The 144,179-nt window shown below is 37.0% G+C and overlaps 7 protein-coding genes across 7 annotated transcripts; 6 read left to right on the top strand and 1 right to left on the bottom strand.

Moving 5' to 3' along the window:
- Positions 1-8,250: 8,250 nt before the first annotated feature.
- LOC140137030 (acetylcholinesterase-like) lies at positions 8,251-14,600 on the top strand. The gene is made up of 3 exons (XM_072158690.1): positions 8,251-9,695; positions 10,266-10,453; positions 12,845-14,600. The coding sequence occupies exons 1-3, from the start codon at positions 8,251-8,253 to the stop codon at positions 12,862-12,864; spliced, it is 1,653 nt and encodes a 550-aa protein (XP_072014791.1). The 3' UTR covers positions 12,865-14,600.
- A 13,659-nt stretch (positions 14,601-28,259) lies between these two features.
- LOC140137029 (cholinesterase-like) lies at positions 28,260-81,755 on the top strand. Its single transcript, XM_072158688.1, has 6 exons — positions 28,260-29,284; positions 29,405-29,721; positions 30,145-30,271; positions 52,007-53,508; positions 78,543-78,733; positions 80,050-81,755. The coding sequence occupies exons 1-6, from the start codon at positions 28,262-28,264 to the stop codon at positions 80,181-80,183; spliced, it is 3,294 nt and encodes a 1,097-aa protein (XP_072014789.1). The 5' UTR covers positions 28,260-28,261; the 3' UTR covers positions 80,184-81,755.
- A 4,003-nt stretch (positions 81,756-85,758) lies between these two features.
- On the top strand, positions 85,759-92,273 carry LOC140137028 (acetylcholinesterase-like). The gene is given in 5 exon segments (XM_072158687.1): positions 85,759-85,957; positions 86,013-86,127; positions 86,941-87,009; positions 91,810-91,872; positions 91,874-92,273. Coding segments are annotated over 5 exon segments (846 nt in total).
- A 7,539-nt stretch (positions 92,274-99,812) lies between these two features.
- On the top strand, positions 99,813-102,574 carry LOC140137027 (uncharacterized). The gene has a single exon (XM_072158686.1). It carries the CDS (start codon positions 99,896-99,898, stop codon positions 102,572-102,574), a length of 2,679 nt encoding a protein of 892 aa, XP_072014787.1. The 5' UTR covers positions 99,813-99,895.
- Positions 102,571-103,851, top strand: LOC140137025 (uncharacterized). Its single transcript, XM_072158685.1, has one exon. It carries the CDS (start codon positions 102,571-102,573, stop codon positions 103,849-103,851), a length of 1,281 nt encoding a protein of 426 aa, XP_072014786.1.
- Positions 103,852-106,147: 2,296 nt separating this feature from the next.
- LOC140137419 (nmrA-like family domain-containing protein 1) lies at positions 106,148-116,154 on the top strand. Its single transcript, XM_072159070.1, has 5 exons — positions 106,148-106,380; positions 107,813-107,940; positions 109,518-109,764; positions 110,646-110,839; positions 115,524-116,154. Exons 1-5 carry the CDS (start codon positions 106,236-106,238, stop codon positions 115,710-115,712), a joined length of 903 nt encoding a protein of 300 aa, XP_072015171.1. The 5' UTR covers positions 106,148-106,235; the 3' UTR covers positions 115,713-116,154.
- Positions 116,155-124,160: 8,006 nt separating this feature from the next.
- Positions 124,161-132,856, bottom strand: LOC140137418 (ryncolin-1-like). Its single transcript, XM_072159069.1, has 5 exons — positions 132,581-132,856; positions 130,823-130,972; positions 128,163-128,299; positions 126,914-127,175; positions 124,161-124,448 (listed from the first exon to the last, which is right to left on the bottom strand). The coding sequence occupies exons 1-5, from the start codon at positions 132,675-132,677 to the stop codon at positions 124,201-124,203; spliced, it is 894 nt and encodes a 297-aa protein (XP_072015170.1). The 5' UTR covers positions 132,678-132,856; the 3' UTR covers positions 124,161-124,200.
- Between the last annotated feature and the right edge of the window lie 11,323 nt (positions 132,857-144,179).

Here is a 144,179-nt window from a genome sequence, read left to right as displayed (position 1 = left end):
ATATCATTAAATGAAAGAGCACACTATATTGTCCACATACTAGCCTTATTTTAATAGAATGAGCAATGGCCACTTCTTAGTTACTATTTTCGCTTGTTTTGTCATACGGTTGTAAATTCTATTAACTATGACTTTTCAAAAGAGCGCTTACAAATTGATATGTCGAAGGTTTGGTGGAGGTATATTATCGATTTTACGTATTCAATTCTTTCTAGGTAAATTTTTCTAGAATGTCAGAATGACACGGGATCAACAAAGAAAGTTTCGTATTGCTTTAACAATGTTTTAATCTTAACTTTTAATCCGTTTTGTGACCCGAAAGTGCACAACTATAACTAACAGGCAACGCAGTTTATCACAGCCGGTATTCGCCTGAGAAAAAAATGATCGTAAACATTATATTTAAAATCGCTCAACAACAGTATATCGCTAGTGCAAGATTAATTACATATTTTAATGAACATTAATGTCACTATAATCCGTGGAATCAGTACAACATGATCGCAAATACCGCATGGTGATAATCAATTGCACACGATCTACGAGGTTGATAATATTCTAGGTCATATAAGATGAATAACATTCAAAGTACTTTAACAAAACATGTGTTGTTATTTCAGCATACTTTGGAGGAGTAATGATTTTATGTGTGTTTATGATTCAAAACAAATTAACGAGTCTGTCTTTTAATGGATATTGAATTGAACATTTCATACGTATTTGTTTTATGTTTTTCATTAATGTAAAACACATGTGGTGACATTTGGAATTAAACACAATTAAATCTCTCAAATTATATCAACCTCTAATTGCACTTTTTCATACCATGCTCCTCAAATCTGGATTCTTGTACTTCTTGTGTTGCGATTTGGTAGTTCACAGCATCTTGCGAATGGTAGTGAGCTTTGGCAAAAATTGCATTGGTCATTTCATAGCGAGTGTGTAGAAGAATCCAAATATCACATGAATACTTTTGTAGGTCCTCTGGTTATTGAGTTAAGTTGTAAAGAGGGCTGAAACAACAACACTAACGTACATAACTCATTAACAACAATAAATTAAGTAAGTTTTCAAAATATATGATTTGTAGAATGAACTTTTGCAAAACACTTAAGTGTTATTTTTCAATAATATGTTGATTCAGATATAAATAAAAATCAATTTGTTTGGCTGCTTCGACCAACAATACCTCGTATACCCTTAATAGTTCAAATTATCATTAATAAAAATTCCTTTAAAAGGAATAGGGCGGGCAAATGAAAAATTGTCAAGAGAAATGAAAGAATGAGTAAGTCTTCACAATTAAAAACAGGGAAAATATGACACAACATCGATTTCCAATGGGGAATAACACAAAGTTAAAAGAGTTTTTAACTTTATACGTTTATACGTTTGTTATTCCCCCATTGGAGGTTGTGTCATATTTTCCCTGATTTTAATCTTATCTATTGCTTATCCTTTGTTCTCTGCTGGTCAGTTGGAACAGATTTTCCCTGTTTTAATATTAACCCTTCACATCATAACAGAAGACATTTTATGTTAACATTTTATATAAAACATTGTTATAAAACTTTTGTAGATAATAGTTATTTAAAACATTTTCGTAATCATACCTAGATATTTTTTTTAATCATCAGATAGAAAGACTTCTGCTCATCTTCTCTGGTGAGACAACAGGGCTGGCGTATCATTCCATATCAAAGTTTAAAAATCTGTCATTATCAATTTCCTCAATATGTTGTTTTGATACAACTTATGAGGGGAAAAGTTTGACTTTACAATATTTCGATATTATTTTTAACTTTGTAACTTTATTATGATTAACATAACTGTATTTCAAAGCGTCAAACTGTATCATTATTTTGTCCCAACAAAAATAATCCAGGGAATAAAATATTCATTCATATGTTTTCTACTGGTGCACATGCATTCTAATAATTTGTCTATAATACCTTATACAATCATCAGCAACCACTATTTGTCACAAGATTTGAAAAGTAAATAGCCTAAGTACACACTGAACACAATGCACATACAAGCTGTATTTAAGTACATGCCGAAGCTGTCAGTACAGTATAAAATGATATATATGACCTTCACGATGCTATTAATTTAGCCCAAAGATTAGGAAAACTATCAAAACTGGTGAACTGGTACTGTTCAAATAAAAACATCTGCAAATCTTGCTGCAATTTCCAAATAGTATTTCTATTACTTAAATAATTATTTTTGTTATTTCTTTTAATACAAACACATTACTGCCTATGACGACTTTATCGTATTACTTACATATCAAAATCAAGTAATAATTACACAACTCGCCGTAAACTATCACCTCTGTGGGTGTTTGGGATATAACCGGCACGAATATTTTGTCAACACTGCGGCATGTGAAAAAGTAGGTCAACAGTCAGAGAATATAGGGCGGGTGCGGCACGCCGCACCCGCCCAAAAAGAGATAGCAAATCGCATCAATAATGTGAAATGTTTGCTGCTCATCAAGATTTATCTTTTTAAGTTACCATAGTTACCATGGTTACCATATACCTTGATCTGAATAGAAATCTGTTTCATATATGAAGTTTACCAAATTGCAGCAAACGCGACGTCGTGCGAGGACAATTTTGATTAATTTTCTAAGGAAATCCAGAGACAGAAAGTTAGCATTGATTCTTTCGTTGCTGGCAATAGCTAGCACCAGCACGAGTGTAATCTGTATGCAGCTTAGGGGTGGAGGTGGGGGTAGTGTGTGTTTGGGGTGAGGTTGTGTGTTATATACACATCTGTAAGATGCGATGTAGGGGTAGGGAGAGGGTTAGGGTTATTACTACTAGCGAGTTCACGCTCCATTTTCCTTCTTTCTTTCTTTCTTTCTTTCTTTCTTTCTTTCTTTCTTTCTTTCTTTCTTTCTTTCTTTCTTTCTTTCTTTCTTTCTTTCTTTCTTTCTTTCTTTCTTTCTTTTTCTTTCTTTCTTTCTTTCTTTCTTTCTTTCTTTCTTTCTTTCTTTCTTTCTTTCTTTCTTTCGTTCGTTCGTTCGTTCGTTCTTTCTTTCTTTCTTTCTTTCTTTCTTTCTTTCTTTCTTTCTTTCTTTCTTTCTTTCTTTCTTTCTTTCTTTCTTTCTTTCTTTCTTTCTTTCTTTCTTTCTTTCTTTCTTTCTTTCTTTCTTTCTTTCTTTCTTTCTTTTTCTTTCTTTCTTTCTTTCAATCGTACTGATGAATAACATACCACTGAGTTTTCAACTTGTAACCATATATGATATCACATCATGCCACAATTTGTCAAGATTGTCAAGATTTTTGACCTACAATATTAGAAAAAACTGTTCGAACACTTTTAAGGCCTTATATTGTAAATGGTCCTCCTTCTACCCCCGTACAATGTTGGCATGCCCAATATGCCCATTTTCACCATATATTCTCTCAACATTGTTTGGTGGGGAAAGGGGAGGGGGCATGCTTAAGATGAACATTGAGACAACACTACTATAATTCTTAGTTTCCATGCAGTGGCTCATATTGCGTGCGCACTATACTAAGAAGAACGTGGGAATTACAGTGGGTGTTCGAACACATTTTTCCGGGATTGTAGTCTAGTTATGTAGTACATATTTTGACGTGATTTCTGAACTCTGTTAATCTATTGTTTTGAACCAATCAGCAGAGAAATAAAGCATAAATACATTTATTTTAGGAACCTGGTTGCTACACATGATCTACAGGGTGTATCAAAATAAAGTACACAGTTTGAAAAATGCCACTAGATTAATAAGTATTAGGTATTTGATCAAAATGCATTAGTTTTCAGCTGAATCAACACCTTGTCCTCTCGTAACTGTAAAATCTCTGGCGTGTGACTATTAATAAGGAATCAGTGGCTATTTTTGCGAGCCTAGTAAAAATGCAGTTGTGCGATGTCAATCAAAGTAACATGAAATCACATGTTTACCCGCTTTCGTTACAGTAATTGACAGTCTTAGTCTTCCACAGATATCAGATATTGCAGATATCAGTTCTTCTCATCATGGCATTCACAGCTATTCACACCACGTCTTATAGAGACGTCATGCCTGGGGATGTCAACTTGTGCAATGTATTACTGGAGAGCACCAATATTGGTGCTTCAAACAATTCTGCAAGGCGTCAATTACTGTAAAGAAAGTGGTGAAACTGATTTTCATGTTATTTTAATTGACTTCGCGCAACTGCATTTTTACACGGCTCACAAAAATAGCCACTGAATCCTTATTAATGGTCACATGCCAGTGGTTTTACAGTAGTGGGAGGACAAGATGTTCTGATCAACGGCTGATCAACTAAATTATTTTGACGAATACATCATACTTTTCAAGCTTTTTTTCAAGCTGTATACTTTATTTTGATACACCCTGTATAGAAGGTTCAATGTCACATCATTTGATCAACTGCTAAAATTATTATTATTTAGGTTTCGGACCTTTTCTGGTACAATATATATCATCAAACCATGCACAATATATAACGTAGAAAAGAAACCTGGTGCGCTTTCCAGGTATAGCAATTATTCTAGACATTAGCTATAGGGAATTGGTGCACACCGAAGATATACAGGGTGATTTTCGAAGATATTCGCGGTCAGTGTTTGATCTGGAAGGAATTGCACTAAGAACAAACCTGCAGAGGTACGTTCCTTGGCTGAACTCTTGATTTCTATTTAAGCTCAGAGGTACGTTCCTTGGCTGAACTCTTGATTTCTATTTAAGCTTCATAATCGATATGTATTCCACTTTGTGTCAGATCCCTTCTAAATTATAGAATGTTTGTATTGTATGTATTGTATTGTATTGTATTGTATTGTATTGTATTGTATTGTATTGATGAAAATCTTTCTTAAGCAAGTCTTGATTTTAAAAGTGCTTTTCAGGAGGGATACTCTGTACTCGCGCTATCATGTCCAAGCTAACGTAATTGCTCGGAGCAGTTCCTGGTGGCATATTCATTTATACTTTTTGATAAAGTCACTACTCATGCTACTCGATTACTCTTTAAAGAAAAAAAATGTGTATAAATTATCTGGGATGAGTGTAGAAATCATTAAATTAGTATCTTAATTTGAAAGGCAGTGTGATATTATCATTTTACAGCTACCCCATGGGACCTCATGTCCTCTTTCTTGGCCCTCCCCTGTTCGATGCTGTTAGAACGCCATCCCTAAAAGAAAAAAAATCACTATCTTCACAGTAATTGATTGTCTTAATCTTCCACGTGGCCACCATTCCTTGTGTACAGATTTTAGCTCTTCTCAACCAACCGTAGCCGAGTAGACAGGGTGAGCCACGTGGGTTAAGGGCCCGAGCAAAAGTGGTAGGGCTGATAAAGGAGGCGTTAAAAGGGCCACGTACTGCTCCTTCTCAATGAGCTCCGAGGTTCTTGCTACCCGGGCTTGCTACGTCCATGTCCACTGAGAGCCAAACTGAAGTCAGGGTGTCTCTAAAAGCAAAGTCCAGCTACTCTTTTAAAATGACCGGGAAAAATGATTGAGATTCAAATGACTCTTGTCTCCGTGAGCCTTCAGCGGAAGTAAATTCTTCAAGAGAGTCAGATGACTACCAAAATGGAGTTATTTTATACACAGAATCGCGTAGTGGCTGGACTCTGCTTCTAGAGTAAGGCGAGTCTGCACATTATCGCCGAGTTCGTGGTGACCACGAGCACTTCGCCGTTAACTTCTCACTGCGCCGAGTTATATGCTTGGCCACTATCGACTACTAGAAAGCTATGCTTCCTCTTTTTTTTATGATGCTATACATCTAAAATAGTGTGATAATGTGATAAACTGTTACAGTTTGTTAAAAAGATTTCGTGACTCAAAATAATAAGACAAGTATGCAAAATTAAATACCTGTACTCTTTAGCTGTGATGTAAGACCTTGTTTGTTGAAATTGGTTGAGAATTAAAGAAACGGTAATCTATTTAAAACCTAATGAAGAAACGAAATCAAAAGTTGCACTTTTGTAGTCTAATCAATGAAAGCACGACGCTAGTTTTAACGTGCGGGCTAACAAATGGAAGCACGGCGCTAGTTCTCTTGTTCGCGAACGCTTTGTGTACAAATCAATAGGGCATGCAATGGAGCAAACTGCAACTTTTAAATTGGCACCTTCCTTGGGTTATTGGATCGTCGTGGTTTTATTTCTAGAACAATTTCAACAAATTAACATGATTAATAAGGACTTAAATTCGTGCTAAAAGATGCAGCTATTGGCTGCTGGTTCCAATTACAACATCTCTGTCCTTCTTTAGGATATACAGGGGGTAAACATAACTGGTACCTTAATTTTTTGGCTTACTGTATTTGACAATAACACGCAACTAATGTTCAACATTTATTTTGTTTATTTTATGCTGCAGACATCAAACAATAATAAGATCATTTCAATAAGATCATTTCAAACAACTGTTACGTGTAGAATAAAGACAAAGTAGGTAATGGTGTCTCCAACGGACGAGGTACAAAACACACCAAGGATCAAAAGATGATACAAGAGGATACCTAGAATATATAAAAACAGAAAAATTCGAGCCAGAGAGATGCTATATTTTTGGCTCTGTAGTTTTGACATTTTGCTTGCTACCTTGGTTTAATTATTTGCTATTATTTGATTAATTTTTATGCTTTAGATTCAATTCTTTGCTGTGTATATATATTTTGTTGTTTGTCCCTGAGGAAGGGCAGTTTATCTGCTCGAAACGTCGGTTGTTTTTTTGTCAACTTTGTCTACAATCCCTGTGGTTTTGGATTTTTTCTAGTGCAGTAACCGTGTACACCATTCTGGTTTACATACTGCATTAGTTTTTATCTTGTCTTTGTCTTTGTTCCCCACACCAAGTTGGTATACCTGGCTCGAATCTTTCTGTAGAATAAAGAGTTAAATATGACTCAGAACTGATCGATTAAATACATTGATAATGTCTATTTTATGGATAGATTTTCTAACTTAAGTAAGATCCGTGTTGTTGAGTTTATATCATCTACTGTACCGTATAGAATAGAAAACATCATTCGGACCAGCTGTGTATAACGAGATTTGAAATGATGTGATTGTGTAGATCTGAATCGTGGCAAAATAGTGTTTATAGTAAATTTGCTGAATTTTGAGTTCATCGTTTGCGATCATCTTTAATTTATCGCTACGGCTGCTGTTTATAAAGAATCAAATTTACCAAATTTAAAATAAATAACCTTCCCTCAAATGTCGAATGACCTTGGCCATATACTGAGATCATAAATGCAAATATCGGTATCAATCCCGGTGGAAGGGGGAGCATCCCTCATGTTCTTTTATTAAGGGAACAATTCCGCAATCACAACATCATGCCTTATATACTAGACAAACAATTATCAAGCATGGTTTTATTTAAAACAAACTAATATTGACCATAAAAACGAATAAAACAGCCGGCTCTCAACACGCGATATTCAAAGTTCCCGCGCCGAAATTGTCTATGGCAATGACGTCATGGTTATTTGTGCTCAGTTGTCGTCAGCCTTCATTGTGTTACTGGGACGTCATTGCCACAGGCAATTTCGGTGCCCGGGAAATTTGAATATCGCGTGGTGGGAGACGGCTGTTTTTATTTGATTTTCATTTTTATTTGTATTGACTCCATAGATAGAGTCAACTGATCTCCTGTGACAATCAGTCAACTCTTTTTGAGAGTCAGCGCTAGTTTAGTCCATATTGAGAGTCACTTGACTCCATTCTGGCTATCAGTGTCCTCAACATGGAGTCACTTGACTCCATTCTGGCTATCAGTGTCCTCAACATGGCATGACATAACGCCTGATGAGTTCAAGTTGTGAAATTATGTGTCCCTGGGGTTCATCAAGATCCGCAGGAGGACTTGTGAAAACATTTGTCTTCAGATAGCCCATCGTCAGATAGACGTGATGTGAATGCCATGTTGAGAAGATCTTAAAACTGCATACAGAATGGTGCCCATGCATGTGGAAGGCTAAGACTGTCAATTACTGTAAAGAATGACGATGCACTAGTTAAGGAATGTGATTGCCTTTATTTATTCAGCAATACTATTATGTTGTGATTTTGAAACGCCAACGTACCAGCTCGATCTCAGCAATATAAGTTTATCTATTTTCATCAAGAATACCTTAGTTATAATAGTAGTGTTAAAACCGGCCTATTTCATGCAGAGTATCACTCGTCCACGATAGTACTATATTCTTTTTGTTCATTCACCTTTCAGTTCAACATGGTTCAGCTTTTGTATTTCGCTCTGCTGATAGTTGCAGCTTACGCTCAATCGAATCCTGTAGAAACAATCACGACTGGACGTATCAAGGGAAAGCGCATTACTGTTAATGGTAGTACGGAAGTAGACGCCTTCCTCGGCATTCCTTTTGCGGAACCCATCTCTGGAGAAAGAAGGTTTAAACATCCTGTAGCGAAGGCATCATGGAATGGTGTATTCAATGCTAGAGAGTATGGGCATGGATGTTGGCAACTAAAAGACACAAGGTTTCCTGGATTTGCAGGAACTGAAAAATGGATCCCAACAGTCAGCTTCAGCGATGACTGCTTGAATCTTAATGTCTGGGTTCCATATCCTAGGCCACAAAATGGTGCGGTATTGGTTTGGATTCACGGAGGGGGATATTATGCTGGAGTTAGCTCCTTAGCTATGTATGATGGAAAATACTTGGCAGCATTGGAACAAATGATTATTGTGTCAATGAATTACAGAGTAGGGGCATTTGGATTTCTTGCGACTGGAGATTCTAGTGCACCTGGAAATCAAGGACTTTACGATCAAGCCATGGCATTACAGTGGGTACAAGATAACATCGCGGGTGGTGCAAGCGTCGCTTTCCATTTGCTCTCGCCAGTTTCCCGATCGCTTTTTCAGCGTGCTATAATTGAAAGTGCTGGTATTACATCACGGTGGGCATATATTACCAAAGAGGCAGGTTTAGAACGCGCCAAACTCATTGCACAGAATCTAGGATGTTTGGAAGACGAAAATGGTGAAGAACAAGATATTTCAGATATGATCCAATGTATGCAAGACGTTGATGCAAACGAATTGTTGGCTGCATCCCCAGGCCTGTTAGTAAGTTTCTTTGAGCCTTTTTATACACCTGTGTATGACGGGATATTTCTTCCTGACGATCCTACTGATGCTCAAGATCAGGGCAGCTTTAAGCAGTGTGAATTGCTTATTGGAAGCAACGCCAATGAAGGCAACCTGTTTTTAGATTACAGAGTTCCTGGTTTCAGCAGAGACGATGAAAGTCTAATTGATTACGACAGTTATATTGCAGCGCTCGAGTACATTTTTCCAAGATTGAATTCCTTTGGGTTAAATGCCATCGCATTTCAGTATAGACCGTGGAAAACACCTAATAATCAAAGCCTTCTCAGGGATGCAGTAGGTCTTGCAGCGGGAGACAACGGATTTACTTGTCCTACAGTTGAGTTGGTTAAAGCGTATGCCAAAGAGGGCAACCAAGTCTACTATTACCAGTTTGAAGAGCGTGCGTCCAACAATCCATATCCAGAATGGATGGGTGTTCTTCATGGTGATGAGATTCCCTATGTCTTTGGACTTCCTCTTGACTCATCATTTGGTTACAGCAGTAGGGAGGGAGAACTGAGTAGGAAACTGATGAGTTTCTGGGCAAATTTTGCAAGAACTGGGTAAGTTACGGTATAATACGTTGCACCTCGTGATTATGATTTCTGCACAGTAATGAATATCAGATTACTAACCAAGTATATAAGAGTCATATATGCGATCCTAGATGTCAAAATGAACATGACCCAAAGGTGTCATGTTCTTACACCCATAATAGAGTCGATTTGACACCTTTAGGTAGCCACCTGAGGACCCATTTTTTCAGTGTAGCTTGCATTTACCGTTTATTGTTTATTCCCATTCTCTCCTCTGCACCCGTCCCCTTTATACGCTCTTCATTTTATCCTCTGTGGATCTCACAATTCTCAAGCTACGTGGTGAGCAATACGTAAAAATAGAAAATAATAAACCCAGAAAACTTAATAAAAAAAATAATGTTATCGAGCAAATAAGGAGAATCGAAGACATAAATACACAATTTTTGTATGTATTGTTTCTATTTTTTGTTTTTGTTTTTATTATGATAATAGTGCAACTTCCTTTGCTCAACAAACCTTGTGATTTTCACAAAAAGTATGTACACGTCTTTAATAACAACTTTTGTCTTTTGAAACGCTTTTTGTTCCTTTTAGAAATCCGAATTCCGATACCACTGACCCGGCTGATCCACTTTATTGGCCACAATACGATGTCGAGACCCAGAAATTCTTGGTACTGGACGAGTCACTTGCCGATGGAACCGGGACTACAGGTAGTGGTGTAAAGCCACTGGAATGTGCTTTTTGGAGAGATTATCTGCCCGATCTCGTTGAGCAAACAGGTATTATTTTAATAGCTTTTGATTCTGATTAATTTTGATCTTAGAAAATTGGGATGAACCAATGCTGCATTCCCGAAGCTGTCTCAGGATATTTGCATTTTTTATCCAATTATAACAAATCCAAGATAATAATAATACATATAATAAACCGTAAAAGGGCATTACGCGTATGGCAAGCCAAAAGCCCCATTACACAAGCAACGCGTTGCTTTCCCAAAGCAACGCGTTGCTTACATACTCAATTCAGGGCGCCCAAGCCGAGTTTTGATTAGCCAATCATATCGGCGCTTTGAAGAGCTGTCGGTTATGTCCATCCCGCCTTAGTGGTACTAGCTGTTACATGTAACAGCATGTTTTGCGTGTATCACACTATTATACACTAAATTGTAGACATAAATGCTCAGATTGAGAAATTCCTTGAGCAACAATATTAATTTGTTCATATCATCAAACGAAATCCATTTCAGGAGTAAAATTTCACAGATATTATGAGAACAATATATAAGCTTATGTGTGATTGTTTGTGTGATAAGCTTGTGTGATTGTGGACAAGAGCCACAGACGATGCAGCATCTGCTGGAATGCCCGCTTTTGGAAGATCCTGTGACGACAGACGATCTGGCGTAATTTTCTCAACGGGCACAAAAGTGTGTTTCTCAGTGGATAAGTACAGTTTGATGTAAGGACACGAAAGAAGAAGATAAGCTTATAAAGAGTTTCTTGCATGCTTGTGTGTATCCTGTAAGAGTCGCTGTGATTGGTTGTCGCCACAAGACGTAAAGAATGACAACAACGTGTTGTTTGCGAAAGCAACGCGTTGCTTTCAGAAGGCGAAAGCAATGCGTTGCTTTGGGGAAAGCAACGTGTTGCTAAAAGCTCTATATCTATTGGCTGGCTTAGCAACGCGTTGCTTTTGAAAGCAGCGCGTTGTCGCAATACGTAATGGGCCTTTTAGCTTGCTATACGCGAGTCTCCGTCACGCCGAGGGGCGTTATTTTGAATAAAGGGGGCATTTATTCCAAATTTACGCAAAACCTTAAGCATACACCTAACACTAAACCTTACCCTAACCCTAACTCGTATTCTAACCATAACCTTACTTAATAAAATGAAGGACGACTGCTAACATAATCTTACTTTAAAAATGTAAGCCTTGGATTTATATGTTCATTGCAGTATTCAGATTAATGTTACATTCAAGAAACTGAGGAAACATTATCTCACATTATCATTTTAGTGGAATTGTTTTGTTCTTGGCGTTCTATAATTATGTATAAGTGATTGATTGGTTAATCGACATATTGATTGATATTGATTGATTAATTAATACTCGGGAATCGTTATCTTGCACCTTCAGTTTATGGGCATTGCATTGGCGGCTTTATATTCAGTTTTGATATTATCCTATAATTATCTGTGTTAGCTGCTAGTTACAAACTTACAAACTTAGGAACACTACTAATGTTAATATTGTCGAGAGAAATAATTCCATAAAAACGGGTGTCTCAATTAAGTCAATCACTGAATGCTCTTCATCAAGCATTCCGATTTTTGTCTCCCACTTCAATGGTCTCTCCCCTTATACCCTTCCTTCTTTCACGTTCCTCATTTAGTCCAGATTTCGACAATTTGTGTGACCAGTTCAATTCTTCTTTTGCCTGTACATAAGAATTTGTAAGCGCTCTTTAAGCAAAGTCATTGTTATTTGAATTAACAACCGTATAATAAAACAGGCGAAACTAGTAACTTTTTTTTTTTTTTTTTCAATTTAAAGAGAATTGGTCATTGCTCATTAAAATGAAGCTAGTATATCATGTATATGGACAATATAAATTGTGCTCTTTCATTTAATCATATAAAATCTGAAAAATATTGCAAAGATCACTTGAGGTTTTGACTTTTAAAAACAGATTGACCACATTTTCCTTGCTATAAACATTGAATTGCGTTTAGCTGTTGACGTAATGAAAAAAAGCGGTTGGGGGGGGGGTGGAAGTGTTAGCTTTCGTTCGATATAAAAAATTCTGATTGGATAAAGGCAACACTTGAGGTTTTGACAAAAACCAATCACAGATGCATATTTTCCACTCGACACCAGCTAGAACCTCACACAGCTCTTATGATGCTATGCACTCAACCGTGTAGTGTAAACAAACACTGTGCAAAGACAATTCACTGCTTGCTTGGAAGCTCTTGGACGAAATTGTGTGCCCAGGTGTATCGAGGTGAAAACTGTGCATATAGATGCGTCTATAAGAGAATCGTTTTGTAGCCAAACCTTTCCATATACCCCCTACTTGGGTGAGATACCTGACCTTGTTGATAAGAGGCTACTCTGTTGTTTTAACACTGAAAATTAATGATCGACTTTTTACATTTTCCTATTCCCAGGTGACATCGACACTACCTGATATAGACTGCGTGCTTCGGCCCTCTATCGCAACTACAAATGTGGCAGATAAACCCGATGGGTTGCTTGAGGGGGCACTTGAATTTCGAGGTGGATATTTCAAGTATTTCAAGTATATTTATTAAAATAGCTTAAAATCAATATATTGCGACCCGAAGGTCAAATTGCATGTCAATGTACAGAGTAAAAGCATTATGTAAAAATTGATATGTAAACATGAATGAAAAAATAATCATATCAAATAACATAAAATGGCATACACAAGGAAATACGATAAATTTACACTATTATTGCACAATATATAAATATAGAAGCTGAAATGTGCGTGCATGCAGGGAAAGTCAGATAAACGGCGCGCTACTTGTTTAATAAATTAACAAAATAGGGGATGGGGCTCTTTTTTTGAAGCGGGATGTTCTGAAACGCAGCTGGGAGTAGTGATGAGCGTTGCGGAGATTGCGAGCATGACTCTGGTAGGGGGAGAAGATCATTGGTACGCGATGAGTTTGGCAAATCCTTTTGACAAACCTGCGACAATGGATCCTCTCTCCTATCAACTAGGGACTCAAGCTCGCAAGTCAGCAAGGCCTCAGCATAGGAGGTGAACTTTTGGCTCAGATTAATCCTGTATGCACTACATTGTATCCGTTCAAGGGCACTTCTCTGACCAGCAGAGAGTGACGAGTTCCAGACTATGTAGAATCCTTTGTATACGGTGATCAACTCATTTTCATTAGAGTGCATATGGTCGAATCCAACCAAAAGTGTACACGGGCCAAAAATAAAAGTCCACAATAAAAATGCCTCCACACTTTTTTCCCTTTTGCCCATTGATTGAAGGCATGTTGGCCGAATAGGAACCAAAAGTGCCATTACTAATCTTGAAAATAAATCCAGGACGTGTGATAGTAAATGTGACATCATAACCCAATGTAACCTACGAATACCGCTACAGCGCTTTGAGTCTTCTAAGATCTGGAGAAAGGCGCTTTATAAATCCAAATTTATTTATTTATATATGGGTAATAATATTGTCCGGGGTATCACTTTAAGTTGAATGAGGATTGCATTAAGAAACAAAGGCATTAAAGTGACTTTAATTTGCTTAATTGCACACAAATCGCTTAAAACTGTTATTACAGACTTGTTGTGAAGTCCATCTTGGAGTCAGTTACGTTTTGTGGCATTTTGTTTGAGGGCAACTACAATTAGCTTTATTTAGCAAGTTAATATTATGTTCTATCATGCTGTAATATATCTCAAATTGTTCCTCTCATTACTAGGATTGTCAATTCTCATATTGCACTAGGGTACTTAGTTAAGGAGTCATAGAGTAAATAAGGTCAAATGTCAAATATCTCATGCACAGAAGCCAAATTTTCAAAATGCACCGATTCAATCGAAATTTGTCTTAAATTACTTCTCTCGGCAAACCAAATAGGAAAATATTTTTTGAGAAATATATAACCTCAGAATCTGATGAATTATTGAGTCAAATGTTATGCTTGTACACATTTCTATTGGACTTTGGATGCATGGACTCTGAAGGGGGGCATGGCGACATGGCAATACAAAATTGCCCTTAAATTGTGAATTAAGTAACTATAATGTTTGAGAATATTTATGTTTGGGGAGTAATTTGAGACCAGTTTTGATGAAATCGGGCCATTTTTTTACATTTGATCTATTCGACCTTATAACTCCTGAACTAAGCACCGTAGAAAAATATGACATAACTTTTTTATATATTACAACATGATGTGACTAATTTTAAGTTTTGTTCCCACTGTGACCTTCGACCCCTCGTGGGAACCACAAGGGGCATAGAAAACAATGGCACCAATCAAATTTGTATCATATCAGCTTTATACAAAAACATTGGTTCCACTAATGGAGGAATATATAATCCCAAACTCATAACGCATTGTACTAAAAGTGTCGTTGTGGCATTCCTCAAGGATCTATCTTGGGACCGCTTTTATTCATAATGTACATAAATGATTTACCAAATTGTGTTTCCAACGCAACCACTGTAAGCATGTATGCGGATAATACCACAATGTAAACTATTTGCAAAGATGTAAATGAACCGTGTTCTTAATAATGATCTTTCTAATGTAAACAGCTGGCTTGCACGCAATAAATTTAGTTTTAACGTAAGTAAAACAGAGCACAATAATATATAATCCCAAACTCAAAACGCATTGTACTAAAAGTGTCATTGTGGCATTCCCCAAGGATCTATCTTGGGACCGCTTTTATTCATAATGTACAAAAATGATTTACCAAATTGTGTTTCCAACGCAACCACTGTAAGCATGTATGCGGATAATACCACAATGTACACTATTTGCAAAGATGTGAATGAACCGCGTTCTTAATAATGATCTTTCTAATGTAAACAGCTGGCTTGCACGCAATAAATTAAGTCTTAACGTAAGTAAAACAGAGCTTATGATACTCGGCACGAAGCAGAGATTGGCCAAAATAATCTGTCATGAAATCAATACGTTGATCATATCGATATTGACAAAAAATCTCGTTCTAGTCTGTATATGCTCAATAAGGCGAAACGTTTGTATAATAATATGTTGTGTAGTGCTATTCGGGCACCACTACCGTGATGTTATCTGGGGAACGTGCAATATACAGCCTGTCTCAAAAAAAATTGTGCGAGTGAAAAGCGCCCTATTTGGCAATTAGAAAATACCGTTGTGACATGATGCTTACATCAACGTCAATTGCATAGTCTTAGCTCTCAAATCCCGTTTGTTCTGTTCAATGTGCTCTTTTTAATCTCGAGATATGTTTAGTTAACAACGAAAGGGTAAAATCACAATTGTGCCACTTTTACTAGGGAATAGGGCTGTACATGTAAATCAATGATAGCTGATGTTGATGCGTCTAATGCCCTCCTCCCTTCGGGGCTCGTGCATTAGACGCGTCAACACCAGCGTGCGTGCATTATTTTGTCTAATTTCATTAATTTGTCAAATTTCATGAACTTGTCAAAGTTCATTAACCTATAAGTGTGCAATATTTGTTTGTCTTTTAACATGTCTTGAATGACAAAGAAAACAGTATTTACCATGGTAAAATCATTGACATGCACATGTATTTAATTTGAAATATTTATTTATCGTTTAATTTGTCGTAAGTGCAAAAAGAGAATCATTATACCTTTATCATGATAAAACCCTAAAAACAATTTTGTATTGTTGTGTAATTGATGCATTCTTTTGATTTCAAGAAGGAACTCTTGATAAACTTGATGCTATTGTTGATTTTCATGTACATGTACAGCCCTCTTCCTTAGTAAAAGTGGCACAATTGTGATTTTACCCTTTCGTTGTTAAGTAAGCATATCTCAAGATTAAAACAAGCAAATTGAACAGACTAAACGGCATTTGAGAGCTAAGATTATGCCCTTGACGTTGATGTAAGCACTATGTCACAACGGTATTTTGTAATTGCCACAGAGGGCGCTTTCACTTGCACAATTTTTTTTGAGACAGGCTGTATATTTACATCAAAAAGTACACAAGCAGCAAAGCAGGACTGCTAAGATCATTACATGTAGTACGAGGTTCGAATCAAGCACTGAGGCCTTAAATGCACTTAACTGGAAGAACGTTGAAGAAAGGTATGATCAATTCCATCCTGTCACAACTATGTTCAAAACCATGAATGACAATGTAATTAGGTGCTTTTTATAGGTTTAATATCAAAGATTCTGGATACAGGTTACGGGGACACAAGAAACTAAGCGTCTCCAAACCTAAAACGGTTAAAAAAGTGGTCCATCTCATATTGTGGTACCACCGTATGGAATTATCTACCTGATGAATTAAAAAAACGGCTAGGTCATATCGATCCCATCGTGCCCTAGTATTCATCATAAAGCACTGTATAGTCCAGGCCCTGTCCTACAGACCCGTATACATTTTTCAAAGAGGAAAGTTTGAAAGTTGATTCGAGTAGGGTATGCATAGGTCTTCCAAATTCTACTAGGTGGAAAATTCCAAACCCGGGCAAACTCTGTATATGGCCATTTTTCACAATGGCCGCCAAAATGCACTTTTGAACCAGGTAAAATGACAATAACTCTGAAACTACTTGACCTAGAGGGGTGATAGAGGTGTCTATCCCCACTAAATCAAGGCTGTCTAATTAAATGAAGGGGGTTTCATGGATGTCTGAGGTCCAGGACACCTGACATCCAAGATGGCCGCCCATAGCAACCATAAATCATCATATTATAGCCAGGTGAAATGACAATAATTCGGAATCTGCTTGACCTACAAGGGTCATTGAGGTGTATATCCCCACTAAATCAAGGCTGGCTGAGTGAATGAAGGAGGTTTCATGGATGTCTGAGATCTAGGACAACTGAAATCCAAGATGGCCGCCCGTAGCAACCATAATCATCATATTATCCAGATGAATTGACACTAATTCGGAATATGCTTGACCTACAAGGGTCATTGAGGTCTCTATCCCTACTAAATCAAGACTGCATTGAATGAAGAGGGTGTCGTGGTTGTCTGATCTCTAGGACACCCACAATCTAAGATGGCCGCAAAGAGTAACCATATAATATTCACATTAACCAGGTGAAATGACAATATCTCGGTAACTATTTAATCTAGGAGCCATTAAGGTGTGTAACTTCGCTAAATCAAGTCACACCAAATCCGGATGGCAGTCATAGCAACCACTATAAACCAAATGAAATGTCATCAATTAGAACCTATGTACCTTGATAATCAAGGCTAGTTTCCAAGGTTTTCTGAGGTCTTGGGCACCTAAAATACAAGATGGCTACCCATAGCAACCACATGCATATTTCCACAGTTATAACTCTTGCAAACGATTTGACTCAGGGTATAGGTACATGAAGTGTTGCCCACTTAACCAATGTTACGTTATTGATTGTTAATTTTGTCTGTTAATGTTACAGGTGAGTAGAGATTGACAGACATGACAGAGGAAAAGGAAGAAAGCACATCTGAGATCGATGGACTTAATTTCCTTATTCCCAAGCCTGCTCATACTCCTCCAGACCCTGAAAAATGTATCATTTGTCAAAAAAAGAGCAAGAAATCACAGTCACTTCAGAGTGGTGAAACTGGTAGGAAACGTGACGAGCATTGACGAGAGAAAGCTGAACTCAATGATGATGTTCTCAAAAAGCTTAAGGTTCTTGGACCTAATTATACTTTCAAGTACCATAACATGATTGCATGTTATAAAAGGTATATACAAATACACGAAACGTCCACATACCACAAGAGGAACCTCAGGTAGATGAGGGTCCTTAAGCCCACCTCATGCCAGCCACGCGCAGCACCGTCGTTCCCCGTCCAGGGCCTAGTAGCCAAACCAAACCTATTTATTTAATAAACTGTGCGATATGTTGCTCTGATAGGGTACGAGTAAAAGAAACATATGGGTGCAGGAGAAATTTCGAATTTGTAATAGAGAAATTGCATTGAAGTTTTTGGAAGCAATATGTAGGAAAGATGACGTCTTTATCAGATGCGCAGACTTGGCTACTCCTGAAGATGTATAATGCTGCTGACATTTATTGTCATAATAAATGTTTTAAACAATATGTTACTTTATCAAATCAGGAAGAAAATGATGCAAGTCAAAATTCCCAACCTAACTCTAAACGTAATTCGTTTATGGAAGCTTTGTCTCACTTAGATCCACTTATTAAAGATGGGTATGGGTTTACCATTTCTGAAATAAAGAGATTTCATGTTGAGTTTAGGAAAGCATGATATCGGACAGATATACAATAGAGATGATAAGAAATTTATTGTGGAACACTATGGTGACAAGATAAGGTTCTGTCCTAGTCACCGTGTCAATGAACATGAAATGTGTTTTTTTTATCAGACATTAGCGTATTAGAAATTGCTGCCAAAATGAGAGACATCAATGTTGTTAAGTCGTGTGGGAAATTCTCAGAGACGCATATACACGTCCTCTATTACAAATTTGAATTTTTTTCTCGCACCCTTGTTTCTTTTATTCGTACCCTATCAGAGCAACATATCGCACATTTAATGTAAATATGCTTGGTTTGGGTGCTAGGCTCTGGACGGAGAACGACGGTGCTGCGCGTGGCTGGCATGTGGTGGGCTTCAGGACCCTCATCTACCTGAGGTTCCTCACGGCCGTTTTTAACGTCTACTTTTATCGAAAACAACGAAAACTGAGGGGTAAACTATTAGTCTCGTATATACGTTTGTGGCGTGTCAGACGCCTACACAGCGAATGCCCACCGTTACTGATGAGTACGTTGAAGATATGGACTCGTAATACATATTACGCTTTAAGCTTACTGAAAGTTAAGTTTTAAGCTTACTGAAAGTTAAGTTTTAAGCTTACTGAAAGTGAAGTTTTTAGCTTCCTTAAAATCCCATTAGATCATGGTTATATAATAGTTAAAGTGTCCAATACCTTCAATTTAACAATAATTTTGTCTCTAAGCTAAAGCAATTAATGTAAGTTTAATATATTGAATCTATTCCAAAGTGAAAGTCCGATTCTTGAAGACCCGGTCAGTGGCCCGAATGTAGACGGGTGGAAAAATTCGGTCTTTTTTTCACCAAAACATAAACTGTGACGGTGAATCTGAACATACCGGTACGCTATTTTAGCCTATTTAACATCGTAAAGAAGTACGACACAGCAAAATGTACAATTTACTCCAGATTTTAGGCCCCGTAAAAATAAGTTACCTAGCTGGTTAAAATAGACTAAAACTTATCGTGTATTGTTGCGTACATAATTGGTCTTTCGTAGGAGCTTAATGATGAAATCGGAACATACCGGTATGTTATTTCAGCATCGTAAAGTACTACGGAACCCAGTACAGAACAAGACATTAGACAATGTAGCATTTTATCGGGAATAGAGCATTTAGTTACGTAGCTGGTTGAAACAATCTAAAACTCATCGCGTAGCGTTACATTTGTAACACGGACCAAATTGGTCCTTTGAAAGAGTGCGACGATGATATCGGAACATACCGATACACTATTTCACTACGGAACCCGTAAATTGCTACGGAACCCGTAAATTACTACGGAACCCGTAAATTGCTACGCAAACCGTAAATTGCTACGGAACCCGTAAATTGCTACGGAACCCGTAGATTGCTACGGAACCCGTAAATTGCTACGTAACCCGTAAATAACTACGGAACCCGGTACAACAAATTATATGTAATGTAGAATTTTATCGGAAATTTTGGCCCGTAGAGTATTTAGTTACGTAGCTGGTTGAAACAAGCTGAAACTCATCGCGTAGCGTTACATTTGTAAATCGGACCAAATTGGTTCTTCGGAAGAGTGCGACGATGATATCAGAACATACCAATACACTATTTCGGCATCGTAAAGAACTACGGAAGGACAAAATATAAAAATGGAGAATTTATCGAGATTGGTAAAAACAAGCGAAAAGTCATAGCGTATCGTTACGTATCTCACACGAACCAAATTAATGCTTCGTAAGGGTTTGACAACAAAATCGCAACTCACAATGATTTCAGTCGGCGCACACACACTACATGTTATACTTTTGGGTTTCTATGTAGAGTTTATATGTACATGTACTGTATGTACTGTAGTACAGTATAGTGGCTATAGTGCGTGTATTATCAGTACATGTCATATCATTTCTGCAAAGTATATGGACTGTGACACTGTTATGCTCGCACAAATTATTATCATTAGCATCTGTTTTACTTGTAAATAAAACGAGGATGATTATTAAGTGTTTTTATGTTCCAATATTCTGACTAAAATACGCTATAACGTACGGTATACGTATGATTCGCATTTTGTGCAGTGAATTTAGTGATGGTGTACGGACATAAGTTGTCTATTATCAAGCATCTAAGGAGTGTGAACGGTAACTCTTGGATAGCATTTTTATCTAAAGCTTCTGGTTTACTTGAAAAAATTAATAAAATATAATTGGGAGTGTTTTTGTGGGTCTATTCTAGTGATCAAAATGGGCTATTTTCAACTTCGAAAGGACATTTCGTCGCCATTATCGGCGACCGATTACATTCGGTAACTATGTAGGGTTGGGCGGTATGGGAATTTTGAGTCAACAGTACCGCTATACTTTGTGTGCTAATTGGTATCGGTAGTTTTAAATTATAACTCTTTGTATCGCCCAACACCACTTAAACCAAATAAGACTCCTTAAGTCAAAACTGAGGGCGCTCTAGATAAAAGTTGACATCACGCATAGGCGGCGAACGGCCGTGTCCTCTGGTGGTATGGGGACTTTCGTGTATCTGTGTACCCGTTGTAACATGCATTAGTGTTATGGTACTTGAATGTACAGTTAGGTCCAAGAACCTTTTGTAAACATCATCATCTTCGAGTTCAGCTACCCCTTGTACACGTTTCCTACCAGTTTCACCACTCTGAAGTGACTGGAGGAGCAGGGGCATGTCAATCTCTCCTCACCTGTAACTTTAACAAACAAAAGTTAACAATCAATAACGTAACATTGTTTAAGAGGGGGAACATTTCATGTACCATCCAGTCAAATTATTTGCAAGAGTTATAACTGTGGAAATATGCATGTGGTTGCTAGGGTAACCGCACCCTTGTTTATTTTACTCGTACCCTGTCAGAGCAACATATCGCACAGTTAATAGGTTTGGTTTGGCTACTAGGCCCTGGCCGGGGAACGACGGTGCTGCGCGTGACTGACACACAGTGTCATCGCTCCGATATCTCCATGGCAGAAATCGCCATGGTAGATTGAATCCACCGCCACACATGGCCATTATACATATCGATCTGTTAAATATAATAGGCCTAAGGACATCTGACTAAGGCTACTGACAATAGCGCCGATTAGCTCGGTGACTCACCTCGCTGTGTGTAAGTCAAGCATGGTATGCCATAGGTCGTATTCTTTTAGACAACCTTCACGATTGGCCTATACACTGCGCTATATAATTCGGCACATATAAATCAGAATTATTGCGGAATTATTGGCAGTTTTTGACTCAAGACGCAAGCTACTGTCTCAAAGCGCAAGCTAACGACTATCATATCTGTTCAAAATATATATTCATGTGCAAGGAACCACATCTGGTTTCTTTATACGAAATCATTTACGGGAGATATTCATCATTTTCTAACCCGGTATCCGAAGATTTTCGTCTGATATCAAAATCGTGCATAGCAATTCACGTGTATCGATCCGTGTATTCATTTTAGTGTCTCTGCTGCACCAAATAATTATTAGCCAGACGATGTCAGCGTGTGACACGAGGTGGGCTTAAGGACCTGCATACATCAGAGGTTCCTCTGGTGGTATGTGGACGTTTCGTGTATTTGTATATACCTTTATAACATGCAATCATGTTATGATACTTGAATGTATAATCAGGTCCAAGAACCTTAAGCTTTTTGGGAACATCATCGTCTTTGAGTTCAGCTACCTCTCGTCACTGCTCGTGTACGTTTCCTACCAGTTTCACCACTCTGAAGTGATTGCGATTTCTTACTCTTCTTTTGACAAATGATACATTTTTCAGTGTCTGGAGGAGCATGAGCAGGCTTGGGAATAAGGAGATCCAAGACCTCAGATAACCATGGAAACTAGCCTTGATTTTCATAGGTAAATAGGTTCTAATTGATGACATTTCATTTGGTTTATAGTGGTTGCTATGACTGCCATCTGGATTTGGTGTGACTTGATTTAGCGAAGTTACACACCTTAATTGCTCTTCTAGATTAAATAGTTACCGAGATATTGTCATTTCACCTGGTTAATGTGAATATTATATGATAACTATGGACAGCCATCTTAGATTTTGGGTGTCCTAGACATCGGACAACCACGACACCCTCTTCATTCAATTAGACAGTCTTGATTTAGTAGAGATAGAGACCTCAATGACCCTTGTAGGTCAAGCAGATTCCGAATTATTGTCATTTCATCTGGCTAATATGATGATTTATGGTTGCTACGGGCGGCCATCTTGGATTTCAGGTGTCATAGACCTCAGACATCCATGAAACCCCCTTCATTCACTCAGTCAGTCTTGATTTAGTGGGGATATACACCTCAATAACCCTTGTAGGTCAGGCAGATTCCGAATTATTGTCATTTCACCTGGCTAATTTGATGATTTATGGTTGCTATGGGCGGCCATCTTAGATTTTAGGTGTCCTGGACCTCAGATATTCATGAAACCCCCTTCATTCACTCAGCCAGCCTTGATTTAGTGGGGATAGACACCCCAATGACCCTTGTAGGTCAAGCGGATTCCGAATTATTGTCATTTCACCTGGCTAATATGATGATTTATGGCTGCTATGGGCGGCCATCTTGGATTTCAGGTGTCCTGAACCTCAGAAATCCATGAAACGCCCTTGATTCAATCAGACAGCCTTGATTTAGTGGGGATAGACACCTCAATCACCCCTCTAGGTCAAGTAGTTTCAGAGTTATTGTCATTTTACCTGGTTCATAAGTACATTTTGGCGGCCATTTTGAAAAATGGCCATATACAGAGTTTTCCCGGTTTGGAATTTTCCACCTAGTAGAATTTGGAAGACCTATGCATACCCTACTCGGACCAACTTTCAAACTTTCCTCTTTGAAAAATGTATACGGGTCTGTAGGACAGGGCCAGGACTAATATATTGGTAATTCCCGAAAGCCTAGTAACGAAATATATACAAATGTCGGATGATGACCGTTAACCCCCTGAGCACTACCTGCAGATCAAACATTGCCTCTGATCGTCAATTACATGATATCTTCACTTTAATCACCAATCAGAATGGAGATATGCAAATAATTCACCCCAATGTTTTTGCGTGGTGAAATTATTCTGACAATGTTGCCGATTGGTCCAATTGGTAATGAAAACTTCTTTTTGGCCAATCGGCAGGTAGTTCTCATGGGGTTAAGCACCGGGGTTAAGCATATTAAGTACGAGGCAAAAAACAACTTTTCTAGGTTTCGTATCGCTTTAACAATGATTTAAACTTAACTTTTAATCCGTTTTGTGACCCAAAAGTGCACAACTAAAACTACCAGGCACGCAAGTTATCATTACCGGCATTCGCCTCAAAAAAGTGATCGTAAACATATGTTTATGTTTAAAATCGCTCAACAACAGTATATCACGAGTGCAAGATTAATTACATATTTAATGAACATTAATGTCACTATAATCCGTGGAATCAGTACAACATGATTGCAAATACTACATGGTGATGATCAATTGCACACGATCTACGAGGTTAATAATATTCTAGGTCATATAAGATGAATAACATTCAAAGTACTTAAACAAAACATGTGTCGTTATTTCTGCATTCTTTGAAAGAGTAATGATTTTATGTGTGTTTATGATTCAAAACAAATTAACGAGTCTGTCTTTTAATGGATATTGAACATTCCATACGTATTTGTTTTATGTTTTTCATTAATGTAAAAAACATGTGGTGACATTTGGAATTAAACACAATTAAATCTCTCAAATTATATCAACCTCTAATTGCCCTTTTTCATACCATGCTCCTCAAATCTGGATTCTTGTACTTCACACAAAGTTTTCTCGTCACCCCTTAAGGTTAGCGTGTGTGGTGTGTGTGTTTCCGGGGGGGGGGGGTGTTGGGGGGGGGTGGTGGTGTGTATATACAAATCTGTGGGGTGCGTTGTTGGGCTAGGGAGAGGGTTACGGTTATTATTCTTTCTTTCTTTCTTTCTTTCTTTCTTTCTTTCTTTCTTTCTTTCTTTTTCTTTCTTTCTTTCTTTCTTTCTTTCTTTCTTTCTTTCTTTCTTTCTTTCTTTCTTTCTTTCTTTCTTTCTTTCTTTCTTTCTTTCTTTCTTTCTTTTTCTTCCTTCCTTTTCCAATAGTAATGTTTGATAACTGTAGCTCATGTTAGGACGTCATGTAATATTTGCGGCCCAGTCAGCAGTGGAAAAAAGCATTCGCTGTGAATACATCTATATCGAGGGTTCCGTGCAGCAAAACTCCTTTTTCATTTGCTTACCACTGCTTACTTGGGTAGCGTTGTCTACGAATGCAATCGTACTGATGAATAAATTACCAACGAGCCCTCGATTTGTAAACATATGTGATATCACGCCTGCCAAAATCGGTAAATACTGTAAATTAGATTTTTGACTTAGTCTAGTCATGTGGTACATATTTTGACGTGGTGTGATTCTGAACTCAGTTAATCTATTCTTAATGTTGCGAACCAATCAGCAGAGAAATAAAGCATAAATACATTTATTTTAGGAACCTTGTTGCTATACAAGCTATACAGAAGGTTCAGTGTCACATCATGTGAACAGCTGCCAAAATTACTATTTAGATTTCTGGCCTTTTCTGGTACTCTATATTATTAAATCATACACAATATATAACGTGGAAAAGAAACTTGGCGCGCTTTCCAGGTTTAGGAATTACTATAGACATTATAATGCTGTAGGAAATTGGTGGACACCGAAAATATACAGAGTCGATTTTCGATGACATTCGCAGTCAGTATTTAATCTGGAAGGAATTGAACCAAGAACAAACCTGCAGAATCAGAGGTATGTTCCTGTGATGAACACTTGATTTCTATTTTTAAATAGAAATCAAGTGTTCATCAAGCTTAAAAGCTTCATAACCAACACGTGTTCCACTTTGTGGTTGCAGTCAAGTTAGCTCAATCGATAAGGCGTTCGACTATGGAGCTAGAGGTTGCGGGTTCGAACCCTGGCGGTGCCTAGTACGCTCTCGTGAAAAAAATTGAGTTAGCTTGAAATTCCCCTGGACAAGAAACTAACTGCTAATTGTCTCGTTGTAACCCGTACGAAACTCGGGGAGCTGATCCTGGTTGCGACGGTTATTTGTGGAATGTCTAGGGTGTAGCTCTTAAAGCAGCAAAGTCCCTGATCTGTTTATGGTTTATGGAATGATGTGGGCCGTAGTGGTCAGCGACAACATGTAAAGTGTGCTGAGGCTTGTGGATCAACGTCTAGGCGTTGTGCCTGTGCGTAGCGCACTATAAATCACTGCGCTTTTTTTTTCATGTATATCTTGATCATACTCCTGATGGTGTATAAATCTATAAAATTATAGAATGTTTGTATAGTGTTGGTGAAATAAAGAGCACTTTGATGACATGATGAGCCAGATATTTAATGTGTGCCACAACTAAAAATAACTAAATACTTGGTGTGATTGAGGAGTAAATCAGCTATTATATAGCCTACTTTTTTTACTATTTTGACAATTGACCACACCGTTCTTGAAATATGAGCATTTTACGAAACGCCCTCATTTTCAAACCTTTTCACAGATTCAAATATCAATCAATGATCTATATATAGTGTAGTCAGAGTGCTAAGACCATCTTGATTTAATAATTCGCCTCAAAACCCCCGCGCGCGTAAGTAAAATCGCTAGTTTTTTCGCGTTATTCCCGCTGGATTGAGAAAATTTCCGTTTTTATCAGACGTAAACATATCCCAAAGCGTAAATCTCAATAAAAAAACTCTTTATCTTAACCACAGTACAACCTCCATGAGAGATGAAAAGGTGATCTATTCTTGTTACAGATACACAAATTAAAGTAAAACAAATATTAAAAAATTAATTAAAACCGCATTCCGTACTAGGTTTTTATCTTGAGAAGGGCTTTGAGACGAATTATTAAGATTAAGATGCATGGCCTAATCACCGGGCATCATCAGCGCATGACGCGCCTGCTGTCATTGGGGTATGACTCCGTGGAAAGGCCTGAAAATGAGGGAGTTCGTCGGCTGTATTCCATAGTGGCGTATAGTGATTTTTGGTCATTTTTTTGAAAATTGGCACATATGTTTTTAATGATGTTCTCTTTCATTTTTTCTAAGTCTCATCAGTCATAATTAGCTAATTAATTAGTAATTAATTAATTAAATGTGGCGTATAGTTACAAAGTGACATTTTTGTATTCCATAGTGGCGTATCGACCATACGCCACTTTTTATACACATTTTATAATTATGAAATATCGGCAAAAATGAAAAACTTCGTATGTCATAGTGGCGTACACGTATCGGACCTATACGCCACTATGGAATACGAACGACGAAAAGTAACGCCATAGGGATTACACAGCGACCGAGGTGGCGTACGGTTAACGTTAGGTTAGGGTATTGCGTTTTGTTTGTTTTCCATAGTGACGTATAGTTTTATTTTCAGTTTGCCAGCAATAGTATGTATTTATTTCTTTTGAAAAATATATAACAATAAAATCTATTTAGTTTACTACAGAAATTTCACATCATTTACAAAATATAATGAATGTCTGATTTACACAACTCGATTTTAAATTGGCATTTCTTCAAACCCGATTTTCTCGAAAAGTTGTTTATTCGCGGCGCCCCACTATACGCCACTATGGAATACAGACGACGAGTTTTGTAAAATTCTTTTATTTCAAAAATCGTCAATTGTCAATATTCAAAAAGTATGTCACAGCTGATATTGTTCGTCAACATCACTAGTTATTCACATTTACGCTTGGTTTATACGTTAAAGTACCCAAAAACTTCCCGACGTTACAGTTCTTTCAGGGACACCCTGTAATAGTGTTAAAACCGGCCTATTTTATCATGTTTATGTAGAGTATAATTTCGTCCACGTCTACTTGCTTTAAGGGAAGGGGTATGAACGTTTGTATAGTATTTATTGTGGGACATTAGAGCACATCAGACATATCGAATTGCATTCCTTCTGATATCAAATAATTTAGATTTTTTGAAATTCGCAATGTAATACACATTCTATGGCAAATCATTAAAAATGGATATTTTTGATATTTAACAGTACTCGTAAACTTTATAAATCTGATGATTTATACTTAAAGTGTATGTAGGTGGGATGAAAAGCCGACGATCAATTAAAAATGTTGACCTTTCGTATTGAAGATATGGATTTTTTTCCCCAAAACACCAAAAACAATTAGGTCTTTTGGGAAAAAAATTCCATATCTTCAATATGAAAGGTCAAAATTTTCAATTGATCGTCGGCTTTTCCTCCTAGCTTCATACACTTTAAGAATATATCATTAGATTTATAAAATTTACTTCGAGGACTGTTATATATCAATAATTTGAAAAATATCAAATTTTAATAATTTGTCATAAAATTATTATATCGTGAGTTTCAAAAAATGAAAATTATTTGATATCAGAAAGACATGCTTCGTATTCAGAATGCAATTTCATACGTCTGAGGTGCTCTCATGTCCCACAAAAAATACTGTCGAAACGCTCAAAACGCTCATTCCGGATCCCTTAATATACGATAGTACAATATTTGATTTTGTTCATTCACCTTACAGATCAACATGATTCAGCTTTTGTATTTCGTTCTGCTGATAGTTGCAGCTTACGCTCAAACGAATCCAGTAGAAACAATTAAGATGGGACGCATCAAGGGAAAACGCATTAGTGTTAATGGTAGTACTGAAGTAGACGCCTTCCTCGGCATTCCTTTTGCGGAACCCATCTCTGGAGAAAGAAGGTTTAAATATCCTGTAGCGAAGGCATCATGGAACGGTGTATTCAATGCTAGAGAGTATGGGCATGGATGTTGGCAACCACCCGACCCTAGGATTACAGTTCCCATAAGCGACGACTGCTTGAATCTTAATGTCTGGACACCCTATCCTAGGCCACAGAATGGCGCAGTATTAGTTTATATTCACGGAGGCGCATATGTAATTGGGGCTAGCTCTTGGTCTATTTATGATGGAAAATACTTAGCAGCATTCGAAGAAATGATTATTGTGTCAATGAATTACAGAGTAGGACCATTTGGATTTTTAGCGACTGGAGATTCTAGTGCACCTGGAAATCAAGGACTTTACGATCAAGCCTTAGCGTTACAGTGGGTACAGGATAACATCGCTACCTTTGGAGGAGATCCAAATCAGGTCACGATTTTTGGGCAGAGCGCAGGCGGCGCAAGCGTCTCTCTCCATTTGCTCTCGCCAGTTTCCCAATCGCTTTTTCAGCGCGCGGGAATTATAAGCGCTGGTATTACAGCACCTTGGAATTATATTACTCAAGAGGTAGCTTTAGAACGTGCCAAGATCCTTGCACGGTCTGTAGGATGTTTGAAAGACACAAATGGTAATGTACAATATATTCCAGATATGATTAAATGTCTGCAGGACGTTGATGCAAACGATTTGTGGGCTACAGCTCCGTGGTTTGAAAACTTCTTAGATTTTTACTATGTACCGGTGTATGACGGAATCTTTCTTCCTGAAGATCCCGCTGATGCTCAAGATCAAGGCAGCTTTAAGCAGTGTGAGATTATTGTTGGAAGCACCACCAATGAAGGCAACAACTTCATTGCTATTTACTGAGTTCCTGGATTCACTGAAGGCGGAGAAAGTCTTCTTGATTACGAAGGTTATATTGAAGCGCTGACGTACACTTTTCCGAAATTCCAATCCTTTGGGTTAGATGCCATCGCATTTCAGTATAGACCGTGGAAAACACCCAATAATCAAAGCCTTCTCAGAGATGCAATAGATCTTGCAGTTGGAGACTACTCCTTCACTTGCCCATCAGTCGAGGTGGCTAAAGCGTATGCCAGAGAGGGTAATCAAGTCTACTATTACCGGTTTGAAGAGCGTCCTTCTAACAGTCCATATCCAGAATGGACGGGTGTTAACCATGGTGATGATGTCGCCTATACCTTTGGCATTCCTCTAGACCCGTCATTTGGTTACAGCAGTAGGGAGGGAGAACTAAGTAGGAAGTTGATGAATTTCTGGGCAAATTTTGCAAGAACTGGGTAAGTTATGATATAATACGTTGCACTTCGGGATTATGATTTCTGCATAATAATGAATATCGGATTACTAACCAAGTATATAAATGTCATATATGCGGTCCTAGGTGTCAAAATGAACATGACCCAAAGGTGTCATGCTCTTGCACCCATAATAGAGTCGATATGATACCTTTAGGTAGACACCTGAGGACCCATTGTTTGACACTAGTTTTGGTGTGAAAATGACACCAAATATTTTTTCAATGGGATTGCTTATTCCCATTCTCTCCTCCCCACCCCTCCCCTCCATACCCTCTCCATTTTATCCTCTGTGGATCTCAGAGCAATTCTCTCTGCTCGACAACCCTTGTGATTTTCACAAAAAGTATGTGCACGTCTTTGAAAACAACTCTTGTCTTTTGAAACGCTTTTTGTTCCTTTTAGAAACCCGAATTCCGATACCTCTGACGCGGCTGATCCACTGTATTGGCCACAATATGATGTCGACACCCAGGAATTCTTGGTAGTGAACGAGTCACTTGCCGATGGAACCGGGACTACAGGTAGTGGGGTAAAGCCTCTGGAATGTGCTTTTTGGAAATATTATCTTCCCGATCTCGTTGAGCAAACAGGTATTATTTTAATAGCTTTTGATTCTGATTAATTTTGATTTTAGACAATTGGGATGAACCAATGCTGCATTCACAAAGCTGTCGCAGGATATTTGCATTTTTTATCCAATTATAACAAATCCAAGATAATAATAATACATATAATAAACCGTAAAATGGCATTACGCGTATGGCAAGCCAAAAGCCCCATTACACAAGCAACACGTTGCTTTCCCAAAGCAACGCGTTGCTTATATACTCAATTCAGGGGCGCCCAAGCCGATATTTTGATTAGCCAATCATATCGGCGCTTTGTAGAGCTGTTGGTTATGTCCAACCCGCCTTAGTGGTACTAGCTGTTACATGTAACAGCATGTTTTGCGTGTATCACACTACTGTACACTCAATTGTAGACCTAAATGCTCAGATTGAGAAATTCCTTGAGCAACAATATTAATTTGTTCATATCATCAAACGAAATCCATTTCAGGAGTAAAATTTCACAGATATTATGAGAACAATATATAAGCTTATAAAGAGTTTCTTGCATGCTTGTGTGTATCCTGTAAGAGTCGCTGTGATTGGTTGTCGCCACAAGACGTAAAGAATGACAACAACGTGTTGTTTGCTAAAGCAACGCGTTGCTTTCAGAAGGCGAAAGCAATGCGTTGCTTTGGGGAAAGCAACGTGTTGCTAAAAGCTATATCTATTGGCTGGCTTAGCAACGCGTTGCTTTCGAAAGCAACGCGTTGTCGCAATACGTAATGGGCTTTTAGCTTGCTATACGCGAGTCACCGTCACGCCGAGGGGCGTTATTTTGAATAAAGGGGGCATTTATTCCAAATTTACGCAAAACCTTAAGCATACACCTAACACTAACCCTTACCCTAACCCTAACCCTAACTCGTAGCATAACCCTAACCTTACTTAATAGCTTGAAGGACGACTGCTAACATAATCTTACTTCGAAAATGTAAGCCTTGGATTTATATGTTCATTGCAGTGTTCAGAATACTGTTACATTCAAGAAATGATCTCACATTATCGTTTTAGTGCCTTTATAGTGCAAATTCTTTTGGTTCTTGGCGTTCTATAAGTGCAAGTGATTGATTGGTTGATTGACATATTGATTGATATTGATTGATTAATTAATACTCGGGAATCGTTATCTTGCGCCATCAGTTTATGGGCATTGCATTAGCGGCTTTATATTCAGTTTTGATATATATACATTATCCTATAATTATCTGAGTTAGCTGCTAGTTACAAACTTGCTTTAGGAACACTACTAATGTTAATATTGTCGAGAGAAATAATTCCATAAAAACGGGTGTCTCAATTAAGCATTCCGATTTTTGTCTCCCACTTCAATGGTCTCTTCCCTTATACCCTTCCTTCTTTTACGTTCCTCATTTAGTCCAGATGTCGACAATTTGTGTGACCAGTTCAATTCTTCTTTTGCCTGTACATAAGAATTTGTAAGCGCTCTTTAAGCAAAGTCATTGTTATTTGAATTAACAACCGTATAATAAAACAGGCGAAACTAGTAACTTTTTGCACAAGATTTGCAATTTAAAGAGAATTGGTCATTGCTCATTAAAATGAAGCTAGTATATCATGTATATGGACAATATAAATTGTGCTCTTTCATTTAATCATATAAAATCTGAAAAATATTGCAAAGATCACTTGAGGTTTTGACTTTTAAAACCTATATTTTGGTCGAAATTTTTGCTTGAATAGGTCGTTTTCAACAGATTGACCACATTCTCCTTGCTATAAACATTGAATTGCGTTATCTCCCAGGCAGCATTACAATTTTGGGCCGGGATTGGTCCAATATTAAAATTTTATTGGCCCATTATTAGATACAATATTATACCAAGATGTTTTGCCCATGGGCCCTGGATTGGCCCAATATTGGCAATATTAAAATTTGCCAATATTGGCCTCGAGTAATAATAATAACATGTGGCCCTTCAAAATGAAGATGATAATGATCAAATATTGTATTTTGATAGTAAAAATTGTTAGGGTTTCAAAACCACGCCTACATTAATGCAACATTAATGCAAAACCAATATTGACCCAATATTTCTCGCCAATATTACGCCAATGCCAATGCCAATGGAAAACCAACATTGATCCAATATACCTTTTCCCAATGTAATGCCAATGATATGATGCCAATGGAAACCAGTATTAACCCAATAACCCAAGATTACACCAATGCCAAGTTGCCAATGGAAAACCAATATTGATCAAATATAAAGTCTGCACAAAAAGAAACTCAGCTGTTATAAATACGCCTATAGATCCAGAACTAATAATTGTTTCCACAATATTTCAACATAGAGAGTAGGATGAATTATTTACACGCATTATGATACCCCATTCGTCAAATGTCGTTCAATATTAACAACACAGTAGTGCTTTTACAGAAAAATACCAGAATTTAAAAGTTGCAGTTTACAGCGATCTATGGTTATAATACCAGCACTGTAAACACGTAAAGCCCGCCATTATCTTTGTGTTTACTTCAAATCAATACAAATAACTGCAACTTTTAAATTGGGGTATTTTACTTTCAAAACACTGCTGTATTGTCAATATTGAACAAAATTTGTCAAATGGGGTATCAAAATGCGCGTAAATAAATCATCCTTCATTTTATGTTAAAATATTGTGAAAACGATGAGTAGGTTTTGAATCTATAGGCGTATTTATAACAGCTGAGTTACTTTTTGTGCAGACTTTATTTTGCCACTGCAAGGCCAATGCTAATAATGCCAATGGAAAACCAATATTAGTCCAATATTTCTTGCCAAGATTTTACCAATGCCAAGTTGCCAATGGAAAACCAATATTGATCCAATATATTTTGCCAATGCAAGGCCAATAATGCTAATAATGCCAATGGAAAACCAATATAGGTCCAAGATTTCTTTCCAAGATTTTACCAATGCCAAGTTGCCAATGAGAAACCAATATTGACCCAATATTGCTTCCCAAGAAAATACCAATGCCAAGATTGCCAATGGCTTTCCAATATTGGGCCAATGTGTGTATGTTGTCTGGCTGTTGACGTAATGAAAAAAGCGGGGTTTTTTTTTGGGGGGGGGAGTGTTAGCTTTCGTTCGATATACAAAAATTCTGATTGGATAAAGGCAACACTTGAGGTTTTGACAAAAACCAATCACAGGTGCATATTTTCCACTCGACACCAGCTAGAACCTCACACAGCTCTTATGATGCTATGCACTCAACCGTGTAGTGTAAACAAACACTGTGCAAAGACAATTCACTGCTTGTTTGGAAGCTCTTGTACGAAATTGTGTGCCCAGGTGTATCGAGCTGAAAACTGTGCATATAGATGCGTCTATAAGAGAATCGTTTTGTAGCCAAACCTTTCCATATACTCCCTATTTGGGTGAGATACCTGAACTTGTTGATAAGAGGCTACTCTGTTGTTTTAACACTGAAAATTAATGATTGACTTTTTACATTTTCCCATTCTCTAATAGGTGGCATCGACACTACCTGATATAGACTGCGTGCTTCGGCCCTCTATCGCAACTACAAATGTGGCAGATAAACCCGATGGGTTGCTTGAGGGGGCACTTGATATTTCAAGTATTTCAAGTATATTTATTAAAATACCTTAAAATCAATATATTGCGACCCGAAGGTCAAATTGCATGTCAATGTACAGAGTAAAAGCATTATGTAAAAATTGATATGTAAACATGAATGAAAAAATAATCATATATAAAATAACATAAAATGGCATATACACAAGGAAATATGATAAATTCACACTATTATTGCACAATATATAAATGTGATGCGATCAAGCAAAATCAGTCGGAACTCGGCAATAATAATTTTTCAGTTTCCTATAGGATAGTAAAAAGCATTTACAAAGCTGGATTTTGCAGAAAACCCCGTTGAAATTGAACAACCAGTTCCAAAGATATGAGTAATTAAAGAGTTTCAAAAACAAGAGGAAACAAAGGGAAATATCCCCTTTGTTTGGCTATATCTCAAAATCAATATTTCCGAGTTCCGACTGATTTGGCTTGATCGCATCACAAATATAGAAGCTGAAATGTGCGTGCATACAGGGAAATTCAGATAAAAGCCGCGCTACTTGTTAAATAAATCAACAGAATAGGGGATGGGGCTCTTTTTTTGAAGCGGGATGTTCTGAAACGCAGCTGGGAGTAGTGATGCGCATTGCGGAGATTGCGAGCATGTTTCGCCTGTCTGGTGGTAGGGGGTGAAGATCATTGGTACGCGATGAGTTTGGCAAGTCCTTTGACAAACCTGCGACAATGGATCCTCTCTCTCCTATCAACTAGGGACTCACTCAAGCTCGCAAGTCAGCAAGGCCTCAGCATAGGAAGCTATAGGAGGTGAACTTTTGGCTCAGATTAATCCTGTATGCACTACATTGTATCCGTTCCAGGGCACTACTCTGATCAGCAGAGAGTGACAAGTTCCAGACTATATAGAATCCTTTGTATACGGTGATCAACTCATTTTCATTAGAGTGCATATGGTCGAATCCAACCAAAAGTGTACACGGGCCAAAAATAAAAGTCCACAATAAAAATGCCTCCACAATTTTTTCCCTTTTGAACATTGATTGAAGGCATGTTGGCCGTATAGGAACAAAAAGTGCCATTACTAATCTTGAAAATAAATCCAGGACGTGTGATAGTAAATGTGACATCATAACCCAATGTAACCTATGAATAACACTACAGCGCTTTGAGTCCTCTAAGATCTGGGGAAAAGCGCTTTATAAATCCAATTTTATTTATTTATATATGGGTAATAATATTGTCCGGGGGTACCACTTACAGTTGAATGAGGATTGCATTAAGAAACAAAGGCATTAAAGTGACTTTAATTTGCTTAATTGCACACAAATCGCTTAAAACTGTTATTACAGACTTGTAAAGTCCATCTTGGAGTCAGTTACGTCTTGTGGCATTTTGTTTGAGGGCAACTACAATTAGCTTTATTTAGCAAGTTAATATATGGTCGAATCCAACGAAAAGTGTACACGGCATGTTCAGGGCCATAACTTAAAAGTATTAATCAATTGGCATTCATTTTTGTATTGTGTTTATTCGCCTTGATCATACGCTTCGCGCCATATATAATAAGGCCCCCTTCTGTGAAAAACTTAGACACAGAGACCCCAAAACATGCTATTTTTACCCATTTTTTCAAAATATTTCTTAATGTATTTTTAAAAACGTCTAAATCAGTTATGAAAAGAAGTCATTGGATTGAATCTAAATTGATTTCCTGAAAGGCGTGTATTCAAAGATTGCCTGTTCAATTTTTCACATATTTGTACATAATTATGAATTTGTTGTGATCATTTTTTGAGTGGTATTTTTTTACATTACCTACGAATACAATTTTTCATAGCAGTAGATATATCTTTAAAAAATGGAAATCACTAATAAATGCGCAATTGATACAAGCTTTGATATGTCCAATACTGAAATGCATTGCATTCGGGCATCTTTATTATTGTGTTTAGCTGCCAGAAATTCTAAATGGCACAATGGTAGGTTTGGTAAAATATAAGCATTACCTCCGAATACATGTTAAAAGCTGTGTCATTTCCACAAAGTGAGAGAATAGTAAACAATAGTTAAGCAATAGGTGCAGGGTAATACACTCTTTATTTCTACCAAGTTTCAATAGCCTGCGTTTAAATATTTCTGAGATGTCAGCAATAAAAGCAAGTATTCGTAGGTAAATTTCGGTAACCGAATGTTACCTACGAATACAATTTGACATCATGACAGTATTGTGAAACACCGCCATTCATGCCAATGCCCATATTGGTACATAACGAAGGCCTGTATGTTTGCTATCAAATCATATATCAATGAAAGTTGCGAATTCACATACATGCCCACCATGCAAAACTGAATACGGCTTAATTGTTGAAAAATATGTACTGAAATAGACGCCGGTCTGCTCATTTGAAAGAAAAATCAGATTCAAAGAAGATGAGAAGGGGAAAAATACTTGGCTTTGTCAACTGTCATGTGTGCTTCATTTTAAATGTTTACCGACCTTCTGGTGTCTGAGTAATTTGTGTCCAAATTGATTTATTCGAAGGTAACTTTTGACGTTTTCGCTAAGGTTACCTACGAATACCATGGGAAAAACGACTGTTCTCATTGTCTCATGATCTAGACAACATAATGATGGACCCTGGTATAAAGCTAATTGTAGTTGCCCTCAAACGAAAGGCCACAAGACGTAACTGACTCCAAGATGGACTTCACAAGTCTGCAATAACGGTTTTAAGCGAGTTATGTGCAATTAAGCAAATTAAAGTCACTTTAGTGCCTTTGTTTCTTACTTCAATACTCTTTCAACCGCTGTGAACTGACATTATTAATACATGATAGGGTCTAAAGTATCAATAAACGCACATAAAGAAAATAATACATTCAAAGTGCTTTATAAAATGAAGTTTTGATTGTGATATCCACCAAAAGTCTAATTCTTACCTACAAATACTGAAATGTTACTTACGAATACAGCATAATACATGACATGTGTAATGAAGTGTCGCTACCAATGGAAATTAATTGTCAAAAACTTTAAGCGGTACCCCAGGACACTATTATTACCCATATACGGAGTCATTCAACAGTTATTTATTATGTAAAATGGCTGATTAACTACTTGTATATCAAAATGAAGTGGTCAAAATCTTGCTAAAAGCATCAAAAAAAGTTTGATCTAAGGTAATAGCATTTATTCATTTGGACGTACCATCTGAAAGAGATCTAAAAACTACCATTTTATTAATTCATTACCATAATAGCAAACTTTAAACCTCTAAATTCAATATAGATATTGTTAAATCGCTCATGTTACCTACGAATACCCGGGTTTGTTCCCCTTTTCATTGTATAAAGCGTTAGGTGTATGCTTATAATTCCTAATATTCTTGAAAACATAATCCTACTCGTTCTTATACAATGTGTAAATTGAGTCATACTCATTTAATAAATAAAATACAGAAACTGACCTAAACTTCATTTTCAAAAATAAACTAGCATAAATTGACTAAGATCATATTGATCGCGTTATAAAAATAAAAACAAATATTTTCTGGTTGAGCTAGCATTTTCCTGACACCCTGTGGTCTACATTACACGAAAAAAGCGTTAATGGAAATATTCCATTTGTTTTAGGTTGATTAGTATTGCGATAGTGAAAGCATCCTAGTGGTATTCGTAGGTAACATTGGGTTTTGATATCACATTTACTGTCACACGTCCTGGATTTATTTTTCAAGATTAGTAATGGCACTTTTGGTTCCTATAAGGCCAATATGTCATCAATCAATGGGCAAAAGGAAAAAATTGTGGAGACGTTTTTATTTCGGATTTTTATTTTTGGCCCGTGGACACTTTTGGTTGGATTCGACCATATGTTCTATCATGCTGTAATATATCTCAAATTGTTCCTCTCGTTGCTAGGATTGTCAATTCTCATATTGCACTAGGGTGCTTAGTTAAGGAGTTATAGAGTAAATAAGGTCAAATGTCAAATATCTCATGCACAGAAGCCAAATTTTCAAAATGCACCGATTCAATCGAAATTTGTCTTAAATTACTTCTCTCAACAAACCAAATAGGAAAATATTTTTTGAGAAATATATAACCTCAGAATCTGATGAATTATTGAGTCAAATGTTATGCTTGTACACATTTCTATTGGACTTTGGATGCATGGACTCTGAAGGGGGGCATGGCGACATGGCAATACAAAATTGCCCTTAAATTGTGAATTAAGTAACTGTAATTATGTTTGAGATTATTTATGTTTGGGGAGTAATTTGAGACCAGTTTTGATGAAATCGGACCATTTTTGTACATTTGATCTATTCGACCTTATAACTGAACCTGAACCTAAGCACCGTAGAAAAATATGACATTACTTTTTTATTCCAGGATAAGAGGAACAATTGGAGATACATTACAACATGATGGGACTAATTTTAAGTTTTGTTCCCACTGTGAATTTCGACCCCTCGTGGGAACCACAGGGGGCATAGAAAAAATGGCACCAATCAAATTTGTATCATATCAGCTTTAAGGATGACAAAAAACATTGGTTCCACTAATGGAGGAATATATAATCCCAAACTCATAACGCATTGTACTAAAAGTGTCGTTGTGGCATTCCTCAAGGATCTATCTTGGGACCGCTTTTATTCATAATGTACATAAATGATTTACCAAATTGTGTTTCCAACGCAACCACTGTAAGCATGTATGCGGATAATACCACAATGTACACTATTTGCAAAGATGTAAATGAACCGTGTTCTTAATAATGATCTTTCTAATGTAAACAGTTGGCTTGCACGCAATAAATTAAGTCTTAACGTAAGTAAAACAGAGCTTATGATACTCGGCACGAAACAGAGATTGGTCAAAATAAATGATGATGATATTCATGCGCATATTATTGTATTGGTTCGGAGATAAAACGTGTAACATCATGTAAACACCTAGATACATTAATAGACAAGAATCTGTCATGAAATCAATACGTTGATCCAGTCAGCCACCTGGACAACCGATTATTTAGAAATGCTTAGTCGCTCTAAAAGTCGATCGATACATGTTAAAATCAGCACAGTTCCGAGATAAACCTTTTTGCTATGAAATTAATTTTCTCGGTCAAATATAAAGCAATAATTTTTTTCTTCAGTAATGTCAGTTAAAAACTTGGTGCTTGGATATACATTTTTTTAAAAATCCTGGTATTAAAATTAAGCATCAAATTGTGTCTTTTAGTGTGATATTTTTGATTTTTATAGGCCTTGAATTCGCCCGCGAGCTTTTTACGGAATTCATGTTTTAGCGTCTCAAACTAATATAGTTTGCTAAAGAAAGATATTTCCCACCCCTGTAAGGCACATCGTGTGGTCTATATGTTATAGTTTTGTCAGAATTTCCGTTTTTGTTTTACCCTTTTCCCTTCATGCTCCGAAAATGTCAAATTCAGTACTTTTATCTCGAGAGCAACCAGCAGAAATAGTCGATATTTCCTTTGTTGTTTATCCAGGTCAATTTTCCATTGAAAGCAAATTGCCCGACCAGCGATTTGGTAGCCCAAATCCCCAATTGAGTGTTCTGGTTAAACATGATCAGTAGGAGCGCTATAGGCCTGGGAATTTCTTTGCTATATTGAAGTTCTAGCAACACTGTAGCCATGCCGGTATTCCTATTAAACCCAGGGATATCGATCCACAATGCTAGTATTAGCCTTAGAATTCACGCGTTGATTTAGAAAAATGGTCAGCCGGCAGTAAAAATGGTGAAATGAAAACGCAAATTCTGACAAAACTATGATATATCGCTCACGGTGATGTGCGTTAGAAAGTTGGGAAAAATCCTTCATTAGCGAACTATCTTACTTTGAAAAGCTAAAAGGTTGATCCAAAAAAAGGCTCGCGGGCAGAGTTTAAGCCTATCAAAATCGAAAATCTTACACCAAATGACTAAAGTTTAACACTAGAATTTGAAAAAAAATACAGTATCAAGCACTACAATTTTTCCTGACATTTACTGAATAATGAAAATGATTGCTTTTCATTTGGCCGAGAAAATTAATTTTACATCGAAAAGGTGTAACTAAAAATTTAGCTCATTTCAACACCAAATTCGATCGTTTGTATTGCCTCATTAAATGACTGAGTGAGCCTTGCATAACAAAAGAATCGATTGTCCAGGATGCTAACTGGATCATATTGACAAAAAATCTCGTTCTAGTCTGTATATGGTCGAAAACCATATAAAACAATATGTATATATTGTCAAAAACTTTAAGCGGTACCCCAGGACACTATTATTACCCATATACGGAGTCATTCAACAGTTATTTATTATGTAAAATGGCTGATTAACTACTTGTATATCAAAATGAAGTGGTCAAAATCTTGCTAAAAGCATCAAAAAAGTTTTGATCTAAGGTAATAGCATTTATTCATTTGGACGTACCATCTGAAAGAGATCTAAAAACTACCATTTTATTAATTCATTACCATAATAGCAAACTTTAAACCTCTAAATTCAATATAGATATTGTTAAATCGCTCATGTTACCTACGAATACCCGGGTTTGTTCCCCTTTTCATTGTATAAAGCGTTAGGTGTATGCTTATAATTCCTAATATTCTTGAAAACATATATCCTACTCGTTCTTATACAATGTGTAAATTGAGTCATACTCATTTAATAAATAAAATACAGAAACTGACCTAAACTTCATTTTCAAAAATAAACTAGCATAAATTGACTAAGATCATATTGATCGCGTTATAAAAATAAAAACAAATATTTTCTGGTTGAGCTAGCATTTTCCTGACACCCTGTGGTCTACATTACACGAAAAAAGCGTTAATGGGAATATTCCATTTGTTTTAGGTTGATTAGTATTGCGATAGTGAAAGCATCCTAGTGGTATTCGTAGGTAACATTGGGTTTTGATATCACATTTACTGTCACACGTCCTGGATTTATTTTTCAAGATTAGTAATGGCACTTTTGGTTCCTATAAGGCCAATATGTCATCAATCAATGGGCAAAAGGAAAAAATTGTGGAGACGTTTTTATTTCGGATTTTTATTTTTGGCCCGTGGACACTTTTGGTTGGATTCGACCATATGTTCTATCATGCTGTAATATATCTCAAATTGTTCCTCTCGTTGCTAGGATTGTCAATTCTCATATTGCACTAGGGTGCTTAGTTAAGGAGTTATAGAGTAAATAAGGTCAAATGTCAAATATCTCATGCACAGAAGCCAAATTTTCAAAATGCACCGATTCAATCGAAATTTGTCTTAAATTACTTCTCTCGGCAAACCAAATAGGAAAATATTTTTTGAGAAATATATAACCTCAGAATCTGATGAATTATTGAGTCAAATGTTATGCTTGTACACATTTCTATTGGACTTTGGATGCATGGACTCTGAAGGGGGGCATGGCGACATGGCAATACAAAATTGCCCTTAAATTGTGAATTAAGTAACTGTAATTATGTTTGAGATTATTTATGTTTGGGGAGTAATTTGAGACCAGTTTTGATGAAATCGGACCATTTTTGTACATTTGATCTATTCGACCTTATAACTGAACCTGAACCTAAGCACCGTAGAAAAATATGACATTACTTTTTTATTCCGGGATAAGAGGAACAATTGGAGATACATTACAACATGATGGGACTAATTTTAAGTTTTGTTCCCACTGTGAATTTCGACCCCTCGTGGGAACCACAGGGGGCATAGAAAAAATGGCACCAATCAAATTTGTATCATATCAGCTTTAAGGATGACAAAAAACATTGGTTCCACTAATGGAGGAATATATAATCCCAAACTCATAACGCATTGTACTAAAAGTGTCGTTGTGGCATTCCTCAAGGATCTATCTTGGGACCGCTTTTATTCATAATGTACATAAATGATTTACCAAATTGTGTTTCCAACGCAACCACTGTAAGCATGTATGCGGATAATACCACAATGTACACTATTTGCAAAGATGTAAATGAACCGTGTTCTTAATAATGATCTTTCTAATGTAAACAGTTGGCTTGCACGCAATAAATTAAGTCTTAACGTAAGTAAAACAGAGCTTATGATACTCGGCACGAAACAGAGATTGGTCAAAATAAATGATGATGATATTCATGCGCATATTATTGTATTGGTTCGGAGATAAAACGTGTAACATCATGTAAACACCTAGATACATTAATAGACAAGAATCTGTCATGAAATCAATACGTTGATCCAGTCAGCCACCTGGACAACCGATTCTTTAGAAATGCTTAGTCGCTCTAAAAGTCGATCGATACATGTTAAAATCAGCACAATTCAGAGATACACCTTTTTGCTATGAAATTAATTTTCTCGGTCAAATATAAAGCAATAATTTTTTTTCTTCAGTAATGTCAGTTAAAAACTTGGTGCTTGGATATACATTTTTTTAAAATCCTGGTATTAAAATTAAGCATCAAATTGTGTCTTTTAGTGTGATATTTTTGATTTTTATAGGCCTTGAATTCGCCCGCGAGCTTTTTACGGAATTCATGTTTTAGCGTCTCAAACTAATATAGTTTGCTAAAGAAAGATATTTCCCACCCCTGTAAGGCACATCGTGTGGGTCTATATGTTATAGTTTTGTCAGAATTTCCGTTTTGTTTTACCCTTTTTTCCCTTCATGCTCCGAAAATGTCAAATTCAGTACTTTTATCTCGAGAGCAACCAGCAGAAATAGTCGATATTTCCTTTGTTGTTTATCCAGGTCAATTTTCCATTGAAAGCAAATTGCCCGACCAGCGATTTGGTAGCCCAAATCCCCAATTGAGTGTTCTGGTTAAACATGATCAGTAGGAGCGCTATAGGCCTGGGAATTTCTTTGCTATATTGAAGTTCTAGCAACACTGTAGCCATGCCGGTATTCCTATTAAACCCAGGGATATCGATCCACAATGCTAGTATTAGCCTTAGAATTCACGCGTTGATTTTGAAAAATGGTCAGCCGGCAGTAAAAATGGTGAAATGAAAACGCAAATTCTGACAAAACTATGATATATCGCTCACGGTGATGTGCGTTAGAAAGTTGGGAAAAATCCTTCATTAGCGAACTATCTTACTTTGAAAAGCTAAAAGGTTGATCCAAAAAAAGGCTCGCGGGCAGAGTTTAAGCCTATCAAAATCGAAAATCTTACACCAAATGACTAAAGTTTAACACTAGAATTTGAAAAAAAATACAGTATCAAGCACTACAATTTTTCCTGACATTTACTGAATAATGAAAATGATTGCTTTTCATTTGGCCGAGAAAATTAATTTTACATCGAAAAGGTGTAACTAAAAATTTAGCTCATTTCAACACCAAATTCGATCGTTTGTATTGCCTCATTAAATGACTGAGTGAGCCTTGCATAACAAAAGAATCGATTGTCCAGGATGCTAACTGGATCATATTGACAAAAAATCTCGTTCTAGTCTGTATATGGTCGAATCCAACCAAAAGTGTCCACGGGCCAAAATAAAAGTCCGAAATAAAAATGTCTCCACAATTTTTTCCTTTTGCCCATTGATTGATGACATATTGGCCTTATAGGAACCAAAAGTGCCATTACTAATCTTGAAAAATAAATCCAGGACGTGTGATTGTAAATGTGACATCAAAACCCAATGTTACCTACGAATACCACTAGGATGCTTTCACTATCTCAATACTAATCAACCTAAAACAAATGGAATATTCCCATTAACGCTTTTTTTTCGTGTAATGTAGACCACAGGGTGTTAGGAAAATGCTAGCTCAACCAGATAATATTTGTTTTTATTTTTATAACGCGATCAATATGATCTTAGTCAATTTATGCTAGTTTATTTTTGAAAATGAAGTTTAGGTCAGTTTCTGTATTTTATTTATCAAATGAGTATGAATCAATTTACACATTGTATAAGAACGAGTAGGATATATGTTTTCAAGAATACTAGGAATTATACGCATACACCTAACGCTTTATACAATGAAAAGGTGAAGAAACCCGGGTATTCGTAGGTAACATGAGCGATTTAACAATATCTATATTGAGTTTAGAGGTTTACATGTTGCTATTATGGTAATGAATTAATAAAATGGTAGTTTTTAGATCTCTTTCAGATGGTACGTCCAAATGAATAAATGCTATTACCGTAGATCAAAAAAATTTTGATGCTTTTAGCAAGATTTTGACCACTTCATTTTGATATACAAGTAGTTAATCAGCAATTTTACATAATAAATAATTGTTGAATGAATCCGTATATGGGTAATAATAGTGTCCTGGGGTACCGTTTAAAGTTTTTGACAATTAATTTCCATTGGTAGGGACACTTCATTACACATGTCATGTATTATGCTGTATTCGTAAGTAACATTTCAGTATTTGTAGGTAAGAATTAGACTTTTGGTGGATATCGCAATCAAATCTTCATTTTATAAAGCACTTTGAATGTATTATTTTCTTTATGTGCGTTTATTGATACTTTAGACCCTATCACGTATTAATAATGTCGGTTCACAGCGGTTGAAAGAGGATTGAAGTAAGAAACAAAGGCACTAAAGTGACTTTAATTTGCTTAATTGCACACAAATCGCTTAAAACCGTTATTGCAGACTTGTGAAGTCCATCTTGGAGTCAGTTACGTCTTGTGGCCTTTCGTTTGAGGGCAACTACAATTAGCTTTATACCAGGGTCCATCACTGTGTTGTCTAGATCATGAGACAATGAGAACAGTCGTTTTTTCCATGGTATTCGTAGGTAACCTTAGCGAAAACGTCAAAAGTTACCTTCGAATAAATCAATTTGGACACAAATTACTCAGAAACCAGAAGGTCGGTAAACATTTAAAATGAAGCACACGTGACAGTTGACAAATCCAAGTATGTATCCCCTTCTAATCTTCTTTGAACCTGATTTTTCTTTTAAATGAGCAGACCGTCGTCTATTTCAGTACATATTTTTCAACAATTAAGCCGTATTCACTTTTTGCATGGTGGGCATGTATGTGAATTCGCAACTTTCATTGACATATGATTTGATAGCAAACATACAGGCCTTCGTTATGTACCAATATGGGCATTGGCATGAATGGCGGTGTTTCACAATACTGTCATGATGTCAAATTGTATTCGTAGGTAACATTCGGTTACCGAAATTTACCTACGAATACTTGCTTTTATTGTTGACATCTCAGAAATATTTAAACGCAGGCTATTGAAACTTGGTAGAAATAAAGAGTGTATTACCCTGCACCTATTGCTTAACTATTGTTTACTATTCCCTCACTTTGTGGAAATGACACAGCTTTTAACATGTATTCGAAGGTAATGCATATTTTTACCAAACCTACCTTTGTGCCATTTAGAATTTCTGGCAGCTAAACACAATAATAAAGATGTCCGAATGCAATGCATTTCAGTATTGGACATATCAAAGCTTGTATCAATTGCGCATTTATTAGTGATTTCCATTTTTTAAAGATACCGTATATCTAGTGCTATGAAAAATTGTATTCGTAGGTAATGTAAAAAAATACCACTCAAAAAATTATCACAAAAATTCATAATTATGTACAAATATGTGAAAAATTGAACAGGCAATCTTTGAATACACACCTTTCAGGAAATCAATTTAGATTCAATGCAATGACTTCTTTTCATAACTGATTTAGATGTTTTAAAAATACTTTAAGAAATATTTTGAAAAATGGGTAAAAATAGCATGTTTTGGGGTCTCTGTGTCTAAGTTTTTCACAGAAGGGGTCTTATTATATATGGCGCGAAGCGTATGATCAAAACGAATAAACACAATACAAAAACGAATGCCAATTGATTAATACTTTTAAGTTATGGCCCTGAACATGCCGTGTACACTTTTGGTTGGATTCGACCATATGCTCAATAAGGCGAAACGTTTGTATAATAATATGTTGTGTAGTGCTATTCAGGCACCACTACCGTGATGTTATCTGGGGAACGTGCAATATATCTTTACATCAAAAATTGCACAAGCAGCAAAACAGGACTGCTAAGATCATTACAGGTAGTACGAGGTTCGAATCAAGCGCTGAGGCCTTAAATGTACGGGAAGAACGTTAAAGAAAGGTATGATCAATTCCATCTTGTCACAACTATGTTCAAAACCATGAATGACAAAGCACCTAATTACATTGTCAATAGGTTTAATATCAAAGATTCTGGATACAGGTTACGGGGACACAAGAAACTAAGCATCCCCAAACCTAAAACTGTTTAAAAAGGTGGTCCATCTCATATTGTGGTACCACCGTATGGGATTCTCTACCTGATGAATTAATAAAAATCCCTTTAAAAAGGGATGTAAACAGCGTGCAATGTATCAGTTCAAGATAAAATGAAATGAAATGAAATATAATGGCTTTCAACACCAGATTGATTACTCAGGAAGACAAACCAAATCAGTAGCGTAGCCAGCCGGGGGCTGGGGGAGGGAGCCGACTGCCCCCGAAACTTTAAATGGGGAGGGAGAAGCTGAAATGGGGAAAAGAAGAATGGGAGAAAAGAGAGAAAGAAGAGAGAAAGAAGGGGAATGAGAGGGAGAAAGAGAAGAGAAAGGGGGATTTACCGGGAGGAGAGGGAGAAAGTGAAGAGAAAGGGGAAGGGAAAGAGAAGGGAAAAAGGAGGAAGGGGAGGGAAACAGAAAAGGGAAAGGGAGGTAAAAATAGGGGTGATACTGACGTTTGCCCCCTCCCCCTCTGCAAAAAGTTGCCTTTACATTCCCAGAACACTCTGCTTTTGTGATTGTGATCGAATGAACCTATTCCGGTGAACAAATAAGTTTAGGAGATATTTGCCGTAATGTGTCTATAGCACTGATTGAATAGTGTACTTCGGTTATAAACTGCTCAAATAAAGAAATATAACCCGCCCTACACCAAAATTTGATCTTGTTATGACAATTTAATTGATAAGGTCGTGTGCAGAATTTGTTAGCTCCAATTTGATACCAAATATGCTACCAAACACTCTAAATTCAGAGAGATTGATACCAGTATATGAAATTTGGTGCATTTCAAAAGTTGCAAATTAAAATCGGACAACGCGGACCTGGAGAAGTGAATGACAGAGCGTGACCATTGGCATAGCCAGAAACAACGGCTAGGTCATATCGATCGCAGGTGAAATGACAATAATTCGGAATCTGCTTGACCTACAAGGGTTATTGAGGTGTATATCCCCACTAAATCAAGGCTGGCTGAGTGAATGAAGGGGGTTTCATGGATATCTGAGGTCCAGGACACCTGAAATTTAAGATGGCCGCCCGTAGCAACTATTAAAATTGTGATATATTTAATTTTGAGAATTACAATTATATAAAGGAACACATTTAGCCCATTCACCTAAAATCCAGGTGCTTGTATTATAATATTTGATCACACGTGTATATCACAATGCATATGTAAACTTTCTTTATCTATGTCAATAATAGAATATTGATTTCACCAACGGAGTATGGACCTGTATGAAAAAATATTTATAACATAGGGTGTTAACGCTGTTCTAGATTAAATAGTTACCGAGATATTGTCATTTCACCTGGTTAATGTGAATATTATATGGGCAGCCATCTTAGATTGTGGGTGTCCTAGACATCGAACAACCACGACACCCTCTTCATTCAATTAGACAGTCTTGATTTAGTAGAGATAGAGACCTCAATGACCCTTGTAGGTCAAGCAGATTCCGAATTATTGTCATTTCATCTGGCTAATTTGATGATTTATGGTTGCTATAGGCGGCCATCTTAGATTTCAGGTGTCCTGGACCTCAGATATCCATGAAACCCCCTTCATTCACTCAGCCAACATTGATTTACTGGGGATAGACACATCAATGACCCTTGTAGGTCAGACAGATTCCGAATTATTGTCATATCATCTGCCTAATATGATGATTATGGTTGCTACGGGCGGCCATCTTGGATTCCAGGTGTCCTGTGAACCTCAGAAATCCATGAAACGCCCTTGATTCAATCAGACAGCCTTGATTAAGTGGGGATAGACACCTCAATCACCCATCTAGGTCATGTAGTTTCAGAGTTATTGTCATTTTACCTGGTTCATAAGTACATTTTGGCGGTCATTTTGAAAAATGGCCATATACAGAGTTTGCCCGGTTGGAATTTTCCACCTAGTAGAATTTGGAAGACCTATGCATACCCTATTCGAACCAACTTTCAAACTTTCCTCTTTGAAAAATATATACGGGTCTGTAGGACAGGACCAGGACTAATATATTGGTAATTCCCGAAAGCCCAGGCGAATTTAACGCAAAATAAAACGTAAAAAGAACTCTCTTTGTGAAACAGTAACGAAATATATACAAATGTCGGATGGTGACCGTTAAGTCCCTGAGCGCTACCTGCCGATCAAACATTGCCTCTGATGGTCAATTACATGATATCTTCACTTTAATCACCAATCAGAATGGAGCTATGCAAATAATTCACCCCAATGTTTTTGCGTGGTGAAATTATTCTAACAATGTTGCCGATTGGTCCAATTGATAAATGAAAACTTCTTTTTGGCCAATCGGCAGGTAGTTCTCATGGGGTTAAGCATGTTAAGTACGAGGCAAAAAACAACTTTTCTAGGTTTCGTATCACTTTAACAATGATTTAAACTTAACTTTTAATCCGTTTTGTGCCCCAAAAGTGCACAACTAAAACTACCAGGCACGCAAGTTATCATTACCGGCATTCGCCTCAAAAAAGTGATCGTAAACATATGTTTAAAATCGCTCAACAACAGTATATCACGAGTGCAAGATTAATTACATATTTAATGTACATTAATGTCACTATAACCCGTGGAATCAGTACAACATGATCGCAAATACCGCATGGTGATGATCAATTGCACACGATCTACGAGGTTGATAACATTCTAGGTCATATAAGATGAATAACATTCAAAGTACTTTAACAAAACATGTGTCGTTATTTCTGCATTCTTTGAAAGAGTAATGATTTTATGTGTGTTTATGATTCAAAACAAATTAACGAGTCTGTCTTTTAATGGATATTGAACATTGCATACGTATTTGTTTTATGTTGTTCATTTATGTAAAACACATGTAAAATTGTAATCAAACAAAATTAAATTATATCAACCTTTAATTGCACTTTTTCCTACTTGCTCCTCAAATCTGGATGCTTGTACTTCACACAAAAATACTCGTCACCCCTTTAAGATCATATTATCATAAACAAAGAGATAGCAAATCGCATCAATAATGTGAAATGTTTGCTGCTCATCAAGATTTACCCTTGTAGTAGGTTACCATGCAGGGGCGTAGCAAGAGCATCAGGGGCCCATGGACAAGGAGCAGTACGGGCCCTTTTAACCAGGGCGGGATTTACTTTATGGGGGCCCTGGGCCAGGCCAAAATTTGGAGGCCCCGAACTCACGTGACGAGGAAGGCATGTGCACTCGAGTCAGTGGCCAAGTTTTGATTTACGTATAATAATAATATAGAGGGGGACTAACATATTTTGTTCCGATGTTACTAGGAGATTTGCGCGGCGAGATCACCCCGGTGGGTGTGTGTGTGGGGGTGTGTGGGGGGGGGAGTGTTGTGTGTGTATATACAAATCTGTTGGGTTCTTTGTAGGGCTAGGGAGAGGGTTAGGGTTATCACTGCTTCCGAGTTCACGCTCTTTCTTTCTTTCTTTCTTTCTTTCTTTCTTTGTTTCTTTCTTTCTTTCTTTCTTTCTTTCTTTCTTTCTTTCTTTCTCTCTTTCTTTCTTTCTTTCGAGCCCTCGATTTGTAACCATATGTGATATCACGCCTGCCAAAATCTGTAAATATTGTAAATTAGATTTTTGATCTAGTCTAGTCACGTGGTACATGTTTTGACATGGTGTGATTTCTGTTAATCTATTGTTGCGAACCAATCAGCAGAGAAATAAATCACAAATACATTTATTTTAGGTTCAGTGTCACATCATGTGATCAGCTGCCAAAATTACTATTTAGATTTCTGGCCTTTTCTGGTACTGTATGTTATTAAATCATACACAATATATAACGTGGAAAAGAAGCTTGGTGCGCTTTCCAGGTCTAGGAATTACTCTAGACATTAGCTGTAGGGAATTGGTGCACACCGAAGATATACAGTGTTGATTTTCGATGACATTCGCAGTCAGTATTTAATCTGGAAGGAATTGAACCAAGAACAAACTTGTAGAATCAGAGGTACGTTCCTGTGATGAACACTTGATTTCTATTTTTAAATAGAAATCAATTGTTCATCAAGCTTAAAAGCTTCATAACCAACACGTGTTCCACTTTGTGGTTGCAGTCAAGTTAGCTCAATCGATAAGGCGTTCGACTATGGAGCGAGAGGTTGTGGGTTCGAACCCTGGCGGTGCCTAGTACGCTCTCGTGAAAAACTGAGTTAGCTTGAAATTCCCCTGGACAAGAAACTAACTGCTAATTGTCTCGTTGTAACCCGTACGAAACTCGGGGAACTGATCCTGGTGGCGATGGTTATTTGTGGAATGTCTAGGGTGTAGCTCTTAAAGCAGCAAAGTCCCTGATCTGTTGTTAAATGGTTTATGGAATGACGTGGCCCGTAGTGGTCAGCGACAACCTGTAAAGTGTGCTGAGGCTTGTGGATCAACGTCTAGGCGTTGTGCCTGTGCGTAGCGCACTATGCATACTCCTGATAAATCTATAAAATTATAGAATGTTTGTATAGTGTTGGTGAAATAAAGAGCACTTTGATGACATGATGAGCCAGATATTTAATGTGTGCCACAACTAAAAATAACTAAATACTTAAGTAAATCAGCAATTATATAGCCTACTTTTTGAATTTTGACAATTGACCACACCGTTCTTGAAATATGAGCATTTTACGAAACGCCCTCATTTTCAAACCTTTTCACGGATTCAAATATCAATTAATGATCTATATATATAGTGTAGCCAGAGTGCTAAGGCCATCTTGATTTAATAACTCGCCTCAAAACCCCCGCGCCCGTAAGTAAAATCGCTAGTTTTTTCGCGTTATTCCCGCTGGATTGAGTAAATTTCCGTTTTTATCAGACGTAAACATATCCCAAAGCGTAAATCTCAATAAAAAACTCTTTATCTTAACCACAGTACAACCTCCATGAGAGATGAAAGGGCGATCTATTCTTGTCACAGATAAACAAAATTAAAGTAAAAATAAAAAAGTATACTAAAAATTAATTAAAACCGCATTCCGTATTAGGTTTTTATATTGGGAAGGGCTTTGAGACGAATTATTAAGATTAAAAATTAAGATGCATGGCCTAATCACTGGGCGCATGACACGTCTGCTGTCATTGATAGATATTGACTCCTGGAAAGGCTTGAAAATGAGGGAGTTTCATCAAATTCCTTTATTTCAAAAACGGTCAATTGTCAAAATTCAAAGAGTATGTCACAGCTGATATTGTTCGTCAACATCACTAGTTATTTACAGTTTAATACGTTTGGTTTATGCGTTAAAGTACCCAAAAACTTCCCGACGTTACAGTACTTTCAGGGACACCCTGTAGTAGTGTTAAAACCGGCCTATTTTATCATGTTTATGTAGAGCAGGCTTCCTCAAATAGATTTGTTGAAGCGCCACATGAAATAAAAAGAAATCTGCAAAGCGCCACTCAATGGCTGCGAAGTCGCCGGGGGGGCGTTAGCTATCGATTTTTGAAATTTGAGGTGCAAATGACGCCATTTGGTGCAACATTTTGTACAATTTTAGCCTGTCTTTACAAGGATAACATGGGAATCGCATTATTTAATGTTGAAGTATAGAATATTGGAGATATTCCTGCAAAGTTTGATCAAAGGGTTGGATTTTTTATTTTTTATTTTTTTATTTAAATTTTTTTCTTCTAAACGGCGCCGCGCGCCACTCGGGAAGCCACGGCGCGCCACATATGGCGCGCGCCCCGCTATTTGCGGACCCCTGATGTAGAGTATAATTTCGTCCACGTCTACTTGCTTTAATATACGATAGTACAATATTTGACTTTGTTCATTCACCTTACAGATCAACATGGTTCAGTTTTTGTATTTCGCTCTGCTGATAGTTGCAGCTTACGCTCAAACGAATCCAGTAGAAACAATCAAGACGGGACGCATCAAGGGAAAGCGCATTAGTGTTAATGGTAGTACTGAAGTAGACGCCTTCCTCGGCATTCCTTTTGCGGAACCCATCTCTGGAGAAAGAAGGTTTAAATATCCTGTACCGAAGGCATCGTGGAACGGTGTATTCAATGCTAGAGAGTATGGGCATGGATGTTGGCAACTACCTGACACTGCGTTTCCTGGATTTGAAGGAACTGAAATCTGGAATCCAACAGTCCCTTTGAGCGATGACTGCTTGAATCTGAATGTCTGGGTTCCCTATCCCAGGCCACAAAATGCTGCGGTATTAGTTTGGATTTATGGAGGCGGATATTATTCCGGAGTTAGCTCCTTGTCACTCTATGATGGCAAATATTTGGCAGCAATAGAAGGTATAATTGTTGTGTCAATGAATTACAGAGTAGGAGCATTTGGATTTTTAGCGACTGGAGATTCTAGTGCACCTGGAAATCAAGGACTTTACGATCAAGCCTTAGCGTTACAGTGGGTACAAGATAACATCGCTACCTTTGGAGGTGATCCGAATCTGGTCACGATTTTTGGCGAGAGCGCAGGCGGCGCAAGCGTCTCCTGCCATTTGCTTTCACCAGTTTCCCACTCGCTTTTTCAGCGCGCGGGAATACAAAGCGCTGGTATTACCGCACCTTGGGCATATATTACTAAAGAGGTAGCTTTAGAACGTGCCAAGCTCCTTGCACACTCTGTAGGTTGTTTGAAAGACACAAATGGTGATGTACAAGATATTCCAGATATGATTAAATGTCTGCAAGACGTTGATGCAAACGATTTGTTGTTGGCTGCATCCCCGGACACAGGAAGATTCTTAGAGTTTTCCTTTGTACCGGTGAATGATGGAATTTTTCTTCCCAAAGATCTTGTTGATGCTCAAGATCAGGGCAGCTTTAAGCAGTGTGAGTTGATTATTGGAAGCACCTCTAATGAAGGCAACTACTTCTTAATTTACGGAATTCCTGGTTTCAATAAAGACGAAGAAAGTCTTCTTGATGTCGAAGGTTATGTTAAAGCGCTATCGATCACTTTTTCAAAATTTAGTCAGTCCTTTGGGTTAGATGCCATCGCATTTCAGTATAGACCGTGGAAAACACCCAATAATCAAAGCCTTCTCAGAGATGCAGTAGATCTTGCATTTGGAGACTACGCCTTCACTTGCCCATCAGTCGAGGTGGCTAAAGCGTATGCCAGAGAGGGCAATCAGGTCTACTATTACCGGTTTGAAGAGCGTGCGTCCAACAGTCCATTTCCAGAATGGATGGGTGTTCTTCACGGTGATGAGATCGCCTATATCTTTGGTATTCCTCTAGACCCGTCATTTGGTTACAGCAGTAGAGAGGGAGAACTAAGTAGGAAGTTGATGAGTTTCTGGGCAAATTTTGCAAGAACTGGGTAAGTTATGATATAATACGTTGCACTTCGGGATTATGATTTCTGCACAATAATGAATATCGGATTACTAACCAAGTATATAAATGTCATATATGCGGTCCTAGGTGTCAAAATGAACATGACCCAAAGGTGTCATGCTCTTGCACCCATAATAGAGTCGATATGACACCTTTAGGTAGACACCTGAGGACCCATTGAAAATGACACCAAATATTTTTTCAGTGGGATTGCTTATTCCTATTCTCTCCTCCCCCACCCCTCCCCTCCATACCCTCTCCATGTTATCCTCTGTGGATCTCAGAGCAATTCTCTCTGCTCGACAACCCTTGTGATTTTCACAAAAAGTATGTGCACGTCTTTGAAAACAACTCTTGTCTTTTGAAATGCTTTTTGTTCCTTTTAGAAACCCGAATTCAGATACCACTGACGCGACTGACCCACTATATTAGCCACAATATGATGTCGACACCCAGGAATTCCTGGTACTGAACGAGTCACTGGCCGATGGAACCGGGACTACAGGAAGTTGGGTAAAGCCTCTGGAATGTGCTTTTTGGAAGGATTATCTTCCCGATCTCGTTGAGCAAACAGGTATATATTATTTAGCTTCAGATTCTGATTAATTTCGATTTTAGAAATTGGGATGAACCAGTGCTGCATTCTCGAAGCTGTGTAAGGATATTTGTTTTGTTTTTTCTTATCTAATTATAACAAATCCGTAAAATAGCATTACGAGAGTCACCTACCCATCATTCTGAGGGACGTTCTCCCGAATAAAGCAAGGGGGCATTTATTCCAAATTTACGCAAATTTTTGTTAAATTTCATCAGCAAGCTTTATTATACACGAGACAAGAATACACATACAATAGCACAATAGTTTTAAAACATTGAAAATAAACACTTGCAGTATATAACCTAAACACAAGGATACTCTACCAGCGAGTCCTTGGCAAGGGAAATAATGAGTACATGGAGCGCAAATACATCAGGATGAGAGGATGTAGCACGGAAGACCTGAAAGCAGAAAAGATGGATCAAACGCATTCAACCCCTCCGTGCCACAACCACAAACGCACCCGATGTCCATGGGCTCCAGGCACTCGGTTAAAATACAATGTGAAGCTGTGGAAAAGCATCTAAAAGGCAAAACTATATATGATTACAATCTTAAGCATACGCCTAACACTAACCCTTACCCTAACCCTAACTCGTACCCTAACCTTAACCTTACTTAAGAACATGATGGACGACTGCTAACATTATCTTACTTCAAAAATGTAGGCATTGGATTAATATTACTCGGAGAGCTAGGACCACTTTCTGTGCATCCCCCACAGGACAGGACCAAACCAACTCTTTTAGGTTCTTGAGATGATCCTAAAACATAATCATGATGTTCCCAAAAATATAAACTGGCCCCAAGGGGTCCAGAGTCCAATGGCAAGTTTGAAATTTGACCCTGTGCAAAGTTCGATGACCTTTTACCAACTTGGGGCCAGTTAATAATTTTGGGAACATCCTGATTATGTTTTAGGGTCATCTCAGGAACCTAAAACACGGTTGTTTGATGTATATAGAATTGTCTTCATTATTAACTAAATGCAAACTATAGATGGCGCTATTTATCCTAAACCATATTTCTTTATTTGCAAGATGTAGGTGATTAATGCTACCATTAAGGTTAAATACAATTGATTTTCAAGGCTTGATTCCAGAGGGGCGTAAGTTAATAATGGAAACAGCCATGCAGAAAAGAATGAACTCACGCGTACAATAGTGTATTAATCTGAACTAGGGCCACGGACAAACCGCGGCTCGTGAGTCATCCTATATGTTGCAAGGATAGGGAGGGGGCGACCATGATAGGACCATATGGGCTGATGGGGGGGATGATTGTGGGCAGCCGTTTTCGGCAATTTTCCTTTGGATTTTCTAAATTTTCAATTTTTAAAAGTATCCTGGATGATATATGTCGTGAAATAAATCAATGCTTCTATAGGCTATAATAGGCCTATTAGTAGGCCTATTTATATTATGCAATATATAGGCCTACAACAATAACTACAACAACAATAAAAAACCCAACAACCAATATTTTGTTAATCTAATTTGTAAAATATATTCATAGGCCGCGCCTATTAGACTAGTAGGCCCAGGCCTATAGCCTAAAAATTCCTGAATTATATAATGAAAAAAAAGGGCAAAAACAATCAATCGCTGCAGCCAGAAAGAAAGAAACGAACAAGAAAAAAGAAAAAAAAAGTGAGAGAAAAATAAAATAAAACAAATGGAATGGACCGCATAGGGACTCGAACACGTACCAAAGTTTTCCAGCTTAAAACTATAGTATTATATAGTAGAACGTGGGTCCGGCGCGCTAACCGATTGCGCCACTGCGGGACACATGAAATTGATTGATCTCAAACTGACTATTATGAAATAGTTCATAACAGGCTCGTATGATAAACAAGCTCATCACCGCTGTAAATGTCGGAGGTATCGATGGCGAAAAACCTCGTTTTTTGCAAAAGTAGCTTAAATTTAGTCCATACAGGACCAACGCAATATTTAGAACTATACTCAACGCCGTCAGGCGTTGGTCCTTAGAGATTCGTGCTCTACCCCCAGCAGCGCACTCGAATTACCATAAGCAGTGACCTGAACCAACCCAGTTAATGACAACGTAATAACTCCAAATATGGTTGGTAATCCCGCCCATTATTTAACCGCATCTGTTATGTAACTGGGACGAGTACGCTAGTCATCTCAATCGATTGATTATGAGATTGCATGAATCAAAACACTTCACACTTTTGAAGTAACTGGGTTTCGACCAGTGTAGACCTAAACGTGATATCATATTGATTTATTTTGTAAAATCAGTGTTGTTATATTAGTCTGGCTCTATTTTGGAAATGTGCTTATTTAATCATCAAGCGGCAAGTTCGCGTAAAAGCTGGCAACCAAATTATTTTGTTTAATTCGGGTATGCTGAATTCAAAACTTTTGTCTACCAAGCTATATATATTGGAACTCCGTGACTCTCAACAAAGACCCTCAAACACCCTACATGCCCATAGCAAAAAGAAAAGTTTCCCGGTGACCACCCGATGACCATTCGGTGGTCATCAGAAACCTTTCGGGTACCTTTTCCAGAGTTATCCAAAAGTGCCCGCTAGCGGATACCTTGCGGATACCTAATTAAGTTATCCAAAAGTTTTCGGGTAGACATCCGGTAGTCTCCCATAAACTCAAATATTTCAAATGAGTTACCAGAAGGTTCCCAGAAACATAGATTCTTTGCAGGAGTTACCCGGTGGTTATCTGCTTTTAATTTGACCTTGAAAATAGCATAAAGCATCTTAAGAATGCATTGTGGGTGGGTGTATGGTCAAAGGTCACTGAATCAATTCAAAATGGAGCAGCTAGCTGTTGGCAGTTGGAATACATTTGTGCAGAATATTCAAGTTATTTGTGGTCCAAAATGTATGGATTTATATGTAGGACATTACAAGATGTTTACTAATTAATCTGGAACATGCTGTAGGAATTATAAAGCATTGAATGCTTGATTTCATATGATAATGCAGGTAGGAAAATTTGTATGAAATGATTTGTATATTGATGCAGTCTTTATACAATGTACATGTGCAATGTACCTAATATATGACACATTTGAATGTTTTAGTTTATATGATTTTGACAGTAAATTAATGTCAATTAAATTACTAATCATCAGCTAATGTGTTAATTACTGCATATAAGCTTTATGTTAAGCTATTTGTTGTAAATAAATTATAATATTTGATATAAAAATTATAGGCTGTGTCATCACATTTAGGGACTGTAAATGCTATATGCTGTAATACATATGCTATATCATAACAATTTGGTTGTACATTAATTAAGGTATGCACCTTATAAAGGTGTGAACCAAATTACATCAGAAGAATATTTTTGTACAATAACTACAATTACATTGTACACTTTCAAGTTTCTTATTGCAAGATATAGCACTTTATAAGCTCAACTGCCATGCCTACAGAGTTGTATTTCTCCAAAAACTACAATTCAAATAATAAGCTTACTAACTGTCTAATAAATTTGTGCATACTCATATGAATTTGTATTTCTGCATTCCCCAAAAGGTCAACAGGGAGTCTCCAAAGAGGTCACCAGGTATATTGTCACCAAAAGTTATCCGCTAGGTCCCCGAAAAGTTACCGGGTAGTTATCCGCTAGTTCCCAAAAAAAGTCACCGGGTAGTTACCCGCTAGTTTCCCAAAAAAGTCATCGGGTAGTCATCCGGTACCTATTACCTGAAAGGTATCCACTATGGTTTCCCAAAAATTTATCGGGTAGTCACCCGCTACCTAACTAATTTGCATGTGAAATTTGCCGGTGTCTACCCGGTGACTATCGGGAAGTTATCCGGAAAGGTCTCATTTTTTGATATGGGTGCTCATGTCATAAAATTAAACATGCTCCAAATTCACTAAAAACATGTTATTTGTCTGGATCTACGGATCACAAAAGTGTAACATTATTTACGCACGTAGGACATATTGAGTTTTGAGGTTCGACACAGAGGATGATTTAAGGAAGCCCCATCATGCACTGTAAAAGTGTTATCACTATAGTTTCAACTGCCACTTTACTTTTCAAATCCCATTGAACTCTGTGCAAAAGATGTTGTTTTAGAATTGCCCGTGTGTCGTCATTACTTGGTCGATTTCAGATTTAAAGTGATGTATGCATGAAGGATAACTCACACCTTCTGTACATAACATAAAATGTGAAATCGACCGACTTTTTGAAGGTGTTTTTATTGTAAATATATCTGTCCAAATTCAAATTTAACCATGCACGTGTGTATGCAGTGGGCGGGCAGTGGTGTCATGTTCACTCACACAGCTGTGCTAACCGCAAGACTTGCTGGGAAGTGCTTAAATCATCCTCTGGGTTCGACAGGTCCAAGGTCAATTTGCACGCTAGGGGTGAAAAATTAAAAGTTACTCAGATTTTCGAAAATGGATGCAAACTGTTCTTCAAGTTCAAGGGATTCTTTGATTAATCACTCAATCGTTGGTTCATTCAACCAACGATCCGTCCAATAAGTATTCAACAAACAATCAAGAAAACAATCAGAATCATTATGAATTGATTGATTAATCAATTAATTGATATGGTCATCCAATCAATCAATATAATAATATAATATAATATAATAGAATCACAATAACTTATTAGATTGATATATCGATGAATTGATAGTCAGTCAATCATTGAACTACTCATCAAGCATCAATCAATAACCATTCGTTCGATCAATCGATCAATTATTATCAAATTACATTGTAGTCTCGCAATTAATGTACCGTATCTTGGTGTTAAAATATCAATCAATCAAGTAATCGAGTCAAGCAACCACTCAATTTATAATCAGTCTCTCAATTGTCTCTTCATGGTCTTACACTAGGATCCACAACATGCTCATCTATAATTAATAAGGGCACAATTCTTTAACCCCAATACATTTGTATAGTCATTGAATGACCTTTGAAAATTTGGATACAAAACTCATACTCTGAAACTTGAGGTCAAATTTGCACTATTGAGTATTTAATTGAGGTTATTGAACTATGTCATTAGGATGAGGCCATTGTGGTCCATAGTGTTAGATCTGGCAATCTCAATCAGTCAGCCAAATAGTTATTGACCGCTCATAACTTCATCAATCTCAAATTAATCAGTCAATCAACCAATCTACCAATCATTCATTCTATAATTCAATTACAAATTGCATTCGTTTATAATTCATATGCATGATATTCATTCATTAGTGACTGATTAAGCATCAATAATCATTAATACTCTGGTTCTGATATGGTTAGTCTTTGATCTAAAAATCTCTAAACAAAAAAGTAGGCAAGCAAAAATGAAAGAAATCATAATTTCTCGAAATAGGCTATATTATTTAGGGAACAAACCAAAAGTTCGATGACGTAATATAATCGATTTTTTCCGTTTAGCAGGGGGAGGGGGTCCAAAAGTCTACGTTTATAAAACCATATATTTTGGGGTCAAATATCGGTCAAAGTTGATCTTTTGGTCTGGAATTCTCAACATTTCACATTTACGGACGGAGGGGCCAGTCTCGTCGACCTTTGATTTGGTCCTTTATTTATCTACTATAACTCCTTTAGACAGAGAATCAACTTGTGAACACAATGCAAACAGTTTGGCCCCAAATACATTTTAACATTTGGGGCCCAAAGAGCTGTTTGGTCCATTATATTTGACCTTTGGAGCTAGTACCATGTAAAGAAAATGCTTGGTGATATTAGTGTAGCTACGTAGAGTCCTGAAACTGATATAGTTAGACCCTACAGAAAGGCTGGCCCGTTGTTTTGACACTTGAGTTCTTGACTTTGTATATCTGGGCCAAAATTGGCAACCGTCACATCTAGGGGGGGGTAAGGTTGGTACCAGTCCATATACTAGTATATGGGTCATTGGATCCTTTAGGGGATGAAATAAAAACTCGACCGGCGGGTTTCTATTGTTCTATACGGTCAACCGTCAGGTGAATTTTGATTTCATCTCTAGGTAGTTTTAGCCTTGCCAATATGATGCCAATTATTCTTGTAGATTACCTACATGTATAGGCATATTTGTGAATGAATTCTGCTATTTTATTCCGCAGGCTTAAATACATTTGGGTCCCTGGGTCCCTTGACCTTTTGTAGTTGTAGAGCTGCATGCACCTTCGAACACGGCTTGAACTTATTTTCAAAAAGTAAAAAGTCAAAAACGTGACAAAAATAAGATTGGAGATGATCAATTGATCAATTGAAAAATTAATTGATGATTTAATAAAATAATATAAATTCAATATAAATAAATAATAAATAAATATTTTATTTATATAAATAAATGGTAGTAAATCAACAAATAATTCGACTAAAATGAATAAAAAACACAAGCCTGATCAATGGCAATATATAAATCAATCAACGAAAATAAAATAAATAAATGAATAATAAAACAAATACTAATGAATAGAAATAAATATATAAACGAATAATTAATGAACACACATTAATAATAAAACATAAATGATGATACATGAAATAAATGTAATTATAGGCCCGTATTAAATAATGAAAGAAAGAAAGAGAGAAGGAAAGAAAGAAAGAAGGAAAGAAAGAAAGAAAGAAAGAACTTGCTGAACTTCTTTTTTTTTCAAGAAAAGGAATTAAAGTAAATAAATGAGTGAAACCCAAAGTTTTTATGAAGCGTGTGTCCTCCAATTCTATATTTTTCTTAAACATGTTAAACGAATAGGCCAACTATCCCAATTAATAGAGGTTGCGCATATGACGTATCATACCGTAAATTAATATGGCGGTATACTCAAATCCATTCAACAAAAGCATGATTGCAATCTGCCGAGACAGTTCGTCTCACACACATAACAAATGCACTACGATCAAGTAGGTTTATGACAACATTTGATTGAATGGACTGCACTGCAATCAATAATTTCAAGCACAACCTCTATACAAAAATAGTAACGAATCGAGGTTAACCAGGACAATATTAAATGTAGTGATGACAAAAGGAACTGATTGTGTGCAACCTACAGGTCAGTGAACTGAGGGTAAGAAGAAAACCGAGTATTATAACAGGATTAACACATGCAACTGAAGAGGGTAAATAATCAATTTTGTTACGCAATACTGGTGTCAATTCCAAGCTGGAAGCTAGTGTTCTGGTAGCAGGTAGGCAAGCCACACCTACTGACAGCTATTGATGATATTTAGTCAATCGGATTGGCTGAATATCATTAGTAGCTGTCAGTAGGCGTGGTTAATCAGTTTGACATTTCCCTCGACTTTCCAGGTCAGGATATGTCTAATCTAGAAGGACCCACGCCTGACGGCGTGGACTATCGTACTAAATGGAGCGTGGTCCTCCTTGAAGGACTACTTAAATTTGGAATGAAATTCAAATGGTAAAGTAAGCGACAGACATTTGAGAAATAATGTAGGCAGTTATAAATCAAAATTAACGTTCCACAATCCAGATATCGATAATGTAACATAACAGTGTTTTGTGGTACAAGATTCTCGAAAATTGTTCCCAAAAACGGGCTAATAAAATTTAATCGGTACTGTATTTGGTTCTTCCCCATGGCAACATTATTTCTTTGGTCGATTTGTAGTACAATACAAAAAAAGGAGAAAATAATCACTCGGTGTGGTTTTATACGGAGAGAACATTTGAAAAAAACTGCATGGAACGTGTTTTTTGATCTTGTGAACATGGTGCGTAAAAATGATTTAAACGAAGGATTTTCAAACGGATTCTAAAAATTTGTATAAACACACAAAAATAATGTAAAGATACATCCATGCACCAACATTTGACTCACTGCGATATTTGATTGCTGAGAAAACGCGGTTTTAGAGAACAACTTTATACGTTTCTTCGTGTAACCTTAAAACAGCTGGAATAGGTGAAACAAGCAACAAGGAAATGTTATAAACATATCTGATCAAACAATAAAAGGATTAAAAGCTTGAAAGAGTAATTTCCAGTTATTAAATAGCGCCACCAATTTTTGACATTAACAGATACATTTTATATCCGAAAAAGCATTTTAAAAATGCTATAAAAGTGAATAATTTTGTAAAAAAGGGAAATAAAAGTTGAGAATGACTCAAAAGCATCTGTATACATGAGGATGATATCACATTTAGCTGTTAAGCCTAAAATGTGCATGATGTTTTGTTTGAAAAACTAATAAATGATCCCATCAAACATGTGAAAAAAGTTGGTTTGGTTTGGTCATGTGGGGGTGTACAGAAAGTGGTCGTAGCTCCCCGAATATATGTTCATTGCAGTATTCAAATTAATGTAACGTTCAAGAAACTGTTGAAACATTATCTCACATTATCATTTTAGTGCCTTTATAGTGCAAATTCTTTTGGGTCTTGGCGTTCTATAAGTGCAAGTGATTGATTGATTGGTTGATTGACATATTGATTGATATTGATTGATTAATTAATACTCGGGAATCGTTATCTTGCGCCATCAGTTTATGGGCATTGCATTGGCGGCTTTTAAGCAGTATTCAGACTTTTTATTGTACGTAAAATATTGTATGCAACATATCTACGTTGTTTAATCTATTGCCATTCTATTTCCAGTAATGTTTAAGTTCTAACGAATGTTTGATGACGTAAAATCGATAATATATTTCTACTAGATATTATATGTAACATATTATCGATTTTTCGTCATCAAACATTCGTTAGAACTTAAACATTACTGGAAATAGAATGGCAATAGATTAAATAACGTAGATATGTTGCATACAATATTGTACGTACAATACTCGGAGTCTGTAGAGCGCTTTATACTCAGTTTGGATATTATGCTATATTTATCTGTGTTAGCTGCTCGTTACATACTTGCTTTAGGAACACTACTAATGTTAATATTGTCGGGAGAAATAATTCCATAAAAACGTGCGTGATGAATAATATTGCCCAAGGTTTACTCCCTTCGCACGATCAGAGGGTATCTCAATTACGTCAATCACCGAATGCTCTTTATCAAGCATTCCCAATTTTGTCTTCCACTTCAATGGGCTCTTTCCTTATACCCTTCCTTCTTTTTATTACGTTCCTCATTAAGTCCAGAGGTCGACAGTTTGTGTGATCAGTTCAATTCTTCTTTTGCCTGTTCATATGAATTTGTAAGCGCTCTTTAAGCAAAATCATTGTTATTTGAATTTAAAACCGCATGACAAAATAGGCGAAACTTGTAACTTTTCGCACAAGATTTGCAATTTAAAGAGAATTGGTTATTGCTCATTGGAATGAAGCTAGTATATGGACAATATAACTTGTGTGCTCTTTCGTTTAATGACATAAAATCTGAGGATCACTTGAGGTTTTGACTTTTAAAACCTACATTTTGGTCAAAAACTGTGCTTGAATAAGTCGTTTTCAACACATTTACCACATTCGCCTTGCTATAAGCATTGAATTGTGTTATCTGTTGACGTAATGAAAAAGGTGTTTTAGGGGGAAGTGTTAGCTTTCGTTCAATATATAAAAATTATGATTGCATGAAGGAACACTTGAGGTTTTGACAAAACCCAATCACAGATGCCTATTTTCCACTAGTCACCAGCTAGAAGCTCACACAGCTCTTATGATGCTATGCACTCAACCGTGTAGTGTAAACAAAGACTGTGCAGATACAATGCACTGCTTGCTTGGAAGCTCTTGGACGAAATTGTGTGCTCAGGTGTATCGAGGTGAAAACTGTGCATAGATGCGTCTATAAGAGAATCGTTTTGTAGCCAAACCTTTCCATATGCTACCCCCTGTTTGATACCTGACCTTGTTGATAAGAAGCTACTCTGTTGCATAAGCTTAGGAACCAGGTGGGGTGCTTGGGGCCCTCAATAATTTTGGTGCGTGAGCTGGAATAGCTTTCAGCCGCCCCCCCACAATAATCTCAGATGAAGTTTAAAAATTGTGACAAAATAGAGTGAAAATGGGTGTTTGTAACCTATATTTTGCAACATTTTCTGACTCCGAGGGGGGAACCCCCTTCGGGCACCCCCAGGGTAGCTCACCAAAATTTATAAAAATTTTCACCCCCCGTCCATGTCAATGCTGTTGTTTTAACATTGCAAATTAATGGTTGACTTTTTACATTTTCCCATTCTCTAATAGGTGGCATCGAAACTACCTGATATAGACTGCGTGCTTCGGCCCTCTTTCGCAACTACAAATGTGGCAGATAAACCCGATGGGTTGCTTGAGGGGCACTTGTATTTCGAGGTGGATAATTTCAAGTATTTCAAGTATATAAATCAATATATTGTGACCAGAAGGTCAAATTACACTAGGTCAATGTACAGAGTAAAAGCATTATGTAAAAATTGGTATGTAAACATGAATGAAAAAATAATCATATTTAAAATAACATAAAATGGCAGACACAAGTAAATACGACAAATTCGCACTATTATTGCACAATATGTAAATATAGAAGCTGAAATGTGCGTGCATGCCGGAAAACTTAGATAAAAGGCGCGCTACTTGTTTAATAAATCAACAGAATATTGGATTGGGCTCTTTTTGAAGCGGGATGTTATGAACCGCAGCTGGGAGTAGTGATGCGCATTGCGGAGATTGCGAGCATGACTCGCCCGTCTGGTGGTAGGGGGAGAAGATCATTGGTACGCGATGAGTTTGGCAAGCCCTTCGGCAAACCTGCGACAATGGATCCTCTCTCCTATCAACCAGAGACTCAAGCTCGCAAGTCAGCAAGGCCTCAGGCTCAGCATAGGAGGTGAACTTTTGGCTCAGATTAATCCTGCATGCACGACGTTGTAGCCGTTCCAGGACACTACTCTGACCAAAGGAGAGTGACGAGTTCCAGACTACATCAGCATATTCTAAAAGAGAACGAATGTAACCTTTGTATACGGTGATCAACTCATTTTCATTAAAGTGCACAACGGTCTAAGATGTAAAGTATTACCATTAAACTATTATAGACACGCTTCAAATATCCCTTTCAATCATTTGTTACGTGTAACAAAGATAAAATTCAACAAAATGTTGGAAAATGCATTTATTTTCCTCTTAAAATTCCAAATGTTAATTACCCATAAAGTCCACCAGCCTCTATAATGTATTGTATAACTGTCTGTACTTAGCATAATGTTAATAAACTTTGAATTGAAATTGAATTGAATCAAAGCCAAATGTTTTCAGCATGCGCAGCATGTATAATTTTTGGTTTGCTTTAAATGTGATCTGAGAGAGATGTTCTTTTTCCAACGGAGATCCTTTTGGGTTCACAAACCTAAGTATATTTTGCTTCATCGACAAAGTTGAGGGGATACCAGAAATAATTAAATCAGAATATGCAGGGGTCTATTTTGCAGCAGATCTGGATGGATTGACACTAGGAATGAATTCAGTTAGCAGCCTGGACAACCGATTCTTTAGAAATGCTTAGTCGCGCTGAAAGTCGATCGATACATGTTAAAATCAGCACAATTCAGAGATACACCTTTTGCTATGAAATTAATTTTCTCGGTCAAATATATAAGCAATTGTTTTTTCTTCAGTAATGTCAGTTAAAAACTTGGTGCTTGGATATAAATTTTTTTTACAAATCCTGGTGTTAAAATTAAGCATCAAATTGTGTCTTTTAGTGTGATATTTTTGATTTTTATAGGCCTTCAGTTCGCACGCGAGCTTTTTACGGAATTCATTTTTAGCGTCTCAAACTAATATAGTTTGCTAAAGAAAGATATTTCCCACCTCTGTAAAGCACATCGTGTGGGTCTATATATTATAGTTTTGTTAGAATTTCCGTTTTATTTTACCCTTTTTCCTTCATACTCCGAAAATGTCTAACTCATTACTTTTATCTCGAGAGCAACCAACAGAAATAGTCGATATTTCCTTTGTTGTTTATCCAGGTCAATTTTCCATTGAAAGCAAATTGCCCGACCAGCGATTTGGTAGCCCAAATCCCCAATTGAGTGTTCTGGTTAAACATGATCAGTAGGAGCGCTATAGGCCTGGGAATTTCTTTGCTATATTGAAGTTCTAGCAACACTGTAGCCATGCCGGTATTCCTATTAAACCCAGGGATATCGATCCACAATGCTAGTATTAGCCTTAGATTTCACTCGTTGATTTTGAAAAATGGTCAGCCGGCAGTTAAAATAGTGAAATGAAAACGCAAATTCTGACAAAACTATGATATATCGCTCACGGTGATGTGCGTTAGAAAGTTGGGACAAATCCTTCATTAGCGAACTATCTTACTTTGAAAAGCTAAAAGGTTGATCCAAAAAAAGGCTCGCGGACAGAGTTTAAGCCTATCAAAATCGAAAATCTTACACTAAATGACTAAATTTCACGCCTAAGTTTAACACTAGAATTTGAAAAAAAATACAGTATCAAGCACTACAATTTTTCCTGACATTTACTGAAAAAAATGAAAATGATTGCTTTTCATTTGGCCGAGAAAATTAATTTTACATCGAAAAGGTGTAACTAAAAATTTAGCTCATTTCAACACCAAATTCGATCGTTTGTATTGCCTCATTAAATGACTGAGTGAGCCTTGCCAAACAAAAGAATCGGTTGTGCAGGCTGCTAACTGAATTAAGCTATAAGCTTGTTAGTGTAGTCCATTCATTGAACTTAGTCAGTTCTGAAGCTTGCTTGGTTGTGGATGTGAGCGACTCTCTGCAAGTGTCAGGTCATCCACATGCTTCTAACATTTGATATCAGAATCCAATGTTTGGGCTGCGTAATTAAACACCACTTGAAACTCAATGGGACCAAGTTTTATTCCAGGGGGGGGGGGGGCTCCATTGAGGACCCATGACTCCAAGGGAGTTTGGTTATACTGCATACATTGCACTCGGTTACTGACAAAGTCACACAACCATGAACCGATGGATCTGCGGATAAACTTCCTGATAAGGACAGTGTGGTCGATCATATCGAACGCCTTTGAGAAGTTCGTCAGAACCACCGTTCCAATGTTATTGAGTTTGTCAGCACCTCATTGAATTGAGTGAAGAAAAGCTAAGAAAGCTGACCAAATAGTGCAATGTGGCTATGCCCTTAATATTACCATACTGTTGGGGACCAATCTTGTCCTGGATATCATCCAGCACCCAGCAGGGATTGGCCAGAGTTTATCAGCCTAGGAGGTTTTGATCTGGGGATTGGAACCACTATGGCGCTCTTCCATTGAGTGGGCACAACACCTTCAGCGTAGCCTATGAGGTGTTTAGATTATTGGTCAAGAGTACACTCAATTCATATGCAAACGCATTATTAATTTGGGAGAGATCTGGACCGATAGCTTTGGTAGACTTGACCTTTTTGAGCTCAGTGTATACATCCGAAGAGTTCAGTGATGGTGATTGGTCTGGGGCCGGTAAGTAGACCTCACGAGAACCAAGATCCAGCGGAGGTATGTTAGACGAGATGCTGACAAATTAATTAATTGTGTTGGCAATGGTGCCATGGTCATCGTCACTTACCCCTGAGATGGGAATATACTGAGCTCAGATTTGGTATTCCTGGTCACTGATCTTATTTGTTGGTGCCACACTCTATTTGCATAATAATCAACCTTAGATTTCTTAATTGCACGTTGGCCCTTCTTGCATAACATTTTATAACGCAAACTTCATGAGCTGCAAATGCTTGTTCACAAGGGATTTGATTTTCGATGTCATCCTTGTTTAATTATTACTATGGACTTTGAGTGTGGCATGAATCAATAGCATCATGGAGAGACCGGTAGAGTGCATCTGCTTTCAGCTGTGTGGTAATATAGCAGTAACCCAGCAAACACAAAACGTTTTCGACATCATTCGCAAAAGGTTGTCAGAAAACGTTTAAATGTCGGGTTATATAACGGGTATATTAAGAGTATAAAACGTTTTCATAACCTTTAAAAACCTTTTTTGATTAATCTACTGCTCAGCAAACAAAAATGTTTGACAGAAATGTCGGGTTATATAAAGGGTATAAAAACATTTTAATAACATTCCAAAAACATTCTTGAAAACTTGATACAAAACATTCTAAACAGAATATTATTTTGGGGTTGAAAAAATATTTTGCGAAAAATGTTTGCCCAAAATATTTTCAATAACGTTTTTAAAACGTTTTTATGACCTTTATATAACCCGACATTTAAATGTTAGTAAAAGGTTTTGAAAAAAACATTTTAAGAACATTTCTGTGTTTGCTGGTTTCAAATATTTTAACATAATGTTATTTAAGTATTGACACAATATTTGGCAAAAATGTTTGCAAAAATAGTTTACAATAACATTTTATGAAAACATTTAAAAATATTGTTGTAGTGTGTTTGCATACAAAACGTTTTAAAATGTTATCATGACCTTTATATAACCCGACATTTTAATGTTATTAAAACGTTTTTACCTAAACCAAAAGCCAAAATATAACTTATTTAAAATGTTTTTAAAACGTTTTTGTGTTTGCTGGGAGGCTAGTTCTTGGTGTTCATAGAAAAGCTACAAATCATGCTGTCAGGGGTGAGCTTGGTACTTATCCGCTTCTAGTAACCATGTTATCACTTTCAATAAAATATTGGTGGAAACTTAATAATTAAATGTATGAATAATTCTCTTGTTATCAAAGCTCTATATAATTGATAACAGAAAATTAGAAACATTTTCCTGGTCTACTGGTATTCAAAATATTTTCACTCTAATCAAACGTGAGGATATCTGGTCTAAACCCATTCTTTTGTCTAAGAGTAATTTTGATAGTTTCATTACCTCATCTCTAAAGTCAGTATTTGATAAATTGTGGTTATTTTCAATAAATAATAATCTATCCAAATTACGAACTTATTGTAAATTCAAAGATAGCTTCACCATGAAAAATTATGCTATTTTACTTAATCGTTCTAAGAGATCCGTCTTCTGTAGATTACGTATTAGTGCTCATTTATTAAGGATTGAGAGAGGGCGTTATTCTTCACCAAAAATCCCACCAGAGGATAGAATTTGTTTGTATTGTGACCTTAAGGAAGTTGAAGATGAATTCCATTTTATTATACGTTGACCTTTTTATACCAACTTGCGAGATAACATGTATAAATATTTAGATGATGCCTTTAATTTTCTAATTTTACCAGACTTAGATAAATTCAAATTAATAATGAGTGCTAATGATCATGAAACTGTTCATGTAGTAGCTAATTTTATTGCATCAGCATTTAATAAGCGTACGTTAAGCACCAGTAAGCCTAACTAATTGCATTGTTTAGTCAATCTAGTAGTCAAGTTATTATATTTGTAGCTTAAATTACTTTATAATAAATAGTTAAAACTATTTTTTTGTATAAGTTATTTTAAGGTGTTTCATGTTTGTATTTATGTATATAGTGTTTCTGGTTTTTTTTTTTTTTGATTATACGTTTTATGAGGTGAATGTCAATAAAGAATCTGAATCTGAATCTGTAAGGACAGTGGACCAGTCATGATCTTGGATCCATAATCCAAATTCTCTGATTTGAGAGTCTTTCATAGGACGATGAGTCCTTTTGTCATTGCGACGTTTGGGAATATGAAACAACTTTGGTCTCCAAAATTATGATCATTCTTTCCTAATGCCGAAACTGATGGCTCACGCAAAAAAAAAGAAAGAGGTAAAAAGTAGGTTTTTTTTACATCGTTATATATACACGGTGTTAAAACGACAAAAATTAGAAACAAAAACAGGATCTCGAACATAAAACATCAAAAGGTACATCATTTAGGGTATCAAAGACGTCACAATCAATCAGAAAAAAGCTTTGGGCTATGTAAATAATTTATCCAATACTGTTTTTGAGATCAAAATTCTAAACATTAAGGGATCTAAAATGAGCGTTTATTGCGTTTCGACAGTATTTTTTGTGGGACATGAGAGCACCTCAGACCTATCGAATTGCATTTTTTTTTGAAAATCACAATAATACAAATTTTATGACAAATTATAAAATTTTATATTTTTCAAATTTTTGATATATAATAGTCTTCGAAGTTAATTATATAAATCTAATGACATATTCTTAAAGTGTATGTTGCTGGGAGGAAAAGCCGACGGTCAATTGAAAATTTTTGGGGAAAAAATCCATGTCTTCAATACGAAAGGTCAAAATTTTCAATTGATCGTCGGCTTTTCATCCCACCTACATACACTTTAAGTATAAATCATCAGATTTATAAAGTTTACTTCGAGTACTGTTAAATATCAAAAATAACAATTTTAATGATTTGCCATAAAATGTGTATTAAATTGCGAATTTCAAAAATCAAAATTATTTGATATCAGAAGGACATTCTTCGTATTCAGAATGCAATTCGATATGTCTGATGTGCTCTAATGTCTCAAAATAAATACTGTCCAAACGTTCATACCCCAGCTCTTAACAGTGGTTTAAAATAATAGCTGAAATAGATAAAACAGCCCTCCCCATAAAAACACAGGCTATATAATGACAAGCACATTATCACATTCTGTCTGCTCAGTGCCAGAAGTGGGTAAGTGCAAAAGCTGCCATGTGTAGCAGCCCTGTGCAAATGGGTACAATATACTGTGTGTAAATTGTCAAATTGTCACAGGGCATCTATTGCACTTACCCACTTCTGGCACTGAGCAGACAGAATGTGATATGTGCTTGTCATTATATTTATAATTGATTTTACTTTTTGGAGTATAGACAGATTCAACAACATCTGCCATGTTATTTTACTTTATTTTCCTAAACTTTAGGTTCATATGAACCTGTGTACGAAATGAGGTATTCTGCCATCCGTGTATCTTCGCATTATTTGACCTTAAGGGACGAAATCAAAACTTGACTGGCGGTTGACCGCGGAATCCGCCCGGTTCCGTCCGGTTGCTATTGTTCTAAGCAATGGTAACCGGACGGTACTTGGCAGAACTAAATCGCCCAGAAAAGGAGTTGGTGACTTTCATTTCGACTTTCATGATCAGCAATTACATTTTTGCTTTTCAGAAAAGATAAAAGGGGTCATAGCGTAAATGTGACATGCAGTAGAATCAATAATATGCCTTTTTTGCCATGTTCGCAAATACCAAATGAACTCGCATGCTTATCTTCAAAAATCTCTGAACAAAAGCAAAGGTTTTTCATGTTTTTCCATTGATTTTAGTTAATAGCCCGAGTGTGGCCACATTTTGCCATGTTCGCACTTACCAAGTTTGTACCTCGTAAAATGAACTTTCATGCTTATTGTCAAAGCTTTTAGAACAAAAGCAAAGGTTTTTCACGTTTTTCTTTCACTTAATTGACATTAGTGTAAATAAACAATATAATATTTATTTCAAATTTATAAATTGAAATACCACTTCAAATGCCCCATTGTTTAATATTACCCATCTCATGATTCAATTCAGTCACTTTTACTACACAAAGACACGAAAGTGGCCCAAGCTGTTTTAGGACCACTTTAAACAATTGGCCATATCTGCGTTTTTATTTATTGAAACAAAGCTGATGTAGTAGCTTAAGAAATTACCTTGACGACCAAGTATAATTCAATACAATGAACAATTGACATGTTTGCCTGATACTTTTATTCTAAACTATAAAACTACGAGCCGTACACAAATGAAGGACGAGTTCGCGAACGACAAGCAGACCAGAGGTGGCCATTAGCATGTTAGCCTACCATTATCATTACCCACAATGCGCAGGGGATACACTAACCCTAATTTCATACCTTAGCATTATCTGATCAACAAGCATTTCAAATTTTTTCCTCACTGTATTTCTAAATACATACTGAATTATACGGCCTAAAGTGCACACAAGAATACTGTTAGGACGTATTACCGTTTTACTATGACAAATTAAATTTGACACGTTTATTTTCTTCAAATCTGCTCATGTAAATTTTAAGTAATTTGTACTTTAGTGATTATAAGGTTTTTGTAAATAAAGCTTTTAACAATTATAGACCCTCGTCTTTCAATGAAAATAAAATGCTATATTCGTATGCCTCATTGATCAGTATAAAAATGGTTTCCGCTTTGATATACCACGAATGCCACAAAGATTTTTGTTTGGTGTAAATTATTTTTAAAAGTTTTTGAATTTAGTAGTTTGTGGTGTCAATTACATAACAATATTTGAAATATTTATGCATATGAGCAACAACAAAATCGACATTTTATTGATTTCAACCCATCTCTATTGTATCTCTATCTCAACCCATCTTTATCGTAAGTTCATCCTCTTTTGATAGCAGCTCACGCTCTAATAGGTCTGACCTTGGGCGGAAAGGCTGCAGTGAACAACACTGTGCTGAGTGTAGCTGAATAAAAATGGTCACTTGACTATTTTATCAAAACCATTGAACTGGAAAATTGTACAATGTGTCCCATAGAATATGTTCCTTATGGTATATGGGTGGAGGGGTGTGGGACACGGGTGGGGTGAGTGAGTATAAAAGAGCAGAGAGCGAGGGAGGGAGAAAGCGAGAGAGCAAGAGAAATCTCTTCTTGGATACTTACATCACTTGCAGCAAAGAAGTGTTTTTTTTTTAAATTTTATTTTCAACAAAGTATATAATTTCAAGCTTTGTTAATTTTGTGGTCCACAGATTGAGAAAATACTCCTGAAAAGAAATAGGCACTCCCATTTGTCACACCCTGTATACCTCCTAGTACACCCTGAATATTGAATTCAGGTTTAGGTAAATGTAATCCCTGATCTTTTTGCTACCCGTAACTGTACATTAAATTGTATAACCATAATGATGCTCAATTTAAAAACGGCTTATCCCACATTTGTGTGAAAATAGAGGGCGCTGCTGAATAATCTAAAGATCACCAAATGTCATTATTACAAACATGAAACATCATGAATGTGAATTATTGTTATGTATTGTATTGAAAATTCGCACACAAAAGTCCAATTTTCTCAAAATAACCCAAATGTGGTATAAGCCGTTTTTATATAATTTGAACCACTCCATTCAGCTCAATATTGATGCTTTCAGCTATGAAAACAGCAGGTCACACTTATGTCACGAAAGAGGATCCCAACTTGTTGTGATACACGGCCTTAGGGACGCACCATTAGATATCAAGTAGAGGACTGGGTAGTTTTTTGAAGAAAAAAATCATAGTCTCGCCATCTGAGCGAAAAATTAAATTGGTCCACCAATATATATAATTATATATATATATATAATAATAATTATTTGTCCTACCTCTGACCAGATAAAAAAATTATTTGGTGTCAAGTGTGAAAAATTTGTCAGAGTTAGTGAAGAAAAGTTGACTTCATTTAGCTTTTAGATTGCAAAATTTACTTCCCGGAATCAGTCCATATTTTATTTTTATTTGTCAATTTTCATATCAAATTCAATGTTTTTAATAATTTAATACAATGTTAATGCTGATAAACAAGTTTATTAGTCAGCATGAAACACTCGCAATTGTTTTTTGTATAACTCTAAGAGGTGTAACCCCCCCATTATGGACCATTCTTAGTCAGTGGGAGTGGTTTATATGTAGACACATAATCTGATTGGACAATCGCATGATTTTGGGTGTCGTCTATCAGGCGGTAGACGACCCCACGTCATCATGAGTGTTGATAACGCGTAACACGCTCATAGAGGTGCGCGTATGTATCGCGTTGTATGCGTAGATGCAATGCGGAATACTCGCACGCGCTAGCAGTACGCGCAACAAAAGATGTGAAGTTGTAAACAAGTTTCGTTCATTTTAGAAAAAGGGGAGTTTTATGACGGTAACTTAATTTTTGCTTTAAAAAATAGTTTACAGTTATTAAAATAATATTTAACTGACTAAGAATGTGCGCCGGCATCCACTACTCAAAATATTGGACCTCCCTGTCGTCTATCACACGGTAGAGGATAGGCAAAATAAAAATTCCTATCGTTTATTCTCTAAATCAAGTATTGGATTTAAAATTAAATCTTACAGATTTAAAATTAAATTGTAATTTAGACTTGCTAACGCAAAATAATTTCCAAACCAGGACAAGTAGGCCTATAGTCCTGAAGGCAATACGCCTTATAATAACTTAACAAACTCCCGTGAGCATACTGAGGCAATTGTGTAAATTTGTAAAAAAAAATCCCGTAAAAAGTTATTTTTCCCAGTCTGAACTGAATTTGCAATGAATGGGACCTATGTATTGTTCCACACGCTCTGTGTATTGCCCAACGAGATCTCAAATAAGCAAACCCCTCAGGGTGAAGATAAAAGTGCTAAGCCGTTTATATCAGTCTCAGAAATAGCACAAGGGTGAAAGTGTCGGGTGAAAGTGTAGGGGGATTAATAAGGCGAGTGGGAGCCGTGTCTGAGCTACAAAGCCCACACTCATAGGAAAAGGTATGGCTTCAATACGTGGGAGCCTAGTGAGAGCCGAAGGCTCATTCACACTGTACTGTAGTGGATTTATTACCGGCTTTAAATTGTTTTCCCCCTTGCATTTGCATGATTTCACAAGGAGGGGAAAAATCATTTTATTATTTATCTAATTTCAATAACTTAATAACTGAAATACGATATGGAAATATAAATGTGACCAGTGCAGCTCCAGTAGATTGCTAATTTCTTCAAGTTTCTGGTAAGATCAATGTATTATTCTCAGCACTGTACGCAGGGGGGGGGGGGCGGGGTGCAGAAAAGTATACAAAGAGTCCCAAAATGTCAGAACTTGCGGGCGTAACGAGACAAAAAATCAGGTTTTTACGCTTTTTTGGACAAAATAGGTTCAAATTTTGGGACAAAAGTCCACTTTTCACGAAATTGCCCCCCCCTGGAAAAAAGTCCACTTTTTCAAAATCAGCACCCCCAAATGAAATCCTGCGTACGGGCCTGATGAATCTGCAGAAATAAACTGTATTAATAATAAGCAAAGTAACCAAAACTAGAAAAAGTATGACTCAGACTCATAAAGGCTCCGACTCGCCTTAAAGCATAGCATACAATAGATCATTGCCCTACTTATCATGCCGAGCCCATGCGTACTCGATATCTCCATCTCCGACAAGTCTGGCAAAACAAGCTCATTATAGAGAAAACGTTATAAAGTTCAATTTCAAGTGTAAATGCATCGTCACCCAGTGAATGCACACGAATTCCTTTCACGGAAACCTGAAGGAACATCTTATCAATATTTATAATTCCATTGCGGCTACACAACGTATCTGGTAAGTGTTATTATTTATTGATTGATATCAGGACATTTAGAATTTTACTGATATTAAATATATTTTTTTAAAGCAAGCTTAAAATAAGCCACCAAACAAACTATTAGATTCTTGTTAAAATCACATTTTTCGTTCCCTTTCCTGAAATAATGAGCTTAATATGTTCTCTCCTATCATGACTGTTACAATAGAAATTAATACAATTGCAATTTAACTTTTTAGGAAAAATTAAAAGATCGTGCAACAATGTTAGGCTATATGCAGTGGAATCAGTTATAACATCTTCGGACTCAAACGCTGTGCTCAATTAACTAAATCGTTGAGCTAGAAAACGAGTTTGGCCACTTTTGACATGCTATTTGGCAGTACATTGCCACATGATTGGATAGTGATATCAGTCTATAAAAAAGTTAAGCCAAACCAAAAAAAAACCAAAAACCCATTTCAATCTATTTTTCAATCTATCTAGATTGATTACTGTCATAAATCATCTTAAAAGAGATTGAAATATTTCAATCGGTCAATTTAAGAGAGGATAAAGCTACAAACCAGTAATTTTCTATAGCCATTTCGATCCCATCCAGTTCTTGAATTTTCCGGTTGCTGTCAGTCAAAGGTCAAAGATCAAAGGTCGCATTTTGTGCTACACAGAGGTCAAAACCTAACAAAGGCTCCGATTTTAATAAAAGTTGTCTCAAATTGCGCGATGCTATGTTGCGCGTTTTGTCGGTATTGGCAGGAGATGACTGATGGCTTGGGTGATTATCTTGGGGAATAGAAGTTATTATATTAATGTATTAATTTGGCAACCCGTATTTTCCTAAGCCACCGCAAGTTTGATATGTCTATAATAGGCCTACATACAACTTTGCAAGTTGCAACCTGACTGTCTGTATCATTTTCTTATTCTTACCTTAGGCCCTTGTATGCTTAGTTGTAAAAACATAACATTCCATAAATCATTTAACAACAACTCCGAAAAGTAGACCGACGTTAAGAGTGATGTAGTTGACTTGTATGGTCTATATTTTGCGTGTTAAAGAAAGTAGACAAAGTATAGGACTTCAATTAATACTTTGTGATGCTTTTGGCGAGATGTCACAAGGCAATTCTCAAAATAAAATATATTGATATTAATCCGCAATGTATAAGGCCCGCCGATTACGAGCTGATATAGAGCGAGTGATATTACCAAAAATACAATAATAAGAATGTTCATTCGCATTTGTTTCAGTTCAACATGGTTCAGCTTTTGTGCTTCGCTCTGCTGGTAGTTGCAGCATACGCTCAATCAAATCCGAAAGAAATAATCAAGACGGGACAAATCATGGGAACGCGTATGACTGTTATTAGTAAGCAAGTAGACGCCTTCCTCGGCATTCCGTTCGCGGAACCAATCTCAGGAGACAGAAGATTTAAACTTCCTGTAGCAAAGGCACCGTGGAGCGATGTATTCAATGCTACTGAGTATGGGCATGGATGTTGGCAACTACATGACACTAGGTTTCCTGGATTTGAAGGAACTGAAATCTGGAATCCAACAGTCAACTTGAGCGATGACTGCTTGAATCTTAACGTCTGGGCACCCTATCCTAGGCCACAGAATGGTTCAGTATTAGTTTGGATTTACGGAGGCGCATATGTTTCTGGAGTTAGCTCCTTGCCTTACTATGATGGCAAATACTTAGCAGCATTCGAACAAATGATTGTTGTATCAATGAATTACAGAGTAGGTCCATTTGGATTTTTAGCTACTGGAGATTCTAGTGCACCGGGAAATCAAGGACTTTACGATCAAGTCATGGCATTACAGTGGGTACAAGATAACATTGCTACTTTTGGAGGCGACCCGAATCGGGTTACAATTTTTGGCGAGAGCGCAGGAGGCGGAAGCGTCTCCTGCCATTTGCTTTCGCCAGTCTCCCAGTCGCTTTTTCAGCGCGCGGGAATACAAAGCGCTGGCATTACCGCACCATGGGCATATATTACTCAAGAGGTAGCTCTAGAACGTGCCAAGATTCTTGCACAGTCTCTAGGTTGTTTGGAGGACACAGATGGTGATGAACAAGATATCCCAGATATGATCAAATGTCTACAAGACGTTGATGCAAACGATTTGTTGGCTGCAACCCCAAACACAGGAAGATTCTTAGAGCCTTTTTATGTACCGGTGCATGATGGACTTTTTCTTCCTGAAGATCCTGTTGATGCACAAGATCAGGGCAGCTTTAAGCAGTGTGAGTTGATTATTGGAAGCAACTCCAATGAAGGCAACTACTTCTTAATTTACGGCATTCCTGGTTTCAATAAAGACGAAGAAAGTCTTCTTGATATCGAAGGTTATGCTTCAGCGCTATCGATCACTTTTTCAAAGTTCAGTAATTCCGTTGGGTTAGATGCTATCGCATTTCAGTATAGACCGTGGAAAACACCCAATAATCAAAGCCTTCTCAGGGATGCAATAGACCTTGCAGTTGGAGACTACAATTTCATTTGCCCATCAGTCGAGTTGGCTAAAGCGTATGCCAGAGAGGGTAATCAAGTCTACTATTACCGGTTTGAAGAGCGTGCGTCTAACAGTCCATTTCCAGAATGGATGGGTGTTCTTCATGGTGATGAGATTCCCTATGTGTTTGGTATTCCGTTTGAAGCGTCATTTGGTTACAGCAACAGGGAGAGAGTAATGAGTTTGAAGTTGATGAGTTTCTGGGCAACTTTTGCAAGAACTGGGTAAGTTACGTTGAAACAAATTCATCAGGTTTTGTAATTAACGAATAAAGAGAGTTTTTCTTTTGTCAAAACCAATTTGAAGAAAATTTACTAGTGTTTATTGCTGACAGTTTCGTCAATGAGCCACTGACTTTATCAAAGCTTGGTGTTGTTGTCATGATCCAACAGCTGATGACTGGCGGGAAGTTATGTCACTTCCGGTAGCGATGTTAGTCTTGCATGCAGTCTTCAAAAGTGGATCATACACGTGACTTAGATTGTAGACCTCCTCGTCTCTGTTCATTACTCTTCGCCCCCTCTTCCTGATCTGAATTGATTCTTTAATCCATCTTGCTTTTCTATCACACACACACACCCCCACCCCCTCTCTCTCTAAGAGTTTAGACTCCCCCAATTGATAACATGATTAGCCCTGGCTATGTGATCATTTATTATTTTGCAAATTTGAAAATAACTTTGTCTTTTGAAACATTTTTCTGTCCCTTTAGAAACCCGAATTCAGATGCCTCTGACGCCGCTGATCCACGTTTTGTATGGCCGCAATACGATGTCGAGACCCAGGAATACTTGGTGCTGAATGAAGCACTTTCCGGGGAATCCTGGATTAGAGGTAGCGGGGTAAAGCCACTGGAATGTGCTTTTTGGAGAGAGTATCTGCCTAAGCTCGCAGTACAAACAGGTATATATTATTTAAAGTCAGATTCGGATTTAAAAAGTTTATAAAAGGTTTCTGCAATTTTCGAAGCAGTCTCAGGATATATGTTATGTTTTTTTATGAAAAATCCCAAAATACTATAAACCGCCCCTTTAAGGGAAGGGGTATGAACGTTTGGGCAGTATTTATTGTGGGACATTAGAGCACATCAGACATATCGAATTGCATTCTGAATACGAAGAATGTCCTTCTGATATCATATAATTTAGATTTTTTGAAATTCGCAATGTAATACACATTTTATGGCAAATTATTAAAAATTGATATTTTTGATATTTAAGAGTACTCGAAGTAAACTTTATAAATCTGATGATTTCTACCTAAAGTGTATGTAGGTGGGATGAAAAGCCGACGATCAATTGAAAATTTTGACCTTTCGTATTGAAGATATAGATTTTTTTTCCCAAAACACCAAAAAAAATTAGGTCTTTTTGGAAAAAAAATCCATATCTTCAATATGAAAGGTCAAAATTTTCTATTGATCGTCGGCTTTTCCTCCCAGATACACTTTAAGACTATATCATTAAATTTATAAAATTTACTTCGAGGACTGTTATATCTCCAAAATGTGAAAAATATCAAATTTTAATAATTTGTTATAAAATTTGTATTATATCGTGAATTTCATAAAATGTAAAACATGGCTGATATTTTAAAAAAAATGATGATTTAGTACGCACAAAATTATATTCTTCATATTCAGAATGCAATTCGATAGGTCTGATGTGCTCACATGTCCCACAAAAAATGCTGTCGAAACGCTCAAAACGCTCATTCCAGTTCCCTTAATAACTTGTAAATTACTAGTACCTTAAATTACCTGAAAACCCCGATTTGTTCTGTAAAGGCCATGTAGCGTCGCCCTTATCAACACATTCAAGAAATTGTTGAACATAATCTCTTCACAATTTGCACTATAAAACTGAATTTATACTCCATCACTGAGCGTCGAGCGATTGGTTTCTAATCAATGAGGTAGCGCTTTTTGTTGCGTTGGGAAAAGCGAGTTACCTCATTGGCCACATACCAATCGCTCGTCGCTCAGCGATGGAGTATAAATTCAGCTTTAGAAAGATCCTGACGTCGCCCTCATCGGTAGGAACATGTACAGGGTGGTTAATCTACCCTAAAACCGCTGAAAAGGTACTCCAAATGGCACATTCCCGTACGGTATATACCTTCAACCAAGGAGAACCGTCATGTTAATTTGATGTGAGAGGGCGCTGTGATCTTACGTAAAACATGTTAAAATAAAACATCTTGATCTTCACATTTTCCAGGCTCTATTGAGGAAGCAAAGACTACAAAGTCATGCAGATCCGTCGCAACTGGTATGGTGTTTGCCGCACCAACATTTGACCGATTTTTCGTTATCCCTCTGGCCATTACCATGAGTTGGATTTTATCGTTGTGAGTGAACGCCAATATCGACTTCTTGCGGGCGTTTTCTCGTTGCCCAGGCGGATTTTATCGTTGTGAGTGAACGCCAGTATCGACGTCTTGCGGGCGTTTTCCCGTTGCGATGAGATGGATTTTATCGTTGTGAGTGAACGCCAGTATCGACGTCTTGCGGGCGTTTTCCCGTTGCGATGAGGTGGATTTTATCGTTGTGAGAGAACGCCGGTATCGACGTCTTGCGGGCGTTTTACCGTTGCGATAAGGTGGATTTTATCGCTGTGAGTGAACGCATGTATCGACGTCTTGCGGCCGTTTTCCCGTTGCGATGAGGTGGATTTTATCGTTATGAGTGAGCGCCAACAATATTGACGTCTTGCGGGCGTTTTCCCGTTGCGAAAGACACAATTATTATTATTAGTAGTAGTTCAATTGTATTTATACACGGTAAAACAATGTTACCAAATTGCTCTTGTCTTCCACATAACCACGCATGCACGTATACATGACTAGTAAAAATTTATATAATTATACAATCGAAAATAACTCGAAATAATAATTTCAAACACTATCATGTTCATAAAATACAAGACTGTAAAAATAATTATTTCAAACAAAGTATAATAAGTACTAGTACGACCGATATTTTACAAAATACAAGCTTTTAAACACAATTACACATGTTTGTATTAACTTAATGTTAGTCAATCCTCTATACTTGACTAACTAGCTTGACTAACTTGATGCTAGAAAAAACTGTTTGACTATAGTCTATGACTAACTTAAAGTTAATCTATATATGGTGCCTAGTTTGAATAAACTAAACGTTAGTCAAACAATTCTTATCAAACCGGCTTGGCTCACATAATGCTAGTCAAACTAGCCTGACTTTTTCCATTCCATATCGTAATACTAGTCCAGTACAAACATAATTTTATATCATTAGTCAGTCATGCTTGACTAGTTTGAATTACAGATTTGACTAACCTGTAATTTAGCCTGACTACTTTAAAGCTAGTCAAGCCTGACTAGTTCATGTTGTCAGTGTCCCGATCTTCCCTTCCGTAGCCTTAATGTATATGCAATGTCAAAATTAACTAATTTCTGGATAACAATTAAAGAGCTCTGTTGTAAAAGGCCTTACATCCACCTCTGGCTGAAATTGATGTACTGGCATGACATTATCAGTGTGGAAAAAATATACATTTTGGTGGTTGTTTGACCTTTATACCACCTTCATTTCCGGAGATATCGTATGATTTGTTTGGGAAATTTTAGGGAAATTCTGAAAATCTGAACTTATATATCTGAATAATTATATAACATTTTAGGAAAATAGTTTTGTTTGAAATTACAAAACTTGTAGCTTGAGTTCGGAAATACTCAAAAAATGGCCGAAAATGGTATTTTGACGGATTTAATTAAGGGATCTGGACCCAGCAAACACAAAAACGTTTTAAAAACGTTTTAAATTAGTTATATTTTGGCTTTTGGTTTATGTAAAAACGTTTTAATAACATTAAAATGTCGGGTTATATAAAGGTCATGATAACGTTTTAAAACGTTTTGTATGAAAACACACTACAACAATATTTTGAAATGTTTTCAAAAAATGTTATTTGTAAACTATTTTTGCAAACATTTTTGCCAAATATTGTGTCAATACTTAAATAACATTATGTTGAAATATTTGAACCTAGCAAACACAGAAATGTTCTTAAAATGTTTTTTTCAAAACCTTTTAATAACATTTAAATGTCGGGTTATTTAAAGGTCATGGAAACGTTTTTAAAACGTTATTGAAAATATTTTGGGAAAACACTTTTCGCAAAATATTTTTTCAACCCCAAAATAACATTCTGTTTAGAATGTTTTGTATCAAGTTTTCAAGAATGTTTTTGAAATGTTATTAAAACGTTTTTATACCATTTATATAACCCGACATTTAAACGTTTTCTGTAAAACATTTTTGTTTGCTGAGCAGTAGATTATCAAAAAATGTTTTTTAAGGTTATAAAAACGTTTTATACTCTTAATATCCCCTTTATATAACCCGACATTTAAACGTTTTCTGACAACCTTTTATAACCTTTTGCGAATGATGTCGAAAACGTTTTGTGTTTGCTGGGGAATGAGCGTTTTGAGCGTTTCGACAGTATTTTTGTGGGATATGAGAGCACATCAGACATATCGAATTGCATTCTGAATACGAAGAATGTCTTTCTGATATCAAATAATTTTCATTTTTTTAAATTCACGATATAATAGAAATTTTATGACAAATTATTAAAATTTGATATTTTTCACATTTTTGATATATAACAGTCCTCGAAGTAATTTTTTAAAATCTAATGACATATTCTTAAAAAAATATGTAGCTGGAAGGAAAAGCCGACGATCAATCGAAAATTTTGACCTTTCATATTGAAGATATGGATTTTTTTCCCAAAAAGACTTAATTTTTTTTCGTGTTTTGGGGAAATCCATATCTTCAATACGAAAAGTCAACATTTTCAATTGATCGTCGGCTTTTCATCCCACCTACATACACTTTAAGTATAAATCATTAGATTTATAAAGTTTACTTCGAGTACTGTTAAATATCAAAAATATCAATTTTTAATCATTTGCCATAAAATGTGTATTACATTGCGAATTTCAAAAATCAAAATTATTTGATATCAGAAGGACATTCTTCGTATTCAGAATGCAATTCGATATGTCTGATGTGCTCTAATGTCCCACAATAAATACTGTCCAAACGTTCATACCCCACCCCTTAAAAAATTCATAATTAAAAAAGTAAATGAGATATTTTGATTTTTCTTTTTCTTTTTGGTTTTAAAAGCAGTAGACACGTTACATTAAGTAGTGCAAAAATGGGCTCAAATTTGATTGCAAAGGTGGTTTCTAGAAAAGAGGTAAATTTATTTTGTTGCAAAACGCCTTACATTCACAAACGGTGCGATATAACAGAAAGACTAAAATGAATAGGAAGGCTTGAAAATTGTACCAAACCTATCATATTAGTTATCCAAAACCAAAATTAATAAAATCGAACAAGTAGTAATAATTGCACAATTAAAAAAAGCTGTTTTTCTCAAAAAGTCAAAAGGTGTAAGGCCCTTTGTAATAAAGCTTTTCATTCATTTTGTTAATGTTAAAAATCTTTTAAGAATACAATTACAATTTTTTCTAAACTTGTCCGACGGCGAACCCAATAAACATGATAACCCACTAATTGTTATGAATTCCCGTCGTAAAAGCCTATCCTACATTGTACAATAGCAGTTTTAGCCTTTAGGTAAAGTTTTGGTGAAAAAAATGTTACGCCGCCCGGGTGTTACATAGTTGACCCCGGAATGTTTACAAATGACCCGTAACTTGGTCTATGATCGATTTTGTCAAAAAGTTATTCTCCCTAGGCCAGTCTCAACTGAATTTGTATTGAATATGTTGTGCGCCACACCATAGACCTCCTTTCTAGGGTCTATATCCACACGCGCGGTGTATTGACGAGATCTGAAATAAGCAAAGCCTTTAGGGTGAAAGATAATTCGACACGTAGAAAGAGCTGACGGGGGTGAAAGTGTACAGGGGTACAAGTGTCTAGGTGTGTGGAATTACTTTATGGTGTATGGCAACATACTATGTTTATCATGTATCGCCATCTCTGACTAACCTGGCAATACAAGCTATAATACAGAAAGCGCATTCAAGTTCAGCCTCAATTGCAAATGCGCATTATCGTCACACTATTATGAACCTCAGTGACACCAATAATCTGGTAAGTGAACTTTTTTTAAAATGAATTTGGTTTATAATTATTTTTAAAGAATTTGACATACTGGCGTATAAGTTTAATGACTAATTACAATTAATTGGTGAATGACAACAATGTATTTTATACATTAAATATCACTTAAATATTTATATTTTCATATCCATTCAAGAAAAGGGGACATTTTAATCGAGGCAATGTATGACAAACAGTTAAAAGTTGCAAAAACTTCAGATGCTGTTATCTCAAAACGGCCATTTTCGTGATAGACCACTATGTTATCCGAGCGATGATATAATGCTAGCACAGCGAGCATGAAATTTTGCATATTTGAACGTGTTCCTAAGGTTTTCCTATATCTTTATAGGGCTATTAAGCATGGTACCAAAAACATCTGTGCCAAAATTCACCCCCCTTCGGCTTGCTAAATATCACTGGTCCCCTTTCAACCTGCCAAAATGCTTACACCCCCCCTTTGACCTGCTAAAGATATTTGCCCTACCCCACCCCCTAATTTACTACCCCGGAGGTACACATAATTAAGTTGCACCACCCCTTAAAGGCACATGTACGATTTCCGCAAGGGTTGTACGATCGCTGTTTTAAGTAGCCGATTATTCGGCCTCAAATAGTTGCGACTACTCCGTTGAACAATTATGACTCTTAGGGTTCAATACCACTAATTATTTATTGCACAGTTTTCAAATGGAAAAATGGCTAATTTCGGACGAAAAAACACTCAACATAGCTTGACCTGAGACTGAACCGTAAACACCTTAAAATTGCAGTGCGCCCTCAAAGCGAAAGTTACACTTTCTTTCTATATATAATACAACCAAAAGGTCATATAATGAGAGAAAATATACTATTTTAAAGCATTAAAGCCCAAAATGTACTTTTTTGGCTATAAAACTTGGTCAATTGTAGTGATTTTATTTCAGTCTTTTCAGATGCCACACAAACAAATAGTTCTTCGTCGTATGAGTCCATTTATCGCCCAGGCCTATCAATGGTATATAACATTTGGATATTAAAATTTGAGTGAAAAATCAAAGAAACTTTCATGCTAAAAATGCAAAAATCAACTCGTGGACCTCACTGTCCGCAAATGCGACAATGCATCCGACGGACACGAGACAGCGGAAATACATTAGTTCTACCATACCAGTACCTACTGATACACTCCCCCCCAAAAAAAAACAATTTCAGCAACATTTGTATGTATGTCAAACGATTAGTTTAACCTTCCTTCCTTAAAGGCCAAAAAAAGATTGTTACGGTCAACGCGTAGGGCTGAGGGCTAAATTGGAGTTCACATAACAATGCGCGCGGGTGTCTGAGACAGACTTTCTTTTTTTGGCCTTATTGTAGTTGTTTTTAACCCTTACACCCAAAAATACCACAGAATACCACGATGAAAAATTCTGCGCATGCATGCATCCCAGGGTCTGCAATAACACGTGTAGATCCCGGTCCGCGATCGTCTGGTTGGCATGCGGGGGTAAAAGGGGGTTCGAATCCCGGGGGTGCCAAGTCAAAAATTCTTCTTCTTCTTCACTTTTTCGGATCTTCTGTGACTTCCGATAGCAAAAAACCTGGGTCAGTGTTGCAAATATAATGGTCTAATAACATGAATAACAACAGTCTAAGCTCTTTAGCTATATAAAATCATTGTTAGAAAATTCATTCATTCATTCATTCATTCATTCATTCATTCATTCATTCATTCATTCATTCATTCATTCATTCATTCATTCATTCACAAAAATACAATAATGCTAATTATGTTCATTCGCCCTTGTTTCAGTTCAACATGATTCTGCCTTTGTATTTCGCTTTGATAATAGTTGCAGCCTACGCTCAATCGAATCCGGTAGAAACAATCAAGACAGGGCAGATCATGGGAAAGCGCATTACTGTAAATGGTAGTATGGAAGTAGACGCCTTCCTCGGCATTCCTTTCGCAGGAGACCGCATATTTAAACTTCCTGTAGCAAAGACACCGTGGAGCGGTGTATTATCAGGAGACCGCAGATTTAAACTTCCTGTAGCAAAGACACCGTGGAGCGGGGAGCGGTGTATTCAATGCTACGGGGTATGGACATGGATGTTGGCAGGTACCCGACACTGTGTTTCCTGAATCTGAAGGAACTGAAATCTGGAATCCACATAATGCAGTCATGTCTACAGTAGAATTCACTTCGACCTTTGCAGGACTTAAACCCCATTACAAGCTATTAAACCAAGATAACACTCATTGAAAACAGCTCAACTGATTAAATCAGATCTTCTCTGGCTGTGCACATGTACTGTGTCTGTTTTACCTGTGCGGTATCGCAATGAGCTGGTATTATAGTTTCAGTTGGGTAACCGATTATAAAGGAAACGAAAGGTAACAATGGTATGTGGGCCTTTGTTCACGAAATGAGACAATGGTCTGCTTATTGTTAACCAGCATTCTTGAAAATGAGCAACATAATGATTGTTGACTTAACACGGTTTGGAAATAATTGTGCGAATACTTCCAAACACCTAAATTAGCTAAAAATTTAGGACATGTTACAAAACTATATTTTCTAGAATTTCATGGAATACTTTAAATGTAGCTTGTTCCGTTTTTTGTGGCATCCTTCAGAAGTGAGCGGTCCGTTACCAATATTTTCGGTCAAATCTCCATTCAATTAACACGGGGAGTTGGCTAGCTATGAGCTAGCTATGCCTTGCCCTCACTCATATTTTACCAAAGTGCGACTATATTTTTCTGAACATCTAACCTAGCTGTAATTTTAGGTCATGTTAGAGAAATACATTTGCTAGAAGTTTGGAGAATACTTTAAATATTGGCCGGTTATTTTTCACACAGTGATGTTAACTAGGCAAATGCCTATACTTCTAAACATACACTATTTGTAAAGGTCGCGCGTCAATGGTGAGAGCACTGTGTATTGTGTATAGGAAAACGGACAGTAACTGCAGTATGAGCAATCCCCTTGAGCGATGACTGCTTGAATCTCAATGTATGGGTTCCCTATCCCAGGCCACAAAATGCTGCGGTATTAGTTTGTATTAAAAACTTCGGTCGAAGTTTTGCCACAAGTTAAAAAAAATAACGGTTAGTTCATGAAAAGAAGAAGTGAAATTTAGCAAAACGCGACGAGGTTTATTTGCCCGTAAGAGAGCTCTATTGTTCCGCTATTGTATCTGCTATTGTATCCACTATTGTATTCTATTCATAAAAGCTACTGCAGGAATCGCGGCAATCCCTGATATTGCTGATGTCTACCGCCGGCGTTTCGCATTTATTAACAATCAAAATTATCCCATACTCTTACATTTTTAGTCTTATTCTCACCTTTTATATAATATTCAGAAATTGCAATTCGGAAAACTACTAACTTTTCAAGTGAAAATATATATTCCATCGAAAATATATCAGACTTAATTGTATACATAGAAATCTATTATACCCAACCCATAAGTGCCCAATGCACCCAAATATCCCCGACCACACCACTCCACGCCATACATAAATTCTGCCAGTCACATTTCCCCAATATGAAATTTTTTTAAAGTAAAATTTTAATTTTAATTTTACTTCATTAAAGTTTGGCGGAGGCGGGGTTCGACCTCACGGCGGCGGACTGCTTTGGATACACTATGAACCCAGCGCCTTAGACCCCTCGGCCACTTGTCTTCTTGGAATTCATTTGAAACTTATTTGAAGATATAATCGCAACTTCAACATAGGCCTACCACGTGACAAGCAAAGGCAGAAAACGTACCATATTTTGGAATTTTATTTGCCTAAAAACATTTATGTGTTTTATTAGCGCTCAATTATTGTTAACTGCGTGTTTTATACAAAAAAAATCCAATAATAAACATGATAACTCGGGGCGTCTATATGGACAATACATTATATCGATTTTGACACGTGCTTGTGTCTCAGTACATTTCCATGGTCAGTAAAATACTATAGAGGAAAACCTACCATTTTCTTGTATACACTTTCGATGTTTTTATCAATTACATAAAAAATCCATTTTAGACCCCAAATGTTTTTCAGGAAATAAAAGATTAGATCACCATAAAAACGAAACAGTAATCTTTTGCCGGGTCTAATGTAATATTCACATAGGATTTTCAACGTTTTTTCTATCCTTATTTTTGCTCAATTAAAAAAAATATTTTGGCGTATATAAAATTGAAATAAAATTCTCTGCTTCTTAAACGACATCAAATGTGCCACAATTGGGTATCACGAATCGTTATATATGATGTGCAGTTAATATTCATATTTTCTTTTATACAGAGGATGCTTCAGTTTTGACAGGAAAAATATTTTCTTGAAAACCCTCTCACTCGGTTATTTTAAAAAGGTAACCACGCTTCCCTAGAATGTGCAATAAATTAGCATTAAAATTTTTCTTATTCTAACAGCAAGCGTTTCTAGAATGTATCATGGCGAAATGTGGTGTAATCCCCGACCCTCTATGACTTGTTCACAAGTTGATGCTTTACAAATTACCCTCACTTGACCAAACACGCATAATACATGATCGAAACACCCAGCAGAGTTTTACATAAGATTATGTGGCTTGTCTTAATGATTCAAAAGATGCTACTTTCTTACCCACTGACACTAGCTAATTTGCATGGCAGAAATCTATAGTGCGGACACTCTTCAGTCGCAAACCAACAAAATTCGTGCTATTTTGGCGTTCTTGCAAAAGAAATCTCGTGAATCAAGTGCCCTCTCAACAATATCCCTAGATGTTTGCCAATAATGACACACTCTAGAAACGCCAACATAAATCACCCAACAGCTTCATTTTAAGAATTATTTCAGTATCCAAATCAATAGGAACAGAATGAGTATGGTCTACACATTCCAGGAAAATGTTTTATTTGTTTCTTCCGCCATTCTATATTTCCCTAAAATTATCACATTTTTTCTCCAAAATCCTATGTAAATGATTCTCCACGCTACGCAGAAATTATGTGCGATAAATCATACAAATTTGCCACAATTTTACATCACTTTAGACAGTATTGCAATATCTTGATGATTTTTAGGCATTTTGAACGGCAACTTGAGTATTTTCAGAAATCAAATATCGCGCCAAGGGGATGACACTCTTATTCACGCATTCATTTACAACGCTAACTTGTATCGAATCCCGGTGGTTTGCGACCAATGAAATGTCCGCACCCCTGGATTTATTAATCCCTGGTATGAATTATGTATTAGATTTGTCAAGGCAATAACCACGATCCGTTTTGTAATAATATAAAAGCACTTGCAATAGAATCCCGCTGAGTTCAATGAACTGCGCCCTGAAACCGATGGAGAAGTGCCCCATAAAGAAGCTATCCCATTGACCTCTATTAACAGGTCAGTGAGCTCTCCATACACAAATGAACAAGTACAATAGGACAAGGCCAGCACCTATTACCTGCTTAGTAACATGTTATTTTGAAGTCTTGAAGATTAGTAATCGTCTGTGCATATGAACTGCGCATTTATGATGCAAAATATTAGTTCTATATAATATTAAATTACAAATACTGGTATTATGATATACAAAACGACTAATAAAATCATGTCATCATGGCGTCATGTCAAAGGTTCATTATATCCCGTATGTTTGTCTAAATTCATATATATATTTGAAAACAATTTCTACACCAATTTAATATGTACTCAGGTGGAACCTTGCTTTTTTAATTTTCATTTCTTTTTATGTAACAAATTCAGGTTTTTCCATTACGCGGGGCCGCCGGGCAATACAAATTTAATGCTAACATTGAATGAACGCAGAATCAAGAATGGGCGTTTCTAGTACATACAGCGTCTGACTCTACCTGAGGACCTAGCCTAAGTCCCATGGGCTCCAAGAGTGGCTCTCCATCCACACATGAACAAATACAATGACGGGTCGCCATTGCTCTCCATACACAAATGATCAAATACAATGGCGAGTCCGACTGCCATGCAAATGAGCCAAATGAGCAGACCCTCTCAAGGGTCTGCTCTGTGATACCACACTGATCATACTGATCTTTATGTTATTACAGCGAGGCCCACCAGGAGGGTGAAAGTGCATAGGAACAATGCCGGAAACTACGTCACGCTATTGTTCGACCTAGGCTACATATTTTTTAACGCATGCGTGTTCGTCAATACAGCTTTAGTCTCCTCCGCCTTCACAACACGGTACGTGGAGTGTCTGGAATCACACTGACGGCGGAGGAGAATACTAGCTGGTCAGACAGTTTAATTTTATCAAGCATATAATACCTGAACAATCACCGTCATTTGATCGATTTACTACAGAATATATTGTATATTCAAAATATAATTTTAATATTGTAAACCTGTATATTTATATATTTGTGTACTAAAGTATAAGGACACGTGAATAAAATCATGTCGAAGACAAAATGGCCGCTAATCCGCCTATTGTCTAGACCTAGGATACATATTTCAACAGAGGGCAGCAGACTAGGATGCCTATCCCTTTGTCTATTATTCCTGGGCCCACATACAATGTTCAACACAAAGTGAACGATGTTATAACTTGGAGGGCTAACAAACCAACACCGCCAAATTCGACTGACGTGTGTACAACGTGGGATGCTATGAGGAAATTGAATACTCGTTGTCTGATCATGCATGTGTGTTTATGGTTCGGATAGCGGTTACTTAGCAACTCTCGTTCCGCCTTGGGTTTATTGAATACACTCTATAAGTCATCAATATGTCGTTTCCAGTCCTTGGCTGAACTATTGGGTTCAGCTATTTTTTAATAATTCTGTTACCCCATAGCATTAAAAAACTAGTATTTTGATAATTAAAATAGCTGGATGCGGTATGCAGCTGACTGGGGTGGTTACGGGTCGTTAAAACCACTAGAACCACAAACCGCGAAATATGGATATCCAACTAGTTTGCCCCGCAGGGCTACAAAGAACCACTAACCGCGAAATATGGATATCCAACTAGTTTGCCCCTGCAGGGCTATCAAAGAACCGCTAACCGCGAAATATGGATATCCAACTAGTTTGCCCTCGGAGCTTCAAAAACCACTCACCCCGAAATATGGATATCCAACTAGTTTGCCCCGTAGGGCTACAAAGCACCATTAACCGCGAAATATGGATATCCAACTAGTTCACCTCGCATGGCTACAAAGAACCACTTAGCGCGCAATATTTTTTACCTCAAAAAAGAATTAATATCTACCAAAAACGTTTCAAAACGTAAAAAGCGGCCAAAGTTTAAAAATCTTTCCTGTGTGGCTTTTCACCCTTTTTAAACTTGGTCCCATTTATGAAAGTTTTAAAGACCCATACGAAGTCATCTATAGGCTACTTGTTGGTTTTCTTAGTTGTCAATGTTTATTTTGTAGAGCAAATGAATTAATGTTCGTGCGTAATTGAATTTTTTTCCGTATAGACGTTATAATGTATTTTGTAGCAAATACTCACTTTGTTAAATTCTTCATCGTCATGTGCGATTCTGCGCCTTATGTACAGATGTAGGGCCTATATGTCGCAGGTTGACACATAGTCAATTTGCTAAGTATATAATACTCTACTACTCTTTATGATCACGCAATATAATAAAACATAAACCTTGAAATGTTTTTGATAATACATACGGTAGCCTACGTCATATTGCACCGCTTTCGAACAGTCTTAAACCTATAAGAGTACATTGTTGCATGTAAAAATTAGGACTCATTCTTCATGTTAATACTACTTTACTAAATGGGACCAAGTTTAAAAAAGGGTGAAAAGCCACACAGGAAAGATTTTTTAAACTTTGGCCGCTTTTTACGTTTTGAAACGTTTTTTGGTAGATTTATGGAGGCGAATATTATTCCGGAGTTAGCTCCTTGTCACTCTATGATGGCAAATATTTGGATTATTGTGTCAATGAATTACAGAGTAGGAGCATTTGGATTTCTTGCGACTGGAGATTCTAGTGCACCTGGAAATCATGGACTTTACGATCAAGCCATGGCATTACAGTGGGTACAAGATAACATCAATACCTTTGGAGGCGATCCCGATCCAAATCGGGTCACAATTTTTGGCGAGAGCGCTGGCGGCGGAAGCGTTGCTCTCCATTTGCTCTCACCAGTTTCCCAATCACTTTTTTAGCGTGCAGGAATTCAAAATGCTGGTATTGTACAGTACCTTAGGGATATATTACTCAAGACTACTCTAGACCGTGCCAAGCGCCTTGCACGGTCCCTAGGATGCTTGGAAGACGTAAACGATGAAGAACAAGATATTCCAGATGCAAACGACTTGTTATAAGGACGATTCTTACCAGTGTATGACGGAATCTTTCTTCCTCAAGACACCGTTGATGCTCAGGCAACTTTAAGCAGTGCGAGTTGATTATTGGAAGCAACCCCAATGAAGGTAATTACTTCCTTATTTACGGAGTTCCTGGTTTCAATAAAGAGGAAGAAAGTCTTCTTGATTACGAGGGTTATATTGCTGAACTGAGGTACAAATTTCCATCTGTCCGTCATTCCTTTGGGTTAGAGGCCATCGCATTTCAGTATAGACCGTGGAATACGCCCAATAATCAAAGCCTTCTCAAAGATGCAATAGATCTTGCAGTTGGAGACTACTCCTTCATTTGCCCATCAGTCGAGTTGGCTAAAGCGTATGCCAGAGAGGGTAATCAAGTCTACTATTCACCGCACTATGGTTAATAGCCACAAGGTGCATGACCACATGTTAGAGATATCGAATGTCCTTTTCCAGTTTGCACAAACTTCTGGACAACAGCAAGAAATCCTGATAGCACAGATCTTGGAAAACAGTAGTCCGACGAGTAGGACCTTTGTTTCTAAGTTACCAGACTATACACATTTCACACTATGATCACTATCTCCATAGGCCTATCTCAATAGGCCAATGCTATCTCAAAAGGCGCAAGAAAGACGAATCGCGAAAGTCCAGTGACCGCGCCGCCCAAAGAGTAATTAGCAAAGATTATAAAAGCACACGCCAAGAGTTTTGGCCCTCTTGGGTACTAGTACGTACATGTAGCCCTAAGAACTAGGGCTTGGTGGAGTGACTAAAGGGCATAGCTGAAAAAAGATTAAGATATCACTGATGACATTACCCAGCAAACACGAAACGTTTTCGACATCATTCGCAAAAGGTTATAAAAGGTTGTCAGAAAACGTTTAAATGTCGGGTTATATAAAGGGTACATTAATGGTATAAAACGTTTTCATAACACTAAATAACATTTGTTGGTAATTTACTGCACAGCAAACACAAATGTTTTACAGAAAACATTTAAATGTCGGGTTATATAAAGGGTATAAAAACGTTTTAATAACATTCTAAAATCATTTTTGAAAACTTGGTACAAATCATTCTAAACAGAATGTTATTTTGGGGTTGAAAAAATATTTTGCAAAAAATGTTTGCCCAAAATATTTACAATAACGTTCTTAAAATGTTTTCACGACCTTTATATAACCCGACATTTAAATGTTATTAAAACGTTTTGTAAAAAAAACATTTTAAGAACATTTCTGTGTTTGCTGGGTGCAAATATTTTAACACAATGTTATTTAAGAGCTCTTGAACATAATTTTTTAGAAGTGGCTCTATACCTCAAAAAATAGATTTTTCTGATATTTTGTGCAATGATGCATGTTAGGGTGTTGACTACTTGTGTGACTAAAAAATTCAAAAATCGGCTCGTTGCCATGGAAACGGCCAAAACCCAGATTCTGTCATTTTGGGCCAAATTGGCAGTGAAATTAGTTAAAAAAACATGTTATTTCAAGTGTTCGCTCCAACTAAGCCATATAATGCTGGTACATTACATTAAGTTCTTGTGAAAGGACATCTATTCATCTGATGATCAGCATATTTAGAGGTCAATAAGTTATTCTTAAGGGTACGTGCAGAGCCCATCTGTCAGGTGTATTTTCACTTTTTCATAAAATGTCATTTTAGCACCTAAAATATCATCATGAAAATCAACAACCCGGTGTTGCCAGGATTTTGTCCATTCTAGTGTGGGTAGTGCAGCTAGGTACTTTACATTTTAGTAAAAATCAGCTTGGGCAAATGTTACTTCTAAATACAGTGTTGCCAGAAAAACCGGTATTTTTGCAAATTGACATTTTGTCAAATTACGCCTTTTTGTCACAATTATGTGCATTTTGACAAATACTTTCCTTCAAGGTGAATCCAAACAACACATTTTTTGTCTTTGTAAATATGTAAATACTGAAAATTCAAAATTAGTTTTGCCAGAATTCTTGATAAAACACCCAATATTAGTATTTTACTGATAGTATGATTTGTTGTTGATGGTTTGGTTGGGAAATGATTATTTCTAATTTCCATACATCGAATTTACATAGTATAGATTGTTATATGAATTTTTAAACACCTGAGCACAAAGTAAGTGTTGCCAGAATTCTTGATAAAACACCCAAAATCATAATGCCACGATCCAGTCCTCTCACGCTAAAGTTGACAACGTCAAAATTTGGTTTACTATCATCAATAGCTTGTCCTAAAAAGTTTTGAAAACCCCACGGTTCTAGTATTATCTAGTGCAAAGTTATAGTCAGGGTAATTATGGGTATTAATTTTGTTCTTTGTTTTCTATTGAATTTTGAACTGGTCACGCAAGCCTTACTGGACTGGATCAATAATAATCAAAAATATTGATATCAATTTCAGCAATAATTAAAAAATATATAAATATCGTTATCAATAATAAACAAAATTATTATCATCAATATCAAAAATATTAACATCAATAATATCAATAATAATCAAAAATATTAACATCAATATCAATAATAATCAAAAATATTAATATCAATATCAATAATAATTAAAAATATTAATATCGATATCAATAATAATGAGAAATATTAATATAAAAATCAATAATGATCAAATATATTAACATCAATATCAATAATAATCAAAAATATTAATATCGATATCAATAATAATCAAAAATATTAATATGAATAATAATCAACAATATTAATATGAATAATAATCAAAAATATAAATATCAATATCAATAATAATCAAAAATATCAATATCAATAATAATTAAAAATATTGATATCAATTTCAGTAATAATTTAAAAAAATATAAATATCGTTATCAATAATAATCACAAATATATATGAACATCAATATCAATAATTATCAAAAATATTAATATTAATATCAAAAATAATCAAAACTATAAATATCAATTTAAATAATAATCAAGAATATTAGTATCAATTTCAATAATAATCCAAAATATTAATAACCATATCAATAATAATCAAAATATTAATATCGATATCAATAATAATGAAAAATATTAATATCAAAATCAATAATGATCAAATTTATTAACATCAATATCAATAATAATCTAAAATATTAATATCGATATCAATAATAATCAAAAATATTAATATGAATATGAATAATAATCAAAAATATAAATATCAATATCAATAATAATCAAAAATATATATTAATATCAATAATAATCAAAAATATTAATATAAATATCAATTTTAAAGTATTAAGATAGTTTTGATTATTGTTGATATTGATATTAATATTTTTGATTATTATTGATATTAATATTTTGCTTATTATAGATATTAATATTGATATTTTGCTTATTATTGATATTAATATTGATATTTTGCTTATTATTGATATTGATATAAACATTTGTGATTGTTATTGATATTGATGTTAATATTTTTTATTATTATTGATATTGATAGTTTTGATTATTAGTGTTATTGATATTGGTGTTAATATTTTTAAATATTATTGATATTGATATGAATATTTTTGATTATTATCGATATTGATAGTTTTGATTATTAGTGTTATTGATATTAATATTTTTGAATATTATTGATATCGATGTTAATATTTTTGATTATTATTGATATTAACCCTAGAACTACGAAGTACCACCCCAAGATTTTTTGTCCGTCATAAAAAAAATGTGCGCATTTACGCTCGGACCTAAACTAATCGTAGATCCATTCTTTGCGCCCATATTAGTGTAAAAATGTTTACCAGCACCTTACCTGGGGGTAGGACCGACTGTCAAAGATGACAATAGAGGGGGGGGGGGGGGGTTGGCGAGGGCCACCAATGGTTTCTACAGTAAAATAAATTATTTTCATTTCGCTCATGTAAAATTATTATAGGCTATTGACTTTTTACTTGTTAGTTTGAGGAGAAAATTCAGTCAAAATCGCATTTTTTGTAGAATTCTTAGCCGAAAATCAATTTTGCCAATACTTTTGTACATAGCTGAAATTTTCCAAATTTGCATGGGCGCCCTCACATTATGACGTCATAGCGATATTATGAGAGGGACTGTATTTAGAAGTAACACTTGCCCAAGCTGATTTTTATTAAAATGTAAAGTACCTAGCTTGTACTACCCACACTAGAATGGACAAAATCCTGGCAACACCGGGTTGTTGATTTTCATGATGATATTTTAGGTGCTAAAATGACATTTTATGAAAAAGTAAAAATACACCTGACAGATGGGCTCTGCACGTACCCTTAAGAATAACTTATTGACCTCTAAATATGCTGATCATCAAATGAATAGATGTCCTTTCACAAGAACTTAATGTAATGTTCCAGCATTATATGGCTTAGTTGCAGCGAACACTTGAAATAGCATGTTTTTTAACTAATTTCACTGCCAATTTAGCCCAAAATTACAGAATCTGGGTTTTGGCCGTTTCCATGGCAACGAGCCAATTTTTGAATTTTTTTTAGTCACACAAGTAGTCAACACCCTAACATGCATCATTGCACAAAATATCAGAAAAATCTATTTTTTGAGGTATAGAGCCACTTCTAAAAAATTATGTTCAAGAGCTCTTAAGTGTTGACAAAATATTTGGCCAAAAATTTTCATACAAAACGTTTTAAAACGATTTCATGACCTTTATATAACTCGACATTTTAATGTTATTAAAATGTTTTTACCTAAACCAAAATATAACTTATTTAAAACGTTTTAAAAACGTTTTTGTGTTTGCCGGGTAGGTCCGAAAGGACTTGAGCAAGTCTAACTATCGGATGCTAACTTTCTCCATACCTACTTTCTGCTATTTTTGCCACCCATTAGTTATAGTATACTAATTTTTCATTAAAAACCGTCCACACGCAAAACGCACACAAATTTGCCATAATTGGGCGCTTTTAGGGGCACTTGGCTGCGCACGATTGGGCGCATTGGTCTCCACTGAAATTTCACCCATCGATATACTAAAACCGGTAGATCATCACTTGGCTCGTTGGATTCGTCTATGGAATTCTTCTGCTGAGAAATTCTTACTTATATACTAACAGCCTATGGAGTGAAACCTCATCTTGGTTTTTAAAAAGAAATATTTATACTTAAGTAAAGTCATACTTTTTGGTTTTTAATAATATATTCAAAATTGCGAATATCTAAGCAAAACGATTATACCAATCATATCGGTCTTTTTGTAAAAGTTTAATATATCAACTTGGTGGCTCTGAAAAGGGTCGGACTGCTAAATATCAGAAATATTAATTTTTATATTGCGAATTAATTTCAGAATATAATTCAATATGTCTGATGTGCCGTCATGTCCCACAAAAATACTGTGCAAATGTTGCTATCCGAGCCCTTACTGTATTTTCAAAATGTGCATGTATGTCCATTCATCTTTCATAGTTTTTAGACTATTATGATATTTTTGGAAATGTAAAGGATGTTTTTGTAATGTTGTCCTTAACTGTTTATTTAAAGTTATTTTTATGGTTTTATTTTAGTGTTTTTATTTTAGTATTTTTTTTAATGTTCTTTTACGGTTTTCGCATATTTTTATTGTTTGTTTGTTGTCTGTTTGTTTTTAATTTTTTTTTTGAGCTTATTGTTGCAGCAGTGGCCTGGGTCTAAAAATAATTTACTTTTAGCAATCTATGCAATTTACCAATTTGAACTGAACTTAAGGTGGTACTGCCCCTGATAAATTTGTCACTATTTTTGCCTTTTTCTCAAAAAATAATAACATGTCACACTGGTAACAAAAGTTATGTATATTATATGGGCAAGGAATCCAGTTACTATATAGATGATGTGACCTATGATGTCACATGTTTACATTCAGACCGCCCTCTGTTGTTTCAAAGCAGGCAAAATAACACAGAAGTGTCTATGACAGACCACATAAATCTCTTTAAAACTCAACTTTTAAAACCTTTGAAGTTTTGTGTGATATTATGTATATAGCTTGATGCATTTATAAAGAAGATTGATACCATTTTTTGTATTATTTGCTTTGAAACCAAAGTTAATGAATAAAAATCAACTTCTTCCATGTAAACTATAGTGTTTTTTGCCCGACAATTTTGATCACAGACCAACAGAGGGCGTATCAAATGTAAACACATGTCACCTCATCTATATACACTGGACTTTCAGTTACTCATTATAAGCGGTACGTTATTTATGATAAGAAAAGAGGTATCGCTAGAATGTACCTAATTTCTTAACATAAATAATGAACCACTTGTATTGAGTCACTGAAATTTCAGTGAAGTAATTGGATTCCTTGCCCCTATAACATACATAACCTTTGTTGCCAGTGTGTAGTTATTTTTTGAGAAAAATGCAAAATTAGTCACTCAAAAATATCAGAGGGTGTAGTACCACCTTAAAATGGTGACCTTTAGTTGTTTATGCGGGTTGTTATCAATAGTATGGATGAATAAATTTGCTAAGTCAATCCAAGGTCAATCTACTTATACAAAAATATTAAAGCTGTCAGCTCAGAAAGCAGTGGCATTTACCGTCGTAACATCAAGTTTTCATTCTGCATGACTCTATTACATTACTGTTGGATAAACTCAACCGACCCAGGTGAATTAACCGATATTATTTTGAGGATCTGTGGGATAGGTGTCCACGTCCAACTTTATAGTTTCCTCGACACATACATGCATCGACTGTTTATCATATTGACATTGTTTTTAACGGAACACGACTCGTAACGAGATAGACACCCATGTGTAGCCACCACCTTCTGTCTTGGAAATTTACCTGACTGGCGCCCTCTATTTTGGATTACCAGCTAGAGATGCACTAAATCATAAGATAAAAGTCACAGAATTGTTTGACCATCTCGGAGTAGATTTACCTTTTCTACCGTAAAGATTACGTAAAGATTACGTATTATTGCATAAGTGGATGGATATTATGTTGTGCCAGGAAATAAATCACTTGTAGTCTGAGATCCAACAAGAACGGATAAGTACTATTGTGTTTCCTAGCTGTTATATTATATGCAAATCTTGCGTGTATTGGGAAAATGGTCATTCGAGTCATGTCAAACCAAATTTGTGATGTCAAGAATAGAACAAAAGGGTTCGCTAATGAGCAGCGATAGACTCAAGAACGAGTCAGAAATTAGACCCTACATTAGTAGAAAAGAGTGTATTTGATCGTTATCTCATACATAAAGTTGTAGCTTCGATAAAGAATACGAAGTTCACAAAAGTTTATTGTGCATGTACGTACATTATGCATTGCATTGCTATGCACACGTACACACAGTGTGTGGAATATTGTATAAATCTGTGCTTGTCTCAGCGCTGAGAAAAGTCCAGCGCACATGTTTACAAACCACGCTGGGCGCTAGACTTGATCAAGACTTGCGTTCATGCTGATAGTGGACCTAAATAGGCTAGGTCTAACTTTCATGGGTTTGGACTTAGATAAGTCTAATCATTGTTTTGACTGGATTTCATCCTTGCCCTTGACAAAAGTTGAAATAAGTTTCTGAATTTAATTCAGGGACCATCTCAGATTTAGTGAGATTGTAAACAAACCAGTTTATTGTAAAATAGACTCAATATGGCTGCAAAATATCCAGGGGATATTGAACAGATTGAAAATGCTAGTATTGCTAAAAGCAAAGTTAGCAGGAGATCAAAGAGTAGTATTAGCAGTGCTATTGCCAAGGCTGCTCTGCGTAAAGCAGAGTTAATGAGTAAACAAACAATAGTTCAAAAAAGACAAGCAATTGAGAAAAAAGAGCTTGAATTGCAACAACAAAAGGAGTCTATAGAGATAGATGCAGAATTGGAATTAGAAAATACCAAATTAGAAATTTATGAAAATCTCAGTACATCTGAAGGTAGTCAGGAAGGTTCGCCTCTACCATCTACAATAGACAGCCGAAAAAACGTACAAAGTTGGCTTGATAATCAAAATGATAGTCCTGGAAAGGTTGAAATTCAGGAACCAGTTGTGCAAAAATCTGATGTCAGAATGCAAAGGCCAACATCAGATGTACATGTAGACAGGTCTATGGCAGCTGGTCAAGACATATCTCCTGAACCACAGAGAGAAACTGTACATGTTGAATTGGCTTCTAATATAAAGCAGTGTGATGATAGGAATATAATACCTCATCATCAGGAGTCAGCACAGAAAGTACAGGTGAACTTGGAAGTACCAGTGCTACCAAATAGACTTCCTGCTTCGTTGAAACCTAGAAATATGGACCCGGTAGTCAGGCCGAAAGTTAGACAGCCAAAGTTGGAAGACCACAGATCTGAACGTGATGTGAACCGGCCACGGCTTGATTACAATAGTTATCCAGAGGAATATACATTCCGACCAAGACATGTGCATGATGATGCACCTCCTATGAAGCCATATAGACACATGCAGGGACCAGCACCTGCAGATCAGTATGATCAGTTTATGCCATATTACATGGACTATAGACCACAGCAACAGCCATATTTTGGCCCACCATATAGTGTACCCACACAGCCTGTTGGCCCCCCACATGTTCCAACAACTAGTGTACCAACAGAGCCTCAACAGCAAAGACAGGCAGATCATTCTGCAGACCAAGCTGAACAGCTTAGTGAATTAACTAGATTGCTGATAAAACAGCAGTTGCGAGCTTTATTGCCAGAGACGAAGATCCAGACTTTCGATGGAGATCCGTTAAAGTATACATCATTTATGAGAGCCTTCGCATTTGGTGTCGAGGACAAGACAGATGATGAGAAAGAAAGACTGGAGTTCTTATGTCAGCATACAGATGGAGATGCCAAGAAATATGTAGAGAGCTATCTTCATTATGAGGATCCAAAGGAAGGCTTCGAGAAAGCTAAAGAAACTTTAGCCAAGAAGTTTGGAAGTGGCCATAAAATTGCACAAGCAATGCTGAAGAAGGCCAAATCCTGGCAAGAAGTTAAAGATGAAGATAAAAGCTTAAATGCCTTTTCGCTATTTCTTACCGAGTGTAAGAACATGATGCAGACAGTGGATGCCTTAAGTGAGTTAGATCATTCTAACACCCTGAAGATTCTTGTTGCGAAACTGCCATACCGACACAGGAATCTATGGAGAAATAAAGTATACGCTATTGAAGAAGAACAAGGAAATACAGTAAAGTTCAGCGATCTTGTTCAGTTTGTCGACAGACAGGCGAGAATAATTGCGAATCCAGTGTTTGGTAGAATAGGGAACTCAGAATCCTTCAGTAGCAACAAGAAGAAAGCCTTCACTACAACTGCTCAAGAGGTCACAGAGAAGAAAGCTTCAAACAAGTCATGCACCTACTGTGGAGATGGCACCAAGCACAAGATCATGGAATGCAGAAAATTCTCCAAGTTGCAACCTAAGGAGAAATCAGCCTTCTGTTTTGACAAAAAATTGTGCTTTGGTTGTTTGGAAGCAGGACATCCTAAGAAGCAGTGTAAGGATCTGTTGAAGTGCAGTAAATGTCAGAAAACACATCCAACTGCGATGCACAGAGACAAACGAGAGCAAGAATCTCAATCACCTAAACAAAACAAGTCTCAAGAAGAGGCAACTGCTCGTGGCAGTAATGTAGTGACTGGTTGCACCAAGACTCTAGCTTCAGCAGCTACAAGTAGTGATACCTCACCATTAATGACCATAATACCAGTATTGGTGAAGCATGAAGCCAGCGATAGTTTCATAGCCACATATGCTTTCTTGGACAACGGCTGTGATGCGGTTTTCGCCTCTTCACTACTACAACAGCGAATGAACCTGAGGACTCAAAAAAGAAAACTGCTAATAGGAACTTTGACTTCGAAGAAAACCGTGAACTCAAAGGTGGTGTTGGATAAATTGCTAGTGGGTGATTTAAATCAGAAGAATTTCATCCCGTTACCACAGGTGTATATCGAAGACAAGATTCCAGTCTCCGCAAAGGATGCACCGACTCAAGAGGATCTGAGAAGATGGGCACACCTTTGCGATATACAGTTGCCAGTAATACCAAGCGAGTACCCATGTATTCAAGAGGTAACAATGATGATTGGAAGCAACACTCCGGCAGCCAGCATGCCGCTGGAAGTAGCCACAGGAGAAATTGGTGAGCCATACGCTATACTCACACCCCTGGGATGGGCAGTGTACGGTATTCCAGGAAGATCCAGCCAGGAAGTTCAAACCTACTTCTGCAGTGTAACAGAAGGTAGCCTGGAAACCATGGAGACCCAGTTCCAGTCTTATGTGACCCTGAGTTCAACAAACGTATGAGTGATAGAGGCCTGCCAGTCAAGCAGCTGGTAGAAAGACCAGACTGGATACAGGGGCCGGCGTTCTTGTCAGAACCAGAGGAAGAGTGGCCGGGTGTAGAACCGGCAGTATCAGAAGAATCTCCAGAGTCCACAGACGTGGGAGTCCACGCTGTTACAGCTGAAGACCAGAGCCAAGATAATGCTATAGACCAGCTGATAGAGCACTACTCCAGCTGGACAAGGCTCAGAAGAGCAGCGGCCTGGTGGCTGAGACTTAAGAAGATTCTTAGAACCAAACAGAGACAGAGTCACAACTTCACAGACGCACTTACTGTGCAGGAGTTGGAAGAGGCAGAGTGTGCAATCATAAAACATGCACAGAAATCTCTGCAACTAGACTCAAAGCTTACCAATTTAGACCCACAGGTGATGGATGGGATGGTAAGAGTAGGCGGTAGACTGAAAAACGCCAAGATACCGCAGAATGCGAAGCATCAACTCATCATTCCGAAAGATCACCACATAGCGACTCTCATAGTCCGTCATATTCATGGAGAGATTCATCACCAGGGTAGTAACCACGTTCTCGCCGAATTACGACAGAAATACTGGATTGTGAAGGCCCGAGCTAAGGTGAAGTCAGTCTTAGGGAAGTGCATAATCTGCAGAAAACACCGAATGCCAGTTAGCAAACAGAAGATGGCTGATCTTCCCGCCTACCGAGTAAAGAGTGATGATCCAGCCTTTACAGTCACTGGATTAGATTACTTCGGACCCTTCCATATAAAGCAGGGCAGAGTAACAAGGAAGAGATACGGTATGCTGTTCACGTGCATGAATAGCAGAGCAGTCCACATTGAAGTCGCTCACACCCTGGACACTAGTTCCTGTATTGATGGGATTAGGCGATTTATAGCAAGGCGTGGACCAGTCAAAGTAATTCACTCTGACAACGGAAGCAACTTGGTCGGTGCGGACAATGAGTTACAGCGCGCTCTGCAAGAACTAGACCAAGACCAAATACAGAACTTCTCAACATCCCACACATTTGAATGGCGATACAATCCACCAGCAGCCTCCCACCACGGTGGAGTATGGGAAAGGCAAATTCGTACTGTAAGGAAGTTAATGTGTGCCATCCTCAATGAACAACACCTGAAGACATGCAGGTCGGATGAGCAACTTCATACCTTCATGTGTGAGATAGAATCGACGTTGAACAGCAGGCCACTCACAAGAGTGTCGGATGATCCGGATGACTTGGATGTCATCGCGCCCCGGACCTCTTGTTGCTGAGACCGAGGGCGGACATGCCACCAGGGTGCTTTGTCGAGAAGGACATCTACGCTCGTAGACGTTGGCGTCAGATCCAATACTTGGCCGATCTGTTTTGGCAAAGATGGCTGAAGGAATATTTACCTGAACTTCAGCGCAGACAGCGTTGGCTGCAGCCACAGAGGAATCTGAAGACGGGAGACGTTGTTCTCATAGTAGATGAGTCAGCTCCTAGGAATTCCTGGTTGATGGGAAAGATCGTCACAACCTTGCCAGACAAGAATGGTCGAGTGCGACAGGTTGATGTGCGAACCAAGTCATCCACCCTACGGAGGCCCATCAGCAAGTTGTGCCTGTTGTTGGAGGCAGAAGAATAAGCTGTCTGTTTTCATGGTTACTGGAGACTTGAAGTCCAGAGCCTATGTCTTTTATGTTTGTTAGATTGACTTTGTCTTGATGTATCCGGTAGGGAATGTCTCAGGTGTCTTGTTGTTAAAAATCAAAATTATGGCTTATTGATAACAGTAGACTTCACTAGGTGACACTTGCGCAGTGCGTAGGTCTTCGTATACAAAAGACATCTGCGCAGGCAATACAAATTTATTCATTAGGAGACACTTGCGCAGTGCGTAGGTACGCGATGCAGCACTCGCGCAGATGCGAACACGGTAACACAAATCTAATGGGTTTGTCGGAGTAAGATTATTAAGGATTTGGTGAAGAGCCTTTTTGGAACGTTTGAATTTGTCTAATTTCAATGGTGCACAACCTTGTCTGTGTATTCTGGCCAGGACATGGACAATTGTTGTGCAATTTGTTTGTGGAATGTTTTGAAAGGCATTGGATTGATAAGAGAGATATGTTTTGTAATGGAAATGTATGATTCAAAGGTTTGATTCTTTGATGGAAGTCATCCGTGAACATTTGATTGCCTAACATGGAAATAGAGCATTCCTTGTATTTGTACTTGTACTTGTAATTGGCAACCATGTTGTTTTTGAGTTGCCACGTCGTTGTTCGGTTTGATTCAAGAAAAGAAGAAAAAAATCATACTGACACGAAACACCCATAAACACCAACAAAAAACAAATTTTATTGTATGAAAGAAAGATTGAATAAAAGAGAAATCAAAAAATATAAAAAATATTTTTGAGTATAGTAATAGCGTCGGTAATCGTTTGTGCCACCTATGGCTGTATGGAGCCATTTGCTTCGGAACTACCGACCATAATTTAGGATCAGCAAACGTTTGTACCACTCATGTTGGAGCATGAGCTTCGGAATTGCTGATCAATGGATCCAGCGAGTTTGTAATTCATCAAGTTCATCATGGACCGTCGGATTCCAGGGAACCCCGCAGTAAGGAGCAGCGTTGGAGCAGTAAGCCAGCAGCGCATGATCTTCTTCCAATGTTTCATCTGGAGTGCCGAACCGACGTGGATTATGTTATTTGGACAATGGACATTTGTGATTAGGACATGAACACTATTGATTAGGATTCAAGATAACTCATGGAACCAGTGATTCTTAGTGAAATTTGCTAAATTGTTTGATACCACAGTCAAAGAACTATAAAGCATCATTTGAACAATATTATGACTGTGAAATGTGACTATAGCGCTGCTACAGTGTGAACTCTTACATTATACTTAGTTATATTAGTGGAGAAATCATTATAGACAGTATATAATCTCCTTAAAGCGCCATTGTTGAATCAATAAGTGTTATATTCAGCTATCAACATAATCAGTAAAGTTAGAGATAAAAGATTATTGTTAAATTTTGGCAATGTTTTGGCCCAAATTTAGTTGGCCATTTTTGGATCAAAATTTATTGTTTGTTAATTAAAAAGAAGTGCTTAGTAATTGCATGTTTGACACATGGCAATTAAGGGGCCGGTATGTAGCCACCACCTTCTGTCTTGGAAATTTACCTGACTGGCGCCCTCTATTTTGGATTACCAGCTAGAGATGCACTAAATCATAAGATAAAAGTCACAGAATTGTTTGACCATCTCGGAGTAGATTTACCTTTTCTACCGTAAAGATTACGTAAAGATTACGTATTATTGCATAAGTGGATGGATATTATGTTGTGCCAGGAAATAAATCACTTGTAGTCTGAGATCCAACAAGAACGGATAAGTACTATTGTGTTTCCTAGCTGTTATATTATATGCAAATCTTGCGTGTATTGGGAAAATGGTCATTCGAGTCATGTCAAACCAAATTTGTGATGTCAAGAATAGAACAAAAGGGTTCGCTAATGAGCAGCGATAGACTCAAGAACGAGTCAGAAATTAGACCCTACACCATGTGATCCCGCATATGATAACGCGACGGTGGGATGTTGCTCATTAATCTGTGGATAACCAACGCAAAATTTAACGGTAAAATAGTGTTAAAATGGCGAAGGTAATCGTTGTATTCGGTGCTACTGGATTGCAGGGCGGTGGGGTTGTTACAGCTCTATTGAAGAATAAAAACTTTGAGGTTCGAGGCGTCACGAGGAATGCAAAGAGTGATAAGGCAAAGGCGCTTGAAACACAAGGTAGGCCTATTAAATTGTACTTGTTTTTTGCCCGGGGGTGCCAGTTGAACCGTCAATGAAGTCATCACCGACCAAAATTTCGCGGTAAAAGGGTATCTTTTTAAGCATAGGCCACGTCCCGCGCGGGACGCGAAAAGGGTCTCAATTTTGGTGTTTTCTGGAAAAAAGGGTACCTTTTTTACAATAGATATGTCGGCGTTTTGGGTTCATGAAAAATCAAAGTCCAGCATTTGACGTCAGCCGCTGTTTTCGTTCCTGATTGTAAACAACTTCTTACTTCCGGGTCTGTAAGTGTAATATATTAGTCTTGATATTCCAGGCTATTTCATATTATAACAGAAATTGTATGTAAAGGGATTGGAAATACACTAGGTAAATATTGCTTTCTACCTTCGTCAGTGAAAAGGGTCATTGGGACATGTAAGGTCAGTGATATGGGTACCTTTGTTTGCACCATGGCTGTGGTCAGTGATTTGGGTATCCTTTTTTCATAGCAGGTCAGTGGTAAGGGTTACCTTTCAGCCCTTGGGCATGTCAGTGTTTTGGGTGAAAAATAAAAGTGTCTGGTCAGTGATGACAACATGCAATGGTATATGAGTGGCACCCCCGGGGTTTTTTGCTACTCCTTGGTATAACAGAGACTGGTTGTGGACTGAAATAATGATACCTACTAGAAAATCCCACTTGTAATATAAGGGCGCATAACACTAAATATAATAATACAACATCTGACTATAATTATTTGGAAATTCGAATTCTTTAAACCTTCTTTACAACATAAAATGTCGTCTCTTTCAAACTTTCCAACCTTACTGGTAGTCTAGTGGTTTTTTTTATCAATGACAGTCATCGTGATCATGTAATAAATTGATGTCAAATGAGAGATCCTATTTTTCTCATTAACATATTGAAACTAGGAGTTCCAAATCGGTGCATTTCCGAACTTAAAGATATCATCAATAAACTGTTGAACTAGTCTCAAACGTGGTATAGCACATTCGAGACTAATTTGACAGTTTTGATGATTTCTCCGGAAATATACCGATTTAGAACTCCTAATTTCAATATGTTAATGAGAAAAGTATGAGCTAGTTTCACCTGATAGCATATAGTAATACCAATATCTGCATTTTAATGGGGGTAAAGTGGGGGATGCGGCTATCAATCATGTTTATACTCACCTTTAATTGGTTCATAAAATGCATGTTGGCATATGTAATAATATTTTGCAACAGAATACGTTCAACCATAGACTATTTATTGTGTGTTCTCAGTAGTTATCATGGTTATTGGGCCTAGTTGGATTTGAAACTGCTTAAATTATCCGCTATAAGTGGAGTGTCGCTTTTAATTCAAAATGAAATTAAAATAATTATATGCATGTAGTCTGTCAAAAAAAAAGAATCAAATTCTGTATTTTTCCTTTTCGAAGGTGTCAAAGTAGCTGAAGGAAATCTTTATGATCCCAAGTCTTTATCTAACGTATTATCAGGATGTTATGGTGTATTTGGAGTGACAAACTTCTGGGAACATATGGACGCAAACAAAGATATCCAACAGGTGAGAATAATTTACAAATGATATACGGTACGGTAGCGATGCATGACCTTACACATATACGACCACCCCCCACACCCCCCCCCCCCGCCCCCAAGAGATCAGTTTTTCGTAGATGATCATCACATTTGTAAGGGTTCTAAAAATAGATTTCCTTGTTTGTCATGATTTTTGTTCTTGGAGTTCCTGATATGCTATATTTATAGGCAGTGGCTGGTAATCTACAAAGAGGATACCCCATGTAGGAAAGGAATGCCAAGGAACATCAAAGGAGAAATATTGGTACAATCAGGAACACTGGCTGAGCTAGTTTATTAAATGTGTCTTACGCAAGAAGACCGTTAGTCCATTTGGCCCCTCAACATGTATAGTAAAGGGTAAAGGTAAGGAGACGACCCTGTATAAACAGTGATCGGAGTGCCCATCTCTGTTTCATTGGCGATTGGGCCAGACTCCTCCATGTAATGTTGCTATAGGGGGATCGCTACACCTCCTCCACAGCGATTCTGTTACCTTCCCAGCATTTAAGAATGCCGGTACCCATTTAAACACCTGGGTGGAGAGGAGTAATCGAGATAAAGTGCCTTACTCAAGGGCACAACACGATGGCGTCGCCGGGGCTCGAACTCGCAACCTTCCGATTATGAGTCAGGACTTCCGATTATGAATCAGTGCCCGTTCTGCTCGGCCAACGTGCAACATGTATACACTAACTTAAGGGCTGGGGTATGAACGTTTGGACAGTATTTATTTTGGGACATTAGAGCACATCAGACATATCGAATTGCATTCTGAATACGAAGAATGTCATTCTGATATCAAATAATTTTGGTTTTTGAAATTCGCAATTTAATACACATTTGATGGCAAATCATTAAAAATTGATATTTTTGATATTTAACAGTACTTGAAGTAAACTTTATAAATCTGATGATTTATACTTAACGTGTATGTAGGTGGGATGAAATGCCGACGATCAATTAAAAATTTTGACCTTTCGTATTGAAGATATGGATTTTTTTTCCCAAAACACCAAAAAAAATTAGGTCTTTTAGGAAAAATCTATATCTTCAATATGAAAGGTCAAAATTTTCAATTGACCGTCGGCTTTTCCTCCTGCTACATATACTTTAAGAATATATCATTAGATTTATATAATTTACTTCGAGGACTGTTATATATCAAAAATTTGAAAAATATCAAATTTTTATAATTTGTCATAAAATTGGTATTATATTGTGATTTTCAAAAATGTAAATTATTTGATATCAGAAAGACATGCTTCGTATTCAGAATGCAATTCGTTAGGTCTGAGGTGCTCTCATGTCTCTCAAAAAATACTGTCGAAACGCAATAAACGCTCATTTTAGATCCCTTAAAAGTTACGAATAGTTTATTAGGGTTTTATCATATTTAATACATGTTCCAAGATGAAAACATCATGAAAGGTTGTGAAAGATTTGTTTTGACCCCTGAACATGCAAAAACATTACCAAACTATACGCAACTTTAGTGTATACATGTTGAGGGGCCAAGTGGACTTATGGTCTTCTTGCTTACTGTTTTTTTTTCTTTCAAAGGGAAAGAATTTGGTTGATGCATGCAAAGCTGCCGGTGTAAAACATCTGATATTCAGCGGTCTAGAAGAGGTCAAAGGTAAACTTGGGAAACCATGCCACCATTTTGATGCCAGAGCTGAGATAGAGAAGTACATGTTTGCGTCGGGAGTACCAAGTACCAGCGCACGATATTGTTTCTATTTCGAAAAATTTCTGGACTTTGTAAAGGAGAGTGCGCAAAAGGATGACAAGGGCTCGTTTGTGATCGGTAAAAATTCCTTTATTCTAACCATACAATCTAACCATCAAATCTAACCCATATATCATTATACTATAATCACAACCACATTGTGATTTAACACGTAGGGCTATATGTGACCGGACACTACGAATCAGCCCGTAAAGTCGGCCCCGGTTAAGTTTGTTTTATTTTGTGTTTAGAAAATAATATCATAAGCTTTAAAATGGTACATCAATTGACTTCAAATGATATCCAGAAGCGGTGTTATGGTTTGTTGAACTCTGCTCCTTCAACAAAATGGTACCCTTTTTCGGTTCTACATGTGTCTCTTTTTCCACATTGTTTGTAATAACTATCAAGCAGTCATAATTGGCGATCATTTCAAATCATTCCAAGTCAACGAGGTACAGGAATATCCTCTCATTGTTAATTGCAATTGTAACCCACCACTTGCAACAGGATTTAGCCAAAGCAAACAAAGACCAGAGGTGTTAAGAATTCTATACGCATCTAAGGTAGAAGCTTATAATCCTCTTCAACAACAGGATTATTGATTGGTTTAAAAGGAGATACATGTCGCGCCAACTTGAGGTACCATTGAATACGACCTTCATGCACATTTTACACTGTAATTCAGAATACAATTTAGGACATTTGCGGCTCATTCGTGCTGTACGGTAACATATAAATATCATATATGTTTAAAATAATGTAGTATATTATTATTATAATGTAGATATTTCCTTGTCAATGTAAAAAATACTATTAAAAATATTATTTATCATAATAGGCCTAATAATTACAAGTACGTTATGAATCGATATGCACCATTAGACTACACAAATGTTCATCTTTTAGTACCGTGATGTATTTTTAAAGACAGTTTTTGTTTTATTTGAACGTATTAGGCATACCCATGGAAGGCAAACCGTTGTATCTGGGTTCTGCCACCGGATCTGGCAACGCTGTGGCCGCTATGTTTGCCTCTCCCGGACCCTACATTGGGAAAGCAGTCGGATTAGCTGGAGACTTGAAAACTGTTGACGAATGTATGGACATTTTCAACAAACATCTGGCTCCAAAAACCTTCAAAGCCAGTGAGGTAAGTGAACGTATCTGATTTGATAATTGGGTTATTCCATTTGAAATCCGCATGCAGTTATGTCTACAGCAGAATTCACTCCGGAGAATTCACCACGACCTTTGCAGCACTTAAACCCCATTAAACCATGATAAAAAAACCCCGAAACGGCTAACTATATAGATATTAACAATTCATAACCTCATTACTATACGCGATGTGCTTAATCCAATCACATATACAGACCCTGCACATAATACTAATATTTAAATACGCGCACGCAGATACAAGTTATTGAAAAAAGTATAATGACCGCGTCTCGTGACGTAGCTAAAGATACACTTTACAACGACCGCGTCTCGTGACGTGTTTGCATTCGAACTAAACTGCTCCAAAAAAGAAACTTACCAGGTAAGAAATTTGTCTGTCAAATTCAAACGACAAATTGTGTTACACTAAATGGGATATGAGTGGAAGCAGTGTTAATTGACGCGAATTTTTACACCTCATTTGTTGCAAACGGATGAGTATTTTTGAAGTTATGCTTATTTAACCGAACCTATCCACTGGAATGAAAGTTGCACTCATACCACTTGAGATGGTTGGCAGTATACAGGTGTAATCAGTGCTCTCCTCTTCTTCTTTGCATGACTAACTTTCCTATTGCTTCTTGTGAGGATGAAGAATGATCAAAGTTCAATGACAATTGTCCTTATTCAATCATTCATTGGGGCGGACCTGCAACTTTCAAATTTGATAGTAGGCTTGTTCAAATGAGCATAACTTCAAAAGTTTTGATCTGTTTGCGACAAATGAGGTGTCAAACTCCGCGTAAATGTACACCGCTTCCACTCATATGCTATTCAGTATAATACGATTTGTCGTTTGACATCGCGTGATTGCGCGCGAGTGTGATTGGTCGCTAGCGGTATTTCCTTACCCGGCTATTCGATTTTTGACATTTAAAGGAAATCTGTATCATAAACTAATCAATGGCTAATATAGTTATATACCCCTAAATTAAACATACCAGACGGTCTATATGAATTTCGGAATATTTCTAACAAAGAAAAAGCACTTTTAATCCTTCGTTTCTGCGATTCATGGAAGCCGCCATGATAGCTGCTTGCGAATCCTTTCTGCCACAAGCGGTAGTGTAACCTTTCACACAGACCCTCGACTACCTTCGGCGAGCGTGTGTTGCTGTATGGCATTCGCGACCCTCACAGCGAATTTTTGTTTTAGTGCAGTTTTTACACTTTTCGTTCTCAAAAGACATTGTTGATCATAAATATTACTTAAAATACATTTTTGTATGTTCTTCTGTAGTTTTATGGGTAAAATTGTCGCGTTTTCTTTTGAACGAATGTTGAATCTGAACTTTGGTAGTATTCGCTTCGTGTCACCAAAGTTCACGAGGGACGAGGCTTGTGGCACGGATTTCGCTGGTTTCAAAATCGGGGTGCCGTTACAGCGTAATAAAAACACATCGGGTATCAATATGGCAGCCACCCTGGATTGCAAACTTACCGCTGATCGTCGTAAAGAATTACGAATTTCTCCTTTATTTGGACGTATATAAGCTTGGGACTTTTACTGTTTGTTGTTTTTATTATTATTGCAACTATATAGCCATTGATTAGTTTATGGTACACATTTCCTTTAAAGGAAGAAAATGTGACGCACCTCGGGATATTTCTTGGTTCCAAAGCACAATGTTTAGCTATTTCACAATACCCTCAAAACAACTGATGCACAGCCATTAACCTCTAAATAACTCTCTGTCAGCTAATTAGCCTATTAGCAAAATCGCTATCACTGCACACAAATCTTAGACAATCAATATTCATTGCTTGCTTCCCACGGCCCCGCCCACATGGCTAGTTAGTTTGGGCATTAATTTCAAACTCCATATCAGACAGTTAAAACTCCATATTGGGGAGGTCTCGACAACAAAGTTCCCAGAATCGCATGTCAATCATATTTAGATGACCATTGACCATAGAGAGCGCGAATTGAAGTGTATTTACAGCTTCTATGGCTGAAATTTATCAAACCGAACATATGATGACGCCCCTTCAAAGTTGGCGCTATCGCGAGCAAATTTTGACATTGAAATTACAGAGCGACTGTCATAAAATTTTTGAAAGACTCTTCGGAATAATAGTTCGACAACAGCTTTCCCGTGACATTGTTTACTTCAAATTATAGTATGTTAAGGAATAAGGATGAATATTATATTCTATGGCTAATATTTGGGGAAGGGTTTTCCCACCAGGTCATTAACTAGTCCGTTGCCTATACCTACAGTACAGTGAGTGATCGAGAGGGCAATCGTCAATTAGAGCGCCATTATTTGCACTGAATAGGAAAAACGGACAATGACTGCCCCTGTGGAAGACATTACCTTAATTTTCCATACAGGGGGTGTAGATATCAAATGGAGTCACATAATTGAGGTAACCCCATTTGAAATCTACACCCCCTATGTGGAAGACTAAAATCATGTCTTTAATTGGGGTGTATGGATTTCAAATAGAATAGCCCATTGCAAGTACTTTGGGTGCATTTTCTTAAAATGATCTGCTCAGTTTTAAATAGAAACAAATTTGACAAGGAAAACTATTCAGATGAGGACAAACCAGATTTCTCTTCCAAATAAACAGATTTCTCTTCAAAGAGAATCGGAGATTTTAAATTTGATCTCGTCAAAGAGAATAGGAGATTTTAAATTTTATAAGATTGCCTTGTCACTTAAAAAATGAATAGGTTCTTGTCAAAAATGACCCAACATATCAAATTTGATTAGTTTGTCTTGTCAAGAAATATTTTAATTTGTTTGTTCTAGCATTCTACATTTCCCAAAAATAATTACCGTTTTTCTCCGAAATCCTGTGTACATGATTCTCAACGCTACACATGCAGACAATATCCTCGAAACATTATAGACATTTATCACAATTTGACATAACTTAAAAAAAAATACTGAAATATTTTTGTAAGGTGAAGGTCAACATGTAATGATTAATGATATCAATTCAAACATCGCGCTATCGGCGCAACAAACCCTCGCATGGTATTCGCTGTAGAAGTGACGCAAGGCTACCATAGCAATAGATGAATACAATATTTTACTATATCGCTCTGCACTAAACGTTCACGCGATACCTATCCATTGAATCATATCATGCTGATTACTCGCACCTGTAGGATTAGTGTCTTTGAAAAGAGCGGTATTTTTTATTCAATCTATGATTGCAGACATACACAGGTGATGAGTGCAACTTGCTTGTAGTACAGGGCGATATAGTCAAAAATTGTATTCATCTATTGCTATGGTAGATAATCCGGTTATGACGTCACTTCTACAGCGATTTGAAGGTCGTAACAGTTAATCTGATAACAATAGCCTAACTGTTTCCAGTCCCTTCATTACATGGTCCCTGGTCTTATGCCCAAGCCTGCCATATCAGGCCTTGCCGTTTGAGGCGAGCGATCGCTCTCGCTCGACCAAACTCAATTTCTAGCGAGCGATTCAACTCGCCAAAGACACTAAATATCACTCGCTGCGAATCGCCCAAAATTGAATCCAATATCAATTTACATGCAAGTTTCAGCACTTCAGTGTATCCTGTATCCGATCTACCGTAATAAATTAGCCTTAAACCTGGATACGAAAGAAAGGTTGTGAAGCTTTGTGAACAGTGTGTAATATTGTTTCATATTAGTATATATGAATGATTTTTCAGACCTTTTCGATTAAAATGTAGAGAGTGATTCAACCACTCGCCTAGCATCATGCTAGCGAGTGATTGACCACTCGCCTTTCAAATCTAGACGGCAAGGCCTGCCATATAGATGCAATTGAGATGGTTTGGAATCCATCAAAGGACGTGCTATTCTGTTCATATTCATAAGTATTTCAAACATTCTTATGTAAATGACACCACAAACTTACTGCTAAATGCAAAAACTTTTAATTATTGACACCAACAAAGTTGTGGCATGATCTCAAATTGGTAAACATTTGTATATGAAAATGAGGCATACCAACATAGTATTATATTTTATTGAAAGACGAAAGAGTTGTCAATGATTTGCTTCTTGCATAATTAGAAAGAGTGGGCACCCTTAAGTACCAGAAACTTATAATCTAGATGAGAAGAAATATTGATTATGAGGAAAAGCAGAGTGCCAAGTTAAAAGTGGCGTAGATTTCTTTTTGACATCGGGGGATGGGGTTTGAAAAAAATATTGAAGTATAGTGAATCCAGTACCTTTTGGCGATAGAATAAGTTTATGGTACAATTGCGCACGAAGCGCGCGAACAAATTTGCTATTTTGAAGCTAAAATGATTATTTATGATACAAACTAGGAATAAATGGGCGCGAAGCGCGCAAAAATGTGCATTTTTGGGGCCAAAATTGGCAAATATGAGGTTAATTTGGTCAGAAACCCATATTCAGGCGTCAACATGGGGGGATGATTGTATGGACCATCCCCCTGACAAATTATTGAGGGGGGATTTACCCCCCCCATACTTCCATGGCCTATGCAAGTTAAATTTGGCAGAGCTAAACTGTAGTGCACCCAAACAGTATTGTGTGCGCTCGACCGTATAATTCAGTATGCAAAGAACTATGAAATGATCTCCCGTATTTTTCTTTCGTTGTTCATTTTTTTTTAATTTTCATGATTTCGCAGATAACAGCTGAACAATTTTCTCAATTTCCATTTCCTGCGGCCGCCGATTTGGGCGCAATGTGCCAGTTCTTACAATTGGGCGTCATGGAACGTGATTTGGAGCTTACCAAACAACTAGATCCATCAACTTTGAACTTTGAGGACTGGGTTAAGGCAAACATAGACGCACTCAACGCCGCGTATCAATAAAGTAAAAGATGGCAATAAAACCCGGTTAGCGTTTCAAAAAACTTGTTTCCTGTAGCCCTGAATATTGTTATGTGCCCCCAACATATTCCATAATGTTCATTAAAATTTATGTACTTTATCACGAAACATTATTTTTCACTAGTTTGGATATTAATCTCCATTTGTGTCTACATGGAAGATGGTAATGTTAATGATGATTAAAGTGATCAAGAAATTTATATTTAGCAGTGTTTAGAAATTTCTGGACGCTAACACCCCGCCGCCAACGGCCAATACGCGCTAGCCAGCAAATCTCCAAATCGGTGAGCCCTGTCATATTTTGTCCTTGGTACTTGTATCTGTCCCGCTGATTTTGTCATCAAATAGCAAGATAACGGGACGGTAATTATCCCAAATAATCGGTTATACAGGAAGATAGATTATTAAAGTATGAATTTCTGCAGTTCATTCTTGTATTGGACTGTTATATGAGTTTGATGGCCAATTTTTAAAAACAGTTAAGAAGCCGTGACGTCACACCATTGTTTAAAATATTATTATTTGCCTCTGGGGGACCCACTCAGTATATATGAGCGGGTATAGGAGCTGGGTATACCTGTCATGATGCAGTCATGTCTACAGTAGAATTCACCACGACCTTTGCAAGACTTAAACCCCATTAAAAGGCGGAAATGACACACTTATGCTTCTGCTCTCATTCAAAAATCACATTTACGCTCTACCAAATAGGGGCCATCTTAGATTTCTGGGCAAAAATTATGTTATAACGTCAAATTAATGTCAGATTCGGATTTCTTGGGGTCGACTTACCGGAAAAAGTGTCTTTGTACACGATTTTAGGTAATCTGGTTCAAAACTTTTTTTTTTCAAGATGGCGCCGGCGGCCACCATCTTGGATTTCTGGGTAAATATGAGTTCGTAATGTCAAAGTAATGTCAAATTTGAAATCCTTGTGGTCGACTTATCCAAAAAAGTGTCTTTGTACACGATTTTAGGTCCTCTTGTTCAAGAGGAATGTCAGAATCGGAATCCTTGTAGGCCTACTCGACATATCCGAAAAAGTGTCTTTGTGCATGATTATAGGTGCTCTGGTTCAAAATTTAAATTTTCAAAATGGTGGCGGCGGCCATTTTGGATTTTGGCCTCTAGCGAAAAATGCCGGGATTTTCGCGAGGGACATGGTGGCTATTTTGTTTCTAAATCAGTTCGGGGGCACTGCTAATTCAAAGACGTCTCTGATATCAAATACTCTTGAAGCGTCATGTCACCTTGCAGTATCATATTTCAGAGACGTCTCATAAATCACATACTCCCTAGTTTCAAAACCCAGTCGCAAACGATATAAGTAATTTTGATGAACGTGCCAGCGCAGTGGGAATAGTTTTGTGTATAGGCCTTATCAGGGTTGTAGCTAGCCCAAGTTGAGCATGTTGAGTGCCTGCTAATTTATACTATCCACTTTATCAATTGGATAGTAAAATTGGGATTTTTTTTTACCTCAAAACATTTGATTTTAGCCATTGCAATCTAAGTGTGTTCTGGGACCATTTGCCAGAATTTGCACAGATAGATATAATTTTTGCACAGGTAGATATTTGCTAAACATAGGAAAGCTTATTGTAATACACTCAGCTTCGTTCCGATGTGCTGCATCTAGTGCCGAACTGTCAACAAAGCTCCACGTATGTGATATCACAGACCCCCGTATGTGAAATCACTGACCCGTCTTTGAAATCAGAGACGTCCGGTTATTACGAGTGCCCCGAACTGAAATGGTCCATAAAAGTCGAATCAATCGTCAAACCTTACTAGCCAGAGAGTGGTCACCAAATTGAACTTTTTGACCTAACTATAATATGGTAAAATTCAGTGTCCAATTTCAATTGGACAATTTTAAACGTATTATTAAAATGGCGCCAGACCAAAGAACGTTGACCTTTGACACGTTTCTGCCCGTAAACTTTGCAGATACAGCAATTAAATATATTAAATATACATTTCTCGTATGACCATGATGACCAGACAAATAATTATACAACATGATTGGAATATGTATCGACTTTTGACCCCTGATTGACCCGTACCTACAATTATGAGAACTTTGAAGAACGCAGTTTAAAAGAATTTGTTCAGTATCCTTCAGGCAGGAATTTGTTATTTGGCTAGTTAGCATTTGGCTAGTTAAATTCAAAATCAATAGAGGGCATCCTAATTTGGCTAGTTAAATGTTGGTCGCTCAGGCTAGTTAAATTTTAGTCCATCAGGCTAGTTAAAATGTTGTCCCTCGGGCTAGTTATATTTTTGTCGCTCAGGCTAGTTAAATTTTTGTCCCTTAGGCTAGTTAAATTTTAGTCCCTCAGGTTAGTTAAAATTTTGTCCCTCGGGCTAGTTAAATTTTAAACTCTCGGGCTAGTTAAATTTTAGACTCTCAGGCTAGTTAAAATTTTGTCCCTCAGGCTAGTTAAATCAGATGAACATTTATAAAATTGCTTTATACCACCCAGATGGACAAGTGAGTATGATAACACAAAAGCTGAGGTGAGGCTATCATGGTCTTGACACGGTGGAGGTCAGCATGGTCTGACTAGCAGACCACATGTCTGGGATGGGGCAGGTCAAACTCCAAGGGGAACATATGCTAATGAGGGTGGGACAGGGAATTGGACAGGTCATATTACATAATCAGGTTGCTGGGCAGCATGGGGTGTGAGTGGTAAGGGGAATTAAATAAACAATCTTTAATTTTGATAATATTTCAACACAGCTACATTATATGCCTACACAATCATGAAATTTAGAGCACCATGGGTAGCTTGATGGACACAAAATTAACTAGCCTGGGGCCAAAATTTAATTAGCCTGAGAGACCAAAATTTAACTCGCTTGAGGGACAAATGTTTAACTAGCCTGAGTGACAAAAATTTAACTAGCGCGAGGGACAAAATTGTAACTAGCCTAAGGGACACAAATTTAACTAGCCTGAGTGACAAAAATTTAACTAGCCTGAGATACCAAAATTTAACTCGCTTGAGGGACAAATGTTTAACTAGCCTGAGTGACAAAATTTTAACTAGTCTGAGCGACACAATTTTAACTAGCCTGAGGGACTAACATTTAACTAGCCTGAGGGACAAAATTTTAACTAGCCTGAGGGACAAAATTTTAACTAGCCTAAGGGACAAAAATTTAACTAGCCTGAGGGACAAAATTTTAACTAGCTTGAGAGACCAAAATTTAACTCGCTTGAGGGACAAAAATTTAACTAGCCTGAACGACAAAAATTTAACTAGCCTGAGGGACAAAATTTTAACTAGCCTGAGGGACTAATATTTAACTAGCCTGAGGGACAAAATTTTAACTAGCCTGAGGGACAAAATTTTAACTAGCCTGAGCGACACAATTTTAACTAGCCTGAGGGACTAACATTTAACTAGCCTGAGGGACAAAATTTTAACTAGCCTGAGGGACACAATTTTAACTAGCCTAAGGGACAAAAATTTAACTAGCCTGAGCGACAAAAATTTAACTAGCCTGAGGGACAAAATTTTAACTAGCCTGAAGGACAAAATTTTAACTAGCCTGAGGGACAAAATTTTAACTAGCCTGAGGGACAACATTTAACTAGCCTGAGGGACAAAATTTTAACTAGCCTGAGGGACACACTTTTAACTAGCCTGAGGGACAAAATTTTAACTAGCCTGAGGGACAAAATTTTAACTAGCCTGAGGGACAAAATTTTAACTAGCCTGAGGGACAAAATTTTAACTAGCCTGAGGGACAAAATTTTAACTAGCCTGAGGGACAAAATTTTGACTAGCCTGAGGGACACAATTTTAACTAGCCTGAGGGACAAAATTTTGACTAGCCTGAGGGACACAATTTTAATTAGCCTGTAGGACAAAATTTTAACTAGCCTGAGGGACAAAATTTTAACTAGCCTGAGGGACAAAATTTTAACTAGCCTGAGGGACAAAATTTTAACTAGCCTGAGGGACAAAATTTTAACTAGCCTGAGGGACAAAATTTTGACTAGCCTGAGGGACACAATTTTAACTAGCCTGAGGGACAAAATTTTGACTAGCCTGAGGGACACAATTTTAACTAGCCTGAGGGACACAATTTTAATTAGCCTGTACACAATTTTAGCCTGAGGGACACAATTTTGACTAGCCTGAGGGACACAATTTTAACTAGCCTGAGGGACACAATTTTAACTAGCCTGAGGGACACAATTTTAACTAGCCTGAGGGACACAATTTTGACTAGCCTGAGGGACACAATTTTGACTAGCCTGAGGGACACAATTTTGACTAGCCTGAGGGACACAATTTTAACTAGCCTGAGGGACTAACATTTAACTAGCCTCAGGGACTAATATTTAACTAGCCTGAAGGACAAACTTAACTAGCCTGAGGGACAAAATTTTAACTAGCCTGAGGGACAAAATTTTGACTAGCCTGAGGGACACAATTTTAACTAGCCTGAGGGACACAATTTTAATTAGCCTGTAGGACACAATTTTAACTAGCCTGAGGGACACAATTTTGACTAGCCTGAGGGACACAATTTTAACTAGCCTGAGGGACACAATTTTAACTAGCCTGAGGGACACAATTTTGACTAGCCTGAGGGACACAATTTTGACTAGCCTGAGGGACACAATTTTGACTAGCCTGAGGGACACAATTTTAACTAGCCTGAGGGACTAACATTTAACTAGCCTCAGGGACTAATATTTAACTAGCCTGAAGGACAAACTTTTAACTAGCCTTGGTGACCAACATTTAACTAGCCAAAATAGGACACCTTCTATTGATTTTGAATTTAACTAGCCAAATGCTAACTTGCCAAATAGTTACCCCCTTCAGGCAAGTCAGAACACTTCCAAACATTAACGATCTGGTCAGGGAACATTAGCGATGTTGCTCTCCTAAATACATGATGTATGACGTAGTGATATTAATATTAACATAATAATGAAACTATTTCTTCATATGAGGAGTTGGTCACACGAGACCGGGGAATGACAAACACACGTTTAAGAAATAGGTAAAACACTGTCTTTAAACTTCACTATAATCTTTAATTCTGATGCAACAGACAAGGTGTCGCGACACACATAACATATTATATCACTCATACATAAATTCTAAACAGTTCATTGGTTGTTTACCATTCATCATTTTTACTATCAGCCTCTCCGTGTGATAGTCTTTACCATCATAGTACCTGCCGTAGTGCGCCTGCGCCAAGCCGTGAGCTGACTCTTAGACTCTCCGATTTATTTATGGGTTGGATCCCAAAATGTGAAGTATATCACGGCAAAACATGGTGTTATGTTGATGAAAAATGTATTTCCTACCTTAAATAGTATTTTAGAAATAGAATTTATGTATGAGTGATATAAAACAAATATTAACTGTCTTAAATTCGTGTAATGGTCAAAATATAATCACTCGGTGAAAGATGGATTGTTCCATTCAACTCGCCGTTCCGGCTCGTGGAATGGAACAATCCATCTTTCACCTCGTGATTATATTTCGACCATCACACTCATAGATACACTGCAAAAACAAGTGTTTTTATTTAAACACCATATTGTGTTTATTAGAGCAACACTTAATAAACACATAATTCATGTTAATGGTTCTAACACTAATGTTAATGGTTCTAACACTAATGTTCATAAATTAACACTTGGTGTTATATTACAAACACTAATGTTTGTAATATAACACCAAGTGTTAATTTATGAACATTAGTGTTAGAACCATTAACATTAGTGTTAGAACCATTAACATGAATTATGTGTTTATTAAGTGTTGCTCTAAATAAACACAATATGGTGTTTAAATAAAAACGCTTGTTTTTGCAGTGTAGTTAATATTTGTATAACATAACACATGATTTCCAGTACGCTACACGATGTGGTCTCATCAAGAGCTAGACGCTGACTACCCATAGAGGTGGCAAGGGGATACCACTAAATTCACGGTTGTTCTTTTAGCAATGGAAACCTATGAAAAATCCCGCTGGTTTACTAACTAGAAAATGAGGCCAGTTATCGATCCGTTATGAATAATTCATATTCGACCCCTTGATCATGTTAATTAAGCTTGGCAAATAACGACGCCTCCTCTCCACATGGCTGGTGGTATACCACCCGTACCCCCTCAACATGGCTGGTGGTATACCATCCGTATCCCCAACCCCCTCCCATACACATTAATGGTGGTATACAACACGTATCCCCGGCCTCTATTGGAGCGCTCTATACCCTTATTGAACAGGCAGGGTTGGGGTACGGGTGGTATACCACTGGTTATTGCTTGTTTATACTAGTTAAAGGAAACATAATATTAGGCTTAAAATATAACTACTATCAGTGGCGTAATTAGGGGTGGGGGCAATGTGCCCCAGGCGTTTTTTTTTCTTCTCAAGTTATTTGTCTTTTGTCCTGTTTAATATTAAAGCAAAAAAGAAATCATTTTTAAATGACTAAAAAAAAAAAATTAAAAAAACGTGCCCCAGGCGCCACATTCAGGGGGGCGCCAAAATGACGGTGGATAAAAAAACAATCAATTCGGCGCCCTCTCCAAGCGGTGAAAGTCAAAATTTTCGCGGGCATTTCAGCACAAATAGTCATTTGAAAGATCAATTTAAGACCGAAATTTAACTTCATTGTAACCAAATTTCATAAAAGTGGTGTTTGTGCAAATTTTTGCGCGCTCCGCGCAAATTATTTCCAAATTGGATGGGGGCGCCATTATACTTCCTTGCCCTGGGCGCCACAACCACTAACTATGCCACTGACTACTATGAAGAAAATATGAGCTTTCTTTACATGCCAACATCTCATGGGTGTGCGCGTGGGCAATTCCATTTAAAATCCACACTACCCATGTGGAAGAGTTTGAAAATATCTTCCACATGGGGAGTATAAATTTTAAATGGAATGAACACATTAGCAGCTCCATTTGAAACACACCCTCCCTCAGTGGAAGATTCAGGTTGCTAATGACTCATTCCATTTGAAATTCATACTCCCACTGTGGAAGATATTTCCAAAATCTTTCACAGGGGGAGGTGGATTTTAAATGGAATAGCCCAATTTAAGATTATAATGTTCTTGTTTCTGTGCAAGTGCAAAAGATCATCTTCCTTGTTTTAATTTTGAAAAAAAGTGCTGAATAGTTATAACTAATTTTATTATTAAAAAAATTAAAAGTGTTTTAATTCAATTGCTTACGAATATATATGATTTATTAATGTCGGAACACTTTCAAAAAGTATTCGTAATGTTTCAAGTCATTTTTATTTAGTTCTAACGATTGTTTGTTGACAAATAGGTATTTACGAATGAATATTTGCTGGCGACCGAATACTGTTCGCCAACAAACAATAATTCAGTAGTGAACATGCATGGTGAATAGATTATTCGTCAAAAAACTTAAAAAAATACTTGAAACCTTGAATAATGAATACTTGTTGAGAGTTTTCGATATCGAATATTCGACTTCGATGAATTCGTCGGTCGCAGCACATAGTGGCGTACGTGAAGGCCAAAATACGTTTCCGAGCAAAACGTTTTTGAAGGATATGCTACTAGTAACAGAGTCGATACTCCTCCACTGATATCACTCAGTGGCCCAATTCCGTTTGAAATTGAAGGTTACGGTTCAAACTATTAAATTGTATCTTTAGTAGTAAAAAGTTATAACTATTATAGGATAATAGCTAGCTCTAAACCTATACGCCACTATGTCATGTATGTGAAACGGGAAATTTGAAAAATCACTCTACGCCACTTTGTGTTGCGACCGACGAATTGTTCCTTAAGGGATCTAGAATGAGCGTACATGGCGTTTCGACAGTATTTATTGTGGGACATGAGAGCACCTCAGACGTATCGAATTGTATTCTGAATACGAAGCATGTCTTTCTGATATCAAATAATTTTCATTTTTTGAAATTCACATGACATAATACACATTTTATGACAAATTATTAAAATTTGATATTTTCAAATTTTGATATATAACAGTCCTCGAAATAAATTTTATAAATCTAATGATATATTCTTAAAGTGTATGTAGCTGGGAGGAAAAGCCGACGATCAATTGAAAATTTTGACCTTTTATATTGAAGATATGGATTTTTTTCCCAAAAGACCTTTTTTTTTGTGGTGTTTTGGGAAAAAAATCCATATCTTCAATACGAAAGGTCAACATTTTCAATTGATCGTCGGGTTTTCATCCCACCTACATACACTTTAAGTATAATTCATCAGATTTATAAAGTTTACTTCAAGTACTGTTAAATATCAAAAATATCAATTTTAATGATTTGCCATAAAATATGTATTACACAAAAATCTAAATTATTTGATATCAGAAGGACATTCTTCGTATTCAGAATGCAATTCGATATGTCTGATGTGCTCTAATGTCCCACAATAAATACTGTCCAAACGTTCATACCCCTTCCCTTAAGCTGTTACCGGTCGGATCTTCATCTCCGTGCTTTTCAGGGAATTACTCCCCCCTGAAAAGGTATACCAAACTATAGCTCTAGGATCACTTGCGCCGTAGACTCCGTTGAGGTTGGAAGAATAGCAGTTATTGTACCACCAAGCACTGTTATATGCGTCAGCACAGTTATCACGCCAAGTACTTTGAACATTGTTACGGTCCTTCGTTGAAAATGGGTATTGATCATGATAGGCCAAGGAATCACCTGATGGTACAAATAGCATGAATAGAGTATTAACCCCATGAGATCTACCTGCCGATTGGCCAAAATTAATATTGTGCCCAATTTTGAACCAATATCAAGGAGGGTATTAATAAGGTCATCTGCAAATGCAAGTTTGACCATTAAGAGCCTAGTTATAATTGGCAATTGAAATGAGCATTTCAAGTTATCAACCAATCAGAAATGCTGTTAGATTAACAGTAATGTCCAGAGCATCAGAACCTCTTGAAATTACTTCAACTCACTAGTTTTATAACCTTTAATGACACAAATCTACAAATGTTATCCTGTATTTTGATTTTTGATGTGGCAGATGTTTGCCATGCTATATTGATAGGTAGCAATCATTTTGATACACCCTGTAGTGGGAGGCTCTGAGAGCAGATATACGGTACTTAGGCGTAAAAATTCTGCTTGGTCAGAAATTGTCCGGAAACTTGCACTATGAGCGTGTTTATAGTGAGCCAGCTTATCCGTTATATCATCGTATAAGTACTGCGAAATCAATTGTTATTGCAGTATAATCTTTCCGTATACAGCCACTATAAACACCTTCCATTAAACACTCACCGTAACCATGGTAACTATAAATGGTTTGAACCGTGCATTGATATCCTTCTCAACAGATGGATATTGGCGCGAGATATTTGTACTAACGAGGAAATTGTGGCCTGTGTTACCGAAAGTAACAGCCTCTTCATGATGCGTTGGATGCGAGCATTCGGAACTCTTCTCATCCCCAAGAGTTATCAATCAGCGTGTTTACAATGAATATACCGAGTTTTGAGTATATCATGTACGATACAGAAACTCTTGCTGTTTATAGTGAGGCACAGTTACCGCACATAAATCATGTACCATCAAACATTACCGTACATCAGCACGGGGAATGTAAAACATTGTGATGTGAGCTATAAATCGTCCGTTCAACAGTGGCGGCGAACAGGTAGCTTGATAACTCTTGGGGTTGAGAAGCCTAGCTGGCGAATCCAAAGCATCATGAAGAGGCTGCTACGTCCGGTCATACAATACCCAATTTCCCGCCCAATTTATCCTCGTATGTTGCATTTTCCAAATATCTCGCGCCAATATCCTTCGATTGAGAAGAATATCATATAGGCCTACAGCTGCCTACGGTACATACCCGTTACGGCTAGTTTTTATAGTGATCAAGTTTCCGACCGGATAAATACGCAAAATGTCCCGTACATCTGCTCCCACTATAAACACGCTGAATGAAGGTTCGCCATGATGACACCGCTGGGCGGGTTGTTTATAACTCGCGCCACAATATTAACATAATTCCCCCTGCTTTGCAAGTGTCACCTCTGCGCCATTGCATAATTATGATATACGGTAATGCTACTCTTAGGTGGTACGTAATTTGTGTGGTAACTCTGCCTCACTATAAACAACAAGAGTGTCGGTATATGTGAACGTACACGGCGAATGCCCGGGGCGAATGAGCCGTAAATTCCTCCCCCGGTTAATTTTGTTTTATTTCGTGTTCAGAAAATATACACCATATACGCTTTAAAATGGTATATTATTTGACTTCAAACGATATCCAGAAGCGGGGTTATGGTTTGTTGAACTTTGCTCCTTCAACAAAATGGTAGCTTTTTTCGTTTCTACACGTGTCTCTTTTTCCACATTGCTGGCAATAAATATCAAACAGTCATAATTGGCGGTCATTTCAAATCATTCCCAAGTCAACGAGGTTCAAGAAAGTTCTCTCATTATTAATTGTTGGTTATACATACCTATACAAAATACAATGCCTGGTAATTAACCCACCACTTGAGCAGGATTTAGCCAAAGCAAACAAAGACAGAGCTATTAAAAATTCTATAGCCATATAAGGTAGAAGCTCATTATCCTCTTCAAAAATAGGATTATTGATTGGTGTTTGACTATCATAATGAGACCTTCATGCACATTTTACACTGTAACTCAGAATCCAATTTAGGGAATTTACGGCTCATTCGTGCTGTACGGTCACATATACAAGTACGATATACTCAAAACTCAGTCACTACATATAAATTTACTATAAACACTCTTATTAAGCAAAATAGTTTTCCCCCGATTATTTCTTAAACTTTGATGAATGCGTTATTGTATGGGTTCCTTGTGTAAATGGTTCTGCCAACAACTCTTATACGCTCAATTTCGATTAGAAGTATTACTTTTAACTTTAAAAGTTTGCATGGTCCTAAATAGCTCAGGGAGCAGCGCCCACTCTAACTTATACGATGGGAAGGCGTGTGCTTTTTCGGTCAATTGTCAGATTGATTGATCAATTGTTTAATTTTGTATTTATTATGTCACCCGGATTGCGCGATTGATAGATATATTAATAATTGTTCGATTAATTGATTCGAATCTGCTTGATCGATTGAATAAGTGACTAATTGATTGATTGATTGATTGATTGATTGATTTACCTGCGGTTCCATCATACCCACTAACAGTCAGCCTGTAATTAGCGGTTTCGTCTTCAATACGGAACTGGCTGTAGTAAGCATAGGCGCTATTTCCGCTATTGTCTTCCATGTCTACACGCAGCTCGTAGGCGTCTTGGTTTGTTATTGCAAATATGTTATCATTTCCGAGCCAAAACTCCGAGTCTCTGTTTCCGAATCCTTGCTTGTATGAATCCCAGTCGAGGAAAAAGTCCTCGCTACCATCCTTCCGACGTTGAAAAACCTATAAAGAGAAGATGTGTCGTGTCCGTGTCATAAGTCTATAAATATATCAACAGTGGCGTGGTCGGGGAGGGAGGGGCTTTGGGGCACACCGACATCGCCTGGTTAAAAACACAGAAACATAAAAAAACATTAAAAAAATTTAAAAAATTACTTGGTACAGCAGAGACACTTAAATCAATACCCGGGATCGATACACGTAAATGTGCTATGCACGATTTGATATTCAGACGATAAATCTTTGGATACCGGGGTAGAAAATGATGAATATCTCTCGTATTTTTTTTTAATCTAAAGAAGCCATATTTTTTCCTTGCACTTGAATATATGTGTTGAAAGGATATGATAGTCGTTAGTTGCGTATTGCGAAAGAACCGTGCGTATTGAGCTCAAAAACTGACAAAAATTCACTCACACACAGAGAGGTCAGTCACCGGGCTATTGTCAATAGCCTTAGTCGGATGTCCCTCAGCCCATTATGCATCTCAAAACTATTAAACAGGTCGGAACAAAATGGCCATGTGTGGCTGTGGATTCAACCTACCATGGCGATTTCTGCCATGAACTTGAGCTATCGGGGCGATGATACTGTGTGTGTGTGGGGTGTGGTGTACGGGTTCCACTGCTATGACGCTTGGCACTCTAGTGACTTCGGTGATTCCAGTAATTATGTGTCCAGTTTATTTGTGGCATTTTCTCCCGAAATTTGAACATACATCACCATTCCTTTTTAATCCACAGCCAAAATCTGGCATTACAACAGGTGTCAAGTTTAAAGTGACATCAAACCAAGTTTTTGTATTAAACTTGATCATGTATTGTGATTTGTGCATACTTCAAACTATAAAAGTGGTTAATGTGGTTATTGTGAAATCAAGGATTATACTTCTCTGGTATGATTAAATTTAATATAATAGGTTTTGCTTGTAAGAACTTTGTATTCAATTAATTAATTATTTATTTAAAATATTTGTTTAATCCATATTACCAGCCATCCCCCGCCATCAGTCTCCATGTCACAGTAAACTTCGATTGATCCTTGTGATGCTGGCCATGCTGGGTAAATGTCGTACAAACCACTCGCTATGTTACCGGCTTGTTGAATGTCGAAGCAGTCTCGAGGTCCTGTATGGATATGTATTGTGTATACAACATTAACATTAACACTAACAGAAGATATTCTTAGGGACGCACCATTAGATATTATTGGAGGGGGATAGGGAGTTTGGGTCAGGCAGAATTTTCTGGGTTTTTTTGCTGCCTTTGGAGGCAAAATTTTTTTTCGCCGCGGCGATGTTGTCTTTTTTCAATTTAAATGTATACCTTTATACAGAGCTGGGTAGGGGAAAGTGTTTTTTTGGTCATCAGTGAGGCAATTTTTTTTTACTCATCAGTGAGGCAAATTTTTTCAAAAAAATCCCTAGCCCCCCCCAATATCTAATGGTGCGTCCCTTATTAGATTAAAAAAAAGTACTATTCAAATACTTCGCCCCACCCTTGTACCTGTGAAAATGTTGGGGCATGTTATTTTTGCCTAATTACATGGGGGGACGTAAACATTTAATATTAATCCCTATTTCATGTCCAAATTGTCTACGTTCATTTGAAATTCCTTTGGTAGATAGTAACCCCTGCATCAAACCACAGTGAATCCACACATTAAGATTCTTGAATTTCCAAAATTACACCCTGTTGCCATTTAATCTCCTGCTCCCTGGATTACAGAGTCAGGGGCGTAGCAAGAGCCTCGGGGGCCCATGGACAAGAAACAGTGCGGGGCCCTTTTAGCAGGGCCGAGTTTACCATTGGGCCAGAGGGGCCCCAAAATTGTCTTGTGCATGTTCCTCTTAGCCCGACATCACCATGTTTTGCACCAAAATATGGTAAAATTGCAACATTTTGCGAGCTTCGCGCATATCATACTAGCCCTTCACATAGCAAAATTCACAATTCAACTTCATGTTGGGCTAAAATGGTCTGAAATTATAAATTTATTTCGCGCGCAAATGTCCTATAAGATCGGAACATAATATGTTTAGGCCTATCTCCCTCTAATTTGCACTGCTTCTGCCACCACTGTCGATCTTATAGTAAGACCCCAATTTGTAAACCAAACTTGGCCTCTTGCACATGCCTTCCTCACGGTGAGTTTGGGGTCTCCAAATTTTGGTCTGACTCAGGTATATAAATTCGACCCTGCTACTTTTAGCATCTCCATAATCAGCGCTCATTTCATTTTTTCTTTTGCTAGGGGCCCCTGAACCCTCGGGGCACATGGACTTCGTCCACCCTGTCCCCCGCTTGCTACGCCCCTGTACAGGGTTGAAATTACACATTGTTGCACGCCCCTATAGATGAATCCAACGAGCCAGGTCAGAATTCATTCGGCCATAACTGGGTCCCCGCCGCACGGCTGCCATTGAGGTGTAGGAATGCGTGAAATTGGATTCGTCTATACCCCTGGAGCGCATCAACCGGTTAATCTCTGTAATCTTAGCTTATAATATCCCTGGGAAAAGGGGGGAGTACCTGAATAGTGCATTACAAAGGTCACAAATATGCTCAGACGGTGAGCTGTTAATTACCAAAAAGAAATACCTGTGCGCTTTATTTTTCACGATTTTGCATAACAAAATTAAAGTCAAACATACAATTTTGGTTCAGTATAGATTCGATCGTGAACGCGATAATTATATACTGTTGCGGAAGAATCTTCACACCAAAAAACACCAAGAAATTAGCGTATTCTTTCGCAGCGCATGTAGGCCTACAGGTAATGTACTCCATCTACACAAGTACCTCCGTTTTTACATGGGTTATGATCGCAGTCGTTTATATCTGAAAATCAATTTTTGATTGACAAACGTACTCTATCAATAAGTTTGACAAGTACCTGATTATTTTTTAAAGGTTTTATTTTGCATTTGTTTCGCATGTGTTAGCAGCATATGAACAAGCGAAATAATATTCAATTTTCTCAAGCACCTCAATTCTAACCCCCCTTAATGCGAGTGTCGACTGCAGATGACAAGTTTAACATTTTCTTTAAAAATAGAAAGATTTTAGAATTGTACATTTTCATGACTATATATTGGGAATAAACATGAAAATGCATGAGCACAAACAAGCCTTGTATTGACTCAGTGGTTTTTGAGCTTTGCTTTTATATTTTGAAAAAAAAAACCCTCAAAGATTTAAGACTTTTTATGTTGAAGCCTATGTTTAGCATTCAGAGCATCAACGGGTATTAGAATAGCAATCAGATCAATTTGAAAATAACTTTTCATTCCTGAATTAGGCCTAAAAATGTTTGATTGGCGTAACCCGACCGACACAAAAAGTAGGCCCGACCCTAGACTTTTTGTTTTGCAAAAAAATAATAAAAAACGTACAGAAATTAAGAAAATTTAAATAAATTTAAAAAAAGAAGAAAAAAAAAGTTCCAATGCCTTTATCGAACGCAATTTACGGCTTAAAAAAGTTTTAAAAAAGTAAAAAAAAAAAGTAAAAGAAAAGTAAAAAAAAGTTTAAAAAATCCCGACCTACCTACCCCAATTTTTGTTATACCAGTCAAACAATATATTTTTTGAGGCCTTAGTAAAATGACACAGAGAAAAACACCAAAAATTAGCTTATTCTTTTGCTTACCTACTAGCATGTCACAGGTGTCTCCAGTGTATCCAGCAGCGCATGCACAGGTAAAGGAATCTACTCCAGTTCCATCTACACAAGTACCTCCATTTTGACATGGGTCAGAGCAGTGAGGGTGAGAACATCTTATGTTGCAAAAATTTATACCTGAAAATCAATTATAATTGATTAAAAAAAAATCATTTAAGGGATCTAAAATGAGCGTTTCGACAGTATTTTTTGTGGGACATGAAAACACCTCAGACCTATCGAATTGCATTCTGAATACGAAGCATGTCTTTCTGATATTAAATAATTTTCATTTTTTGAAAATCACAATATAATACAAATTTTATGACAAATTATAAAATTTTGATATTTTTCAAATTTTTGATATATAACAGTCCTCGAAGTAAATTATATAAATCTAATGACATATTCTTAAAATGTATGTAACAGGAGGAAAAGCCGAGGTCAATTGAAAATTTTGACCTTTCATATTGAAGATATGGATTTTTCCCAAAAAGACCTATTATTTTTTTGGTGTTTTGGGAAAAAAATCCATATCTTCAATACGAAAGGTCAAATTTTTCAATTGATCGTCGGCTTTTCATCCCACCTACATACACTTTAAGTATAAATCATCAGATTTATAAAGTTTACTTCAAGTACTGTTAAATATCAAAAATATCAATTTTTAATGATTTGCCATAAAATGTGTATTAAATTGCGAATTTCAAAAATCAAAATTATTTGATATCAGAATGACATTCTTCGTATTCAGAATGCAATTCGATATGTCTGGTGTGCTCTAATGTCCCACAATATATAGGACCTACTGTCCAAACGTTCATACCCCAGCCCTTAAGGGGTTGCGCAATAATTATGATCCCTGCTGGTGGGAGGGTAAAATGTGGGGGAAAGAAATATATGGCGAGCCGAATGGGGGAGAAGCAATTTTTGGCAAAACGAGCGGGGAAAAGTGATTTTTGGCACACATTCATGGGGTGCCTTTTAAATAAAAACCCCAGTAGAGAATTAGTTGAAATTAAAATAAAGAAAAAATTTTAAAATGTGAAATGTGCAAGATAGCCTATATACAAAAATAAAGAAATACTTTTAGGGTGAATTAAATCAAAATCATGAGCGATCTTGTCAAGAATGATAATAGTAGTATGTAATGCCAATTAGTATGAACATGTACTGTGGCGAACTGGTTGTCAGTGGTATGGCGAAACGTCGTGTTTTCATCGGGACATGCACAAACGGGAATACGGCAGAGTTGTTTCAGGGATCCCGGACCCGTTCCAACGCTGAAAATGTTTTGTTTTTCACATCCAGTCCAACCTCTCTTATCTGGAACTCTTTTATCCGAATCTCTGTTATCCGGCTTTGAAATCTTCACTGAAAAACATTTTTTTGACAATTTGACACCTTAATTCCATGCTCTGAATACTATGTTTAACATAAAGCACTCAAATGCCATCTTTATATTAGTGTTATTCCCCCATGTTGAAACAATCTTTTGTTGTCCCGATTTCAGTACTTGGCCAGTTAATGCAGAATTACATGTAATTCACTTATCCGGATTTTTCACTTATCCGGTTAATGATTGGTCCCATCATGGCCGGATAAAAAAAAGGTTGGACATTATGTATAAATTATAAATTTAAGGAAACAATAGGCCTATTTGACATTTGTATATAAATTTGAAGACAATCCATATCCTAAACCAATAGGGTTACCCCCCTGTAAAAAGAAATTAACGCCACTGACCAGACGGCTGCCCGTGGGCCCGCTGTCCATTATTTCCACTGCTGCCCTCGCAAACTAAAGCCAACACAAGGCAAAACACATGCACAGCAACACGCATGATGAGAACGTCCGCCTATAACAAAATATAATAATTCTAACATGGTATCAAAATGTAGCTTGAAACTGTTCATACCTCAAAAAAAAAATGGCCTCTTCACTTTGCTGAAACTTGTCCATAGAATTTGTTTAAAAAAATGCTTGGCTAATATGTATTTTAGCCGCGAACTCGCGTGGTACAATGGATACCGAATCACGCTTGGGTTCTTCTTTAAAGCACAGATACTGTGAAATGGAAGCACTAAACATGATAAACTATATGACATAGTCACACTGTGGCAGCACTAGATTTTTTTCTGACGGAGAGAGTAAGGATGGGTTGTCAAATTGAATTCATGGCATAAACATCTTAACATCAAATTTGACGTTTTTGCTGCGTTTTTGTTGCGTGTGATACCACATATGGAAAGGTTTCTACAGACGAATCTAAATTCACGCATTCCTACACCTGACTAGCAGCCTTTAGTTGGGTAGCCGTCGGCTACAATGCACTCAAAAGGTGAAATTATTCGGCCTTGGCGGAAATTTTAAACTGCATTCCATCACCCGTTTTACACCTTTCGCGAAAACACAGATAGACAAAAGAATAACACAATACAGTTCCTTCGACAAAAACACAGCATGGTCTATTCGTTGTTGAAGTGACATATTAATAATCGGATTAACTATACGCGGTATGGTATCTATGCATTGACGTACTTGTTAACAAAAGGACTATTATGTATGAATAGATGCGACGGAATTATCTCCATTATTTATATTATTAGCTATTATTCTATTAACCCTCCTCGTCCTTGCATCTTCTCTAGGTGTTAGGCGGATTTTATTTGCACAATTGGACGCTCAAAACATCAGGTTGGTGCTAGCGGCTACCCAAAGATGTCCGACCAAATCCTGACCATGACTTGGCTACTTGGATTCGTCTATAGAAAAACGATTCTCTTATAAACCATCATGCGCACAGTTTTCACATCGATACACAGTCATGAGCACACATTTTCGTCCCAAGAGCTTCCAAGCAGAGAACAACAAACAGTAAATGTCTCCACCACAGTCTGTGATAACACTATACGGTTGAGTGCATAGCAATGTAGGATCTGTGAAGCTTCTAGCTAAAAAATGGGCCTCTTTGATTGGTTATTGTCAAAACCTCAAGTGTCCCCTTCATCCAATCAGAATTTTGTTTATATCAAACGAAAGCTAACGCTTCCCCCTAAAACACTTGTAGCCACTAGGTCAACAGATAACACAATTCAATGTTATAGCAAGGCGAATGTGCAAAATCTGTTGAAAACTACATATCCAAGCACATTTTTTGACCAAAATATAGGTTTTAAAAGTCAAAACCTCAAGTGTACCTTACAATATTTTTCAATTTTTATGTCATTAAATGAAAAGGCACACTTATTGTCCATATACTAGATTCATTTCAATGAGCAATGGTTAATTCCCTTTAAATCGCCAATCTTGTGCAAAAAGTTACTATTTTCGCCTGTTTTGTCATACGGTTGTAAATTTAATGAACTATACTTTTAAGGGGGTACTACACCCCTGTGGTAAATTTGTGTCTATTTTTGCATTTTTCTCAAAAATTAATAACACACTGGTAACAAAAATTATGTATATTATTGGGGCAAGGAATACAGTTACTACACTGAAATGTCAGTGACTCAAGACAAGCAGTTCAGTAAATATGATAGGAAATGAGGTACATCCTAGCGGTACCTCATTTTCTATCATAAGTATCGTACTGCTTGTCTTGGGTCACTGAAATTCCAGTGTAGTAATTGGATTCCTTGCCCCTATAATATACATAACTTTAGTTACCAGTGTGTTATTAGTTTTTGAGAAAAATGCAAAAATAGTCACAAATTTATTGAGGGGTGTAGTACCCCCTTAAAAAAGAGCGCTTACAAATTGATATGTCACACTTAACCTGTTGCCTGATGAAGTGTGATGGTATCACACGCAACGTAGCATTGCTAAAAATAGTAAGTCCAGTATTTTTATTCAATTCTAAATTTCATATGTTGCATTTAATAAAATACATACTTTACTTTTACTGTCACTAATTAAATAAACTTTTTATGACCATTTATTGAATACTATTATATACATGTATAATTGCGATAAACATCAGTATAATTTCGAGTTTAACTGAATGCGTTCATCATTTTAAAAAACATAAAAAATCGCCTGTGGCATGTAGTCTATACACAAGTACCGGTAATTCGTCCACCACGTCCAACCTTACATCCCTACACGTACCAGTAGTGTATACAGCCCTTTATAAACGACCCCTTCCCGTATCAAAAAAAAGGGCAAAGAAATTGGAGAAAAAGAGAAGAGAAAAACCTGGGTGCATGTGATTTTGACGAAATTAATCTCATATGTGACAATTTCAGCTTTTAAAAAGGCAAATATAGGCGCGCTTCGAATTTGTTCCAATTAAAACCATGTATTGAACCATTTAAGCTGCAATAGGGTATATTTACACATTTTATGATCCTTTCATAAAGGTCAACAAGAAATTCGCCCCATCCCCCTCCAGTTGCTGAAGTTCTGTATACGCGACGGCGTACATACCCCAGGCCAAGAGATCAATATGCCTTGCCTGTCATTCTTAGGTAATTTATAAACAATTTTTTACCACCTTCGCTGTGATCTGAATAGGATAGACATAGGCGTAGAATCCAGATCCAGGGGGGATATACCCCCCAAATATTTTGCCAGGGGGATGGTCCATACAATCATCCCCATGTTGATGCTTGTATGTGGGTCTCTGACCAAATTAACCGCATTATTTGGCCATTTTAGCACCAAAAGTGCCCATTGTTGCGCGCGCATTTGTACCATAAACATTTTCTGTCGCCAAAAGGTGCTGGATTCACTATACTTCAAGAAATTTGTCCATCACCCACCCCCGCCCCGCCCCCGATGTCAAACAGAAATCTACAGCACTGGATTAATTCCTACTTATACGTTAAATATTAGAGTGCTTTCAGCACACGTATTGAAGAGCCCATCAGCTTTAGGGAAACTATCGCCTGACGCCCGGGGCCTGAAGGTACACATGTAACTAAAGCTCTGGACCGGTAATCCAGCGACCGGGGTTCAATCCCCGCTGTGTCCTGATTTTTCTCTCTCAATATTTTCATATGCCAGTTTGCTCGAGCCCCAATCACGTCATTTACATTATAATTTCTCGGCTTGCATCGTTTATTTCCGATCCTCGCATATATTAATTTGTGTTTCGCATTGTCTTACGCCCTGCCAGGGTGAAGCATATAGGCCGCCTCCTTCTTCATTATTTAATATATAATTGGCCGCTGAGACACAATGAGAGAGTTATCATGGGGACTTAAGTTGAGATTGCCCGAGTACCGACTGTGAACTCAGGTTGTACAGTGGTAAAGCTCTGGACCGGTAATCCAGCGACCGGGGTTCAATCCCCGCTGAGTCCTGATTTTTCTCTCTCAATATTTTCATATGCCAGTTTGCTCGAGCCCCAATCACGTCATTTAAATTATAATTTCTCGGGCTTGCATCGTTTATTTCCGATCCTCGCATATATTAATTTGTGTTTCGCATTGTCTTACGCCCTGCCAGGGTGAAGCATATAGGCCGCCTCCTTCTTCATTATTTAATATATAATTGGCCGCTGAGACACAATAAGAGAGTTATCATGGGGACTTAAGTTGAGATTGCCCGAGTACCGACTGTGAACTCAGGTTGTACAGTGGTAAAGCTCTGGACCGGTAATCCAGCGACCGGGGTTCAATCCCCGCTGAGTCCTGATTTTTTCTCTCTCAAAATTTTCATATGCCAGTTTGCTCGAGCCCCAGTTACGTCATTTAAATTATAATTTCTCGGGCTTGTATCGTTTATTTCCGATCCTCGCATATATTAATTTGTGTTTCGCATTGTCTTACGCCCTGCCAGGGTGAAGCATATAGGCCGCCTCCTTCTTCATTATTTAAATATAGAAATTACAGATTCACGTAAAATGTCTCATTTTGTATTTAGTACACGCCTTTTGGCCCAACATCTATATGACACTAACAAAGTTGCTAAAATATAAAATTTGATGCTTTTACGATCCTCCTGATGAGCAAGTCACTGAATGTTTTTTGTCCCACCTCCTCCCCGGGTACTGTCTAGTCTGTATTTTACTTGTTTCCCCACGTCAAGTAGGTGTACCATGCTCTTTTTCTTTCCAGATATTCTAGTAGTTTAATTTATCTCAAATTATAACGAAAAACAAAAAAGAAAAGAAAACAATTTAATATAAAAAATATAACTTACTGGATCCAACGAAATAGCACTTATATCCAACTTGTGAAGATTTTAAAAGACAAAACAAATTTGGTCCAACAATCACACCACCACACCATAAGTTTTCACATTCGCTGGTGAAGCCAAACAAGTATATGAACCTGTCCAAAAATTTGCTTATCTATTTATTGCGTGGTATAATACCGTATCCCAGAATGCATTTCACGGAATTGAATTGAATCGAAATTGATATTATTTTTATTGCTAAGTCGTGACATGGTGTATACAAAAATTACAATATAAAAATACACATAAGAGCATAATCAATTAAAATAATGATATAAACTACGCAAAAAAAGTTTCTGTATGGTTAGGAAATTTACCCGAAATTAAAATCTAGCAACTAATTGTGTACGTTTGCTAAATATTCGCATGTGGGGGATTGGCCTGCGCATTTTGACACCTCAATCACTAGCCTACGACACTCCTGAGAATGTTTAAGTACCAAGAGGTCGACAAATAAAAATGGCAGCGAATGTTGGATAATCCTTTTCTTATTGTGCAGATGAATGATCAAAGACAAAGGTGAGTGGGTACTAAGACATTTGCGTTTTGAGAGATGGGTTTGGAAAAGGGATTCAAAACAGGTCATGATTACAGCAGTTTGGAAGATAGGGGCCTACTGTATGTCAATATGTTACCAAAACAGAAGGAATTGAGACACTTGAGTGGCCTTCCATACGCCCTGATCTTAACCCCTTGGAGAACCTGTGGGATCAGCTCAAGAGACGAGTCAACAAGAAGATAATGGCAGATACAACTCTGGTGGGGTACACCGTACGTAGGGTAGTGATTGAGGTGTCAAAATTCGCAGGACAATCACCCGCATGCGATTATTTAAAAAAAAAATGTACATAATTAGTTGCTAGATTTTAATAGTGGTTAAATTTCCTTACCATAAAGAAACTTTTTTGCGTAGTGTACGTAAGCAACATTGTGTAGAATATAATAACACACAAAATATAATATTGTAGAATTACATTCAGACGATTACGTATAACTTCATAAAAAGGTTTGTTTATTATTGCACTTTTTTAATACACGTGGAAAATAAAATGATTATCCAGAACAACTCTGTGGTAAGGAAAATCAAGGATATAGAAAGATTGATTGTATTATATTTGGCACATAATAAAGTAACAAAACAGGAAACCACATTTTGCACTGAATTATGGGATATGTTGAAAATGTAGAACAAGATGACATAACAAAGTCATGTCATGTCCACGCCCCGATCTCTGCCAAAAACACGTACCCTAGATGTTCACGGAAAACAATTATTCGAAACGCTTTTGTGCGATTTTGGCCCGATAATATGGTCCAGGACCATATGGTCCTGCATCATATGGTACAGGAGCATGTTTGACTAAATATTTTCAATTTAAGTAGGCCCTACAATGTTTGACTTAGATGCTTTAGGAGCATGTTTGACAATCTGTGACAAACATTCTCCTGAAGCATGTTTCTAATTTAAACATGCTCTTGAAGCATGTACTTTTAAGTAATTGAAAATCTAAAAATTGAAAATATTTATAAGTAGTCAAACATGCTCGTAGAGTATGTACGTAAATTGAAAATATTTTTAAGTCAAACATGCTCCTGTACCATATAGTGCAGGACCATAATGGTGCAGGGCCATATTTTTGGGCCAAAATCGCACAAAAGCTTTCGAAACACAGACCAATTATAAACAAGTTAAACAAGGTTTAAAGCCAGGTCCCCGGGCCGGGTCAGCCATATCCCCTTCTCTTCATGGGGAATCTGGTGACTGAACAAGAACAAAAATGAACCAAATATTGAATATTCTCATTCATCCGGTCGTTAAAATTCCTGGCGCCCGCACTCCGTGAATCCGCGGGTATTCATGCTGGTCGGTGAACTTTAAAAACACCCCCTTTTAATTGCATAACACCATAATGACAACATACAGACTGCTATCTGTTGAAGATATCATCATATTAAAATTGAATTGAATTGAATTTCGCGAAGTTTTCAGGGGGAAACATCCCTTTTGTAGCGATTTCGCGAATTATTTGCCCTTCGACAATACCCCGGCCCTATTTTCGCTAAAACGCACACGATATTTCTAATATACCCTTTTCTGGCAGAAACGCGTAGGGTTTACTCACAGTCATGGCTAAATGCAGAGGCTTAACCCTAACCGCCTAAGGGCTTTTTGGCGACGGGAAGGGAAAGAAGGAAGGAATAAAGAGAGAAAAGAAGGAAAGAAGTTGTTTGCTCTGGGTGGGATTCGAACCCGAGACCCCTCGCATGCCAGGCACTGGGTCGGCGACACTTTGCCACGGGTCTTGGGCTTCGCTGGCCAGCGAAACCGTGCCTATATATCACTTAAGGCGATTGCGTCATCACACCACGTGGGATGCATGCACGAACAGCGCATATATCAAGTAGTATTTTGTAGTATACCGTCCTGTTAGGGTTAATGTATGAACTTCAATCACTTGGCCGGGTGCACACCGGATGCGCCGAACGGAAAATTGTGAAACTGCGATATTTTTTGTAAAGCCACAGAAGATATAATAAAATATTACCTCTTCTCTGGTAAAAGCAAGAGAAGTGATATTTCGATGAAAAGACATTTTTTTTTAAATTTCGCGAACATGTGGTTTGAAAAAAAAAACACCCCTTTTTTTGTGTTTCGTGAATTGCGTTTCTTAATATGAAAACACCTCTTATTTTTAACTTTTCGACGAGCATATGAATAACCGTGCGGGGGCCGGATTAGAATCTTTTGAATTAAATTGTAGATTGGAACTTACTTATTAAAGTAAGTATCGCATAACCAGCCAGTCAGTCGCCTGATGAAGAATGGGGGTATTAGCAAGTTGTCATGGTTCTAAGGGACGCACCATAAGATATCAAGGGGGCTGGGTAGTTGGGGTCGTGACAAAAAATTTTAACCACCTTGGCGAAGCAATTTATTAGGGAACAAACCAAAATTATGATCGATGACGTCCTTTAAACGAAACTAGTTTCGCTTAGGGGAGGGGTAAAAATACTCGATTACGTTTGTACAAAAACATCGGTCTGATGAATGTCTCATAATTATGATTTTTATTTTTTAAACAAAAAAAACAAACAAGAAACAAAACAAAATTTGCATATTAAACCGTTTAGTTAAACTCGAAATTATACTGATGTTTATCACAATTATAGTATTCAATAAATGGTCATTAAAAGTTTATTTAATTAGTTACAGTAAAAGTAAAGTATATGTATGTTATTAAGGGTAGACGAGGTATTGTTGGTCGAAGCAACCTAACAATCGATTTTCATTATCTAGATTAATATATTATTGAAAATTAACACCTTGATGTTTTGCAAAAGTTCATTCTACAAATCGTATACTTTGCAAACTTGCTTAATTTATTGTTGTCAATGAGTTATGTACGTTTTACAAAAGTGTTGTTGTTTCAGCCCTCTTTACAACGTAACTCAAGAACCGCAGCACCTATAAAAGTATATATGTGATATTTTAATTCTTCTACACGCTCGTTATGAATTGAGCAATGCAGTTTTTGCCAAAGCTCACTACCATTCGTAAGATGCTGTGAACAACCAAATCACAACAGTTTAAAATAATTAATAACCTTAAATGTAACATATGAAATTTGGAATTGAATGAAAATACTGGATTTACTATTTTTAGAAATGCTGCGTTGCGTGTGATGCCATCACACTTTATCAGGCAACTGATGAAGTGTGATGGTAACACCCACAACGTAGCATTGCTAAAAATTGTACTGGACTTACTATTAAAAACAAAAAAGAAAAGAAAACAATTTAATACAGGGTGAGTACAAAAAAAGTGCAATAGGGTCATGTTTTTATACTGGGCACCTAAAAGGGTGGCTTTGTTGCATTCTTACTCATCAAGACGTGTTTACATGCATGTAGCTTGTTTATTTGATATTTATTATGAGCTTGTTTAGTACTATTGCCTAGAAATTGGTCTTTCAATTTCTGAAACAAAAATTTATGATTTTCATTTGTACTAATTACTGTAACTCGTTAAGTCTAATTAGTCACTGGTGGCTCACGTGGCGGAAGATCATGTGGCGGAGGATCACATGCTGTACAATGGTGATCCTCCGCCACATAATTTTCAATAAACATTATTGATGGATTTCTACTTGTTTCTGTACTTGATCTCAGCCAAGTGATATCATGTTTAGCATTCATTTCCTCAGTATTTGTTAATTAGACAATTAAAAATTACCAATTACTTGTTGCTACATTAATAAAGTTCGTTGCCCTCTATGTATTTGAATAGGGATTTAATGTAGGCAACATTCAAGGGTGCTATGAAGAAACGAAACATGATAAAAGACTCAAATTTATTAAGCAGACCTTGGTTGTGATACAGGCCGAATCTAAACCAAATGAATGTCTAATGCGCTCTACAATCTGCTGATCATCCTATACTCTCTTTTCCACAACCCTAGACTATGCCATAGTCGAATTTTATTAAAAATATGTTATTATTAGTCCTGATGAACCCATTTCGTTGAACTCAAAATTATACTGATGTTTATTAAAATTAAAGTATTCAATAGTAAAATGGTCATAAAGAGTTAAAAATATCAGATGATTAGTGACAATAAAAGTAATTGAATGCAAAATTATCTTGCATAATTATAATGGCTCACTTTAATACTGAACAATTCTGATTTTGGAATCTACCAGTTGATAGCGAACCCCGAAAATCCGACTATGGACTTTGAATTTTAAGCAGAACTTTACCCCGGGACTTTGCTCTCTAAAAACACACTGTCAAGCACACTTGATTATCAGTCCATTAACCACAAGTACTAAGCATGGTATAGTACAAGACGCGCTAGATGTTTGATGAGAGATTAACTTTCGCGTCAACACAAAAGCGCCGCAAATACCACAGATAGTTGTGTACGGTGTAGTTAATGGGAATGACGCGGGCCCGGAAGATTTAAACCATAGCGAGATATGGGCGACCAATCACAAGGCAGATCCATTTAAAGATGCATTACATCATGGCCAATTTTAGTTAGGCCAGAAATTGGCCTAACTCTCCATAGAGTCCCGTGTTAAAAATCTTAACCGCAAGGCAAAGTCTGTAGTCCACTTGGGAAGCTAACAAACAGAGGGAGTGCGGTGACTGAAAAGATCAGATACAGATGTGAAAATCTATCAGTTGCACACAAATCAATATAAATCAGAGTTTTATGCTTAAATGTAATAGCCAGAGTATGCAAAATGGGCAAGTGGACTACGGAGAAGTCTACCACAACCCCCGCGATCACGTCATATATAAGGGGAACCAGGGGGACATCCCTTTGGCATGTTTGGTGTATGTTCTTGCAATTAAACTATGGGTTTGATGTCTTTTGTCGCAACAGTACCACACTAGAGCCTTTGCTGCCATTGATCCTAGCGCAGACAGAAAATACTTTTTAAAGCATTTTGGTATGAAATAAATTAAGCATAATGTAAAATAGGACCACTGTGCACATTAGATTCAAAATTAAAGAGAAAATCATTTTTGCATGGCATGTTATAGAAATTGTTAAAACGAATTGAACAATTTTAGGTCAATTGGTTATAACTTATGAATAAAATATTGGAAAATACCACAATTTTTCACTTTCGTTTTTTTTTATATTGCTCAAACAAATCGCCATTTTTCTTACGTACACTTGCCCAGCACTGACTGAGCCAGTCTCACGAACCTTGTCAACCGGCAGAACTTTCGTCCATGTTGCAGTCCATGTTTGGAATGGAATCCCAGACTGTGTAGTTGGAGAGATCACTGATTATGGAGCTCAATCCTTCAAGCGCCGTGTACATCAACATCTTTTGGGATTATGATTTAGCAGAGGGTTATTATTGTCACTCTCCTTAGGTGCTGTGAACCACTGATTGGCCCATAAGGATTACTAATAGTGCCCTGTTGCCTATATAAGCATAAGTGCGACATGGTCATTCCTATTGGGCTATTGCTCACTGCATTTTATATTTTAAAAACTATTTAAACTTTGTTACCAAAATAATGATGAAGATTACAGCTAAAAGAATCTTAAGCAACTGTAACCCTCTCCTGTTATAGATAATAATACGCATTGTTTTGAGACTCATCCCTTTGGCATGTTTGGTGTATTTTCTTGCAATTAAACTATGGGTTTGATGTCTTTTGTCGCAACAGTACCACACTAGAGCCTTTGCTGCCATTGATCCTAGCGCAGACAGAAAATACTTTTTAAAGCATTTTGGTATGAAATAAATTAAGCATAATGTAAAATAGGACCACTGTGCACATTAGATTCAAAATTAAAGAGAAAATCATTTTTTGCATGGCATGTTATAGAAATTGTTAAAACGAATTGAACAATTTTAGGTCAATTGGTTATAACTTATGAATAAAATATTGGAAAATACCACAATTTTTCACTTTCGTTTTTTTATATTGCTCAAACAAATCGCCATTTTTCTTACGTACACTTGCCCAGCACTGACTGAGCCAGTCTCACGAACCTTGTCAACCGGCAGAACTTTCGTCCATGTTGCAGTCCATGTTTGGAATGGAATCCCAGACTGTGTAGTTGGAGAGATCACTGATTATGGAGCTCAATCCTTCAAGCGCCGGGTACATCAACATCTTTTGGGATTATGATTTAGCAGAGGGTTATTATTGTCACTCTCCTTAGGTGCTGTGAACCACTGATTGGCCCATAAGGATTACTAATAGTGCCCTGTTGCCTATATAAGCATAAGTCTCCTGTTATAGATAATAATACGCATTGTTTTGAGACTCAACCGTGTCTCTATATCACCCGATATAACACGGGAGACAGCATTATTTTAAGTGGAAAGAATCCACTGAGTCCGGCTCCACACGCAGACCAATATCGTACTACGGCGATGCCTGAGATCCCTGCATGTAACGCGCAACGTAACACACACCGACATCGCCCGGTTAATAATTACATTATACAGTCAGAGACACTGAAATGAATACCCGGGATCGATACACGTGAATGTGCTATGCACGATTGATATTCAGACGATAAATCTTTGGATACCGGGGTAGAAAATGATGAATATCTCCCGTTGGTGAAGATTCTGTTGGTGTGTCCACAGATGGGGCAACACTGCATGAGGATCTAGCTGAATT

Source organism: Amphiura filiformis, chromosome 17 (genome assembly GCF_039555335.1).
Source record: "Amphiura filiformis chromosome 17, Afil_fr2py, whole genome shotgun sequence".
Classification (NCBI taxonomy): domain Eukaryota; kingdom Metazoa; phylum Echinodermata; class Ophiuroidea; order Amphilepidida; family Amphiuridae; genus Amphiura; species Amphiura filiformis.
Note: the sequence above shows the minus strand (reverse complement) of the source record. Positions and strands in the feature narration are given on the sequence as shown.

What these genes read in the sequence shown, in the direction of transcription:
- LOC140137030 (XM_072158690.1), top strand. Translation starts at nt 8,251, where the DNA reads ATGGTTCAGCTTTTGTATTTCGCTCTGCTGATAGTTGCAGCTTACGCT. An exon ending in GCAAATTTTGCAAGAACTGG is followed by an intron (nt 9,696 to 10,265) that starts GTAAGTTACGGT and finishes TGTTCCTTTTAG; the next exon opens with AAATCCGAATTCCGATACCA. An exon ending in CGATCTCGTTGAGCAAACAG is followed by an intron (nt 10,454 to 12,844) that starts GTATTATTTTAA and finishes TCCTATTCCCAG; the next exon opens with GTGACATCGACACTACCTGA.
- LOC140137029 (XM_072158688.1), top strand. Translation starts at nt 28,262, where the DNA reads ATGATTCAGCTTTTGTATTTCGTTCTGCTGATAGTTGCAGCTTACGCT. An exon ending in GCAAATTTTGCAAGAACTGG is followed by an intron (nt 53,509 to 78,542) that starts GTAAGTTATGAT and finishes CTGTCCCTTTAG; the next exon opens with AAACCCGAATTCAGATGCCT. An exon ending in TAAGCTCGCAGTACAAACAG is followed by an intron (nt 78,734 to 80,049) that starts GTATATATTATT and finishes CACATTTTCCAG; the next exon opens with GCTCTATTGAGGAAGCAAAG.
- LOC140137027 (XM_072158686.1), top strand. Translation starts at nt 99,896, where the DNA reads ATGGCTGCAAAATATCCAGGGGATATTGAACAGATTGAAAATGCTAGT.
- LOC140137025 (XM_072158685.1), top strand. Translation starts at nt 102,571, where the DNA reads ATGAGTGATAGAGGCCTGCCAGTCAAGCAGCTGGTAGAAAGACCAGAC.
- LOC140137419 (XM_072159070.1), top strand. Translation starts at nt 106,236, where the DNA reads ATGGCGAAGGTAATCGTTGTATTCGGTGCTACTGGATTGCAGGGCGGT. An exon ending in CAAACAAAGATATCCAACAG is followed by an intron (nt 107,941 to 109,517) that starts GTGAGAATAATT and finishes TTTCTTTCAAAG; the next exon opens with GGAAAGAATTTGGTTGATGC. An exon ending in AAACCTTCAAAGCCAGTGAG is followed by an intron (nt 110,840 to 115,523) that starts GTAAGTGAACGT and finishes ATGATTTCGCAG; the next exon opens with ATAACAGCTGAACAATTTTC.
- LOC140137418 (XM_072159069.1), bottom strand. Translation starts at nt 132,677, where the DNA reads ATGCGTGTTGCTGTGCATGTGTTTTGCCTTGTGTTGGCTTTAGTTTGC. An exon ending in CACCTGTGACATGCTAGTAG is followed by an intron (nt 128,300 to 130,822) that starts GTAAGCAAAAGA and finishes ATATCCATACAG; the next exon opens with GACCTCGAGACTGCTTCGAC. An exon ending in TGGGTATGATGGAACCGCAG is followed by an intron (nt 124,449 to 126,913) that starts GTAAATCAATCA and finishes TTGTACCATCAG; the next exon opens with GTGATTCCTTGGCCTATCAT.